This window comes from Pinus tabuliformis, chromosome X (genome assembly GCF_031772625.1).
Source record: "Pinus tabuliformis cultivar Carrire ecotype Pingquan chromosome X, CPIR1, whole genome shotgun sequence".
NCBI classification, from domain to species: Eukaryota; Viridiplantae; Streptophyta; class Pinopsida; order Pinales; family Pinaceae; genus Pinus; species Pinus tabuliformis.
In genome coordinates, this window is record NC_142308.1 from 1,442,742,980 (window position 1) to 1,442,887,158 (window position 144,179).

The window sequence follows — 144,179 nt, forward strand, 5'->3', positions numbered from 1 at the left end:
TTAGACTCCAGCTTGTTGTTGACAATTTGCCAGGACAGATGGTATACCAGCGAACATCGTTGGAGTAGCAGCAAGAGGCTCTGCCGCTGCTGTGTCGAATGACACAGTCCTGGATGTCGACGGTTGTTCAGACATATTTAGTCTATCCAAAAGATTTCCTAGCAATTCTACAAGAACTTTGGGATGAAGGTAGACTAACTTAGAAGATCAACGCAGGAATAAAGGGTGATTGTTCCGTTTAAAATAAATTGTTAACGATGCTTTAGACACAACTTGCTTTTTCAGTTTTAAAGACTCGAGAAAAAGCTAAAGATGACTCTAGTCTCCTTCAATATTTTAACGAGCCCGAAGTGACAAATTCTCGGATGGACTTTTTCTGTTATAGAGTCTGAAAAAGGCCAAAAGAAACTGCTCTGGAGATCTAGGCAGAGGGTGTGCCAAACTTTTCGCAAAACCACAGAATACTTTTTACGGTACGGGTGGTCGATCTTCATGAATGCTGTGTTCACTGCATTGCGATCAGTAGGGTGGCGGACACGGCTTCCTAAGGATAAAAGATATATGCCTATAGGGGTCTCCCAATATATACGCGACGGTACGTGGGAGCACAATCCGTATTAGCGCCACCGACTCTCAGGAGGAATCACCCACCTTCTTCGAGATCGACAGTCACTATGTTTAACGACGCCGGAACACGTCTCTAGCCTAGACCTCTATGTTGTGCGTTATGTTACAAAGCGTTGTTAGGTTCATTCAGTTTATTTTATGTTGATCTTTTTAAAGTTTGCCTTTCAAGGTTCACCACGAGATGTATGATACAAATTCCTAAATGCAGTCTAAGATGATAAGCAAGCTTTACAATCTTTCAACTTTGAAAATCCTAGCTACTAAGGGAAAAGAGAGTGACTATCTTTTCTCAAAGAGAAATCAGCACACTCTAATGCACTTTCCCTAAATCCAACATGCAAACTTATCAAATGCAAAATGCACAATGCAGGTGTTTGTTTTGACTTTCTTAGTATAAATGCCTACAAAGAAAGCTTTTTGCACAAATTTGAATTTGCTTTTACAATGATCAAAATAAACAAGTTCACTTTCTTCGAAATCAACAAGGGTAGAAGAGATTACAATCACTTTGCGATTTTCGAAATAAAGACTCGTTTTGATACTTTGAAAAGAACAAATTCAAACCAATAAGAAAAATTAAAACTATAATCAATCTGAACAAACAGCCAATGAGCTCTCTTCTAAGATCACTTTCAATCAGATCTGAATCAAAGGCTACAGAAAGACTACTTTACTCATGCAAAGGAAGACTGTAAATGACGCCACAAACACATAAAAACATTCACAATCTTTTTGTACAAAAATTGAGGCGGAATTCAGGCAAAGAAAAGGGTTATCAGACCAGCACCTATACTTGGTTAAAGGCTGCAAAAACAAAGATCAAAACAGGGCAAAAAAGGACAAAGAACCCCAGCTGCACAAGGCCACACTGGTTCAGCGCAGGTCCAACACTGTCAGTTTGACATTCAGCGCAGGTAGCCCCTTCGGGACCTGCGTTGAAATGTAGACTGCCTTCACAGTGCCTGCGATGAAGAGAGAAACTCTCGTTTCTCTTGGTTTCCGGGTCACAAAATGCTCAAAAATCAACTGTTTCAGGCAAAATCAGAAACACAAGCAAGGTACAAAAAGAGGGATGCTTTGATAGGGTACTAAAGACTATCACAAGGATCAATCAAATCGTTTGTGGATCTAGTTTAAATCATAGACAAGTCCAACATACTGGATTAAAGCAACAACTTTTACTTTGCATCGGGGAAAGATGCAGTTCAAGAGTTGTTGTCAAGTCTATGAAGTAAACAAATGACGGAAACACAAATGAAATGAATAAACAAGTTCTCTCCCCAGCGGAGTCGCCAATTTGTTGTGGGGAAAAATGCCTATTTAGGACGATCCTATCCACCTAAGGTGTGACAGCGCCTTAGCAACAAACGAATACAGCTATCATGATTTCTTCCTTTATGAAATATGAAAGAGAGGAGATCGGCAGACTTACCGTTATCTTCCGGTTGTCCCTCGAACTAGATCCTCTTCCCTTTGTGTGTCCACAGCTACTTGCCTCCTCGCTTGATCAAGAGAACAGCTACTTGAATCCCACGAGATCACAAGAGAACAGGTACCTGTGACAAGAGAACAACTACTTGCAACAAGAGAAGAACACAATACAAAGGCAAATATACATATTCATAAATGATTCAGGATTAGAAGTAAATCAAATATTCTAATGCAATTACACAAAATACACCAGCATATAGGAAAGAATCAAGATAGCTTTATTGAAAGTAACAGGGTTCAGGAAGAGATACAACCCATAGGGCTCCAACCCAGCATCTCCTTCCCAGCAGAATGGAATCCCTTCTTCAGCTCCTTTCAAAGCATAACACACCCAATATTTCTAGCCACAAACCAACAACAATTCTTTGCAAATACTAAATTCCAGCCTCTTTAGACCTCATGAGAGAGATCTATATATAGGAGTTTTGGAGAAAGGATGAGTCAGCTTGAAGCTGGTATGAAGCTGACTAGTGTCCTCTCCCACTTCAGTTCTTGAGTCCACTTGGAGGTTCTTGCTTCCACTTGGAGATTTGGAACCTCTTACTCATCACCAGTTGAATTCCCTGATCCAAGTGTCATTTTGGAAGCTTCCTGGGCATTAACACCTTGAGGAATGACTCTGCCACATGTCCAAACTCGCCCAGCGCAGGTAGCCTTCTTTGCAGTTGACATTCAACGCAGGTAGATAGTGGAGCAGTTGACATTCAGCGCAGATGCTCAGTGGAGCAGTTGACATGATCCAGAATTGCCTTGTTTTTGAGTGTTTTTCAGGTGGAGAACTTTTGTTAAGTGCTGTGGTTTGCTGGCCTTGTTCCTCTAGGGGTAGGAACAACATGTTTAGGGACTTTGGATCCCTTGATTATTGACATTTCATTCTCAGTGATGCAAGGCACAAAAATGTCTATAACATATCCCCACTTGGATGGGTGGATGAGTCAAATTTGGTATATCCACACTTGGTTGGGCGATGGATATATGTATGAGCCATTGGTGATAGGAAGGTCATTTGTGATGTATATATAGAGTCATGTTCTTCTTTTAGAACATTTTTTTGCAAACTTTTCTTATGCTCAGGGAGCTCAATTAGCGCACTTCAGCATATCAGAAAATTCAACATGCACTCAGGGGGAGCATGACCCTTTGCCCTTGATGTCAAAGGGGGAGAGTGACTTGGTGTGGTTGTTGCCATCAATTCCAAAGGGGGAGATTATTGGCATTATGATGTATGTGTTGTAGTTGATGGAAACCCACTTGTAGTAGAACAACTCACCTGTATATGGTAACTAGATGAATCTACAAAGGAAATTTTAGATGTGATAGAATGCATGATAGTAGTGTTTACAAATGTGATGAAATTCAGGGTAGCTTTAAGGAATCAGTTCAAAAGGCAACTCACTCAGATGAAAGATCATAGTATAGCAGGTAAACAACAAAGAATTACAGATCAGTCTTCACATAATGAAGAAAGAGAGGTATACGCAGGTTCACCATTGACCAAGCTACGTATACATCCAGGTTCACTGTATACAAGCTGCATATAGGTACACACGCACTTTCACAGAAGGAAAAGTGCATATACCTTGGTGTTCATGTGAAAGTACATGTGTCCAAGGTATCTGGTCTAGGGTATTGACCCTAGGTATTTGGTCCAAGGTATTGGTCCTAAGTGGTTTTGGTCCATGGTATTGAGAAAGGCCTAAAACTATAAATGGAGGAGAAGATCGTTAGGCCAAGGTGTGCAAGTATTTAATATCTGATGAAGTGTGAGATCTAGTATGTAGGTTATTGGGTTATGGTGCATTGTTGGATCTGAACCAAGGATGAACCTTAGCTGATGATGAGGGATCAGATCTAATGATGGATTGGGATCTTAAGGCGTAAAATGAACTATCATTAGGTGTTTTTGCTCATGTATATTCTATATTTGAATTCTGACACATATATTGTTCTGTAAATGATATGATCTGGGTATAACTAAAGTCCAGAATAGCTGCAGAATTATGAATTTATATTTGCAGATATATACGCTGGTTGGCTTTGAGGAAAGCGCGTATGCACCCAGGTTCGACACATGGAAGTAGCGTATACCTTATAAAATATGTTTTAGTTGCTTCTATTTGATATTATAGTGTTTTGGGTTCTGGCCTAGGTTCTGGTTACTATATTCTGGTGAGAGCATTCTAAATGATCAGATTGATGGGTTGTCAAAATGATTGATTGATTTGGTTATGGTTGGTTAAAAAGGAGATTGGTTGATGTAGATATATTTTATGATTGAATGATGTTGTTGATTGATCCAGTCTGAAAATTTATGAAATGTGGTCCCTGGAAGAAAAGAGAAGGTTGTAGCCTTTTGTAGGTCGGCACCTATGTACTAGTAAACATATCAGCTAGTACAAGAGCTAGGGGGTTGTAGCTCCCTTCCAGTAGAAGCTAGATAATGAGAGAAGGTTGTCGACTTTTGCAGGTGGAAGCCTGCGTACTGGTATAAGATTGCACCAATACAAAAATTGTAAACATAATTTTCTTATTATTAAAAGAAGACAGAGACTACAGTAGTAGGTTGTTTTCACCCACATTGGGTTTCCACCTTATATCTTGGTGTTCATGTGTGTTTCTTATGTGTGATGTTTTATTCTGATTTTACTGCACTGTCTAATGAATTCCTGATATACCGATTAAAATTCAATACCTGATAATTTGGGTAAATCAAAAGATCTATGCATATACGTTGTTGCATTAAGTATAGTTGCCTATACACGCTAGTTCACTGAGTTGAAGTAGTGTATACAAATCAGTTTTGAAAATTTAATTATTGATCTGATAATATTGATTCACCCCCCCTCAGTATTATTTCCAACATCCTCAACTTTCACAACCATCTTAGAAGCATATCCAATCAAATTTCTAACAGTTGGGTTGCTAGAGAAGAAATTTTTGCTCTTAATGATTTCAGGAACATGCAAAATATACTGCACCTCCTAATATTCAATTTCATCAATAAAACCATTATGTTTATCAAATAATTCTTTTGACTCAAAAATACTATCGGAATAAAAAAGATTACACAGTGCAAAAATACTTCCAAATTGACTCTATAAAAAATCATCATTAGAAAGATCATTATCCAACATTATCACACTCATTTCTCAACTTGAGACTTCACTTCACATGAAAACACTACTCAAACCCAAAATGAATACGCCTTTCAAAATATTGGCACTGTGCTACACATGCACTAGTCATAGGCCACAGCTCCACGCTCAGCTGATCAAATCCTGCAGTTAGCTCTCTAGATTGATCTCCACATGAAATGTGGCCACACAATTTTGTTACCAAGGCTCAAATTGTGCTTCTTTCACACACGCTCCAATAGCTAGATGGATACACCCTGCATGTTTATATGCATGTGCTACACACATCCCAAGCATTTAAAAAAATTAATCAATTGTTGGGCTCTCTGCATATGAATGCAGGGTCGAACTGCACTCCACACACCAATCTTCCATGTTGCCTCGACGTCAAGTTCTTACTAATGTTCATGGCCTCAGTCCTCTCTTCCAACACCTGTCAATTTCTCTCGAAAAAAAACAAACTCACAACAACTGGTCATTTTTTCTCAAGCCAGATCAAACTCACAACAACAAATACGCCACTTTAGAAAACTTTCATAGCAAGGATGCAAAAGGATCCTCTCATACAGCTTCGCATATGAAGCGTGGCTAGGTGTTTTAGCTTTCCTGGAACTCAGAGGCTTTAGCAACTCGGATTTTGTCAGATTTAGCAGCTCAAAGGAAAAATTTAAAGGTGTTTCAATGGAAGAAATGTCGGCTAAATATATGGACTTCTAATCATCCCACTCATCGTAGCTCCATGGTGTGCATTTTGTAAACATTTCCATAAACAATCATGACAACTAGATGAAATTACAGTAAACAATGTACTCCACATGCAACCCCAACAAAAACACCACAGTCGGCTCTCTCTTCACATCTGACTCTCGACAAAAATATGATTCCAAATATTCATATGCATAGACAACACCACAAACAATTGCACTCAGTAGAAGGCCTCACCACTGCCACTCACATCTTAGGCCTCCTCTGGACCAGGCCTCCAAGCTCTCACTATCAATACAACAACACACTCTCACTCTCAACATAAGAGATTAGCTGATCCACTCTCATTGCACCAATCTTCTACGATGTCACTACCTTGACCTCCTTTGTAGCAAGTCTTCAAAAGCACACAACGGCTACTCTGAGAGTCTTCAAATGAGATTTCTCAATTTATTTAGCCTCGAACATGCGCTTATAGAAACTTATGGAATTCGAAGCATGAAAAGCCTCCATAATCAAATGAGGTTTTAGGATAGAGAAATTCGATGGCTTGGACACAACACCATTTAGTAGATCACTTATGGACTCTGAAATGATACCAACATCCTCTAGATTTTTCACACACATGAGCTCAACAACATGCAACAACTTCAAAGGGAAGCACATGTTTCAAATAAATACTATGCAACAAACACCAACCATCACCAACCACTACCATGCTTGTCCATGTTGTGCTCCACCACATGTAACAGGTTCAACAGAGCCTCTACACAATGCTCTATGGCACACTCAACACAACTTTATGAGCATGTCACTCAACAGTCTCGATAAGTCACACAATGGCTCGTTTGGTGTAAGGCCCACGAGTTTCGGTTCATTCAGCAAAGGGCACACGATGGGCGAGTGGGTGACCAGCTGGGGCAACTAGTGAGTTGGGTGCACCCGCACAGTGCGACGAGTTGGGCTAAACGATGGAGGAAATGAGGGAAGGGTGCACGATGGGCAAGTGACGAGCTGGGAGGTAACCGATGAGTTGGGCTCACCCGCACGGTGTGACGAGTTGGATTGAACGATGGACGAAAGAAGCGAAGGGTGCATGATGGGCGCACGACAAGCTAGGAGGTAACCAGAAAGTTGAGGTGCGCCCGCATGGTGCGACGAGCTGACTAAACGGAGGAGATGAGCCAATGTTCGACACAAAGAATCATTACGAAAATGACTAAGTGTTGGGTGGTGGAAAGTTTATATGTGGGGGCTGTCTCGCACATGGGCACCCACACCATGGGCCGACACGACGAAGGGGCGAGTTGGACGAAACGGCGGGTCCGCTTGGTGAGTCGATGCCCCAACCGATGGGCCAACCACCATATAAGTAAAGCATTGGAATGGTGGAAAAAATCAACCAAGCAAACTTTCCAAGTGTTTATGCAAGCTAGGAGGACAAGCTACTTGGGAAGACTAAAATTGGGCGAAGTGTAGGTTGACTCTTGGGCCATAGCACAGAGCCACAGCAAACGCAAAAAAAGGAACTACAGGTTGTGTGAAGGCATTCGGGTGAGGGCATTCCAGGGCGTCAAGATGAATGACTGAACAAGTGAGGGGTTCTGAGGGCGTTTGTCTGAACGATTGAATAGGTGAGGTTGTTCGAAGGTGTTTATGTGAGAGCGTCTGTTTGAGCGACTGAATGGGCGAGGTCGTGTGAAGGCGTTTAGGAAAGGGCATGCGAGGGCGCCAATTTGAACGTTTGAATGAGCGAGGGTGTGTGAGGGTGTCTGCCCGAATGATTAAACAGGTGAGGGCGTGTGAGGGCGTCCACCCCAACGACTGAATGGGTGAGGTTTGTCTGAACGTATGAACGAGCGAGGGTGTGTGAGGGCATCCACCTGAACGGTTTAACGGGCGAGGGCGTCTGCCTGAACGACTGAATGTGTGAGGTTGGTTTGAGCGATGGAATGGGCGACGGCATGTGAGGGTGCCAACCTTAACGAGTGAATGGGAAAGGGTGTGCGAGGGCATCCGCTAAACGAGTTGAGGGCGTTTGACCGAATGAGCTGCAGGTGAACTGCGTGCTGAGCAATGCGACAGTGAATGAGTTGCGACAGATGGTAGAACCGGTGGGCACTTCAAACAGTGGTTCTGGTAGTCTGAACGGTGCAGGCTGGGTTACATGGTTGTGACAAAAATTTTACTAAGGAAACTTGGGGTTTCCTACAAAGACTGTAAAACTGTATATTTATGTAAAATTGTTATTATCATCGGGCGGACTCATATTTCAGGGAGTTGGCCTTCCCATTAAAATATCCATTGTGCATATGTGTAAATGGTAATAACGATGAAGATGAATAATTGAATGTTTCTGCTGTGTATGTGAATTTTGTACCTAGGAATGTTGAAAAATAAACTAAGTATAGAAAGTAGGCATAGTCCACACTTACAAGTATTGTTAAAAAGAAAGTTGGTGGTGGTGTCGCACCCCTAGGGTAGGGGCGTTGCAGGTGGTATTAGAGATCCATATTCTGTGGGCTTTGGTGATTCAAGTTTGCATATTGCAGTGTAATACTACGTGATAGGTTTAGCAGGGGTGAAGCTTCGTGCTTGGGCCAAGCTGAATGACAAGACATGGAAAGTTTGGAAGAATGTCAACATAGGCTCTTGCTAACCTTATATAGGTTGAAGTGGATGAAAGAAGAAAACCCATGGATTCGAGATGAACTTGAAGTCTTCGAAAGGAATGTTGAAGATGAACTTCTTCGACATGGTTGGACAATGGAGCAGGATGTAGCTACAGATTGCGATGATGAAGAAGAGGAAGTTGTGATGTTTGAGGATGTTGCAGATATGATAGCGATGGATGATGAACTTGAAATTGTTCAAGGTGGACCAGGATTGTGCAGTTTGCAGATATTAGTGGATGAGCATGCTCACATGGATGAGCCTCATGATGAAGTAAGTACTACTTATATTTGTGTTTCATTGGAGCTTTTGGTAGATGGGTCATATGCAGGGAAGGGAAAAATCAGTTTGCCAATGCGATGGAGAATCTTAGCATGGATGTCTACGATGAGACCTTGTATGGAGAGGCAAGGATCATTAACTGTTGTAGATCTTGTAAGGGGTTGTTTGTGACCTTATGGTAGAAGGTACAAATGCCAGTGACAAGGGAGGAATGTGATGATCATTACGGAGGAATGGGTGATTCTTTAGCCATATGGAGAAACTAGCTAAGTGCGTGGCATGACTCATGGACAGATTGGAGAAGGACACACACTTGAGTTTGATGATACTTGGGTGGACTTCTCATGGCCAATACCAAGAGGAAGTTCTGGTTGAACCTTTAGTGGTGGAACCATGGTGGAAGAGACTCATGTGATGATGATATGGTTTGGGTGACCAAATTCACTAGACCGGATTGCAGACTTGGATGAGGATGACCGATGTTGTGATTGGTCTACTTAGTTGGACAACATGGGCAACTTGAGTCATGGACATCGAGTTGGAGACATGGAGCATGCAGTCTTATGCAGGGACATTATGCAAGATCACTTGTATAGGTGTCATTCATGGGCATCGAATGAGGAGTGCCAAGGCAGGGATGTTATGCAAATGGATTTGTTGATGTGACATGGAGACTTTTCCTTATCAGTCGATAGAGATGTTGTGCACTCTTGTACAACAAGGCCATGGACTTGGTTGGATTTGTGAGAAGACTATGGAGCATTTCCACTACATGGAGATCTAAGACATTTTGTAGGGACCTTTGGACTGAGACATGTATGCTTGTTAGGATTTTGGTTGTAGATGACTCATGGAGCTCATGATGACATGAGGTTGTGACTTTTGAGGACTTCATATTATGGTGGACTTGGAGGATCTCAGGCATTGAGGAGCTAAGGTCAGGGACTTTGATGCAGTATGGTGTGCATATGAGAGAGTGACTTGATGTGGAGGATCGATATGAGACACTTTGAAGTGATGGAGTTGTAGCGATGATGATGCCTTGGTGGAAACACTTGGGCATGGTTTGAGCCGAGACTTAACCACTTTTGATACATTCGAGCTAATTGGCCTAAGACCATGGGCAGCACGGGGGTGATGAGATAGGTGTATACCTTTTTCCTTGGCAGACTTGAAGGATGGCACATTATAGATATGATGGCGAGTGCTTCATGGACCTAGATGTGGCACATTGAGATTTGCTTTGATGAGAGGATCTCTCCATTTTGAGGAGATGGATTTTACACATATGGATGATGATGTTGGGATAGATGCGGCTCATTTCATGCAGCACATCGACACCAAACATCCTAGACAACATGTTTCAGATGAGATGGGGACTACTTCTTGGACCTGGGCATCACTTATTTTGATAGAAATGGAAATGGATTCTTGATCAAGTTGGTGTTGTGGCAGGAGTCTGAAAAACGACTGATGATGGCATGAGGATGTGCATTCTCATGGTTTGAGCATGACAGTTGGATTAACTACCCAACTAGTTCATGTCATGGGGGAGGTCAGTGTACAGAGATGTGTTAGCATTGTGTTGGAGTATCATGGCAGCAGTTCACACAATGATGATACATGATGAGGTCGACACGATATGTTGTTGTGAGCATGTAGCTTGAGTTGGAGAGACTAGCCTTCCATGGTGGGGAAGCATGTGGGGATTGCGACGGATGTGGTTGATGATCATGGATTAAGAAGACTTTCCAATTTATGATGACATGAGAGTTTATGGTTTATGCGATGGTAGAGTAGAGGCAGGCAGCATGAGAATTTTGATGTTGGAGCTAGCAACACTTTGTGATGTCGTATGATGGTGTTATTAAGGACGATGACCATTTACAGTGGGGGAGAATGTAAGGCCCACGAGTTGTGGTTCGTTCGACAAATGCCACACGACGGGTGAGCGAGCGATGAGTTAGGGAAACCAGAGAGTTGGGGGCACCCGCAAGGTGCAATGAGTTGGATTGAACGATGGAGGAAACGAGTGAAGGGCGCACGATGGGCTAGTGACGAGCTGGGAGGTAACCGGTGAGTTGGGGTGCGCCCACACGGTGCAATGAGTTAACTGAATAGAGGAGACAAGCCAATGTCCGACACGAAGAGTCATCATGAAAATGACTAAGTGTTGGGAAGTGAAATGTTGATATGTGGGGGTCGTCCTGCACATGGGTGCCCACACCATGGGCCGACATGACAAAGGGGTGAGTTGGACAAAACGGTGGGTCGATTTGGTGAGTTAACACTCCAACCGATGGGCCAACTGCCATATAAGTAAAGCATTGGAATGGTGGAAAAAATCAACCAACCAAAGTTTCCAAGTGTTTATACAAGCTAGGAGGGTGAGCTACTTGGGAAGATTAAAATTGGGCAAAGTGCAGATAGACTCTTGGGCCGAAGCACGGAGCCACAACAAACGTAGAAATTGGAACCACAGGTTTTGCGAAGGCAATCGGGTGATGATGTACAAGGGCATTGGCCTGAACGACCAAACCGACGAGGGTGTCTGAGGGAATTTGTCTAAACGACTGAACGGGCAAGGTCGTTCAAAGGCATTTGGGCGACGGCATGAGAGGGTGTCCGCCTAAATGACTGAACAGGTGAGGTCGTTCGAATGGATTTGGGCAAGGGTGTGCGAGGCCGCCGATCTTAATGTCTGAACAAGCGAGGGCATGCGAGGGCATCCGCCCGAACGATTGAATGGGTGAGGGCGTGTGAGGGCATCCGCCTGAATGACTGAACGCGTGAGGTTGGTCTAAACATTTGAATGGGTGAAGGCATCCACCTGAACAACTAAATAGGTGAGGGGATGTGAGGGCGTCTGCCCAAATCACTGAACGGGGTTGGTTGGTTTGAATGACGGAACAGGCGAGGGCATGTGAGGGCGCCAACCTAAATGATTGAATGGGTGAGGGCATGCGAGGGCATTCGCCTGAATGAGTTGAGGGCATTCAGCTGAACAAGCCGCAGGTGAACGACGTGCTAAACAGTGCGACGGTGAATGAGTTGCGATGGAAAGTAGGACCACTAGGCACTGTGAACGGTGGTTTGGGTAGTCTGAATGGTGCAGGCTGGGTTTCACGGTTGTGATATAAATCATACCAAGGAAACTTGGGGTTTCCCGCAAAGATTGTAAAATTGTATATTTTATGTAAAATTGTTATTATCATCGGGCAGACTCATATTTCAGGGAGTTGCCCCTCCCATTAAAATATTCGTTGTGCATATGTGTAAATGGTAATAATGATGAAGATGAATAATTGAATGTTTTTGCTCTGTATGTGAATGTTATACTTAGAAAAGGTGAAAAATAAACGAAGTATAGAAAGTAGGTGTAGTCCACACTTACAAGTATTGTTAAAGATAAAGTGGGTGGTGGTGCTCCAACCCCCATTGTGCAGTTGGAAGAGTACCACCAGGGTAGGGGCGTGACATTTGGTGTGCCTCTTCCGCTGTCTACAGCACACCTCAACACTGAGATAGAAAACACAATATTTGTTCACCACAAAATGCAACACTTACCAAACTGTGACTTCAAACAACACTCCAACAAAGCTTACTTAACTATGGCCAAAGACAACTCTTTAGACCACACTGGCTTTCTTCGATCCCTAACTACTGTGGCTCTGATACCATGATAGAAAAATGAAACTCGTAAAGAGCTTATCATTGCATTTACAAACACGTAGATTTATGCATAGATTTAGTTGGAGTTTCTACAATGAAATCTTCTTATTGATATTTATTTTTCACCAACAGTCGTCGACTCTTGCTGACTGGATTTGAGGACTCGCTGACTCCCTGCCGACTATCGTCATGATACGATAAGGCGTGATTAATTTTCTAACAATGTAGGGAGATAGAAAATAAGAAAATGGGGAAAGACAGAAGGGGAAATAGTCTCAATGTTACAAAGAGAGAAAGGGTGTGGTGAGGAAGGAGGTATAGGGAGATAGAGAGGGAGCAAGAGAGATTGAGAGAGTGAAAGTGAGAGAGGGAGTGGCTGGTGTAAACCAAAAAGGGGGTAAGAGAGTGGGGACAAGTGGGACAAATGGAGAAACATAGATTGGGAAAGTGGAAGTGGGAGATGGAGGCATTAGTGGAAAGAGAAAATGGGGTGGAGAGTAGGTACACGCATGAGAGAGGGGAGGAAGATAAATATGCAAGGAGTGAGAAATAAAGAGAGGAAGTGAGAGAAGAAAACCATGAGAGAGAAGGGGGAAGATAAAGTAAAGGAGGAAGGGAGGTAGAAATAGATACAAAAAGGGGAGGAGAGAGGCAAGGAGAGAGAGATTGAGTTGAAATAGATGGAGAGATAGAGAGTTAGAGACACAATGAGTGATAGATAAAATGAAAATAAAGAGAGTGATGGGTAGAGAGTTCGAGAGTAGAAAAAGATAAATAGGAGAGTGAGAGAGAGAAGTAGAAGAGAGAGAGAGAGAGAAAGTGCAGAAGGTTGAGAGTGGGAGGGTAGTAAGGAGAGGGGTAGGGAGGAAGAGAAGTAGGGAATGAGAGAGGGTGAGAAACGATAGAGTTCAAGATAGAGGGGAGTGAAATATGGAGGGGTAGATAATGGGAGAGAGAGGGGGAGATGAGGGATGGACACAAATAGATACAATTAGAGAGGCGAGCGGTTGGCGGTAGATATAAGAAGAGAGAGAGGCAGAGGGAGGAGAAAGAGGAAGTGAGAAAGGGTCATATCATAGTGAGGAGAGGGGGACATTGAGGAAAGAATTAAGGGAGGGTAGGATATAGAAGGATAGAGAGGGAGGGAGAAAGAGAGAAACAGGGGAAATGATAAGAAGGAATATGGATATATAGGGTTAGTAAACAAGTAGGATAGAGGGATATATAGATGGAGACAATGATGGTGGTTGATAGAGAAGGGGATGTGAGACAATGAGCACCCTAATGGGAGACAAAGGTTGGAGAGAGACAAGTAGAGGGGGGTAAGAGAGAGTGGTCACGAGGGGGAGAGAGAGATGTCGGGTGGCAGGTTTGAGGAATGATTTTCCTCACAAAACCATGTTGCAAGAAATCAAACTCATACCAAGAGCTTAAAACGTTATAATCAAACTACATAATCATTAGAGTATTAAAAAGGAAGGTTTAACATTTGGATTTGTTTACATGCATCGCTGAAGCGAGAGAGGAGTATTAAGATAGTTGAGAATTTCCTCATGCTTCTTTAATCCTTGATCTATCCATACATGTGGTGTTGTCAATAATTTGTTGATGTTAGATGGTGAGATCCTCATTGAAGAGGAAGAGCACCCTAATCTTCTTATATTTGATGGTTTCTTTGAGATGTTTCCCCAAACCTTCTATCACATGGATGAAGAGGAAGAGGTTGACATGGTCACCCTAATATATTCCCCCGAAGGCAATGAAAGGAGTCATGGGGGATCAATCTTTATCCCAGTATGTTGGTAGTGATTATTCCCAATAGTTGGTTCTCACTCTCGCCCTATATAATTAAAATTAACTTGATAGAAAATTAAATATCACAGAAACGAACTCACCTATGCAATATGACTTTTTTAGTTCTTTTTAACAATTTTTAATTTAACTTTAAATGTTTGCAAATATATTTCAGTTGGAACTTTATAATAATTATCTTATTCATACAAACTAAATGTCTAATAAACATGTATAAGCATCAATACATAGTAAACCTAAAAACACTTACCTTAAAATACATCTCAAGTTACTAAAATTAAAAAATACCATATATTTTTAAATATCAACATTATTATTTATAAGAAAATCAATAACTTAATTAAACAAATATACATTTAAAAAACTAAAATAAATAAAACAATATAATAAATCAACATAAATAATAAAATATTATATATTAAACAGATATACATCTTAAAAATATAAAATAAAATGTCCAGATATGATATTTTTAATTAATTTGAAAATGAAAAAAATTCACAACTACCTTTATCATAACTGTTATTAAAACTATCTCAGGAATCTTTCAAAACTCTACCATAATTAGAAAAGCTAAAAGCTTTACTGCAAATTTTATCTATTAAAGCAAATTTCGAAGCGCCTTTGCATACTAAGTAGAAATTGAATTATTTCCTAACGACTTATTGTCTTTCATTTTGCCTTAAGTCTTAGCTCTAGTGGTCACAATTTTATTAGGAATTTTTTTTTTCATGAATCTGGTGTTTGTTCTTTTTCCAAATTTTTTTATCTTAGAATAATTTTTTAAATAATAAAAATAGATTTAGTATTATCAAAATCTGGTGCTACATCTAAAAATTTGAAATTTGACAATTGTAATCTAAATTTCTCAAAACTGAATAATCATCCGGCAATTTTTTAGAATACTCTTCAGTTTAATGTTGAATTTACTTTATTCCTCTTCGAATTTTGGTTTAATGTGGATGCTTTTTCGTATACCATCCTTTGTAGTGTTGTCTGCTGTACTTTTAAATTTTAATTCGTGTCCACGATTCCAAGAAGCCGGTAATGGGTGAATACGATGGGTGGGTTATGACGATACGGTTGAGGAAAATCAGGCAATCGTGATCCAAGCGCAGTAGCCATGCTCGCGCCAGGTTTAAGGTTCCCGAACACGGATTCGGCCCAAGCGCTGCATCCAACAGATTAGAATACACAGTTTTCAGAAACAAATGAGATATTCCCGGGGCTTGAGCCTCCAATAAAATTAAAGATTGAAATTTTTGTATCTACCTTTAAATATTTTATTTAAAATCAATTATCGTAAAATGCATCTGTGCGTAAAGGAAAGTCTTTCTGCAATCTCGGTTGAAGTCTCTAAACCGAATGAGATATCGCGGGGCTTGAACCTCCCATATGTTCGAAATATATTATCTAAAATATAAAAATAAATATGAAATTGAAAGTGATATTTGCATAGGCAGGCCACTAAGTATCGCCGTAGTTCAAAATATTATAATTCTTTTTAGGAAAACAATAGAAAGTTTTGTCAGATTTTTGAGAAAATTTCGTATATATTTTTAGAAAATTTAATTATAATTATAAGTTTGAAGATTTTGAGGGATCCATTTACACCATCAAAAATTTTATTAAACAAAGTCGGGATTATATTTTTTTATATTTTTTCAAAACATCTATTAACAACATCATAAATATTATATTATTTTTTTAGTAAAACTCCATTAAAACAAGTCTATTTTCATATTTATCAGTAAAATTTATAAACCAATACGCTAACGTTTCTCTACATCAATTAATTTTTTTATAATTTTGCATATGTACATTTTAATGAGCTGAAAAAATTTAAGGAAACCCCATCTAATTATTACAAAGAGAGCTTTTAACATTTAACAATACAACTTCCACGCAATTCTTTTTTAAGGAAAATAATTTATAAACTAATCTTTCTACACAATATAAAGACCCATTGAAGCTTTTTATTACCTTCCAAAGTAAGTGAACATAAAAATGCGTAAGTTATCTATCATAGACTTTGCACATGTGGCATCACTTGGCTTGGGTAAATCCTTCCAAACCTGAAGTCCTAGAAAGATGAGTGGAATTTCATATTTATTTTGCTGGTTGATTGAAAATTTAATGATCATCAATTGGTTTTCATGTCTATTGTTTTATGTTTTATTTGGATTTCTAAATTTTATGATGGTTATTTGGTTTTTATGTCTTTGGATTTCTAATTTTTATTTTTTCTAATAATATTATATACCATTTTTTTTACACCAATAAATATAAATTTCAAAATAATTATTTAAAAAAAAACATAATGGTTCATTGGTCCAACTCTATAACCAAAAAAAATTATAAAATGTATACCCACAGTATCGAACGAAAAAAGGCCACTATTTCAATATCTCAATATTGCTTATTGTATATATAAAAATCTTATTCAAATCATACACCAAAAATCTCGATGGACCAATCTTATTCAAATCAATAGACCAAGAATATTGATGGACCAAAAAATAATGTTGAAAAATAAATATTACAACTAAATAAATTATAAAAAATAAATCACTTATTAAAATTTGCACTACACCACTCACTAAGATTTATGATTCATTATATTATAAACCACTCATTAAAATACATACCGCTAATTAAATTGTATGATTCATATATACACCGCTATCTAAAATATATACCTCTAATTTAGGATTCATTAGATTTTAAACCACTCATTAAAATGTATAAGAGATGAATGAGATATTTTAACATCAAATTTAAGGCTTTTAATTTATTTTTTTACCGTCGCGTTCTAAGTATCAAAATTTTCCGTCACAAATACGTTTAAAAGTGAGAAAAAAAACGACATAATCAGTAAGTTCACGCATCACTGAAACATAAACTTTTCTGCATTGACTACCATCTCATTCGACAAATGATGGAGATCTAAAATCTTCCTCAGTTTTATTGCACCCTAGATTTCTCATCTTTGATAAATTAAATTCTATTTAATTGATTTAGCCAGTACATGTGTTCTCAAATAAATTTCTATAAATTTTATTTAACTGATTTAGCCATTTGTTTCGTTCTCAAATAAAATGGGATTTGCGGACGATTAATTTCTTAATATAATTTGAACTTAGAGTGTAACCGTTAATAGTCACCATTTGAATTGGAACGCTTAAAAACCGTTAGGGATGATGAACGTGTAGATCTTAGGGTGTCCATCCAACGGTTCATAGAATTTGATTGTTGCCCCGATTTAAACTCTTTCTCATTAAACGCTTCCTGCGCAGAATTCTCTGCTTTTTGGACTCTGTGCTGCGTGGATTATGAAGCGCTCCTTTTATTTTGTTTGGTTAGATGTTCTTCTAAATTTGGCGCTGTATTATTCTGTAGTTCGTGTTATTTTCTGTTTTTGTTGTTATTGTTCTGTTACTCTGTAACAGAAATAGAGAGATAACTTTAGGCAGGAAAGTGTTCGATACAAAGGGTTTGAATCGCTGAATCCTAGGTATAATCTCTACCCTTTGTGGCCCTTTGTGGCATTGATGAGGGTAACCTTTAGCTGAGACAAATATGACGGAGGTTTAGACGTAGATTTCTAATATTGAGCCCAGAGGTTTTTTTTTTACATTAATGAATGTTATAGATAAGTATGTTAGTGTTCAATTTAGAGTTAACATGTGTCTCTCTTAAAATAAAAATAATATACTTTATAAATAAAAAGTTAACGTTAGTAGTAATAAATATCAAAAAAATGAATTATCCATGTTGAATTAGTGGTCCATATCAATTAATTTCTTGTTTCTTGTAAAGTAATTATAAGGAAAACAAATATTAACAAGTTATTTAAATATATTATTTGAACATCTATTTTAACCAACTTATGTGAATATCATTTTCAACTTCATAAAAATGTTAGAAAAAAATATTTTAATGTTGTATATAATAAAATATGCCATATAAATTATGAATAAATATTTTTATATGAATTAATACTTAAAAATATATATCTTTCAATAAAACAAATTTAAACAATTAAAAATTATATTTTATTTTTATTCACTTTAAAATAGCTGAAGAAATTTGAACTCTGTAGACTCATATTAAATCCCTACTTCAAATAACCTTAACTTTATACTAGTGTAGTATGTAGTATTCTGATCATGTAGTATGTAGTATTCTGATCATATTATCAGAAATATATTTCCTTCTCATGAATAGTTATGATTCTTAAATTTTTAATTTTGATATATAATTTGTACCAATTTTCACAGAAAAAGAAATGTGCAGCAGTTTACAGTGGAAGAAGGCGTTGATAGGACGGATATATTAATGAAAGCGTGTGACACTGAAATTCCTAGATGATATTTCCTTCATCTTTTTTCCTCTCCATCTTGTTTGTAATTACGGCAAAGACATAGATAGTACGTGAACACTTCTCTACCGTTCCTTTCGATATTACTAAAAAACAACGAAATCAGTTTACAGTGACTCTACTGCAGAGACTCAAAAAAATAACAGACCAAAAGAAAATCGTTTATATTTTCCCGCCTATAGATTAGTTTCTCAGCGGTTGAGAAAGAAAATGAATCCCTTCGTTTACATTTATTGGTCCAAAGGTTTAATTTCTATAGTATCCAGAAAGAAAGAAACTGATTGAATCCGTTTATGTTCCATATGATTCAAATAATCTCAATTTTCCAGGCCTCAGGTTTAGTTCCTCTGGTTTTGTTACGAGAGAAAGAGAAAATGTAACGATTTGTATTACATATTCATTGAACAATTTTTTTAGTGTTAGAATTTTCGTTCTTAACACATTTTATTTCTGTATAAATACAACCAAGGTCCTTCCCATTTTTCTTTCTCTTAATCGTAAGCTCTGTCTTATCGCCTCGGCTTTGATATATAATTTAAGTCAAGTCATGGGTACTGCAGTAATCTAATCATATTTTGTTAGAATTCTCGTTGACATTTGTGCAGTAATCTAATCATATTTTGTTAGAATTCTTGTTGACATTTGTGCTTGTACTGTTGGTTGATTAAAAAAAATGGTTGTATTTTATTTTAGTTTTGAACTTGTAATCTCTGAAAAATAAACCTATGTTTTTAATCTTAAATTATATTTCATAAATAATAAACATAACTTATAAAATTTATGATCAGTAATAAAATGAAAAAAAACAAAAATACTATTATTAAACATGATAAAGAGAAATTACTTTTGATGCAGTAACTAAATTTAATATTAATTTATAATTTTTTCTACCTGTAAAAAATTATTCTAATTCAATTGTCAATTTAGCATTGAGATAGTAATCATTAATTATTATCCAAAGAACGTCACGTCACTTAATCTAAATTGTTTTCTTATATATAAACAAACTCTTAACTATAAAACAACTTTAAGATATACTCGCGCCAAAATATTAATAATACGTCTATATTATGTAAAATAAAACTCATAATAGTAAAACCTATTATATATAGATATATGCGTTTCCACGCTGAACACCATCGCATTGCCTAAACCATAGAGATCTTAAATATTTCATATTTTATTGAGCCTGGGTTTAGTGTCTTCATAATTTTATTTAATGTTAGATTTAACAATGCACAGCAGAAATTAAATTAAACAAAATATACATAGCACTTTAAAAAACACAAAATCATAACACACTGATTTAACGTGATTCACCCAACCAATCTCGGCTACGTTCGGCAATCTTTTTATTCAAAAGAGCTTACAACAAATCTAATTCTTCACACATACTCTCAACGCTCCCTATTTTCTCTACTTTCTCTACACAAACTTACAATCCTCGGGATTACATTTCTATATAGCTTGAGCATAAAATTGAACCATAAATTCCCTCACAACAAATATAGGATGCATTAACTCCTCCTCAAAAAGCACTGGAGCTAATATAGCAACTAATCCTATTGTTGTCACATACATGAGATTTTTCCCAAATTTAATAAAACAGAAATTCTCAACAATCTCCACCAATATAACAACTAATCCTATTGTTGTCACATACATGAGATTTTTCCCAAATTTAATAAAATAGAAAATCTCAACAATCTCCACCTTGACAAGAATTAGCCTGATAACCTGTTCATTTATTATTTTTATCTTTTCTGCAAGCCAAGAGAAACCAGACACCAACGTAGCTTCTCTAACAAAACTGGTTTCATGAACATGTCTGCACAGTTTTCCTTCGTATGCACCTTTTCAAGAGAAACACCCCTTTCAGTGATAACCTGTCTTACAAAATGGTACTTGATAGGTATATGCTTTGATTTACTATGATAGGCTGGATTCTTAGCCAAATGAATTCCACTTTGACTATCACAAAATAGCTTGATGTTGTCCTGTAACCTACCAAACTCACCAATCAAACCTTTCAACCAAAACGCTTCTTTACAAGCATGCGAAGCAGCTATGTATTCTGCTTCAGTAGTGGATAAAGCAATAATATTCTATAGCTTTGACATCCAGCTAATAGCTCCACCTGCAAGAGTAAAGACATATCCTGAAGTTGACCTTCTCTTATCCAAATCACCTGCAAAATCAGAATCAACATTTCCGTAAACAAATTCACTACTTCTGTTATAAGTGATACAATAATCACTTGTGCCTCTCAAATACTGAAGCACCCATTTCACTGTTGACCAGTGTTCTTTTCTTGAATTTTCCATATCTCTGCTGACAACCCCAACCGCATGTGAAATATCTGGTCGAGTACAAACCATCACATACATTAAACAACCTACTACATTAGCATATGGAATTCGAAACATATATTCCTTTTCTTCATTTGTACTAGTACATAAACTTGAAGAAATCTTAAAATGGGAAGCTAAATGGACTGAAACAGGCTTCACATTGTTCATACCAAACCTCAAGAGTATTTTCTCAATATACTTATGTTGTGATAGCCACAGCTTACTATTGCTCCTGTCTCTGAAAATCTCCATGCCCAAAATTTGTCTTGCTGCTCCTATATCTTTCATATCAAATGTCCTAGCCATCAGAGCCTTTAACCTGTTGATCTCTATTATGCTTTTGCTTGCTAAAAGAATATCGTCAACATACAACACTAAGATAATGAACATTCCATTACTTAATTTCTTAAAGTAAACACAATGATCATATTCACTTCTTATATAATTTTGACTCAACATGAAAGAATCAAATTTCTTGTACCATTGTCGAGGACTGCTTCAGACCATACAATGTTTTCTTGAGCCTACAGACAAATTTCTTGTTGCGATTTTGAACAAATCCTTCCGGTTGTTCCATGTAAATTTCCTCATCTAAATCTCCATGTAAAAAAGCAGTTTTAACATCTAGTTGTTGTAATTCTAAATCAAGTAAGGCAACTAATTCTAATACAATTCGAATTGAAACAATTTTTACAACTGATGAAAATATCTCATGAAAATCAATGCTTGCTTTTTGAGAAAAACCTTTCGCGACAAGCCTTGCTTTGTACCTGTCCTTTGAACCATCAACACCTCTTTTCAATTTGTACACCCATTTACATCTCACAGTTTTTCTGTCTTTAGGAAGTTCTACCAGATCCCATGTGTCATTCTTGTCTAATGCCATCATCTCATCCTTCATAGCTTCTTTCCCCTTTTCACTTTTAGAACCTTCTACAGCTTCCTGATAGCACAAAGGTTCATCATCATTAGCGGTTAAAGCAATTGAAGTAACATAATCATCATACCTTCTAAGAGGACGTTTAATTCTCGTGGACCTCCTTAAAGATGTTTCTGGTACTTCCACAATTGGCCGATTATTGTCTGTAGGAACTTCCTGATGATGAGTATCTGAATCATGTTCATGATTTACATCTGAAACTTGTTCATGACCTGCATCTGAAACTTGTTCATGACTTACATCTGAACCATGTTCATCTTGATCATCATCAATATTTGGACTGGTTTCAAATTGAATTGTTGAAGTTTAGATACATTATCCTGTTTCACTTTATCATCTACATCTGAACTTTCAAGTGAGGATTCATTAAATTTAACATCTTTGTTAATGATGATCTTGTGAGTAGTAGGATCCCACAATCTATATCTCTTATTCCAATCACCATATCCAACAAAGATATATCGTTTTGATTTAGGATCTAATTTAGAACGCTGATGTTTTGGAACTAGAGCATATGCATCACAACCAAAAACTTTCAGTTTTGAATAATCACAAGGATGACCTTTCCATACCTCTTGAGGAATTTTGCATCCTATTGCAATTGATGGTGATCGATTTATCAAATAGCAAGCTGTAGCAACCGCTTCTGTCCACAATTCCTTCTGCAAATTGGCGTCACTCAGCATACTTCTTGCTCTCTCTAACAGAGTCCTATTCATGTGTTCAACAACTCCATTTTGCCGTGGAGTATACACAGTGGTTTTATGTCTTTCGATCCTAGCTTCCTTGCAATAATTATCAAATTCCTTTGAAGTAAACTCACCACTATTGTCAGTTCTTAAACATTTAATAGTTCTTCCAGTGATGTTTTCAACTAATACTCTAAACTGTTTGAAAATCGTAAACACATCAGACTTCTTCTTTAACATGTAGACCCACACTTTCCTAGAGAAATCATCAATAAAAGATACAAAATATGATGAGCCTCCGTATGAGGTTGTAGGAGATGGACCCCAAACATCAGAATGGATATAATCAAGGATTCCCTTACTAGTATGTTTTCCAGTTTGAAACTTCTGCTTGCTTTGTTTCCCAAACAAAGAATGTTTACAGAAATCTAACTTAATAGACTTTAGACTAGGAAATAACTTTCGATCAGATAAAATCTCTAATCCTCTTTCACTCATATGGCCCAACCTTTGATGCCATAAACGAATAGAATTACTGTCATTTTCAAACACTACAGAAACATAATCTGACTCTGTTCTTCCTTCTAACTGAAAAAGATTTCCAACCTTCTTTGCTTTCATTACTAGTAAAATTCCTCTATAAATTTTCATTACTCCACCTTGAATAAAGGTTTTATATCCATTTGTGTCCAGTACTCCTGATGAAATGAAATTTTTCCTGGGTTCAGGTACATGTCTTACGTCAGTTAAAATTTTATTTGTCCCATCAAACATTTTGAGCTGAACAGTTCCAATTCCCACAATGTTGCATGCGACATCATTTCCCATGTAAACTACTCTATCATTGATTGGTTTATAAGTTTTTAACCATTCCCTATGAATACACATGTGATTTGATGCACCAGAATCTAACAACCAATCTTGATCATGACTAGACAAATCAACTGATAACATTTCATCACTCATACCTGTCTTGGATGCCGAACCTGTATTGTCGTGTTTGCTTCTTGCTTCGCTATTAAAGAGTCTTCTTTGGATGCTTGCTGTCTCTTCCAACAGTCCTTCTTCAAATGTCCCGATTTGCCACAAAACCAGCACTTTATCTTACTCTTCTTCCCTTTCGATTTTGAACGCAAGTCGATGTGCTTACTGGAGCGTCTTTTTCTAGAACGACCTCTATCCATCATTGCTTCTGATGTAGAGGTTTCTAAATTTGACCTCTTCCTTGTCTCTTCGGCCAACAAAGCTCCAACAACATCATCAAATTCAAAGGTTTGTGATATACTTAGACTTATAGAAGTAACAAAATGATCCCATGACTCGGGCAACGAGCACAATAAAGTTATAGCTTTATCTTCTGATTCAAATTTTACTTCTATACTTTCTAATTGCACCATGAGAATATTAAAGACATTCAAATGATCAGTAATAGATGTACCTTCCTTCATGCGTAGACTGTACAATTGTCACTTCATAAGAATCCTATTGGTCAAGGATTTTGTCATGTACAGCTTCTCAAGCTTTGTCCACAAAGCAGCAGCAGTTTTCTCTGACATGATGTTAAAAAAAACATCATCTGCCAAACATAGTCGAATACCGCTCAGAGCTCTTCCATCCAATTCATTCCATTCATCATCTATCATGGGGTGAGGCTGTTTGGATCTTCCCAATAGCGCCTTCGCCACGCCTTGTTAAACAAGCAGATCATGCATCTTCACTTTCCAGATTTCGAGGTTATTTTTGCTATTGAACTTCTCAATCTCAAAATGAGCACTTTGAGTTTTTACCATGTTGTATCAAACAAAATCTCTAATTCCAAATTAAAAAATGCCTCTGTCGTACCGTGTAATCACAATTTGAAAAAAAGGGAAAAACAAAAAATTGCAGGTTTACCAGAGGGAAAAACTGCCTGGCGCTACTTGACAGCGAAAATCCCGCGCCTAAAACACAATTCACTGCCTGGCGCTCCTTTGATAGCAGATGCTCCACGCTAGAACAAAATCCGTGTAAGTGACGAAAAATTGGCACGCTTAATCCCGTCGATTCCGTGCCAATCGGGATATTGGAGCTCTGGCGCGAGTATTAGACTCGGATCTGCGTCAATTGGCGCCTCTGTTCCAAAATCAACCGCGCCAATCCGTTCATTGTCAGAAATTGCCGCGACTGTCTCTGCCGAAACCGTGCCAATCGCCGGAACTCCACCTTCAGCAGCTCTGTCACACGCACTAGGTCCACAACCACAGTCCTGTAGGTTATGGGCCCTCCACGCTTTCATTGCGTCGCTCTGATATCACTGGTTAGACTTAACAATGCGCAGCGGAAATTAAATTAAACAAAACATACACAGCACATTAAAAAACGCAAAACCATAACACACTGATTTAATGTAGTTCACTCAATCAATCTGAGCTACGTCCACCAGAACAGAGGCATCGGCAATCTTATTATTTAAAAGAGCTTATAACAAATCTAATTCTTCACACATACTCTTAGCTCTCCCTATTTTCTCTACTTTTTCAACACACACTTACAATCCTCTACGGGATTACATTTCTATATAGCTGGAGCATAAAACTGAACCATAAATTTCCTCACAACAAATATAGGATGCATTAACTCCTCCTAAAAAAACACTGGAGCTAATATAACAACTAATCATATTTTTGTTACATACATGAGATTTTTCCCAAATTAAATAAAACAAAAAATCTCAACAATTTAATTGATTTATCCAATATGATAACATAAATAAATATTAAATCGGATTTTCATAATGATTAAGTCATTGAGATATTTAACTTAGCACTGTAACCGTTTATACGCTGCATTTGAATTGGAAAGCTTCTTGACCGTTGACAATGATGAGCGATTTGATCCGAGGTTAAAAGAATGTAATCGTTGCGACAACACAATATAACATCGCTCTCATTAAACTCTTCATGCCCCGAATTATCTGCTCTTTGAACTTTGTTGGATTCCGGAACGCTCCTCTTTGCTGGTTTTGTTTGCTTGGTTGTTCCACTACTTTTCTTAGAATTTGAATTTGGTGCTATATCATTGTGTAGTCTGTGTTATGGTTTATCTTTTCGTTATTGTTCTCTTACAAACCACAAACAGAGAGATAATTATATGCCGGAAATCCTTTGATGCAAAGGCATGGAGCGTTATATATTTGATCCAAAGGCATAGAGCGGTATATATTCGAGGAAATGTGCTGCAGTTTGCAGTGCAAGAACAAGCTTAGATGGATGATAGATTAAGGGAGGCATGTGGCATTGAAATACCTAAATGGTCTTCCCTTCTGCGTTCATTTTCCTCTCCATATCGATTGTAAAAATACCACAGACATGGATATTTATTCAGGTACTATGTGACTGTACAGTTAGTAGAATCCGTTTATGTTTTCCTTGTGTTATAGTGACTCTTTCAGATAAAGAAAGAAAACCAAATACAAAGAAATTAGTTTATATTTTCCTGCCCATAGATTAGAAGGAAAGTAAATATAATCGTTTATACTTATTGGCCTAAGATATAGTTTTATGGTTCTGAAAAAGAAATAAAGTAATTGTATCTATCTACATTAGTTATTAAAGACCAGGAAAAATGAGTATTACCTATTTATTGACCACTTAACTATTTTCTTATAATTATTCTTATAATTTTTCTTCTTACACATTCCATTTCTCTGTAACATTTGATATATATTTTGAATCAGATCATAAGTATGACCACTTAACTATTTTCTTATAATTATTCTTATAATTTTTCTTCTTACACATTCCATTTCTCTGTAACATTTGATATATATTTTGAATCAGAGCGCAAGTAATATAGTAATTTAATCTAGAATTAATGGAGAAATATAAATTAATCTAGAGTGTATTATTATTAAATATTTGTTGAGATAACCAAGTGGTGAGATTTATTTAAAATTCAGATCTTATTTCTTAAAAAGTTGTTCAAACTCCTCGACAAAATTATATCCTTAATATAAGCACTTTCTTGTTTCTTGTTGTTGAAAAAAATAGCCTCTGAGTAGGCACTCTCATGGTGTGTCAATCTCACGCGAAAGTTGTCCATTTCTCGCATAATTTTTCTATCCTTAATTTTCAATTGGTATAAGAGCTCTTAGGGCCGTAGCCCTTGGCCCGGATCTTATGGCCCGTATATGTATAAGTTTCGAAGAGTATTCCCGCAGTGTGCGTTTTATTTGTTTTTGTTATCCATAAAATAAATAAACTTGTGGTGTGGACGAATGGAGCTGCTAATGCTCTTGAAGAGAGCCATATTGGCTATAGTTGCTACGTTGTATGGTGAAGTTATCTGAAATGGATTGTCTCTACTGAAAGGGATTGTGTCTACTGTGTTTTTTAATAGTTGCTGGAAGAAGACACAAACACACCCGTCTATCTAGAGGATTCTGCGCGCAAAGGGATTCGGGGTTAATGCAACAATGAAATTAGGTTAATGTGGCAACAATTTACTAAACAAGCTATAGCTGAAGATAATGATAAAGAACAACAATCTACTGATGTATATATTGAAGAATATGTAATTATTGAAGAAAAATTTTGGCCTCAAGGACTTGATGATCACTATAGATAATGAGAAGAAAACCACAACCCAATTACATTATGCAGTTGAAGAAATTAAGAATCGTCACTATTGAGCATAGAGGCTCATTCTACAACCAAGTATGAGGGGATGTGTAAGTTTTTCTTCCAATCCCCCATTAAAATAAAAATAAAAAATAAAAGTTATGTTCTAAATAGAAAAATAATGTCGGCTATAATAAAAAAATAAATAAAGCTAAAAAAAAATGTATGTGTAAGATGTTTAAATCTTATAATTTTCAAAACTATTTTAACAAGACATTTTAGGTTAAAAAGTTTATTTCGTCTTATATATACTCTATTTAGCATTCAAAAAAAATTTAAACAATGAAAAATCACACATTGTATTTAGCACTCTGAAGAAGTTTTCACTTGAAGAAATTTGATCCCTCTCACCTCATGTTAATTCCATACTTAAAATGGATCTATGCTGGTTTAATAGCAAGAAAGGTAAATATGAATTTGTAAAGTCTGGCTGAGAGTAAGACCAGTGGGTGTTATGATCTATTTCTCCATTAAAGGGGCAACTTGAAATTAATGGAGAAATATAGATTATTCTAGACTGTATTATATTAGATATTTGTTGAGATTGTGATGTAGCAGTCAAGTTGTCGAATTTATTTGAGATTAAAATAATATTTTTCAAGAAATTGTTCAAACTCCTCAACAAACTTGTAACCTTATATATGTATGAATTTTCTTAATGGTGAACATAACTGTGAACCAGCACTCTCATGTTGAGACAACCTCACCTTAGAACTGTCCATTTCTATCCTAATTTGTCTATCCTTAATGTTAAATATATAATCTTTGCGGCTTAACATTTTGGCTTTACTCCTCTGTGTATAGTTTGTTGATTAATAGAAAGGAGTTGTCTTTACTGCGATTTTTTGGAGATTCCGGTGACAGAATCCGGAGGAAAAATTGAGGTTAAATTTTGATTTGTATTATTTAAAATGGTTTTTTAACTGCATAGTTGGATTGAGCATCCTGAAAAACCCTTGGGACACTTTGATTGTGCAGAAATTAGCTATCAAACTTCCGATTTCAATAAATTGCTGCGAAAAACCCACCGAAAAAGCTTCCAAAAAGTCTCTTTAAAGACCACTCCTAATAGAAATATGTTGTTGATGTTGAAGTCATCAAAGTCATCCAATAATAATGTAATAAATAAGTGAATAAAAATAAAATATAGGATACTATTAAATAGATGAGCAAAGAAGCGGTGGTATAATCAGTGAATTCAAACCCATTGTTCTGAATCTTTATATGTTCCAATCACCCAACATTATAGTAGGCTAAGGTTAATTATGCGTTATCCTATTTTCTATTAATGTATAGGCCTTTTAGAGCGGGTGGTGTGGTTTCCAATATAATTATCTCCAAAAGACCGTATAAGCTTCTCACAGAGGGAGTTTGGCATAGAAACCAAGGGCATATGTAAACAAATTATATCATTATGATTGGATGTTTACAAATATTAGGCACAAAAGTCCTATAAATGCCGAAGCCATCATTGATTTGCATGTATTTCTTTAATATTTCACCACGTTTTATGCTTCGCATCGGAGTGGGATGACGAGAAAATGATTCCTTAGCATGTTCGACTCTGGGAAGGGCTAACGAGCCTGCTATCGGGCATTAAATGTCTGCTTAGCTGCAAGCTCGATAACCATATAACTTTCAGTGGGGACAGAGTGTTCGGAAAGCACGTCGCACATTTGTTTTATATGGTTATCGAGCTTGCAGCTGAGCGAGCATTTAATGGTCGATAGCAGGCTCGTTAGCCCTTTCCATTCGACTCTAGATAGTACAAAAAAAACCATGACACTTATCGTCTTTATCTGATTCATCGTCTCAATTTGAGCGTCCAAGTTTTCAAATATTTTTAACGCCTTTTTTTAGATTTTAGATAAATATTTTATTAATTATTTTTATTTTTATTTTTCTTATTTGGTTTAGAGGGTTGTATTTAATAAAATTAATAATTTATATTTATATTTTAATTTTAATGTTTTATTCTAGTTTTAAATTTATAATGACTTAAATTAACCTAATATATTCAATTAAATTAATTATATTTTAATATAATTCTAAAAAATAAAGAAACTTTCTCTTCACAGTTGACTTTATTTTAAATTTAATGAAAAAAATGAAACATAAACACAAACTGATAGAGACTTGGTTGAAGAGTTGGGAAAGAGAGATGTGGTTGCACTAGATTAGAGAGAGGGTCACAAAGAGATTGAATGAGAGAGAAGAGGGAGTCATGTTGAGAGTTCAAACAAAGAAAGATGGGTAGAGGGTGAGGGGCTTGTCAGCATAAAGAGAGAAATTAAGAGTGCGAAGAGGGAATTGGGGTCGAGAGATGGTAGAGAGAGGGAGAGAGAAAAGGGGTATAGAAGGAACGAAGTGTAGAAGGACAAAGATCATGAGAGAATGGGAGGGAGGGGGAGAGTGAGAAGTAAAGAGTTATATATAGGGATAATGTTCGAGAGATGGGAGTTGGAGTTTTAGGGTTGCTAGTGTGTGTGTGAGAAAGACAGAGAGAGGGGCTGCAAGAGAGAGAAATGGAGGGAGTGAGAGTGTTTGCGGAAAAAACTTCCCTAAGGTAAGGGTTGACAACCTCAAAAGATCGAAGGTAGACTATAAACAAGAAGTATACATTCAAGCAAGAAAACTATTAAAAATACTAAAGTTGGGTTTGTGAAAAGTACTCGTAGGTCCTAAGTTTGATGTCGATTGCATAGGGTCCAAACGCCCTGCTTCTTCTAAAGTGACTAGACCTGCAACATAATTCAGAAAACCATATACATAGTAAGTTTTTCAAAGAGCGTGCATAATAAAGATTTTAGATATCATCAACATATAAGTCATGATATATTAGACGTGAATTACAAAAAACACGAGATCACAATATTTCGAGAAGAAGACAAAACTTCTTTATTGATATCAACAAATAGTAGTGGAAGAATACAACCTGATCCGATCGTGACACCAATGAAGCTTTCCTTCAGATGACTCCAGCCCAAGCCTCAAAGATCACGTTTCAAGATGTGCAGAAGGATGTCATATAATGGAAGATGAACACCTCTGCAAGAAAACAAGGGTTTCCTTTCACTGGGAGTGCAGGAGGAAAAGGGAAAATCAGACTTTATCTTGGGACAAAGGGACTATAATGTCAATATCCTATCTCCTCCTATATTTTAGGCCTTCCCATGAGGTGTATAAATATTGTTTGACAGTTGGCATTGTGTGCATGGCCAATGGCCTAGAGAAGGCATCTGCAAGTGTGTTGGCATTAGTGTCAACAGTCATGCTGTGGAGATGTGTTGCGTAGTTGGCAGGCCTAATAGTTGGCAGGAGTGTTGACATTGATGTCCACTAGACAGACTTGGATTCTTGTTGCAGCAGATGATGAGTAATGGCTCAGGAAGAATATCATGGTAGCTGTAGGCTTATATAGGGAATCATCACAGTAGAAGTCTTATTGGAAAATCCATAAAATGATTATTACAGTGATGGCCTGGGACAGAATTCCATGGGAGCTGCAGGCCTCATGCTAATGAGACATTGTGGATGTGATTCCTAGTTGTCTGGAGAGTTAATGAGTAGAATATTGGAAGTGAGGTTGGAGCCATATTTTGAGATATTAGGTGGACTCAATGGCTAATCGAACCCCCTCCATTGGAAAGTGATATAAAAGAGCTTTCTAGTGATATATGGAAGTCCCGAAATGGACTTTTGGGTGAAACGTTATGGCTTGCTGAAGTTTAGGGTGTTAAAGCCTTAAGCAGGGAAGAATCACCCATATTGCAAGTCCTGCAAATAGGAGGTGCAACGAGATCATAGATCGGAGGCCAAGTCATCCTGACAATCGGTGATCAGAGGATCTTAAGGAGCAATGCACAACATTGGGAATCGCTGATTAGAAACTAGCAATCTCGCATATCCGAAGTCCTGATAATATCGGTGATTTCATATTAGAGGATCTGCAAGCATTGCATATCGAAAATCCCGCAAATTGGAGATCTCGATGAATTACAATCATCAATCCTTAGTGGCTGGAATTGGTGTAACAAACTGAAAAATGTCAAGATTGTGCCTTCAACGTTAAAGCGTTGGGGAGAGACTAATGAAAATTAACAAAGGAATTCATCGCAGACAAAGGTTGGAGAGACAGTTTCTCTCTCCTCTAAGAGGACACGTGGAGGTGTCTGGTTGGCTTCGATAATGACAGAAGGAGGCAGCGGAGGAGTTCCGATGAGGACAAGTGGCAGGATCTAGTTGGCTCTAATAAGGGCATATGACAACGTCTGGTAAGATTTGATAAGGACACATGGTACTTAATGATGGGCTCAAATGAGGACACATGCCAGATTCTGGTTGGCTCCAATAAGGACAGAAGGTAGCATGGGAGGTGCTCTGATGAGGAGACGTGGCAGGATTTGATTGGTTCCGATAAGGGACTTGTGGCCGCTTACGTCAAAATGACATGATGGTACAAAGGGACACATAGAAAGTCGTTTTAGTGTTTTTGGATGGCCTAATGGGCCATATATTAGTGACATGTGTCTCTGGTGAGAAGATTCAACGTGGCAGGTGATGACATCACATCAGTGATCGATGATTAGAAGTTTGCAATGGTTGGCTCATGTGACATAATGAAATTTCATCAGGATGTGAGATGCAAGATAACAAGCGCTCACAAAGTATTAAGGGACCAAGATCTAGGGCTGAATAGAGGGACTATCGACAATCAGTGATGAGAGATTTGTGGTTGTTGGCACACTGGTCAGAAAATGGAAAAATTCAATAAGGGGGCTCCGATATGAGGCTAGCACATGGTTTAGGAGAAACTTAGAAAACCAAGGGCACAGTGTATAACAAAGTGAGTCTAGCCCCCGACGAGAGTCTAAAAGCTTAAGCACCTTCAGGCTAAGTGACTGGTCACGACCTTCGGTCCGATGGTGATAGATGCATGGTAAGAGGAGCTAGGAAATCAGAGATTGACGATCAATAGTCTGTGGTTGTTGACATATGGGAAACAGATGAAAATCAATGATAAGGGGGCTTTGATATGGTTGGTGCTTGGTCATAGCACCGGGTCCTATGGTTGAGATAGATGAGGGTGCTAATCGAAAGGGGCCTGAATATCTAATATAGAAAATTGACAATGTGTAACATTGCACCACTGTAATGTTAACATGAGAACATCTCATACAATAGTATAGAGGAGCCTTGAAGGCGTATGGGACGGCAACTGAATGATCGTAGAGGAGTTGGTATCAGGAATGCATGGCGACTATCAAAGGTTGCCTGGTCAAGGACAAGGACCATGATCTTAATGAAAAGAGTGTTGGGTCTACCATGAGACAAGACATGTTATTCCTATGCTCTGATGCATGTTTCAGTGCGTTAAGAAGATAGATGGATTATTAGTAAAACATGAGAAAAGGAAACAGGGAAAATGGTCCATAGAAAGGCCATGCTTGAGTACAATGAAGCCATGTTGAAGTGTTCTCAATCTCTTTGAGCTTTGAATAGGTATGCAGAGTCTTAGTGATGGGAGAGTTGTAGACAGAGAGGACTGTGCCTAGCTTGAGTAAGCAGGTGGTATGAGAATTAATTCTCGGTATCTAGAAAACATTCAAGATGGTGAGAGGCCCATTCTCAAGTGAATGTAGTGGTAAAGACCAAGCTTGATGAAAATAGCAGAATGAAAGGCCATGTCGAGGTACAATGCACAGTTTTGACACATGACATAGTGGCAACATCGATTGGGGAGACAATAGAAGAACAAAACCCAGGAGCTTGATTGAGCATGTTAGGAAAACCAATATTCTTGCCATATATCCAGGAGGAAATAGCACTAATTAAGTGCACTACTATGAAAGGCTAAGTGAGAGATAGTTTTGTTTGTAAAGGCCAAAAGTGCCTAAGCAAAAAAGAATAGACCCAGATAGTAGCACTTTGTGTGTTAGGTTGAAGGTACATGTGTGCTCTATGTGTAATGGTTGATAGTTGCTTATGCTATGTGCATTATTCCAAGAGTTACTAGTGAGCAATGAGACAAGGTTGAAGTGCCTGCACTCTATGTTAAAGGTGGAAGTTTCTTGAGTTGTGTGTATAAGGCTATGAGTGTGCCTTAGAGAGTAGTCTCTGTGTTGTGGAAAGTAGTGAGGTTGAGAGTAGAGTGATTGTTGTTGTGAGAAGAAAGTAGAGAGTTGTGTCTGTGTTGTAAGAAGAAAGGCCGAGAGAAGACTCTGTTCTCTGGAGAGCAGAGAGGTTGAGAGTTGAGTGACTTCCAATGAGGAGCAGAGATCATAGAGTTGTGTGGAAAGTGGCTAGTGACTCATAGAGAGCATATCAGTGTGTTGCTAAAGAGTGTTCCAGAGAACTACAAAGTGTAGAAAAGTGAGAAGAAATCAAAGTTTTTATTAGGCAAAGTGGCTACCAAACTATAGAGAACATCTATTTCTTATTTAAATGTGGGTTGGTGCCTATGAACAAGAATTTGGTGCTTCCATCTCTAGTGGAGCTTGGGAAGGCTTGGGGGTTGGTGCCTCTTGCAAGTTGGTGCTTGCATAAATCCAAGGAGTTGTAAGTTGGTGCTTGTAAAAAATCCATGAGGTCGGTGCCTCATATGGTGCTTCTGGTAAGCTGGACATGTGTCTACAAATAGAGGGAGTCAGTGCTTCCATATAGTTGGTGATTCCTATGAGTGGATGCTCTTAATTTATATCAATAACAACAACAAGCTTTTTGGTTTTTTCCCAAAAGGGTTTCCATGTGAAAAACCTTGTGTCTGTGTGTATGATGCTTATGGTTTATTTTCTTGTGTGTTGAGTTTATGTTTCTTCCATAATATATATTGTTGTTGGTTATATGGTTGGACACCAAGTTTAAATAAGAAAGTAAGCTAGCATAAAGAAATAAAAAATAGCCTTAATACTGATTCACCCCCCCCAGCCTCTCAGTATTATCCTTGTTTTTGAACAATTGGTATCAGAGCCAAGTTCCTTCAGGACTAACTTAACAGCTAGAAGGTAGATTAAAGGGAGACAATATCTAATGGATTTTGGCTAGTAGCAGAAGAAGTTCCATTCTTAGATAGATCATGCCATGAGCTTTGGTATGAAACCTCGAAGGTTAGAATGGAAGCCTACTTGATGTATGTATATGATGACATATGGATCTTCGTATTGAATGGAGAAAAGAGAAAGGAGGATGAAGAACCCTAGAAGATTATTATGAAGGGGCTATCTAAGTCAGATGTTGATAAAGTGAGTCATTGTGAGTTAGCAAAGGAAGTGTTGAATAGAATGCAATGTTTGTATGGTGGAGATAGCCATGTGGCTCAAGAAAAGGCCGAGGACCCCTACTGCTCTAGAAATGAACTATGAAAGGGTGAAGTTGCTGCTCATCACACTTCTGTTGATGCGGTAGATGTCTCAGAAGAGAGACCATGCTACTTGGAAGCTAGCATCTTTTGTGGTGAAGAAAAGGATCCAGATGAAGGGATCATTTCTGAAAATAGGTCAATATTGGCTCTAAAAGAGATCAAGTACCTATCATAGTAAATTCTAAAGCAAGGGGATAAACTAAAACTATATGAGCTTGAGAGTGAGAAGTTGAGAAAGACATTAATTGATCTAAATGCTCAACAAGAAGAGGCTAGTAGGCTGACTGGGACATTAACCAATCAGCTGAGTGTAAAGGAAGCTTGTTGTGAGACACTACAAACTGAGGCAGTTTCATTGAGACATCACTTAGAAAAGTCCAAAATAGAGTTGTCTCAATGGCAGAAGCTTGAGGGTTCCAACAACTGGAAGAGAAAGGTTGTTGGATAGTAGCAATGAGAACATAAGAAAAGGTAGTAGTAGAAGGCTAAGAAGCATAAGTATGTAGTACAACAGAAGCCCAAGTAGCAGCAACAACAACAAGAGAAGAGAAAGCAACAATAACAACAAGTGTAGGAGAAGAGGGCAAGGAAACTGCAAGGAAGAGTGCATGATAACAATTACTGCTATCGTAAAAAGCACAAGAAGAGCAAGCAGAGGACCACTACTTCTCAGAAGTAGAGCCTTTGAAGAAAAGGTAACCTTTGTCATCAAAATCCTTTTCATGGTTTTTTTCTTGGAAAAATTTTGGAAATAAAGGAATACACTGTAGATGGCATGAAAGGAAACAAAATGTATTGGGTAGAAAATACCCAAGGATGCACAGAATGGCTGCAAGAAGGCATGTTGACCTAGAGAGGAGTTTTGATGAAAGCGATGTAAAAAAGGGTAACTCCTCCGCCCCTATCTTAAGCCAAATTAGATGTTATGATTGTGGCAATCTTGGGCACAAGAGAGCTTACTGAAAAAATGAGAAGAGACAGAATGCTTCTCATCATATGCATGTGAATGCAACAACCTGAAATTTGAAGACAAGGAGAAAGAATAGAGTAGAAACATACTCATATGTCTTCAATGCTCTGTGTCAATAGAGAAAGGTGCATATAGGAGAAAGAAGTCAAAACAGTGATACTCCTACCCTTGTAGCAAACCCTTCTGAAAGGAAGAGAGGCTCCAAGTGGATTTGGGTGAAGGAAGAGCAGTTGAATGAAAAATTTCCCCTACTCATGTGTAGCCGAGAGAAGACCCAAACAGGGGAAAAGAAGAAGCAATATGGGAATGCTTTTGTCAAGTCTCAACCTTTAAAGGTCTAGAGAAATAAAGGGGATGATCTTCTCAAGGTGAGTAGATCCTCTATTTCTCTTCAATAAAGGAAGATAAGGGCCTCAAGGGAATCCGAGTAAGTTAGATGTAGGACGCCAAGGAGATGAACATAATGGTGCATGTGATGGATGAAGGTGAAGTGTAGCTAGCATGAGGAGTACACAACAATATCTATTTTCGTGGGAAAAAGATGTGATGTAGTGGTAGTGCCGAAGGACAGGAAGCTCACATTCATGTTAGGTCGACTGGATCAGTCCCCACACAAAGGCCAGGAAACATTGTAGGAGATCACGGAGCATTGGCTCAGGGGGAGCTGCTTTGATAAACAGTATCAGGAAAAAAATAAGTAGCCTCAGAAAGGACTTTTGATGAGCAAAGGAAAGGCATGCATCTTTGATGAAACACTCTTATTTCATTTAATTTGTAAGTTGATAATGTATAGCAGTCTTGTGTTCATAAAACACAATTCATATATGCTTTTTCGTGTCCCTTAACCCTCAATTGGTATAGCTATGTCAAATGCTTATGATGGGTTGATGTTGAGAAACCGTGTGTGCAAATGGACACTTCTTCTTAAGAAAAGAAATAGAAGAATTTTCCTAATACATTTTTCCATTTGTATCATTTATTTCGGGGAAATTGGTATGAGTTGTAAATCAATCCATTTTATATGAAAATGATCTCATGGGGAGAAGACGAGATGCTCAAAAAATGAGAGTATTCTCAAAAGCAGAAGCAACAATGGAGAAGGATGAGCCAAAATGCATCATTATAACTTGGTATTTGCAGTAGTAGCAATACCATGCACAGTTTAATGGGTACTAATCTTTTTGATATGAAATATGCATTGGTGGACAATGTGCTTAGCCAACAACCATAAGGAGTCCAAAAATTGAAGGAAAAATCAAAGGCAGTATATGTTGAGGGGGAGCATATCACATTTGACTAGTTTATGGAGAAGCAGTAGTGAGTAGTCTTGGTAGAAAGGTCTATGAGGTAGAATACACACCTCAATTGCTAGAATTTGGTCCTCACTGTCGGTGATTGCATGGGGAGAGTAAGGTAGCTTGTAGCCCCTTGCCATTGATGTCAAAGGGGGATAAAAGTTCTGGAGTAGTTGTAATGGCCTGTGTAGAAGAAATCAGTCCATTGGTGTCTCATGCAATGAGATGTGTGGAAGCAGCTCAAGGTTTGGCCATCACTTTCATAGAAGGATAGTCTGTTGACATCAATGCCAAAGGGGGAGATTGTTGGACAATTGGCATTGTGTGCATGGCCAGTGGCCTAGAGAAGGAATTTGCAAGTGTTTTAGCATTGATGTCAATAGACAGGTTGTGGATATGTTTTGTGCAGTTGGCTAGCCTAACAGTTGGGAGGAGTGTTGGCATTGATGCCAACCAGACAAGATTGGATGATTGTTGGAGCAGATGCTGGTAATAATGGCTCAAGAAGAATCTCATGGTAGTTGCAGGTTTTGTGTCAAGAATCGTCATAGTAGTAGGCTTATTGGAAAAGACATAAAATGACGATTACATTTATGGCCCAGGATGGAAGACCATCAGAGTTTCAAGCCTCATCATAAGGACACATTGTAGATGTGATTCCTAGTTGTCTGGAGAGTTCAAGAGCAGAAGATTGGCAATGAGGTTGGAGAAATATTTTGAGGTATTAGATGGGCTCAATGGCTAATTGGACCCCTTCCATTGGAAAGTGATCTGGAAGAGCTTTCCAATGATATGAAAAAGTCAGTGAATACACTTATGGGTCAAACATTATTACCTGCTGAGGTTCAGGATGTTAAAGCCTTAAGAAGGGAAGAATCCTGCATATCGCAAGTCCCACAAATCGAAAGGGCAATGAGATCAAAGATCAGATATCAGAGGCCAATTGATCCTATAAATTGGCAATCTAAGGATCCTAAGGGCCAGTGCACAACATTGTGAATCATCGATTAGTGATTAGCAATCCCGCATATTGCAAGTCCCAACGATATTGATGATTGCATTCTAGAGGATATGCAAGCATTGCATATCAGCGATCCTGCATATTAGAGGTCTCGAATAATCACAATCGACAATCATTGGTGGTTGGTATCAATGCAACAAATAGAAAAATTTTGGGACTGTGCCTTCAATGTTAAAGCGTCACGGAGAGACTAATGCAAATTAATAAAGGAATTCATCACAAAACAAAGGTTGGCGACACAGTTTCTCTCTCCTCAAGGAGGACATGTCGAGGTGTTTTTTTTTCTCCGATAAGGAAAGAAGGAAACATTAGAGGGGCTATGATGAGGAAAAGCGACAGGATCTGGTTGGCTCTGATAAGGGCAGATGGCAACATTTCGTAAGCCCTAATGAGGAAACATGGCAGCTAGTGATGGGCTCTGATGAGGACACATGGCAAAGTCTGTTTGGCTTCAATATGGGTAGAAAGAAACATTGGAGGAGATATGATGAGGACACATGGTAGGATTTGATTGGTTTTGATAAAGGACACATGACTGCTTACGTTGGCATGATGCCACGGTATAGAGGGACATGTGGAAATTTGTTTTAGTGTTTATCAATGGCCTAATGGGCCATATCTGAGTGACATGTGTCACTGGTCATAAGATTCCATGTAGCAAGTCATGATGTCACATCAATGATCAATGATCAAAGGTTTGCATTGGTTGGTTCATATGTCACAATGAAATTTTGCGGGGATGCGGGATGCGAGATAACATGTGGTTGCGAAGTATTAAGGGACCAAGGGCTAGGGCTGAACAAAGGGGACTATCAGTAATTGGAAATCAAAGGTTTGTGGCTATTGGCACACTAGTCATAGAATGGGAAACGTTGATAAGGGGGCTCCAATATGAGGCTAGTGCATGGTCTAGGAGAAACTCGAAAATCCAAGGGTGAAGTGCATAACAAAGAGAGTGTAGCACCTGCTGGGAGTCTAAAATCTTAAAAACCTTAAGGCCAAGTAACTAGTCATGACCTTCAATCTGATTGTGAGAAATGCATGGTAAGAGCCTAAGTGAAAGGAGCTAGGAAATAAGATATCAATGATTTGCGGTCTGTGGTTGTTGACATATGGGAAAGAGATGAATATCACCGATAAGGGGGCTCTGACATGGTTGGCGCTTGGTCATAAAACTCGGTCCTATAGCTGAGATACATCAGGGTGTTAATTGTAAGTTTCTTGAATATCGAAGATTGAAAATCAGTAATGTGTAACATTGCACCACTATAATGTTGTGATAAAAATCTATGATACATTAGTATAGAGGACCATTGAAGGTGTATGGTTTAGCAACTGTAGGTTTGAGCAAGCTTGCAGGAGTTGGTCTCAGGAATGTATGGAGACTATCATAGATTACCTGGTCAAGAGCAAGGACCATGATCTTAATGAAAAGAGTGTTGGGTCTACCATGAGACAAGACACACTATTCCTATGCTTTGATGCATGTCTCAGTGAGTTAAGAAGATATATGGATGATTAGAAAACCCCAAGAAAAGGCAATAGGGACAATGGTCCATAGACAGGTCATGCCTTAGTAAAGTGAAGTTATTCTGAAGTGTTTTCAAGCTCTATGAGCTTTGACTAGGTATGGAGTGTCTCAGTGATGGGAGAGCTGCTTAGAGAGAGGATTGTGCCTAGCTTGAGTAAGCAGGTGGACTGAGAATTAAATCTCATTATGGATAAAATAGTTAGGATAGTTAGAGGCCCATTCTCAAGTGAATGTTGTGGTAGAGATGAAGTTTGATGTAGACAGCAGAATGCAGGGCCATGCTGTGGTACAACACACAATGTTGACATAGGACAGAGTGGAAGTATGGATCGAGAACACAATAGAGGAACAAAATCGAGGAGCTTGATTGAGCATGTAGGAGGGAAACAATATTGTTGCCATAGAGCCAAGAGGAAAGATCTCTGAGTAAGTGCACTATTGTGAAAGACTAAGTGAGAGATAGTTATGTTTGTAAACGATGAAAGTGCCTAAGAAAACAATAAGAGACCCCGAGAGAAGCACTTTGTGTGTTAGGCCGAAGGTGCCTATATGCTCTATGTGTAAAGGCTGATAGTTGCCTGTGATGTGTGTGTTAGGCCGAGAGTTTCATGTGAGCATTGATACAATGTTGAAGTGCCTACACTCTGTGTTAAAGGTGAAAGTTTCCTAAGTTGTGTTTATAAAGTTGTGAGTGTTCCTTCGAGATCCAAATGTGTGTTCTCGAAATCAGTGAGGCTGAGAGTAGCATCACTGATGTTATGAGCATAAAGTAGAGAGATGCATTTGTGTTGTAAGAAGCAAGGATGAGAGAAGACTCTTTGTTGTGGAGAGAACAGAGGTTGAGAGTTGAGTGACTGCTAATTAAGAACATAAATTAGAGGTCTGCATGGACAGTGGATAATGACTGATAGAGAGAATATCAGAGGGTTGTTGAAGAGTGTTGTAGAGAGATGCAAAGTGCAACAAAGTGGGCATAAATAAAATTCGTTATCAAGAAGAGTCATTGCCAAACTACAGAGAACATCTAGTTCTTATTTGAATGTGAGTTGGTGCCTAGAGACAAGAACTTGGTGCTTCCATCTCTAGTGGAGCTTGGGAAGGCTTCGAGGTCGGTGCTTCATGCAACTTGGTGCTTGCATAAATCCAAGGAGCTGCAAGTTGGTTCTTGAAAACAATCCATGAGGTCGGTGCCTCATATGGTTCTTCCGATAAGCTAGACAAGTGTCCACAAAGAGAGAGAGTTGGTGCTTCCTTCTAGTTGGTGCTCAGAAAAGTAGATAGATGTAATAGAGTGGGTGATCTTAATTTACATCAATAACAACTAGCTTTGTGAATTTTTCCCGACAGGGTTTCCACGTGAAAAACCTTGTGTTTATGTGTATGATGCTTATGGTTTGTTTTCTTGTGTGTTCAGTTTATGTTGATGCCATATTAGATATTGTTTTTGGTTATATGGTTGGATTCTAAGTTTAAATAAAAATAGTAAACTGGCATAAACAAGTAAAAATTAGCCTTAATAATAATTCAGCCCCCCTCTCAGTATTATCATTGTTTCCTAACAAATACAACCAGACATCAGTTGATTCAGTTAGGCCAGGACCTCCTGTAGGTGAGCTTTCAATGAAACCCGTAAACCCCGCCCAAGAAATACAAAATATTTTTATTTTTTCATATTTTAAATTCTGTACAAGGTTCTTATATTATGGTACCCGCGTGTTGACATTCTTTTGTAAGGGCAGAGTCGCGTATGGAATTTTCTTTTTCTTTTTAATAACTAATCAAGTCTGAATGGGAAAGTGTTTCCCAAGGCCATATAAGAGCATCATAACTACAAGAGTATTGAATGATGCTATAACATATGTCCCCTAATATATGAGGTCACAAGGGGTACATGATGGTTGAAATGTATTAAGTAAAAAGAGAGATCATTCAAGAACTTGAGAGGAGATCACCAGATTCTAGCCCGCTGAATACCTTTAGAAGAAATCAGAAAGAAGACTCATGTTTGAGGTAGGCATACCCATGCTTATAAATAGTAAAGCATGTTTGTTGATCAAGCACAAAGCAGATCCATCATGTATACATAAGTTTACAAAGAAGACTGGAGAATACATAGTGGATCGCTCGATCATAGCCGCATAGGAACATAGCGGAACTATGTCTCAATATCACATATAGAAGAAAAATTCATCAATGAAGCTCAAATAATTTATGATCATTGATGTTGCATAACTGGTCCTCATAATACTACCATGTCATATAGGTGGAATAGTGGTACTGTATAAAACTTGGGTGTCAACATATAGAATGATGCGGAGATGAATTGCAATATATATGAGTGGCCAGTAGTACTGGAAGAAAACTGAAGGAACTCACAAGTGAACCAAGATGCTAACACAACCCAAGGTCTTTGTCAACCGCATACGGTACATTTCTACAATATGGGAATAAATGAGTTGAATTCGACCATATGATAAATCATTTGATTATCCTTCATTGATGTATACCGTTAGAAAACACGAGACAACTCATCGATATTGATGATGACTGTCAAGGTACCCAGCACAATCTAACAAGTGCGAATAAATGTGTTTAAGTCGAACACTTGAGAGAATCTATCAATTAGGAGACATTGATGTATTCTCATTGTTGATAAAGAACGCGTCTCCCATTGATGACTGCAAAACCTAAGGTACTGAAAAGGATTCTAGATCTTATTCCTAGATGAATGAGTTGGAGTCAATGGGAAAATATTTTCTAGAAGGAAGGCATTAAGGCATCTCGCATCAACCAATGCAAGTTGAACCGGCAAGCGAATAATTTGGAAGAACTCAGATGAAAAGAGATGAAGTAACCATTTCAAAGTACATTTCCGACATACACAAGATGTGACTAGTGCATGGCATAACCCTCTGAACCAAAAAATAATTAAATATGACCCAGAGGCGACGAATCCACCAATAGGGTCAAATGGAAACCAAGGTACTATAGAATCCCAATGTGTGATAATATAAGCTGGCATTGAACACAAGGGAAACCACTGAATCAAAGGCCCATGATAACAATCAATGTTAAGCACAAGGTAACCTATAAATGATGTAAATAGGGCTAGAGTGTAGCTGTAGGCCTACTCTTAGAGAAATTTGTCAGATTTGATAAGATTAGACATGCCAACAAGAAGTCAATGGAGACCTTCGTAACTGGCATGAGCAAAGGAAAAAATACATTATGTGATATTGAAGATAACTTGACAGAATGGATATGGCCAATTGAAAATGAGTCAAGAGGCATTTCATAATGGCCGACACAAGTTGACTTCCTTTAAATAAAAGCATGACTCATATATGACTATATTGCAACATAAAATAACTTTGTATAAGTTTGCAATGCAGGAGGCATTATCAAACTCTCCATATGAATGGAAGAGATAAGCAACTAGAGGAGTACTAATTGAAGAACAATGTTATGGCTCTCCTAAAGTTGAACTAAGTCTTATCCCAATGAAGGAAAGACTTATTTTGAGTGCTTTTTTCAAGGGAGACATAACTGAATCTTGTTGCCATCAAATATAGAAGTAAATGTCGTGTTCCCACTGTTTTTGGAATATGTAATTTTTTTTTTCTTTTTCATATATAAATATTGAAAAATAATAAAATAATGCCTATACTACAATGGAAATAATGAGTGTCTAAAAACAGATGCTCTAGTTCTTGGGACTGGAACATTCCTATGGTTAATGCAAGGTGGCAAAAATGGTCGTCAACACTCAAAGGAATGTTCTTTCCATGGATAAAATGTGTCAAGTCGCAAAGGCAAATGAATGCATGGTTTGAACTTGCAAGAAGGTCATGGTAAAAAATGGATTATAAACGAGTCCAAATGAAGCTATTTTATGGCCAAAAGGGTACAAGTAGTCAATATGTAATCCAGTAATACAACTTAACACATGGGAGCCTCTAGGGTATAAATCCAAATCATAGCGAAGAAGAAGAGAAATGAGGATTCAATGCGAAGTCATGGAGGGACTAAAGAGGACTCCTGAGCCTAAGAATGAAATTTCAGCATGGGTTTCAAGTGACAACAGGGTACTATCTAGGGCGCCCATGATAATGTAGGCCCTACCACACAAGTTATGACACTTCAAAGCAATGAGAAGGTTTCTTGTCACATCTTGGTGGAGTCAATCCTAGGGTAAAAACAGAAAAGGAAACCGATAAATTGACAATGCAAGTGGGAAACCTTACCTATATGCTAGTTTCAAGAACCAATACCCGTTAGAGCAGATCAACCATAAAAAATCCCAAAGGAAGTCTTCAAAGTTTTTTAGACATAAATAGGAACACTAGACAAGACGTTAATACATCTCATATATAAACTTCAGATAAAATATTGTGTTATAGAATACAAAACTTGAAAATACGTACCTTATACATAAAATATCGTACAGGGAACCATGCAGCCTTGTGGCTTATGCATAATAGTTCATTAGGACAAGTCCCTTATGGGACTGAGGCCAAGGACTCCTTTCGTAGTTGAAACTCATGGCTTCAAAAGATTATTTCTGCACAAGAATGTCAACTTCCAAAAAGTCATGACACTTATAAGGATAAAAAGAGGGAATTATAGGGGTACCATGGCCCCATAGGGGAAATCACTTGATCAAACTTCGAGACCAAGTCCTGAGAAGGAAAATAATAGTTCAAAGGATCCTTCTTAGAAGCAATTGAGCATTGATAATATAATTCCACATAGGTCACTTGTGGCAGGGTAGAGTCTACCTGAACACATGGAACATACCAAGGGGTACTATGAAGTAAATTCAAATTAGCAGTGTGATTATTAGATGCAAATTGATTAACAGTGACAATACTTCCATTCTGAGGAAAACACATCACTCAAAAGAGTGAAGAAACCACAACATTAATAGCATAGACATAATCACGCCCAAGTATCATATTAAAGTCTAAAGCATGATCAACCACCACCATATCGATTAAGATAGTCTTCCCACCTAAAGTAAATGGCAATTGAAGAAGAACACCCATAGATTCACCAGGTCTTCTATCATAGGCTAACAATTGACTATTAGTTGCCAACAACTTTGGTGAACCCAAATATTTCCAGGTGGAGGAGGATATAATACTTGCAGAGGATCCTTCATCCACCATAAATCGATAGAAAATTGTGGAATTAACCATAACCCTTATTTGGAAAGGTGGAGTAGAAGGAAGATGAGGCTCGAAGAGACTGACATTCCACTTATATCAGAAGAATCTACACTAGAAACCAGTAATACGCTGTTGTTAGGCACTTTACCCCCAAAAGAGGAGTGGAATCGACCAATTATTGGACTAGATTGACCATTTCATGAACCAATGGTTGATTAGACTGTTGAGAAAGCATAACATATTCAAGAGTAGAAGAACCTTCAAACTCAGACCATAACCTTTGTACCACTGAAATGCCAAGGCATAAATAAGTAATGTTGTCTCCCTTACCTATCTTACAAGGAAAATTAAGTTTAAATCTTCTACGCCTAGGTTTCTAATCAACATACATTCCCCCAACATGACTAGTAGTGGTTGGTGAGGAGTCTCCAATATGACTTGCAGAGGTTAGTGATTCTTTCCCGAGAGAGATAGGACTTGTGCCCCTAGTCCTACACACAGAAGCAGGTGAGTCAAAAACAATATGAATCACAAAGGTAAGTGACCAATTGCTAGTATGACTTTTAGTGACTAAACTTATGCCCCCAACATGACTTGCAGTGGCTGAAGGCTCATCTCTGACATGACTTACAGAATTTTGGTGATGATTCATGGAGAGAACTATTCATCTCATTTTTCTTCCTCTTTCTCTTATTTTTAGGTTTTTTATTAAAATATGGAGGAGAAAGTGGAAGCCTAGATTTCTCTTGTGAAGAATATGAGAAATTAACACCTATTTGATTCCCTTGAAATAAAGCATTCGTCTGAGAAGCTTCAAGAACATTTTGAATATTTGGAGTCGACCATAGCCAAACTGGTAATCCAACATTCAATCCAGGAATATTCAAAATGGCCATTAGGGGGGTACCAACATTTCAAAGGAAAGGAAAAGCATAACGATCCCCTTTCGGAGGGGTCCCTTGGTTGGAGTCCATAGGAATACTGTTCGTACCAAACTTATATGTATATCCTTCCCTTGCATGATTGTTCAAATGAATTTTCAAGGAAGAGAGATGCACAATAAAACATTTTCACTTAAGGAGGGAAATCCACAATTTCAAGAGAAAGATCAAAATCCTTTCAAGACAAGTGGAGTGGTTGGTCAGTCACTTAGAATCAAAGGTCCAAAGTGACAAGAAAAATCACCTAAAGCCAACTAACTACAAAGAGCAAATAACACTCCATTATAAATTCCCTAAAGATACAACAAAAAAAGCAGCTTCTAGTTATTTCCAATTTGAGTGATTAGGACTGAACACCAAAATACAATAAAGTGTAAGGGATCTACCGAAGGTTATTTGATATGATAAGGGCCCAAGCCTATCAACGAAGGTATCATAAACAATTATGCTGACCTCCCGAAAATAGCCTTTTCCAGTGCAAGTACCCGAGCTTCACAAGGGAACGCTCCATAAGTACTATGAAAGTGATGCAACGTTTGTCTCAGGTACCATAAGCATTCCTCCTCGTAGTCACCTGTGTGGTCCCTAGGATATGAAAATAAGGTCAATAATTTGTAATCATAAGTTGTGTGGAAGAGTCGTGGGCTGCGATTAAACAATTAGGAGAGGGGATATGTCTATTTCCTCGTCTTCACTTGTCCTCGTGCTTAACTCATGTGTTAGAATATCTTTCCCAGAAAACTTAACAAGATTGGATTTGTACTCTTTAATAAAATTCTATGTTTCAGTTTAGACTGGCCTTGGAGAGTTTACTCTCCACACACCTATTCCAAGTTCCTAAATGTCCAAGACTAATTGATGTATCTATGGAAAAAAGTAAAATCTAGTTCATTTTATATTAGGAACTTAATTTTAATTGGTTGTTATTTAAGACAGGGAAACAGAAGTGCAGTTGATGATGTTTTGACTCGAAAGAAATAAATAGAAAACCTAGATAGATGAAAATGAAACTCTTTTTCTTCAATGAAAAGTGATTTCTACAAAGATTCTATGAGGAACTTAATAAAGTAAAAAACATTTTTAGCTTTATTTTGCATTTACATATTCAACATATCTCTAAAGACAGTAAAATGCCTAAAATGAAAACTACCTCAATGCATACTAAAATGAATAAATGAAAAATTTTATGGAATCTCTAAACAAACAAAAGTGTTCCTTCAAAGACCAAAAGCCAAAATTTCACAAACAAGGAGAAACAAATATACAAGAAAAAATCTTTGAGACGAAGCAAATATTTGTATACTTGTTGATAAGCCAAAAAAACAAACCAAAGAAAACAAAGGCAAAAACAAATGTTTTTCACTTTTTTTTTAAGGGCTTTGAATAAAAGTTTCAGGAAGGCAAAATCAATCAATTACTTCAAGATAAAAATCAAGTGAAAAGACACCAAAGTTCACCAGCCATAAATGATCAACAAAATGATAATACCAAAGTGACTAAGGCGTCAAAAACACTTGAAAAAATTTATCTGAAAGATACATAAAATATTCAGGAAAAAAAAGATTTCATAGGACCAAAATCTTTCACTAAACCAAATTTTCAAAGACCTTTCTCAAACAAGAAAGAAAAAACAAAAAGAGGGAACTTCAAGAATTCGAATGAAGCACTGAAAAGATTGGATCATAGTGCAAGTTGTAAAACAACTCTTTGTTCCAAATGCATAGAGCAGTCAGAAACTTTACCAAAAGGTATAAAATCCAAACTCAAGAATACAAAACTTCAAGAAAATCGCAAACCCTAGGTTGACACAATATTTTTGTAACAAAGACAAAGAAACCAACACTAGCAAGAAACAGGATCATTGTAGACTGCAAATGACTCCAAAAGCATAGGAAGGCCAAGCTAATCCCAAAACTGAAGGTAAAAATTTGAAACATTTAAACTTTCCTAAATATACGCGATTGTGTATAACCAAAGTGCATGTGCACTCAACTATGTTTAAAGAAACATTCGTGCATGTGCACTCAACTATGTTTAAAGAAACATGCATGTATGTGGGTTTCCTTGGAAGAAACCTATTACATATGCTATTGTACACAAAGCAAAGCATGTATATGCAAAAAAATACGGAAAAATAAAAAGTACAGGTCTGATCCAAAAGATCAAACTGATTTCCCAGACTGCAAATGAATCAATATAACTAGAAAAATCATGAAACAAGATAGAGAAGTCCAGATCAAGGACAAAAAGCTCTTCTAGGAAATACGAGATGATATTCCCCAGTGGAGTTGCCTGTTCTGTTTGTGCGAAAAATTCCCTAAGGTAACGGTTGACAACCTCAACAGATCAAAGGTAGACTATCAACAAGTAGCATAAATTCAATCAATAAAACTATGAAAACTACTAAAGTTGGGTTTGTGAAAAGTACCCGGAGGTCCTACGATTGATGTCGATCTCGTAGGGTCCAAACCCTCTACTTCTTCCAAAGTAGCCAGACGTGAAACACAATTCAGAGAAGCATATACATAGAAAGTAGTTCAAAGAGAATGCATAATAAAGATGTTCAATCATTAATCATCAACATATAAATCATTATATATTAGATATGAATTATAAAAACATGATATCACAACATTTCGAGAATGAGAGAGAGCTTCTTTATTAATATAAGCAAATACTAGTGGAAGAATACAACTTGATTCGACCACGAAACCAACAAAATATTCTGCTAGATCTGTCCAACCCAAACCTCAAAGATCACATCTCAACATGTGCAAAAGGATGTCATATAATGGAATATGAACATCTCTGCAAGGGAACAAGGGTTTCCTATGACTGGGAGTGCAGGAGGCACAAGGAAAATCAAACTTGATATGGGGACAAAGGGACTATAATGTCAACATCCTATCTCCTTGTATATTTTTGGGCTTCCCATGAGATATATAAATACCACCAAAAATCAGTTGATTCAATTAGGCCACGGGCTCTTGTAGGTGGGATTTCAATGAAACCCATATACCCCCGCCTGAGAAATCAGAAATATTTTTACTTTTTCATATTTTAAATTATGTACATGTGTTATGTATTACGGTACCTGCATGTGTACACGCTTCTGTAAGGGCATAGTCGTGTATGAATTTTTTTTTTTTTTAATAAGTGATCAAGTTTTAATGGGAAAGGCCTGACCAAGGCCATATAAAAGCATCATAACTACAACAATGTTGAATGATGTTATAAAAAATGGAGTGAGAGGCAAAGAGGAACAATGAGAAGAATCTAGAGATAGGGTAATAGACAGAGGGAGAATGGTAGAGGGAGAGAGAGAGAGAGAGAGAGACATGGTGGGAGAGTGAAGCGTAGGTAGAGAGGGGGAGGGAGAAGGAGATAGAGGGATAGTTGAGAGAGATAGAGAGGAAAGGAGATATTAATAAAGCAAGGGAGGGGATAATGTAGAGAGAGAGAGAGAGAAATGGTAGGATATGTAGAAAAAAGAAGGGTGGGTCAAAGGAGAGTGGAAAGAGGGGAGAGAGGGAAGTAGGGAGAGGAGGAGAGGCATAGAAAAGGGAGTAGGGAGTGAGGTAGTGGGGGAGAGAGGGTAGTAGTGAGATGGGAAGAGAGGGTAGAGATGAGAGAGAGGGGAGTGGAGGTAGAAATAAGGTAAATTGGTTAAGATGGTGGAGACAGAGAGAGAGGAAGGGAGGTATATATAAAGATAGAGAGGGAGAGATAAAGAGAGTAATGTATAGAAGAGTTTGGAAAGAGAGAACACAATTGATGGAGAAGTATAGAGGGAGTGATGTGGGGTGGGTGGGAGAGAGGGAGAGGGTTTTTCAGCTGGATGAAGAAATAGGATGTCAATGTTAAATAAAAAGAGTGGGAGTCTGGGGGAAGAGAATAGGATTTATAATCACAGTTCCAGAGAGAGAGAGGTTGGGGATAGAGATAGGAAGACATAGTGATGTCAGTGGAAAGGGGGTTATAGAAGAAGGGAGGATAGAGGGTAAGATGAAGAGTTTGAGGGAAGAGAGAGTGTTTGAGAGACAATGGAAGGTGGTGGGAGATATTGTGAAATAAAGAGACACAAGGGGGAGAATTAGATGGAGGGAGAGTGGGTTGTGAGAGAGTGGAAAAATTGGGAGTGAGGCAGAAAATGTTATGGAGGAAAAGGAAATATTGATGGGAGAGATAGTGAGCGAGGGATATAAAGAGGTATATATGATTATGTGGTGAGAGAATGAGGAGTGATTAAATGGAGGGGTATATACAAAGAGAGAGAGAGAGATTAAGAGAACAAGAGAGATAATAAGAAAGAGTGAGGGATGGTGATGTATAGAGAGAGAGATAGGGGAAGATTGTAGGGTGTGTGTTTGTGAGTTATAGAGGGGTGGCAAAAATAGTTCGTTGAGGGATAGAGAGGGATGTAGGGAATGGTGGGAGAGAGATGGCCTGAGAGAGTGTGAGAGAGAGGGTGGAAGAGATAGCAAAATAGTGAGAGGGGGAGAAAATGAGAAAGTGAAGTGAGATAATGTGAAGAGAGTCAAAGAGGATAGAGGTGTATGTGTGTGTGTTTTTTACAGAGAGATTGGGGCTAAAGAGAGACTAATGGAGAGAGAGAGGGAATGGGGTGAAGGGAAAGTGTTATGAGATGGAAAGGGAGATGGATATAGAGAGATGAACATAGATTAAGGTTTAGAGAAAGTGAGATTAAGAGAGTGTGTGAATAAATACGTAGGGTTAGGATAAAGTGGGGACAAGAATTGAGAGGGAAAGAGGGGTGAAGAGGATGAGGTATTGGGGAAGAAGATAAATAGTCATGGGTAGAGTGGGGGAGAGGGAAAGCAAGGGAAGTTTCAAGAAAAAATGGAATTAGAGATAAAGAGAGAGGTGTAGAGTGAGGGTGAAAGAGAGTAAGAGAGTGAAAATATGGGGATGAGGAATAGATAATATCATATTTAGAGAGCAAGTAAAGAGAGAGCTGGAGAGTTTGAGGTATGGAGATAGGCACAAAGAGAGAGGGGGAAAGGATGGGTATAGGGTGATAGGGAGAGGAAGATAGATGATGAGAGTGTTATAGGGGGTGGAAGAAAGAGGGATATAGAGTGTTTGAGTGAGAGTAGGAGTGAGAGTGCGAGAGAGTGGTGTCAAAGAGGGATATAATGGTATATATGGAAGGAGTAGTAGAGGCAAAGTGGGGCAGAGGGAGAGGGATGAAAAGTACTAGGAAGGAAGGTGAGAGAGAGGAAGAGAGGAGGGAGAGAGAGAGAAAAAAAAAAGTGAGAGAGAGAGAGATAGAGAGAGAGTGGAACAGAGAGATGAAAATATGGGGGAGAGAATGTTAAAAGGGATGGCGTGTGGGTGAGCAAGAAAAAAACTATGAATAGTAGGGAGAGAAGGAGGGAGATATGAAGGGAAAAACTAAGTGAGTGAGACTAAAATAAGAGTAGTTGGAAGAGAGGCAAGGGTAGAGACAAAGGAGATGAAGATAGATAGGGAAGGAGGGAGTGGAAAAGAAAGGGATGGATTGAGGAATGTAGGGATAGAAGGGGAATGAGATAGAGATAGGAAAGGAGGGAGAGATGAGAGGAAAATATGGGGTAGGGGAGAGGGGGAGAGAGGGATAGTGTGTAGAGGTGGAAGATAAAATTGAAAGATATTTTACAATTCAAGTGTGCTGGTGAGTAATAGAGCATGCAAGAGGTAGATATGGAGAGAGAGTAAATTGAGTAAGGACTAGGGATATGAGGGGAGAGAAGTGTCATAATATTAAAAAAATATAAAGTGCAATAGGATGAAGGGGTGAGAGCATGGTGTTGAAGAATCTAGGGAAATTCTATGTGGTGTGATTCTTCTTTGGCTTCATAGCAATTTGTAAAGCACTTTTACAATTATCTTAGCTTGATCTTCTTCTTATTATTAGTGTGCTTGTTTCATGAAACTGCTACCAAAAACATAAAGACAAGAAAACAAATGTTAGCTCTCTGCTAGGGCCAAAACCTCTCTCTCTTATAGAGGAAAACTCTTTGGTATGTTTCTCTTATTGAAGTTTCTTCTTGAGCACTACCAAACCCTAGACACTTGACTAGGATGTCCTCCAAACACAAGTCAAGTCGTTCCTCTTTTCTGCACTTCATTCCTAGCACATAGACTTCCTCCTTCCAACACTTTTCTCCCCAGCACTTCATCTTCCTTCTTTGTTTCTTGTGTAGAGATAAAACTTCCTTGAGTGGGCCTTATAGATGATATGTTCCTCTTCTATCATTTTCTTAAGTAGACTTCTTCCTTTGTTGACCAAACAAGATCCTTCTTGAGATATGGGTGTTTTATTATACTGCTGTTATGTTGCCCTAGTTTTTCCATGTGTGGAGGGTAGGGTCCTGTTTTCACCCCAAGAAACTCTCCTAGGTTGTATCTCAGAGATGCTTGGGAACATTACAAACTCAACAAAAATGTTGGAAATAGGTGGATGAATGGAAGGAATGATGGATATTGAAGCCAGATAACCACTTCTACTATGCTTAACCCCAGACATGGGTGAACACCCCCAGACTACAAGGCTTTAGACCACCAATTACTCACAGTTTAAGGAATAGGTGAAGATGGAGAATAATGACCACACCAGCAGATGCACAGGACCCTGTGATGGCCAGCTGCAACCAGTTAAAAGGTCTTTAAATCTATTTCCTAATGCATAAACAGGATGACAGCTCTCTGGCACTAAGATAAGAGAAACTTGCATACACATTTAATGACACAAACTAGATTCTAACACAGAGGTGGGATGATAGCCCCTCTAATGCTAAACATCAAGAGCACATGAAAAATGCATAACAAGCACAACATGGAACAAAGAAGAAGTGGAAAGTGAGCAATTAACAACAAAAGAAGCTTGTATTAGTTGAAAATCAAGACCAGATGTTGTAGGTATCACAGTAGTTACAGTCTCCAGAATTTGAACCTTACATCAACACAACAACCAATCCTCATTACATCTATGTTATGAGTATATATAGAGGTTGATTACAAAAATACTCTGCTATTCTATGCGTGGAGGGGTCATAATGGACGACCAACCACATTAACTACCTAAAATGGGCCACTGCTACGATCCACTACTTCAATGAATGAATTTGATATTCTCTGGTACTCTGTTGTCCTTCTTGAGCAGGTTGAGTGTGATATGGAACATGCTCCATAACTGATAAATGCTTTAACTACTCGAGGCTATCTTGTTTCCTTCGCGGCCATTATTCTTGGTTAATTGCAGTTGTTGTAGAATAATTGCACAGGGTACTAGTAGACAGCCGCCATTGTCCTTCGAAAGCACAGCTTAGTCAAAGGTGGCGAAGACTTCATGGTGGGTGTACGAGTGGGCGGAGGATGAACATGTACCATTGCATCGCAGTGATCGATGGTGGGGATCAGCTTTCGGAAGATATCGGGAGATATGAGAGCAGGAATATCGTGGGCCATTGGATCTCGAGCGAGGAGATCCAACGGTCATCGGGCGACGAAGCTACGTGAGGGTTAGCGAGCGAGGGGAGGTGGTTTCTATGGCGAGCGATTTTCCCCACACCGCTTATGGGAGGGAATCGGTAAATGTACACGGCCGCACGATCCAATATAACAGTGATGCATGGAGGATGGGACCGGCGGGAAACCGCTTTCCCTGCTGGTTAAAGCATGGGAAACTTGCGCGTTCAGGAGGTGTGGACGCCATCGGATCACGCGGCGGACAGTTGGACGACTGAGAAAACAAGCAAAGTTTAACGCGCGAGGGAAAAAGGTTTTGGTGGCGGGGACCATTGGATCAGGATGATCAATGATGGAGGAGAGATCGCACATCGCGTTAGTGAAAGACAGGGGGCGTAGCGTTATAGCACTTTATTGCAAAGGCACGTGGCTATGTGGGTCGCGGTTATATTGTAGGGTCTTATGAATTTAACTTTGCACCCAGGGACTTGAGGGAAAATGAGTTTGTATAAGGTTTTGGAGGAAAAACAATGCTATGGAGGGCTAAGAGAGTATTATGAAGTTGAAGGAGAAGAAGGTAAATGACTGCTACGAGCTCCCTTTCTGCATAAACACATGGCCAAGCTGATATTTGGTCCTCCAAACACTGAAGTTTGTAGCAGAGCTAATAGGTCATTTCACCTTCGCTAGAGAGAGAGACTTCTTCGTTTGACTTGGGAGGCCTTGTAGGCCTAATATTTAGCCCCAACACCAATGAATATTGCACATAAATGCTACTGTTGTTATATCCACAATATGTTCTCCTTCTCTTTGCACGTGTGACTATTTCTAGCCCTAGAAACAATCTTCTACGCTTTGGTCTTCTTCCTCTTTTATTTGCTTGTCTTGGAGACCCTTAGACTTTCCTTTTCCCTTCGCTTTCGTGACTTCCACCTTCACTCATTTAAGAGCTTGTGTTGAATGATTTATGAGGGAGTGGACAACCTCTATATAGAGAGGATTTTCCCTCCTTTAGGTCGATATTAGGCCAACATTCTGTCTTCAAGCTGACTTGACCATATCTTTAGTATTTTCTTTGTTTTTCTTTATTTGGATGGTGTTGCTGCATGGAGAGGACTTGGACTTTGCTTGGAGGTATTCCTTTGACCTTTATACTATTCTATACATAGTGTAACATGCCCTCAAAGGGTCTTACATAAATACATTGACTCTTTGACTTCCTAGAAGCACTTAAACATGTGCTTCAACTAATTCAATGAGCAAGAAACTCATTTACAAAGATCATAAAAATAAATTTTCTTTTCTTAGGTAAATACAAAAGTCGAGCTTATATTTATGAAGACTGAACCTATTTACACTTCCTTCAACACTTCATCTTAACTAGGTAGGTATTCATACAACATTAAAAGGTGTTTGGCTATGTTTCACTCTTGAATAATTCACATAAGAGAAACCATATTTTCAATCCATTTGTTATAGCATCATAGTAACCAACATTGTTTTCATAGCAAGGCCTTGACTGACAACTCTATCTCTCAATAGATCATAGAACAATGTTGGCGATACCAATGAATTATAGACACCTTATTAATTGTCTCTCAAGGTACATACCCACCCAGTTGTTCACTGAGTATGACCTTCTACGACTTTTCTTGTCTTGGGTTCTCAACCCTCAAATAATATCAGTCCTATTGCATTCTCCTATCTTGGATTCCCTACACATCCTCATAGAGTATCAGATGCTACATGATTACCAAATCCTTTGGTTATTTCTTCATTAAGTGATTACAAGAATGTTGTATCTATGTTGTGTCTACATTTCCATTCATGGCCTTCATCTAGACTTATGGTTGTTATTCCCGGTCTAGTGCATGACCCATGAAATGGAAAAGCATATTTATCACTCCTTTGTAATCAGGGGTGATCCAAAGCTCCCTCTTGATCAGGGACTTGTCAAAGCTCCCTCTTAACTAGGGACTCTTTCATTCATCAGAAAATTCTCCTTCGTGGGTTCATCAGCTACTTGATCTCTTTCCTTTCTTTGATGTCATGAAGTCTTTGTTTGAACTTATTCTAGGTAGGGCACCATCCATCGATCACTTTCCTTCCTGGTATGTCATGTCATTACTTCCTTCATGGAAAGTGTCTTTCTAGCCATACATCAGGTTTTCTTGTCATCTGGATACTCCTTTGTTATTTTTCTATGGTTCAGAATACTCTTATCATGGGTGCTTCATTGTACTTGCTTGTTTACATGCTTCAACGAAGTATCCCATCATGACTTCATCCTGATATAGCTTCAACACTTCTTTTTCTTTTGCTGGATGGCTTCTTCATCACAACATATTCATAGAGTACAATTAGTTACTTACATCTTTCATATCTCCAAGGCCTTTATAGATGTCAAGGGTCCTTCTTGCCTTTGTCAAAGTTGTCCTACCTTCTTTTGGGAGATATCTTCAAAGTATCTTATCAGATAGTGATTCTTGGTGATCATGGTTTTCTTCACATGCTTGATCACTTTATTCTCTCTAGATAAATTGGTCAACCACCTTATGGTTCTTGAGAGCACTTCTTCATTTCTTGCTTCCTGGACAAGTCAATATTTCTTCTAACTTCTTAGTCAGCAATATTATAATCCTTATATGAGCATATCCTTTTGTTGACCTTTATTGCATTGCATTACATGCCTTCGAGCATGTCGTTGGTGAAATAGATTAGTTCATACTTGATTATGTTATAGAACTATTCCCATGACTCAATAATATACAAATGATAACATGACTAAACATTGATGCATACATACCTCATCTTGATTCTCCTTTTATCAACGTAGATTCATTTTTTTGGCCTTGGTGTGGCATTTCTTGCTTCATCTTATCTTTCATTCATATCATCCTTTTCTTGAATCCCATGAATGGTTCATGGGATTCCCAATGAGACATATGTTTTTCGTTCATGAACTTTCTTTTGAAGATTACATCATAGGATTTTAAAGACCCTTTCCTTGCAAATTTTTCTTTTCTTTTGATGATGGAGGTATTCTAAGATTCTTAATCATGATCAATCTTCTTTTTATCAGGGATGGCATTCTATACTAGTATGTTCCTTCTGCATAAATATATTGAGCTATATCTACCATGCTCATGTATTCTAAAAGATATATCTAACCATGCATTTTGTTCTCATTATAAATGCTACTTCTTCATGAGTATCTAGAACTCTATGTGCTTCATGCTTCTAGATTCTAGAACATGTTTCTCGCCATGCAATTTTGCTTTATTCCTACATGCTCCTATCCTACTCAAAACCTTGAAAGAAGACTTGAAGTAAAGAGTTCTACTTAGTCATAGTAGAGATCCAAAGGGTCTTCCTTGTTTTTCTTCTTTTCTTATTCTTTCACATCTTGAGTCATGTGATATTATTCCCTCTTTCTTTTTTTGTTGTTTTCCTTCTTAAATTTAGGAAGATTCCTTTTCTAGTGTCCATATTCTTGACATCCATAGCATTGGATTTTGGACATGTCTTTGTTGTTTGTTCTTTGTGGACAAAATTTGCCAAATTTACCCTTTCTGTTGGCCATGGTAGCAAATGCTTGCTCCTTTTATCCCACAAATTTCTTTGGTTTAAGTCTGGTTTCCTTTGTCTTGCATAGAGAGCACATTTCACTAAGTGTGGTTGCTTCCTTCTTGGCATATATGCTTGATGTGAAGTTTCCCCAATCCTTAAGTAGAGCATTGAGTACTACAGTTATCATTTCCCTATCAGACATGACCTCCCCAAGCTCTTGAAGTTGATCCCTCATCTCAGAGATCTTCATGAAGTAGGGAGCTATTCCTTCCTTTGATATCTTCATTTTGTACAATTCATTTCTTAGCAATATCACTTCTCCGGTTGTGGATACTGAGAATATCTATGCTAGCTTATCATAAATTTCATTTGATGTTTCAAATTTGGAGACATAAGGAATGAGAGAGTCCTTGATAGATTCTATTAGAATCCTTTGATCTCTTGTATCATCCTTATTGTACTTGGATAAGGCTCTAGTTTGTTCCTTAGCAGGGATAGTGATATTCCCTTTGACATGTTCTAGGAGTTCATTCTCTTTGAGAAGTAAATCATTCCTCTTCTTCCATGCAAGAAAGTTATTGGTAACTACCAATTTGTTGCTTCCTTGCAAAAAGACATTGATGTTTATTGAGAAGGGGAAATATACTTGATACATTTTGAGATGTAATGGATTTGATTCCTCCTTGAAGACTTGATGGCTTGCCTTCCTAGGATCTTGATTTTCTTCAAGTTTCCTTCTCCAAGTGGAATTAGTTGATGAAGATATTTTCTAGGTAACTTGTACATGATGTAGGTTACTTTTTTATCTACTCCTCTTTGTTGGTGCCTTTTTGTAAGGCATTTCCTCTTTCTATGTAGTCTTCCTTGATGAATGATAGATGGTAGGCTTTCCTTTCTTTGAGTAGATTTGGCTTGATTCTTCAACCCTGTAGATGCCTTTCCTTGATGAGTGTTCTTGAGTTTCCCTTTCCTTGATGTGTCACATTTCCTCTAATACCATGTTCAAGAATCTAGGGAAATTATATGTAGTGTGATTCTTCTTTGGCTTGATAAAAATTTGTGAAGCACGTTTACAATTATCTTATCTTCATCTTCTTCATATTATTAGTGTGTATGTTTCATCAAACTACTACCAAAAACATAAGGACAAGAACACAGATGTTGGCTCCCTACCAGGGCCAAAACCTCTCTCTCCTAGAGAGGAAAAACCTTTGGCAAGTTTCTATTATTGAAACTTATTATTGATCACTGCAAAAACATAAACCCTTGAATAGGATTTCCTCCAAGCACAGGTCAAGTCCTTCCTCTTTTTCGCATTTGGTTCTCTGACACATAGACTTCATACTTTCGACACTTTTCTCCCTAGCACTTCATCTTCCTTCCTTTTTTCTTGTCTAGAGATAGACCTCCCTTGAGTGGACCTTCTAGATGAGATGTTCCTCTTCTATCCTTTGCTCAAGTAGACTTCTTCTTTTGTTGACCAAACAAGATCCTTCTTGAGATATGGGTGTATGACTGTACTTTTGTTCTGCTGCCCTAGTTTTCTGACATGTGGAGGCTACCCTTAGTGAATTATGGTCCTTTCACCTTCACTAGAGAGAGAGACTTCTTCACTTTACTTGGGAGGCCTTGTAGGTCTAATATTTAGCCCAAACACCAACAAATATTGCACTAAAATTCTGCTACTATTGTGTACACAATTTATCCTCCTTCTCTTTGCATGTGTGACTGTTTCTAGCCCTAGAAACAGTCCCCTACACTTCAGTCTTCTTCCTCCTTTCTTCTCTTGTCTTGGAGACCCTTAGAATTTCCTTTTCCCTCCACTTTCTCAACTTCCACCTTCGCTAATTTCAAAGCTTGTGTTGTATGATTTATGAGGGAGTGGACAACCTCTATATATAGAGGACTATCCCTCCTCTAGGCTAACATTAGGTCGACATTCTATCTTCAATTCGACTTGACCATATCTTCACTATTTTCTTTTGTTTGCTTCATTTTGATAAAGTTTCTACATGTATAGGACTTGGACTTTTCTTGGAGGTATTCCTTTTGATCTTTATACTATTTTGTACATAGTAACATGCCCTCAAAGGGTCTTACATAAATACATTGAATCTTTGACTACCAAGAATCACTTAAACATGTGCTTGACCTAATTCAATGAGAAAGAAACTCATTGAAAAATACCATAAAAATAATTTTCTTTTCTTGAATAAATACAAAATTCAAGCTTATATTTATGAAGACCGAACCTAGTTACACTTCCTTCAACACATGGGATATAGAGGAATGTAAATAAGGGGATCAAGATAGAGATGGTAAAATAAGGACTACAAGGGAGAGAGATTGAGAGAAATTCAGAGAGTAAGGGCAGAGGGAGTGGTAAAGGGAAGGGAAAGAGAGAGAGATAAGGAGAAATTAATGGAATAGTTATGAGTAAAGTGTGATAGGAAAAAAGTGAGACAATGGGAGAGTGATAGAGATGTCAAGAGAGGATTGGAGGGGAGATGGCTAGATATTGGAGAGAAGAAAAATGAAATGGGAGAGTAGGTTGGAGTGGGTTAGATAGGGTATATGCATAGAGGGGATTAGTTAGAGAGAGAGAGAGAGAGAGAGAGAGAGAGAGAGAGAGAAAGTATTATTAAAAGAGGGAGGGAGCGGTGGAGGGAGGGAAAACAGAGAAAGAGAGAGAGGTGTGGATGTAGAGAGAGAGAGTGGGAGGTAGGGGGGACAAAGAGAAGTTGCAAACAGTGTGAGAGATATTGGGAGAGACATGGAGAATAATTGTAGAGGTATATTGAAAGACAAGTGGGGAGTAAAAGGAGAGTGAGTGAGAGAGACAAGGGGTATAGTAAGTGGTAAAAGGAGTGGGGCAAAACGTTTAACGGGATGGGGCCAAAGAGAAAAATGAGAGATAGGGAAATTATTACATAGATGATGAGAGAGGATGAAATGAGGTATGGGGATAAATCAAGAAATAGAGAGAGCGACCATGTGACAAAGAGAGAGAGAGAGATAGCGTGAGGAGAAGGAAGAAGTGATAGAGTGTTAATTTTAGAGAAATGGAGAGACGGAAAGTGAAAAATATGTAGAGAGGAAGAGGGTGAGAAAGAGAGAGATAGTGAAGCAAGAGCGATATGGAGAGAGAGTGGCTGGAGAGAAAGGGAGTCAAATAGAAAGGATAGAGAGAGAGAGATATAATTGTAGAGGAGTGAGAGGAAATTAGGGGGAGGGAGAAGAAGAAACGGGGAAAGAGTTGGGGGAAAATAGTGCCAAAGTTACAAAGAGGGAAAGAGTGTGATGAGGATGGAGGTAGAAGGAGACAAAGAGAGGGAGAAAGAGTGATTGACAGAGTGGAATTGATAGAGTAGGGGTTGGTGGAAAAAAAAAGGGGCGGTAGAGATGATAGAGGAAGAAACATAGATTGAAATAGTGGAAGTGGGAGAGGCAGGCATTGGTGGAAAGAGAAAAGGGGATGGAGAGTAGGTACAAGCATGAGAGAGGGGAGGAAGTTAAATATGCAAGGAGTGGGGGATAAAGAGAGGAAGTGGAGAAAGAAAAGAATGATAAAGAAGGCAGAGGATAGATTAAGGGAGGGAGGGAGGTAGAAAGAGATAGACATAGGGAGGAGAGGGATGGGGAGGGGGAGATTAGGTTGAAATAGATGGAGAGAAAAAAAGTGTGAAATACAATGGGTGATAAATAAAGTGAAAAAATAGATAGTGATGGGTAGAGAGTGGGAGTGTACAAAAGATAAATAGGAGAGCGAGAGAGAGAATTAGAAGAGAGGGAGAAAGAGGAAGTGAAGAAGGTTGAGAAATGGAGGGAAGTAAGGAGAGGGTTAGAGAGGAAAGGAAGTAGTGAAGGAGAGAGGGTGAGTGAGGGTAGAGTTTGAAATAAAGGGGAGTGAAATATGGAGGGGTGGACAGTGGGGGAGAGAGAGGAGGGAGGGAGACAAAGAGAGAAAGGAGGGGGGATAGATAGAACAAGAGAGGGATGCAGAGGGAGGGAGAAGGAGGGAGTGAGAAAGATTCATATGACAGTGAGGAGAGGGGGGCATTGAGGAAGGAATTGTGGGAGGGTAGGACATATAAAGATAGAGAGGGAGGGGGAGAGAGAGAAATAGAGGAAGGGATAGGAAGGAATATGGATATATAGGGTTAGTAAACAAGTAGGGTAGAGTTATATATAGATGGAGAAAGCAATGGTGGAGGATAGAGAAGGGGATAAGCACCCTAATGGTAGAAAGAGGTTGGAGAAAGACTGGTAGAGGGGGGGGGTAAGAGAGAATGGTGAGGAGGGGGGGAGATAGATGTAGTGTGCCAGGATTGAGGAGTGATTTTGCTCCCAAAACCATGTCCCAAGAAATCAAACTTGTACCAAGAGATTAAAACCTTATAATCAGATTGCATAATCATTAGAGTATTAAAATGGAAGATTTAAGATTTGGATTTGTTTACATGCATAGATGAAGTGAGAGAGAAGTATTAATACACTCAAGAATTTCCTCATGCTTCTTTAATTGTTGGTGTATACATACATGTGGTGTCGTCAATAAATTGTTGATGCAAGATGACGAGATCCTCACAGAAGGGGAAGAGGCGCCTAATCATTTTATCTTCGATGGGTTCTTTGAGATTTTTTCCCAATCCTTCTGTCACATGGATGAAGAGGAAGAGGAAAACTCGTTCACCTTGGTATATTACCCAGAAGGCGGTTAAAGGAGCCATGGGGATCAATTCAATTTCACACTTTTTAATATTTACCCCATTATGTTGATAGTGATTATTTCTTGTAGTTAGTTCTCATTCTCAACCTCTCTAATTTTAATTAACATAATTGGAACTGAACATCAAACAAATTAACTAACCTATACAATATGGTTTTTTCTTTTTAATTTAATTTTAATTGTTTGCAAAGATATTTCTATTTATTCACACAAATTAAATATTGATAAACATCGATAGATAGTGAACACAAAAACTCTTACCTTATAATACATCTCAAATTATTAAAATTTAAAAATACCATAAGATTTAACTTAATTATAATATATTTTTTAAATATTATTATTATTATTGATAAAAGAATTAATAACCTAGCTAAAAAATATACATTTTAAAAAATAAATAAAAAAATAAAAAAATAATATAATAAACAAACATTAATAATAAGATTTTATATTAGAGAAAGAATTTCGGTGAAAATCACATGGAATCTCATTTGTCGACGCGTTTCGAACCAACCAGTGTGGTTCATCGTCATGAGCCACACTGGTTGGTTCGAAACGCCTCGACAAATGAGATTCCATGTGATTTTCGCCGAAATTCTTTCTCTAACTTGATATGGATCACAGAAGCCTAAACTCGAAGATTTTATATATTAAACAAATATACAAAATAAAATAATTAAAAAATAATAATAATAAAAAAATTATATATAATTTATATATCATATTTTTAATTAATTTGAAAAGCCAAAAAAAGCGCAACTACCTTTATCATAACAATTATTAAAGCCATTTGAGGAATCTTTCAAAACTCTACTGTAATTACAAAAGCTTCAGTGCAAAAGGCACCTCACTATCGACTCTTACCGTATTTTATCAATTAAAGTAAATTTTGAAGTGCCTTTGCATCTTAAGTTAAGTTGAAATTTAAATTTGACTTTCCTAATGTGTTTCCGTCCTTCATTTTGCCTTAAGCCTTAGTTCTACAGAGGCCACAATTTATTTAGGAAAATCATTTTTTTGCTAAATTTTGTTTTTGTTTTTTTTATTTATAAATTTTATTATAAAAGTGTTTGTTTTTTAATTGTGGAAATAGATTTAACCGTCATTAAAATTTTTTGGAGCATTTAAATTTGACTTTCTTAATGTGTTTCCATCGTTCATTTTGCCTTAAGCTTTAATTCTACAGAGGCCACAATTTATTTAGGAAAATCATTTTTTAGTTAAATTTTGTGTTTTTTTTTTATTTATAAACTTTATTATGAGAGAGTTTGCTTTTTCTAATTGTGGAAATCGTCATTAAATTTTTTTAGAGCATCCAAAATCCTGAAACTGTAACCCAAAATTTATGTTATGTTAGGGTTTGACTAAAATCATTCCAGAATCTTCACTATTTTTCAAACAGAATTTTATGTTATGTTAGGGTTTGACTAAAATCATTCCAGAATCTTCACTATTTTTCAAACAGAATTATGCCCTCATTAGACTACTCCTTGCTTAAATGTTGACTTTTTCTTTACTCCTCTTCAAATTTTAATCAGCTGGATGTTTTTTTATATACCATCCTTTGTTAAAGGTAGTTTTGTCTATCGTACTTTTATTTTTTAATGCGTGTCCATGATTCGAAGAATCATCGAAGCCGATAATGGGTTAATACGATTGGGTGTGGGGCTAGGGTTGAGGAAAATCACACAAAACGCGGAAGCCATTCTCGCACCAGGTTAAGCTCCCTATGAATGGATTCGATCCACGCGCTGCATCCAGTGAATTAGAATACACTGTTTTCGGAAACAAATGAAATATCCCTGGGGCTTGAGCCTCCTATAATTTTGGATGGATTGAAATTTTTATATATATCTTTAAATATTTTATTTAAAATGAATTTTATAAGATTTTAAAAAAAAATCTCCACAATCTCGGATGAAATATCTGAAACTAAATGAGATATCCCGGGGCTTGAACCTCCCCTGTATTCGAAAGGTTGGAAATTTATATATATATATATATATATATATATATATAATTTTTTATTTAAAAATCAATTATGTAAATTTAAAAAGAAATATTGAATTAAAAGTGATATCTGTATATAGACAAATAATTAAGTATTGTGGTAGTCTAATTAGACCACAAGTTTTCTGGAAAAACAACAAAAATTTTGACAGATTTTGAGAAAATATGGAAAAAGTTTATAGAAAGCAAGTTATAATTGTCAAGCTTAAGGATTTAGGATGCCCTAATGATCCCTAATGGTGATCTATTTCCACCGTCAAAAAAACCATTCAAACACTCTCAAGATTATATTTCTGGAAATATTTTAACATTGAGGCAAAGTTATGATCGTGATAAACAACATCATATGTATTCATGTTTTTTTCACGAAGCTCCATTAAAATAAGTCTATTTTCATATTTATCTGTAAAATTTACAAACTAATACACTAACATTTCTCTACATCATTTTTTTCTGTAACTTTTAAGATGTATATTTTTGAGATGCAAATTGAGTGTAGGAAAATTTTTGGAGGGTGTTTGTTGCAGCGACAACACTTGTCAACATACCCACAGGGCTTTGGATTGACAGTGAATGTGTGCACTGTTAAGTCATTCCTTGTGATAGGTCATTGCTTCAAATCCCCCATGGGTGCTTACCTACCAAAAAAACAAAAGACAACACTTGGAAACACAATGGTAGAAATTGATCTTCTCTGCCTTGGTCAGTTATTTCATACAAGGTGTAATTCTTCAAGAAGTATTGATTCATTGTTCATATTACCATGACTTGCCCACTCACCCTATGCATAAACATAGTCCCCTTCATTCCTCTACTTGGTTAAACACAAACATAAGATCATCGATCACAAGCCTGGACAGTACCCCTGTAGAGTTGCTTGCTTCACCTCCCTGTGCAGGAATCCTTCCTCTTCTTTTTCCTTTATTCATATATTTACATACTATTGTGCAACGACACTTGTTTAATTCATGGGCAGAAGACGGATCCCGACTTATTGAGAATAGAAGAGGTTTTCCCTTCATAGAATCATATATAAGACCTCTGATATTGGTTTGCTCATTTACATTTTCCCCTCATCCTTCTTTATTTGGTTAGATCAACTTGAAATCACTGAAACTACCCCAAGTGCAGCTGTTAGTGACAATCGTTCAAATCTGGTAATAATTTCTTCAAGTTCAGATGGAATTTCTTCTTGGATTTCCTACGGAGTATCAATCATCTACCTCCAAAGTTGTCTATTCTCCTAAACTAGCAAAACTGCTTAATTTAGTTCTAATGATAAGCACTTTACAAGTCCTTAAAACATCACAAATCGCAATCGCAAGTTCATCAGGGCAAGGTTCATTTACTCAAGAATGATGCGATGCGACATTACCAGCACTCCTCATATTGCACATCATACTTTGCAATTCCTCCAGGCCAGGTTCCCTTCACTTATGACCGATGCGATGTGAGATTGATCTAATGGTCAACAATCTTTAGTGATCCAACGGTCACTGTGATATCGCACGAGAATCTGCGCGATGATTATCCACCCTCACAGAGCTGATGAGGTTTATAAGTCCTCAATTTAAAAATTTTTAGGTCTGGTACTTAGATTAACATCCACTCATTTTTAAGCCCGGTATCCATCGGATAACAGTGGCCATTAGATCCTACGACTCGCGGGACTTCTATTAACACATGACTTAAAACCAGGGCCAACCCCCGTTATTGACTCTTATGCAAGGCATTGAAAATGAAATCAACGGTTAGGAATGATTGTGGCACCTCAACCCGATCAAGGAATCTGTACACTTTCAAACCCCGCAGTTTCTAATACACAGTGAAAAGAGATTAGATGCGATTACACATAAATCTAAATTCTCAGGCCAAACTGGAAGTTCAATAGCACACAGAGATACTATGGAGGGATGCAAAACCTTCGGGATTGACCAATTATACACAAAATACACAGAGATATAATTTCTACAACTAAATCTTATATGGCCAAAACAAGCCGAATCAGTCAAAATCCCCTTACAATGATTCAGAACTTAAATAAGTACTGGTTCATTTAACAATCAAATCCTAAACCAAAGGATCAGACTAACTAATCCTATCTAATCCCCATGATATTCTCCTCGAGAATCTCCACTACATCTAACTACTTGAATTTATTACATGATAATCCAAATGTTTGATTCTAGCTCAAATCCTAACTAGAAAGCTTTGTAAATTAACAACTAAAGGACCCCAATCCTTTTCTTGTAACGATTTTTTGTATTTTTTTTTTTGGATTAATATGAAGTCTTTTGTCTTTAAGCCTCATGCTCTTGCATCAAACTCCTGAGGACAAAATTATTCATGGGCTCCTGTCCATGAGCTCTTCTATAGAATTGCTCAATTTCTGTAGCATGGCACCTGTCGCCCAAGTATTATCAGCGATTGGTTGATCTTTCCACTTGACCAAATACTAAAAATACTCCTGTCTCCTTGTCTTCTTTAACAATTTCTTGTCCAGAATCCTCTCTTGTTGCAATTCCTTTGTTGTAGGTAATTCTTTTACCCAATCAATTTCTTGTTTCTCTTGGTCTTTTGTTGTGTCAACTGTATTTTCACCTTCATACATGTACAAATCAGCAACATTAAAAATTGGAGATATTCCGATATCAGGGGGTAATTCAATTTTATATGAATTTACAGAAAATGTCATCAATACTTTGCATGGTCCAATTTTCTTGAACTTTAACTTGTTATACTCTCCTTTTGGAAATATCTCCTTCCTCAGGTGTTCTAAAACCAAATCTCCAACTTCAAAGTTAACTTCTCTGCTTCTCAAGTCTTCTCTGCTCTTGTACTTTATATTATTGTCTTGTAATTGTTGTTCTACCTGTTCATATATTGCTTGCATCTCTGAAGCAAAATATTCCCTTTCAGCACTTTTCATCTTATCTTTTCCTAGATTTCTTAATTCAGACACTCCTCTTGGGTGCGTTCCATAAACAATATGGAATGGACTCTGCCTTGTACTCCTGTTAGGAGAGTCATTATATGCATATTCAGCTTGTGCCAATACATGATCCACATCTGGGTGTGATGAGGGACCCTTAGAAGACCTTTTACTTTCGTGATGTGTTAAATTTCATTTTTAAAAGAACATAAATGAATACATGTGCATGTTGTAAAGAAGAGGAACATGTCAATCATCAACCCATCAAAACATAAGTCATTGATAAGGGAGTTAGTCTAGGAGGGACTACGTCTTCGGGCCCCGGGGTCAAGATGGTGTAGGCCGCTGCACTAAGTGTTGTCAATAGTAATGATGTACATAAGAGGTGTTGTTGTTATCATACTAGGAAAAGGCCGTCACCCAGGAGTGGCACCAAACAATGTTCCACTACAGGAACTTTCAATCAAAAGGCTCCTATCAGTATGACTCAAAACTCATGCACGATGAGCATCTTGCCAACATGGCATAAAAGGGATCTCAAAGAAAACATGCATGGTAACACATGAGTATCCCATGAACATCCAACAAAGGGATCTAAAAACATGACAAATCATGTGAACAATAAGTACATCACACAGATGATTCCGCATCACATAAAGCAGGGGTCATGAAAATGAGTAAGAAATAGGATCCCTCATCAAACATCAAGTAAGGACCTGTGTAGCACAATGCATAGCAAAAGAAGTACATGAACACTGCATATACCTCATAACCAAGGGCCATCTGAAGAAGCGGATGTCAAACTGCTGAAACTACTCAGACCATCAATCTCACAACATCAATCGCATGGGAATGGTTACTCGGACATGAATGCTGACATGTATGCATTCCACTTAGAAAATTGGTTGAAGAATAGAACGAGAGAATGATAAATCTTAATGTGCCATCAGATTTGTGATGTCGAATAGTGCAGAATTGACTGCCTAATTTTTGAATTCTGAGAAGTTGAGAATCTGGGGCTCAAAGAATCTTTTACATTCCCCCTAGATTCCTCAAAGATTATGCTCCATGGGTGCACTGGAAATATGCAACTCCAAAGGCAAATCTGACTTCGCCATTGCGATCCCTGTGGAAAACCATGAAAAACGACTGTAAACTTGACTATATTCCGACATGGAGAAAAATTACCTCAGGAAAATTGCAAGGATCATGGTTCCACTCCTTGTTTTTGCAGTAATCATGGTTCCATCCTCATACTGAAAATGGCCGAAAAATATAGAACTCTGATGGAGACACGAACAATGCCATTGCGTTCATAGCGTCAAGAAGTGCTGAAACCATATAAAATTTGTCAAAATCTGACAAAGTGAATTTTCACTCCCTTGCAAAATGTTGCCTCGAAGTTCGTGCTAAGATTTTGCCTCCTCTGTCTCGAAATTCATGCTCACTCCTGGTTTCTCCATCTCCCTGTGCACTGAAAAATCTTGGTTCTTTTAAAAGTTCTTGGGCGGATTACCCAAGAAATTCATTTGGTGCAGTGGTAATGTTGGCATATTAGTTGAGGAGGGGTCGGGTGGTCAAACCCTGCCCCTCCTATTTTTTGCATGAAATATATTTTTTTTAAACAAAATTTATTTTAAAAAATACAGGGCGTGCCAGGTCCGCATTGGACAGCTCGCCCCCTAAGTCCCGCACTGCCGCATTAAGTTTGAACCGAAGGTTGGTACGATGGTACCATTTTGTGGTTACATATTATATGGGGACCAATGGTTATGGTTTTTGGGGTCGCTCGCTTGGGAGGTGGCCACGTGGGCCGGGCAGGTTTGACCCCCACCAATCTTGTATTACATGTGATATGGCACGTTGTATGGGATTTCGGGGTGCCATAATACATTTGGTTAACATATATGTGGGGTGCGGTTGGAGGGTCCGGCAGGGTCATGGCCATCAGCCCATATTTAAATATTGATTTGGTTTTATGGTTTGGGTTAAATAAAATTTTTGTTCTGTAATTTTTTTTGCAGTGGCGGGGGTGGTGGCCCGCCGCCTCATTTATAAATTTCTTTTTTGGATTTTTAAAGAGCAGGTAATTTTCAAAGTTTAAGAAAATAAGGGATATTGGGCAAATTAACGAGACCGCAATTTCGACTGATTTCAGGAGCTACGTTTCATGCCTCGAGGTTGGTCAAATTGTATGACACTTAAACCTGACCAACAACCCAACTTTGACTAAAACTTTGACTAGCTCGTTCTCCCCCATACGAGCTCAGATTGACGAATAGTTCACACCTCCACGATCACGATGACAAGATCTACGCTCTGATCTTGGGTCAACATCATTCTAAAAACTTTGATTTTCGAGCGTTTATAAACCCTCTTTGTGTTGTGCGTCTCTGGAGCCACCTGGATCAATACTTGATCCCATTGTTTTGGATGTTCACCTATAAGACTTCTCAGAAGATTACCCAAGCTTCTATTTATGACTTCAGTATGTCCATCTATCTGAGGATGATAAGTAGAACTGAAACTCAGTTTAGTTCCAAGCTTATTCCACAATGTCCTCCAAAAATGTCCAACAAATTTGGAGTCTCTTTCTGAAACATTACACTTAGGTAGCAATGTGAGTAACATCACTGGTTTTATAACATGGAATAAAATGTGCCATTTTTGAAAATCTGTCAACCACAACATAAATTGAATCATTTCCTATTTGAGTCTTTAGTAAGCAAAGTCCATGCTTACCATATCCCAAGGTCTATCTAGGATAAGTAATGGAACATACAACCCTGTGTTTTGGATTATTCCTCTTGCATACTAACAGACTTTAGAATTTTTCACATACTTCTCCACTTCAGTCCTCATCGTTGGCTAGAAATAAAACTTGTTCAACTTCTCAAAAGTCTTGTCTGCACCAAAATATCCTGCAAGTCCACCGCTATGTTTCTTCTTGATTAAATTTTCCCTCATAGAACAATTTAGTATGCACAACTGATTTCTTTTAAAAAACAACCCATCTTGCAAGAAATAATCAAGCCACTTACTTTTGTCTAACAAAACAAGATTTTTACAAGCCTCAAATGACTCTTTAAAATCTAAGTCTTTTTCATACAATTCCTTAAGAAAATAAAAACCCAACACTTGAATTTGACTTTCTTGAAGAAGTATGTTTCCACTACTTAAGGCATCTGCTACTTTATTTGATTGTCCATTTATATGCTTCAAGAAAAAATTAAAACCTTGAAGATACTCTAACCATTTGGCATGTTTCTGATTAAGCTTTGGTTGTTGCATAATGTACTGCAATGCATGGTTGTCTAAATAAAGTATAAACTCTTTAGACATCAGGTAATGTCTCCACTTCTTCAATGACTGCACAACTACATAAAATTCCTTATCATAAGAAGAATATTTCTTCTTTGATTCATTCAGTTTCTCACTAAAATAAGCTACAGGTCTGTCCTCCTGACTTAAAACACCTCTAATGGCTTCACCACTAGAATCACATTTCACTTGGAAAGTTTTATTAAAATCAGGGAAAATCAAAATAGGTTTTTCAGTGATCTTCCTTTTCAACAGCTGAAAGTTCCTTTTTGCTTCAGCAGTCCATTTAAATGGTTGTCTATCTTTCTTTATAGTGTTGATAATAGAAGCATTGATCTTACTAAAGTTCCTTATGAATTTTCTATAAAAACTAGCAAGACCATGAAAACTTCTTACCTCAAAAACACTTTTTAGTGAAGGACACTCTATGATTGCCCTGATGTTCTCTGGATCCATCTTTAATCCATCAGCAAAAAAAAAAAACCCAAATACACCAATTCTTCCTTCATGAATCAACACGTCTTTAAATTTAGCAATAACTTCTCTTGTTGCAACCTTTGTAGGACATAATTCAGATGTCTCATGTCTTCCTCCTTAGAGCTGCTGTAAACTAATATATCGTCCAGATGTACTATTGCAAATTTACCAATAAATTCCTTCAAACATTCATTCATAAGCTTGATGAATGTACTTGGTGCATTTGACAACCCAAAAGGCATTACCATCCATTCATACAATCGTTCATTTGTTTTAAAAGCAGTTTTCCATTCATCCTCTTCTCTAATCCTTATTTGATGATACCCACTCTTTAAATCTAGCTTTGTAAAATACCTTGCTCCACCCAAACAATCCATCAAATCTTCAATTCTAGATAAAGGAAATCTATACCTGATGGTTATTTTATTGATTGCTCTTGAATCAATGCACATTCTCCAGCCTCCATCTTTCTTTGGGCTCAACACTGTTGGCACTACACAAGGACTCAAACTCTCTCTAATCAGTCCTTTATCTAACAGTTCCTGAACCTGTTTTCTAATTTCTTCATTCTCTGTGGAAGTCATCCTATAAGTTTCTTTATTTGGTAGATTTTCTCCTGGAATCAAATCTGTATGATGACTGATTTTTCTAATGGGTGGTAACTCATTAGGCAAGTCATCTACAATGATATCACAATAACTATCCAACATCTCTTGTATTTCAATTGGTAAATCATAAACTTTAGTGGAAGTAATTATTACCTTGGACTTGCAAATCAATGAAAAATTCACCTCATTCTCTTCAATCTGCTGCAAGTATTCTTTTCTGCTTAGCAATACAGTATTCAAATCAGACTTTCTTAATGCATCCTCTTCTTCCATAAGCAGTGATGTATGATTGACACCATCTTTACCAAATTTACATGTGTTTATTTTTCCATCATGCATAGCTCCTCTATCATATTGCCAAGGTCTTCCAAGCAATATGTGACATACATCCATAGGCATCACATCACACAAAATTTCATCTTTATACTTGCCCAACTGCAAATACACTTCACATTGTTCATTTACTAACAACTGATGTCCCTTTTGTAGCCATGACACCTTGTAAGGTGTTGGATGTTTCTTTGTCTTCAATTTCAGCTTCTCCACCACTTATATAGAGACAAAATTATCAGTGCTGCCACTATCAATTATCATCTCACAACATTTTCCTTGAACCTTACACACAGTCCTAAACAAAGTCTTCCTTTCTGTTGGTTCAACAACTTCCTTTGCTAGCTTTAGGAATACTTTGTTAACTACCAATGATTCTCCTCTCTCTGGTACATTTTCTTCTTCTATCATCATTGCTACTTCCTCTTCAGTGTGAGCAAAAATTGCATTTCTCTAAGGTGTTCCTGCATTTTCTGGGCACTCATAGGCTTTGTGTCCCAGTTTGTTACATCTGTAACATCTAAATTTTCTTCCTCTTCCTCTTGAAAAACTCCCTCTGCCACTTGCATCACCTCCTATGGGTGTATGTTGACTTGAGCTGTTGCTAGCTCTATCTCTAGGTGATGTAGACCTTCCTCTATCGCCCTGACTTCCACTTCCTCGAAAAGTACCTCTATTTCTGGCAAATTGCTTCCTCATGAGTTTTTCTTCAGCCTTCAATACCATATGATAAGCTTCTTCTACTGTTTTAGGAGACAATATACTTATTGCATCTTGAATGTCCATTCTAAGACCATTCACATATCTTGCCACCTTCTCATCTGTATCTTGAATTTGTCCAGCTCTTATGCTCACCTTGTAGAACTCCTCTATGTATTCTTTCACTATCAAAGACCTCTGTATAAGATTTTGCATCTGTCTAAATAATGTCTATTGATAATTACTTGGCAAACACTTACTCCTAAACTTTGCCACCATTCTGTTCCAATTTTTAATTGGCTACTTACTAATTCTCTTTCTTTTTGCCTACACTCCATCCCACCAAAGTGCTGCATGTCCTTTCAACTTTGTGACATCAAACTTCACCTTCTTTTCATCCTCTGTCTCTTCATAATCAAATAATTTCTCCATGTCATTAATCCAGTCTATCAGCTCCTCAGGATTTAATCCTCTTGCATAAATTGAAACCTCAATTTTGGGTTTAGATGTGGATCTCAACACTGACTTAAAGAATCGCATCTCAGGAGTAACTTCTACAGGTTCCTCCTCTTTTGCAGCTTCAGCTTTAGGCTCACTGACATCTCTAGCATATGCATCTCTCCATGTTTCAATTGCTTCTAATCTAGCTTTCATCTATTGCATAGCTTCCATCACTTTAGCATTTGCAATAGGTCTTCCTCTTCTACCACATCCTCTTCCAACTCTGAAAGCCATGGTGGATTTCTTTCTCTGATACTTGAGATCCTGTTTAGTGTCTTTATGTTAGAAAATTATATATTACGGAGCAATGGAACACATAAATATTGCAGAAATGTAAACACAGAAAATGCACAAAACAAGAGAGACACAGATATACGTGGTTCACCCAGTTTGGGCTACGTCCACCACGAACAGCCAGTCCTTCCTTTCTATTATCCAGCAAAATGAAGAGACACAACCTACAACAAATCTGCTATAATATCCTCTGTTTTCTCTCACAGTCTCACCTCTCTGTTTCTCGCTCACAGAATACACGTCTATATCTCAGCCTCAAATACAATGCCCTCATACAAAGAGAGGGGTTGCCTTCTAGGGCAAAAAAAAAACCCTAAACTGAACATAAGTTCTACCGTGAGATCATCAGCCTAATGAACGTCCCAGATTGACTAGAAATTACTATACTTTTACAAGGCAATTTTACATTTGTTTTTAGCTTCGCATGCGCTGCCCCTGAGCCCTCGCCAGGGGACCGCTAGCCCCCGGACCCCCGCGGGGTGGACAAGTCCCCCCCACACCCCCCTGCGTGGAGGGGTGTACAAACTTCCTGAGGTATACATCCGGCTGGAACAAAGACCTCTGAACAATCATGCTCCACACACAACACTTTAAGCTACTCTAATATCACAAATGGTGGCCTAGGTGCAGGTGTTAGTGAAAATCGTTCAAATCCGATAACAATTTCTTCAAGTTCAGGAGGAATTTCTTCTTGGATTTCTTGCGGAGTCTCAGTCATCTACCTCCAATGTTATCTATTCTGTTAAACTAGCAGAAGTGCTTAATTTAGCTGCAATGACAAGTGCTTTACAAGTCCTAAAAACATCACAAATCACAATCGCAAGTTCATCAGGGCAAGGTTCATTTCCTCAAGAATGATGTGATGCGATATCACTGATACTCCTTGTATCTCACATCACATTTCACAATTCCTCCAGGCGAGGATCCCTTCACTTATGATCGATGTGATGTGAGATTGATCTAACAGTCAACAATATTCAGTGATCCAATGGTCACTATGATATTGCACGGGAATTTGTGCGATGATTATCCACCCTCACGGAGCCAATGGGGTTTATAAGTCCTCAGTTTATAAAAGTTTGGGTCCGGTACTTAGATTAACGTCTGCTCATTTTTAAGCCCAATATCCATCAGATAACAGTAGCCATTAGATCCTATGGCTCGAGGGACTTCTATTAACACACGAGTTAAAACTAGGGCCAACCCCCGCTATTCATTGTGACACAAGGCATTGAAAATGAAACCAATGGTTAGGAATGATTGCAGTGCTTCAACTCGATCAAGGAATCTGTACACTTTCAAACCCCACGGTTTCTAATAAACAACGAAAAGAGATTAGATGTGATTACACAGAACTCTAAATTCTCAGGCCAAACTGGAAGTTCAATAGCACAAAGAGATACTACAGAGGGATGCAACACCTCCGGGATTGACCAATTATACAGAAAAATACACAGAGATATAATTTATGCAACTAAATCTTATATGGCAAAAACAAGCCGAATCAGTCAAAATCCCCTTACAGTTATTCAGAGCTTACATAAGTATTGGTTCATTTAACAACCAAATCCTAAATCAAAGGATCAAACTAACTAATCCTATCTAATCTGCATGATACTCTCCTTGAGAATCTCCATTACATCTAACTACTTGAGTTTATTACATGATAATCCAAATCCTAGATTCTAGTTCAAATCCTAACTAGAAATCTTTGTAAATTGACAGCTAAAGGACCCCACTCCTTTGCTTGTAAACTTTTTTTGTATTTTTTTTTTGGAATAATGCGAAGCCTTTTTTCATTAAGCCTCATGCTCCTACATCAGAACACAAACATTTATCCACTGTCAATCAACCTAGACAGTACCCCTGTAGAGTTGCTTGCTTCACCTCCCTAAGCAGGAATCCTTCCTCTTCTTTCACCTTTATTCATATATTTACATAGTACTGTGCATCGACACTTATTTAATTCATGGGCAGAAGACGAATCCCAACTTATTGAGAGCAGAAGAGGATGTCCCTTCATAGAATCATATATAAGACTTCTGATATTGGCTTGTTCATTTACACTTTCCCCTCATCCTTCTTTATTTGGTTAGATCAACTTGAAATTAATGAAACATAAAACCTAGGTGTAGTAATGAGGTTTCTAGAATTGACATGGAGATAATGGTTCGACACAAGGATTTCTTAAAGAAAGGAACACATTTTCCATCGAAACATCATCGACCAAAAGGTGTAACGAGGATAAGGAAGAAGGATGGAGATTTAGCCAAATTTTGTAGTGTCACAAAGTCCTTTTCTATTTTTCCACATTTTATTTCGAGCCAACAAGAACATCGTTCATGAAAAGTATTATTAAACAAAAATAAAGAAAAGACAATCCACAACAATGGAACAAAACCAAAGAAAAAATAGAATACGAGACAAAAGTTAGAAAAGAAGGGAAGACTACAAAAATCAAGTGCAGAATGAATGCAATAAAGGGGAAACTAGAATGTAGCTAAGCCTATTCCTAACTTAAATAACTAGAAGGCCAGGGTCATATATAATGAAATTTCCAATGTAGCCACCATAGTTGTTCCTGACCTACATCCAAAAAGATACAAACAATTAAAATAGATATAAAGTAATGTGAAACAGAAAAGATAAGAACTTGAATAACTAGCACAAAAATTTGAAGGTCTTGTCTTCTAGCAGAAAGATAGGCCATAGCCGCTACTTCTAACGAGTTTAAATTCTCACCTTTTCGATGAGAACCATCATTGAATAAACCTCTAAATCTTCTTGTGAATTTTTCTCCATCTACACCGAAATCCTTAACAAGCGAGAGGAAAGATTGAAACTTGTTGTCTATGACGAATATTTCCAAGTAATATTGCTCCAACCATTCAACAATTGGATCATAAAATTTATGAAAATCCTCTTAAAAACCCCAAAATATTTTAAAATATGAATTTTTAATTAGAAGCATGGGATTACGATGAGAATATTGTGAGTAGAAATAGATCTGATCATATTCAACAGTTGTGTCAAGATAGTGACGACTTGACATAACCATCAATGTGTGGAATTTCCTCAACTACTTGACAAGTACCCAAATAGTGCAATGATAAACCATAAAGATTCAAGGGTGTAAGACAATCGTCAACAGATGTGATGATGGGAAAATGATAAGTTAAATGATAGTCATTAGAGACAAAATAATGATCATATGGGATGATTAAAGCATCAGATTCCCAGCTTGTAATTAATAAATATAAATCAATTTGAGCATCTCTATGAATGCCTTGAACAATAGAACCAGCATCCTCACATGCCGAATGTGACACACCATTTTCCTATAACTAGAGAAAAAATGTAAAAGCATCATAATCATCGAAATAATTTTAAAGGAATGCCAACACCACAAACAAATGAGACCATCTAGGCATAATGAATGGAGAAGAATTTGATTTTCACGATAACTCGTGCATTCATTATCACTTAAGATGATTTTAGGTGTGATGAATGGAAATGTTTGCAATACAACATTCATAAGAAAATCCAGGAGCTAATTATTAGGAAATGAATCCGACAGGCATGATCCCTTCGACCAAATATAATATTTGAAATGATCAACTTTGCAATTCCATGAGTCTATCAGAGATACACATTCCAAACCCAAGTTTGATCCGGTATATTTGCATGAAGATGGATCAACTGAAGAAGATTCTTGAACCTAATCAGAAACCAAATCTCGAGATACCAAACATACTTCAAAAAGAGATTTACAATGAATGTGACCATGCAAAGAGAAGGATTGTGTGAGATAAACCATGTCTGACTTAGTTCAGGGTATTTACCAGAGTTGCGAGAGCTTGACATAATGATCAACAAAATATGAAGTGTCTCAAATTCCCAACAAGTCTCAAAACTTTTAAGGAATGTAAAATTGCATTTCTAAAAACAAACCACGACTCACCGGATGACAACCACCTCTGTCATTGATTTGACCAAATTTTTCAACCTCAATAACTAGATTACTCAAGTTGAAAGATTCTTTTAATCACAAATCTGAAGATGTATGCATTAGAGAAATTTCATGAGCAATTTGACTTGAAGAGTTGTCTTCATGAAAAACAAGATATGATGATGGATCAAAAGAGTACTAAATAATTTGATTATTTTCATTTTCATCACCATTAATATCACTACCTTGTATCAATTGAGAATTTAACTCATCGGATGAAGAAATTGAATAGCACGGAGTATCTTCGTCGCAAGTAGATGCATTGAAAACGATAGATCACAAGGGATAGTGATATGAAGAGGAAGTTTCTATAAGAAAATCTTCTTTGACCGAATCAGATTCTATATCTAAATTAAAATATTCATGAGAAACAAAAATATTAGTTGGTGCACTTGGGAATTCGTCATCGCATACATAAACAGAAACGTCATCATCTGAAACATTTTTTCCAAAGATTTTGGATCTAAACAAATTGATTTCATTAGATTTACTATCAAGATTAACATATTTGATATCAAACAAAAAATGAGGAAACAACATCTTCACATGGAGGATTTTGAAAAAGAAAAGAAAGATTGAAAAAATCCTCACCTGCTTTCTCCTCTACCTATGTAATTTCACTACCTTGAATGGGATGGCAATTTGGACCAACAACTTGAAAATCAAGAAAGTGTGAAAAAGTAGCTAGTGGAGAAAATTAATCAAGTGGATCAGAGTACAAAGAGTCATGGCATGTAGATGATAGAGGATAATAGAAATCCATATCATATTCGAGATTAGAGTTATGAATAGTGGCATCATCCTATGGAATGGAGGATTTAGTCTTCACCATAGGCTTCATGAGCCATTCTGGGATTTCCTTCATTGAATCTGAATAACGAAAAGCGAAAGGAGGATGAGAAGATGGATTAGGAATTTGATGTGCAGATTTCCCAACTTTATTATCATTGCGAGGAGGCATCCTTGTTGTAACTGAGAAAGGAGGAGGACAAGTAACACAAGAAGTAGTAGGTTCCTCCTCTAAAATTTGACGTATCTCATGATTTACAAGAGTTGGGGAAGTAGAAACATCAGCAGGTTCAGCTTCACCATGCAAATAGATGTGAACCAAATGCTCAAAATTTTTCTTAAATAAATCCCAATTTGTGTCTTATTTAGGACATTCATAACAAAGGTGAAGGAATCGATCAAAGAAATCCTCAACTAATTCATTAGGCTTCATTCTTATCTAATTAATGCTTTTAAGACCATCTTGGTAATCATCCCTATCGAAGGCATGATAAAGTACCTTGAGAAAATGATGAAAAGAATGGATGGAAGTAGATGGTAAAGTATGAAACCATTGATTAACATGACCTTCAAGGGTGAGGAATAAATCCACAGAAGAAAAATCATCATCATTGATTTTGTAACATTCACAAAATTTAAGAAAATTAGAAATGTGCTTAGTTATGGATGTTCCATCCTCACCATTAAACTTCAATTGAGATAAGTGATAAAGAAGATCATTGGGGATTATCAGTTTACTAGGGGATAGGTTGGAAAAACGCCCCGGGAGTATTATTTGAGGATGATCCATTTATGATAAGAGATTCAAAATAGACTCAACATGCACAACTTTTCATCTGACCCTCCTTCTAGCACCATTTTGTTAATGGTGTTGGAAATACGTCAACCAAGCGGGTATCCATGATGTGAAGTCCCAATTAGATATCACACTATTTCGAATAGGAGCCCCAGCTGAGATATTGGCCCAACTTCCATATATTCTTAATGGTTTGCCTTGGCTACAAATTTAAGCACAAGAGAGTTATGCACAGGTAATCTTGGATTAACAAGTGAGTCTGCCCGATGTGTGTTCAGTTGTATGTGTGTCAAGATTCTTCTACTATAGAGGGAAAGGAAAGAGAGCTTCTAGGATAGAGGTAATATTACCACCCTAGTAGAGACACGCACACATAAAATATTCGTCTAACAAAGATGCGACGGTCATTGCAACCATTATAAATAAGAAATATTTGTCTAACATCCAACAAAATAGTCCACATGGATGTGACAATTATAGAAACCATTAAAACAAATTCTCAATTATATAAGCATTAAAATAACTGAAATACTTCAACTACTCTAGTATAGATGAAAGAAAAAATGAATCATAGATATTCACAAAATAGTCTTACAACTATTCACAATCGATGCGTGAAAATGTGTCACCCATCAGGATTCAAGTAGTAAGTAAAATCCACAAGATACATGTATACGTTGAACACCACTAGCCCTAATAGTGGAGCGTTGGATCTAATAATTTCTCCCCAATAGAACTAACTTGTCTCTCTAATGAATTTCCATAGGAGCCAAGGTGAAAATGTCCTTTGCATGAGCAATGAGGGTGTATATATAGGAAATGGGGTGATCCTTCACCTGCCTTATGACTCTTGGACTACCCTCATGACAGTTTGAATTTTTATGACTTTTCGAATTCCTATATGACTCTTCACATTACATATATGACTCTTGGACCTCCACTTCACATTACATTTTCCAATATAGAATTACATAATCAAAAATTTATGTGGCACATGATAATCAACGACATGACATGACATGACACTGATGACATGGGTTGCATGATGATATGGCAGTGGCAAAATGTAATTTTTTCTTATTTCGTTATGTCTTCAATAAGACATATATCCAATGCTTCTTCTTCATGAGAGATATGCTTTGTTCTTCATATCTACTCTCCAAAGGTTTGTGAATTAGATGGAGTCTTCATACAGTCTTGATCTTTGGTCTTCCGTTGTAATCTAGTGTTCCTTCATCTTCTTATTTGATGAACATCTTATCTCCTAATCTCCTCAGGTGTCTTATAACATATCCACCTTATCCATCTCCTTCTTCATCATATTTCCATAGAATGATAGAGTTCCTGCATCTAAAATCCACTCACGAAAATATGACATCATTTTGATAAACCCCTAGTCTAAGATGTTGATGGTGATCCACTAACTGAGCCGGAACTAAGTGGTAGGCTGAGGTTGAGGCTCAAGGATTGTGAAGTTTCACATCTTAGGAAATCAAGAGTAGGGATTAAGCCTTAAGACTGTGCAATGTGTCATTTAGGCTTGGACTGAGGAAAAGGATTGTGCAGTTGGGGAGCTCAAGGAGCAAGTGTGAGGGATTGAACATTGATTTTTCCCATTGCACAGTTTTGGAAGATAGAGGATCCCAGGTGATTGCAAAATTGTGAAATTCAACAGATTAGGGCTAAGGCTTTATCCTTGAGATTGCACAATACATAGTTTAGGCTAGAATCTGTAGGAATATTGTGAAGTTTTGAGGCCAAGTGAGTCAGACTATAGGGATTTTCATTGTTTCTATCAACTGCCTAGTTCTGGGAGGCATATAAGACCTAGTGATTGTGTAGTTGTGCAGTTCAAGAGTGCATGGTTTAGGCGTGAGCTCAGGTACTACATTGTGCATAGTTGGGGCCAAGATGGAGGGTTGAATTGCATAATTTTGAAGGCCAAGGCTTGGGCTTAGGAACTGAAACTGTGCAGTGCGTAGTCATGGAAGGAAGGAATTATGCATTGTAGAATGTGAAGAGGTAGGGTTGCAACTTGAAGGTTTGGATTGCACAATTCACAGTTCAGGAAGGTCGAATGAGACGAAATTGCAAGAGTTTTCTGAATTTTGGCTAACTGTGGGATTAGTGAAATTGACGACTTGAATCTGATCACACACTTAGAGTCCTTTACAACACAACATAGTTCATTTAGAATGCATTAACAACATATTTCCCTCAGTGTGACAAACTTTATGACAACTTACGACAAGTGCAAAACTAAAGATACACTTTGCGACGATCATGATGACACTTGTGTGACAATGCATAAAACTTTGGAAATGATTGTGATGGAGGTTTTCATGGTAAGATCGACTCATTTACACAAGAAGAACCTCCTGAAACCACCAAAACAAGCTTATGTACATTGTGCGACACTTAACATGCTAGAAGACGACAAGTTCTGAAGTGCGAATGGCACTTACAATATGCGAACAACAGTGAAAGAAACACATGATAGAGTGAAGATAACATGAAAATGACACTAATTAGAGTGAAATCAAGAAAAACTGACAATTGAGAATAAGAAAATGGCACTCGAGAAAAAAATGCGTTTGAAAGCGACAATTTGCAAAACTGACCGAAATAGAGGTACCAATGCATCTACAAGTAAGAAATTTTCGATGTCACTGTGCACCAACTGTCAACATGGGTTGGACATTACACATTTATATTATTGAAGGAATGTTCTATGCTTTTTAAATCTTGCGTAAAATATTTCTCTCATGAACTTGTTGTGAATTGAGCATGTTTGAGAAAGTACCAATCCAAGAAGGGAGCCCAAAAGAATAAACTAACCAGGAAGTGACTATGGAATGATCGATCACACAATCCATAGTAGGCTCCAAATATCAAGTGTAAGAGAAATTTTGGAGGGTTTTTGTCGCAGCAAAAACAACGATAAAATAACAATTTTGTCTAAACTTGCCCATTCTATCTCAACTTTCCCTTCTTATAAATGATGGAGTGTTTTAAGACAATAGTTTGAGACATTTTGTCTAACCTGGAATGAGCGGGATAGTAAAACAATGAGTGGGATGATTGAAGGCCATAGACAATGTTCTCCCCGGAAAATTCAATATGCAGGAGGGACTCATATTAATTTGATGTTCCTACTGGATACTACTTCAAAGAGGTTAAATTTCAACCCCAATAGGAAAAATAAAATCTTCTCAAGGCGTTGAAACCTCATCCCCAACCTAACAAAAGATATTCTTCTCGAGGTTCCAAAGACCCAGGTCTTATGAAGTCTCTATAAAACCCATGAAGGGCTCAACTCTGATCCAGAAGTCCATAGGAAGCCAAAGGTGAACTACAGGTTTATAGTTCACAAGTTCCAGCTATGCCAATCTCATCACTAATCCATGTAGTCTTGATTTTGGTTTTGTTTGAGGGTTGCCCATAATTTGTAATGTAGCTATGGTACCATTTCCTCAGTCTCCCATCAAGAAAATTAGTTAATACACTTTATGGGTTATGTAAATAAATCATGAGTGTCATAATCACCCAGAGTCATTTTCTATCGGTAGGTATATGTAGGACCTTAGGCTGTAGAATTTAAGGGCATCACTCATACAAAGAAAGCACTAGTCAGAGAAGGAAATCCACAACAGAGGCAAGGAGGCATGTAGGGAAAAACCCATCCTATCCTCCAAGCTATCCAAGCCCCATGCTATCAAAGGGAGCTGACTTACTCATGATTCATCATCAATTTACAGTGGATCCAAGGTTCATATGGTTATAGGGTATTTTTGGTCAATTTTTGACAGTGGTACCACTGCGTCACATTAGTAGTTGGGAACCACATTTCTTTCTATCTTCTTGATTACATGTAACACACGACCACAAAATACCACAACACACCAAACTAGAGGCCCAGTTCAATGTCCATCATTGTTCATGTTTTTTGCATCTAGAGAACACCCACAATCTTAGATGCAATGCCACGATTTTAGAGACACGAATATTGATCTCCCATTTTTCAAGATGCTACGTTCTAGGGTTACAACTACAATCTTACGAATTTGTTGTAGCGACTACAACCACTCTCCAATTTTTTTCACATGCTTCGTTTTTATATCCTTCCTTTTAAACCACAACAACTCATCTCACACTAATCTAGGTACTTAGACATCGATTGATATTTATTCCTTTCATCGTGGCTTTTGTTTTATCACTTGGTTCATTGTCTAACCCGCAAGCCAATCTCTTGATTTGGTCTTTCGATAGTTCAGGGTTTGCCTTAGAGAACTATGCAATTCCTGAGGGCAACTAGCCTTGCTCTTGGGAATTACATAGTCATGACTTCCTGTGAGACTTGAGCTCAGGAAATGCATAGAAGTAGATGGCAACCAACCCTCAGCTAGGAAATTTCAAAGACATGAGAGGCAATGGAGAGCCACTCAACCCAGAAATTGCACGGAACCCACTGTGCTCAGAAATTGCATAATGCATGAGCTAGAGTGTTTCCCGGCTCTTCCCCTGAACTATGAAATATTTCTGGGCCATGCATGGTATTTTTCCCCAAAAAATCAAAAAATAAAAAAGAATCCCTACAAAATAGGGATCTATTTTTAGCAACCCAAAGGAGGCACTTCAGTTATTTTGGAAACTATCGCCAAGTGTCACTTTTTCCTCAAATTTTGGCATGTGTGTCATAAACCCTAACTTGACCTAATCTATTTAATTGAAATTTTTAGAGCTCATTTTCACATTCAATCTTCGAGCTATGGCATTCTTGAGGAGGTCAAGGAACCTTCGATGAAATTGTCGTCACTTTTCTAGGTGACTTGCTTTTCTAGTCATTTACCCCTTTTTCTATCACTTTTTGGTGTTTACCTTGTGAAAGTGTTGTTTCAATTGTTTATTTGAACAAATTCTAGTGTTTTAATTTGTTTTAGCTTGTATAAGTGTTGATTCAAGTTTTATACTGTCGTTCTCAAGTATCATATGTGTTTTCCCATTTTTTCACCAACAGTCATCGTTGCGTTGACTCTCTTCACACGCTACATTTTCTTTTATTTCAATTTATTCCTTAACTTGTTTCACTTGCATTTATCAACACTTAGTCATATTTCCGCTCAGCACCACATAATCCTTCAGGTCTTCCTGATTTCAAACGCCCCTTGGGAAAATTTGGGCCCCCCTTGCCCGGATCTCACATCACACTACATCCACTATACAATTTTGGAGCTCTAGGCCTCTTCCTTGTATTCTAGAATTGTGTAGATATTTTCCTAGCCTGGCTCCAACTGTGCATGATGCAATAACAAGAGGCATACTCACAGCTTGGCCACTGAGAATGCGCAATGTGCAGTATCTCCTGACCTTGGCCGAAGAATAAATTGTTTATTATTCAGTTCCAATCATCAACCTCCCCGACTAATTGTTGGGACTAGATGATGCATAGTTCACATAGTCATTAGTGACCGCTGTAAACCAGAATTGTGCAATCCCTCCCATCATGATCCCAGTTTGCTACTTGATGTTGTCTAGAAGTTTCTTTGGTTTTTAAGGTGACATTTTCTTGCCATGAGTGTCCTCCCTGTCCCATAGGCACAACAATTATTGAGCATCTCTCTGGAAATTATAGTTAACATGGCTTCCAAGAGAGTTGCATCAAAGGAAACCACCAAGAGAAGTATTGGGGAAGTAGTTGATCAGATCAGATGACCTACCAGTTTATGCAGATAATTAGTTATTCATTGAGAAGGGTACAACATTGAGATGGCAGCAAATCAAAGATATTTTTGTAGAGGACTTCAAGGAATAATTAGAGGACCAACAGGTTTATCTTAGAATCTGGCGGTCAGGCATATAGAAGGTTGCATGTAGGTACCCTGCCTTCCCATCTGGGGACATTATCAGTTGGATTGTCTCACACATAGATGAATATACGATGACATTGAGCAATTCCAACAGGATAGATATTTCCAAATGTATCACTTACCCCATCTGGTGAAGCCCATGGACTCATTTTCGTATGCCTCCCATAGCTTTGTGAACACTAGACATATTTTTAAGTGATAGGTGAAAGAGTTGTCAAAGTTTAGACAGACACCCAATCATGTTTACAGGACAAATTCCCTCATGAAGTCTTATCAATTCTTGGTCTTCTTTTCCTATAGAATATATGGTCAAGAGAACAAAGAAACCTTTCTTGAAGGTTGGGTAGTTGTACTGGACTAGTTGGTGAGTGATGGGAAGTCATTCAACTAGTCAGATTTTTTGGCTCATCGTTTGAAGATCCATGTGAATAATGCTTAGAATCCACCTAAGAATGGGCAAGAAATATTTTACATGTCAGAATACTTACTTGATGCAATATGTGCCCAGCAACAATTCCCTAGCATGAGCTAGACGTAGACACCAAAAGCGATTGTCGTCAATGTTTATTGCAAGTTGATTTATGACTGTAAGTATCGAGGAGTGGTGGAAAATCTAATTAACCATTTTATCATCCCCTTGTACAAGGTTATCTTTGAGCAGGATCCACCTTGCATGTCTCGAGAAGTAATGGAGGCAATCGTGAACATTGCAGATTCGTATGCCTCACTAGGAGGCACCTTCATCAGAGTGTTTGGTGGAGAGAAGCCTCTGCATGTTCTACCAAGGTATGCCACTGACAAGTTGATCATGCAAGATTTCTCATAACACCTCCCTATAGGGATGTCAGTAGGACTCCATAGGAAAATGAAAGCACCATGGCTCACTCTTCCTTTGCAAATTCAATTATACTATATTAGGAGCTTGAAGAATTTATATGTCTAGGCTAAAGAGATAGTGAGATTCAAGTTCGTCACCAAAGAATTTAATCCATATGATCCCCATGGTATTTGAAAGGAACATTGTGCGAGAGTGTACTTTCCATGCATCCATGAGACATTTCATTGGTTAGAGGAGGACACTCAGAGGTACTATTATAATGCCTCCATACTTAATGAACTAGTCAGTATAGAAACAGCTTGGAAAGTTTCTCTGTAGACAGTAGCAGCGAATGCAGCAACAACAGCAGCAGCAATAGGAGGAAATCCAGTTCAGGAAAATGGAAAGAGGAGGGTTGTTTAGAACCTAGAGGCAAAGAAAAGTTTCAAGATGAGGGTAGATCTTATCACGAAGAAAGAAGCTTTGGCAGCGAAAGCTAAGAGTGAGTAGTGGATAAAGAGAGAAGAGTGAAGGAAGAGAGAAAGACAAATTCTGCAGGATGCAAAACTGAAGCTGTAGGAGACAGAGAAGAAGTTGAAGGAATAATAGGAGCTAAGGAGGAGAGAAAAAAAGGATAAGAAGAAGTAGGAAGAAGAACAAAGGCAAGGCACAGTGACAGAGAAAATAATGCGCATACAGGTTGATGAGTCAGAACAACTAGCAACTTAACAATAGGGTGAACAGTTGTAGGGTCGAGAGGTTTCTCAGTAGATTGAGAAACTTATCAAAGTGACATACATGGAGTTGGAGCAGGAGCCACATAATGAAGATACTCGTATGATTTTGAGAGGACTAGAGGTCATCTCTCAGTCTCTGCCGCCTCCAGTATCCAAACCATCACCAAGCGAGCAAGGAGAAGTTGTTGTCCTTGATGATGATCTCGTCATGGATGTGTATAATTTTTCATTTTATGAGTTGCAGAATAATATTGTACAAGAACAGAGGAAGCACTTTCCAGATGATCATGCATCACCTGTAGTCATCAAGGAAAGGGTGATAGTGCTAGACACTAGGAAAATCCAACTGTCCTTGCAAAAGCTAGGATGGCCTATCTAGGAGAAACAAGATCAAATGTTAAGTACTTGACGACTGGGAATGAAAAACTAACAAAGAACTTGCAGGATTCTAGGAAATATGTAGAAAAACTTTTAGCATCAACACATAATGAATTTTTCGTAATGGGAGAGATGAGGAAAATGATACTCGTTGAATTATCAACACTTGAGAGTACCATGTGGGAGCTCTATGAAATATTTTTCACCGTCTATAAAAAAGTTGTCTGTGTTCATGGCCTACAATAGAAAAATAAAGCGTATGTTCAATCTCTCAAGAACATACATGTTTCCATTTCCCATGTGCAAGAGTGGAAAATGCAGTACAAAGGGGCCTCACTTGACTTAGAAAAGAAGATTAAGTGATAGGTAGAGCTGGAGAAAGCTAAGGTCCAAATGTTGATCCAGAACTACGAGTAGCTCACCCCATTAATTAGTAGCATATCGGCCTCATATGAATGGTTGCACAATAGTTTGGATGTAATGGCGAGAATGCATAGGATCCAATCAATCCATTTCCTCACTAATTCTAAATCTAATAACAATGTACGGCTAGATATCAATGAGTACATGGAGCAGCTAAGGTGAGAGGCCACTAAGGAAGACTTCAAGCTTAGCAGACATAAGATGCAAAACTATATTGGTGGTCTTGACATGGTCAACATGATGTTGCACATGTTTTAGAACAAGTTGGATATAGGTTCCAAGACAATATACCAGGATTCCATGGAGGCAAGAGTTCACTATCAGAAAGGCGCCACCACACAATACCAAGCTCGGCATCAATATGTGACTGACAAGCACCAAGTGGAGGTTTTCGAGTTGGTCTTTCCCCAAAATTTGGAAGCATAATATTTTGTCTTGTTTGGATGTCCCTAGGCTATTTTGTCTTACATGGGTACATGTGGAAAATGTAATATTATTGTAAATATGTTGTAAGTGAAATTCCAAGTGTCATTGGTGGAATCTGAAAGGTCATCATGGTATGTAATGAGTTACTTGTAAGTAATTTGGAGAGTCATGAGGGTATTCAAAGAGTCACAAAGGGGAATTTCAAGGGTCACCCCACCCTTTGTTATAAATAGAACCTCATAACGTATAGAATAGGCTTTTGGGAGCCAAGATTTTGGCTAGGATTAGGATTAGAAAAGGCTTGGAGGTATTGTGAAGAACCTTGGATTCGCCATAGCATAGAGTGAGTATATTTCTTTGGAGGAGTAGGTGTTCTTGACTGTAATGTTTCACTATTGGGGCTAGTGGTTGTCAATGGTGTATGTATGGCTGGAAATTTCACTTATAATAATAATATCAGAGCTAACACGTTTTCATGCATATGTTGTTATTGTAGTTGGACTATTATGGTTTCTTTAGCAAAGTATGTCGTTTAGCTTACACATTTTCTTATGAACTATTTTTTATGCAATTGTATGAATCTTGTTGAATGCATGTTGTTGAATTAACTCATCACTTTAATTTGTGGACTATTCTGCCTTTTATCTTGTGATGTCATCCTGTTTGTCTGTTCCTTTAAGGTTGCATACAATTATAGGATTCTAAGCGGTGCACTTCCTTTTTCCCTTAGTGTGTTAGAACCTTCATGCATTACACTTGACTCTTTGTAGGGTCACACACTTGCTCTCACCCAAATTTATCATACATACCGCTGTGTGCTACCGTGGTCAAGGCATTACACTACCACCCACTGCTAGGAATCCTGCTGTAAATAGTTTGAGGTCTATTTGGGACTTCATATCAGGGAGATTGCCTAAATGTTGGTGGGTCCAACAACATCAACATGATTCATGAGGACAGGTCGTGCATACCTACTATAATGTTTAATTGGGAAGCAAAAATGTGGTTAATCAGAATGACCCTAGATTTCTTTCCCTGGATTGCCTATCATTGAAGGTTCTTTGTGTATGTATAATATCAGTCTATTGTTTTTACTCGACCACTTCCAAGTGAAAAATTCCATCAACCAGATGCAATAATTTAGAGTAAATATCTCATCTTCTCTAGTAGAAATATCACTTCTCTATTTTTGAAAATCAGTGTCTTCCCTCTTGAGTCTATGTATAAAGCTATTAGTATATGATCAAATTAGCACTTAGAGGTATTCAAACCCTCAAGATACACACTTCCCAGTAAGGAATCGATATGGGATTATGTAACCTCAAGGGTTTTAGTACCTCTTAGCTCTAAACTAGTCAGAGTTTGCTAGCGGTATGGTTCTATCATTGTGATTGGCTACTTCTCAATCTTAGCATGTCATTTAAAATTTCTCTTGATAAAGCCAGGTGAGTGGAAAAAATGGTTTTTGATGATAGCTCATAATTATGTATTATACACCATAGCAAATCCAAATTTTTGAAACTCCTCATTTATGAGAGAACAAGGATAAACAAAGTACCTTGTGATAGAATCTAATATAACAGTAAACAATGCATTTTCGGCCTTTCAAGCTTATTGGAATAAGTGCCTTAACATGCCATATGATTTGTTGGCGCCCCTTCTACCTCTCAAAAGGATTGTTTACAAGTTCACGTTCTGGTTTAAACTCTTTTTTAATGGGAACTATCATTATTCTTTTCCATCCAATTATTTTCCATGCTAATATCTGTTAGAAAATTATATATTACACCATAATGGAACACATAAAATATATTGCAGAAATATAAACACATAAAACACATAAAACAAGAGAGACACATATATACATGGTTCACCCAATTTGGGCTACGTCCATATAGAAACATCCATTCCTTCCTCTTATATTATCTAGCAAAATGAAGAGATACAACCTACAACAGATACGTTGTAATTCCCTCTTCGCTCTCACACAATCTCCTCTCTCTTTCTCACTTAGAATACAGATCTACATAGACGTGATACAATTCCCTCATATATAGCGAGGGGTTGCCTTCTAGGGAAAAAAAACCCTAAATTAAACATAAGTTCTATGATCAGATGCCTACCTAATGAACAACCGAGATTCACTACCAAATTACAACATTTTAGAAGGCAATTTTACATCTAGTTTTAGCTTCTGGGGTGCTGCCTCCGATCCCCTGCCAAGGGGGGGCTCCCAAAGATCGCAACCACCCCCCTGGACCCCTCTTGCAGCACAAATATTACGGGCGGCGTTGCTGCCACATTATGAACTGGGGTCCAATGCGGTGATACCTCTAAATAAATAAGATAATTAGGCTCCACACCCAACAATCTCTCACTTGGAGACTGATTAAAGGAACTCCACTACTCCTTCATCTGCTGGAAAATGACTCCACTTTGGACCTGGTTTTTTCTCATATTATTCATCATACTTGATTACCAATTGAAACAGAGCATAATCTCAGTTTCTCCCTGGTTATAACTTTCATTAACATATCTGTAGGATTCTGGCTAGTGTGCATGTCTTCAAGCTTCAACTGTCCATCTTCCAACACTGACCGTATGAAATGGTACTTGAGTTGTATATGTTTAGTCTTGGAATGAAATGAAGAGTTCTTAGCAAGATGTACGGCATTATAGCTATCACTCTATAACTTGCCCAACTCCTGCTTCTTACCCAATTCATCCAGAAACCTTTGTAACCAAATCATTTCTTTACTAGCCTCCATAGCAGCAACATGCTCTGCTTTTTTTGTTGAGAGTGCAACAACACTTTGCACTTTTGAAACCCAACTGGCAGTTGTTCCACCTATAGTAAACACATACCCTGTGGTGCTCCTCCTGTTATCTCTATCACCCGCCAGATCTGCATCAACATATCCCTATAGAGCAATGTTTGAACCAACAAAGCATAATTCTTGATTTGTGGTACCTCTCAAATACCTGAGAATCCACTTCACCACCATCTAATGTTCTTTTCTTAGATTGTTCATGTACCTACTTACAACTCCCACTACATGTGCAATATTAGGCCTTGTGCAGACCATTCCATACATTAAGCTTCCAACTGTTGATGCATATGGAAATTTAGACATATAAGTCATTTATTCCCGAGTCTTGGGACACACGTCCTTACCTTGTTTGAAATCGCTAGCCAAAGATATACTAACTGGTTTTGTATTTTCCATATTAAATATTTTCAACACCTTTTCTATGTACTCACTCTGAGACAATGGTAATTTTTTATTCTTCCTGTCTCTAGTTATTCTCATACCAAGGATTTGTTTTGTAGCACCCAAATCCTTCATTGCTTGCCAATTTTATTTTGAGCACATTTATTTCCTGCATGTTAGAATCTGCAACAAGCATGTCATCTACATATAATAAAAATATAATATAGCTGCCATTATTTTGCCTTTTGAGATAAGCATAATGATCAAAGTGGCATCTAGTATAACCTTGTCCATACATAAAGCTATCAAATTTTAGATACCACTACCTTGGAGCCTATTTTAAGCCATACAAGCTCTTCTTCAACCTGCACACTAGTTTCTCTTTCCCTTTTACCTCACATGCTTGTGGTTGTTGCATATATATATATATATATATATATATATATATATCTCTTCCTCCAAATCCCCATGGGGAAAGGATGTCTTTACATCTATCTGCTCAAGATGAAAATCCTCAGCTTCTACTAGGCTTAACATAGTTTTGATTGAAGTCATTTTAGAAATAAGAGAAAATATCACATCGAAGCCTATACCCTTTTTCCATGCAAACCCCTTCACCACAAGTCTACATTTATACCTTCTTCTACCTCCATCGTCTTCCTTCAACCTGTAAACCCATTTATTCTACAATGTTGTTTTACTTGGAGGCAAGCTAATGAAGTCCCAGGTCTGCTTATGTGCTAAGGAGTTCATCTCTTCCTTCATGACTTGCCCCCACTTCTTCCTGTTTTCTACCTGCACTGCTTCTTCATAACATTCTGGTTCACTAGAATTAGTCAACAATACATAATATAATAAAGGAGAGTATAATTTATGGGGTCTACTTATCCTGGTAGATCTTCTAACACCACTTTTAGGTCATTGAGGTGCCCGCTGTTGTTGTTGTTCTAGTTGTTGATCATTATGATTTTCAGGCACCATCACTTTTTCTGTGATCTCATCAAGCACTGTGTATTCTCTGTTTTCTTTTTCTTGTTTCTTTTCCTACAATTGATTCTTATAAAAAAAAAAATCATTGAATATGACATCTCTACTTCTAATGATTTTGTGTTTTTCATAATCATAATAGTGATAACCAAAATCATTAACACCATATCCAACAAAGGTACATTTCTTTGATTTTGCCTCAAGATTTGTTCTATTTTATTTATTAATGTGGACAAAGGCTTCACAACCAAAAGTATTTAAAAATAAGTAGTTTTCTCTTATACTTGTCCATTCCTCCTCTGGAATACCACCATCCAAGGAACTTGAAGGCCCTCTGTTTATTAGATAAACAAAAATATCTATCGCATCTGCCCAAAATTCTAGTGGCAATCCTGCATGCAATCTCATGTACCTTGGATGCTCGAAGATTGTCCTGTTCATGCTTTTTGACACAACATTTTCTTGTGGTGTTCCTGGAACTGTCTTCTCTCTGTGAATTCCATTCTCTGAACAATACCTATCAAACTCTTTGCTTCAATATTCACCTCCATTTTCTGATCTGAGACACTTCAACCTGTTTCCTGTCTCATTTTCAACCAAAACTTTCCATTTCTTGAAAGCATCAAATACATCAAGTTTATTTCAAATACAATAAATCCAATTTTTTTTGGTTGCATCATCAATAAAAGTAATATAATAACAAGAGCCACTGAGAGATGATACCTGGGCAGGTCCCAATACATCTGTATGCACAAGCTGTAATTTTTCGCTCTTCTTTTCTCTCCCAACCTTGGGGAATATGACTCTCTTCTATTTTCCATAAACACAATTCTCACATAATTTTAAATCAACATCCTTCAAACCTGGCAACAAATTTTTTTGAGTGAAGAATCTACATCCCCTTCTCACTCATGTGCCCAAGCCTATGATGCCACAATGCCGTATCTGCTCCTGTAGAGGTCAAAGCATTAACAAAATTAGAAATATCATTGCATAAATACAATGTACCAACATTTTATCCTTTTTCTATTACCAGGGATCCTTTAGTGACCTTCCAGGTTTTATCTGTAAAAGTAGTTACACTGCCTTCACCTCTCAACTACACTATTGAAATTAGATTTTTCTTCAGATCTGGAACATGACTTACCTCCTTCAATAGCCATTGATTTCCATTCCGTTGTTCTATGAAAATTGTACCCATTCCAATGATTTTATAGGGTTTATGATCACCCAATCGAATCTGTTCAATATCTCCTTGAAAATAATCATGAAAATCAGTTGTGGAATGGAATGAGGCCCCTGAATCTACCACCTAGGCATCAATAATATTTTCTAATGAAAGAATCAAAGCATCTTGGAACACATCACTTGTCACATTCGCTTCATGATTTTTTCCTTGTTGCACGTCTCCTTCTTTTCCCTTCCGAGACTTGTAGTCTTTCTTCATCTGCCCTTTCTTCCGACATTTCCAGCACAGTATCCCCGATATGGACTTGGATCTGTCTTTCCTTGACTTACTGCGATATCTTGGGCTCTTTCCTCTCTCCATTTTTCTTCCCCTAGTTTTTGTAATCAAAGCATTACTTGATGTCTCACTAGAGCTTTTCCATTGCATTTCCTCCCGAAGGATTGCACTGATAACATCATCAAACTTTAAAGTACAAGATCGAGAGATAGAGTTACTAATGGCCATAACTAAACCATTCCAACTTTCGTTTAAGGAGCATAGAAATAACAGAGCCCAAACTTCATCATCATAAGTTACCCCTACAGAACCTAACAGACTGGTAACTGTATTAAATTCATCTAAATGATCAGCAACATATCCACCTTCTAACATCTTCATATTAAATAAATGCTTCATAATAAATACCTTATTTGTGGTTGAGGGTTTGTCATATAGTTTGGCCAATGCCGACATTAAACCCTCTGTTGTCATTTACTTTGAAATATTAAAGGCTACCGACGCCACTAGGCATAGCCGTATTGTTCCCAGTGCCTTTCTGTTGAGAATATCCCATTATGTGTCTATCATAGTCGTCAACTTCTTTGTCTTTCTGCTCAATGGTTAGTGCAGATATTTCTGGTACAAATAATCTTCTATCTGCATCTTCCATAGCTGGTAGTTTTGGTCATTAAAATTTTCAACCCTAAACCTACCATCCTTTGCCATTGCTCCCACTCGAACTACGAACCCGTCTCTCCTATGAGTTTATCAGCCAAATAGACGTTTGGCTTCGATACCTGTTGTTAGAAAATTATATATTACTGAGAAATGGAACACATAAAATATATTGCATAAATATAAACATAGAAAACAAATAAAACAAGAGAGACACAGATATACGTGGTTCACCCAATTTGGGCTATGTCCATGGAGAAACAGCTATTCCTGCCTTTTATATTATCCAACAAAATGAAGAGATACAACCTACAATAGATCCATTGTAATTCCCTCTTCGCTCTCACACAATCTCCTCTCTCTTTCTCACTCAGAATACAAATATACATAAACTCAATATAGTTCCCTCATATATAGTGAGGGGTTGTCGTCTAGGGCAAAAAACCTTAAATTGAATATAACTTCTACTGTTAGATCTCCACCTAATGAATGACCTAGATTGACTATGAAATTACAACATTTTACAAGGAAATTTTGCATCTATTTTTAGCTTCGGGGGCGTTGCCCTCGATACCCTGCCAGGGGGGCTCCCAAAGATCGCAACGGCCCCCCCTAGATCACCCTTGCAGTGCAAATATTACAAGTGGCGTTGCCGCCACATTACGAAGTAGGGTCCAATGCGGTGATACCTATGAATAAAGAAGATAATCAGGCTCCACACCCAACAATGTCGACTATCATAGAGTGTTAAGAAGGCAAAAACTTTAATTAACTTATATTATTTTGGACATATTAGATTTTCACTCTTTCTGAAATTTCTAGTGCATCATTGAACCTTAAGGAATCACATAATTTGGAAAGTTAATATACATCGATTGCCACTCATTGAGTACCCACAATATGGATCTAGGACTTCAATTTCTTTCCTAAGTTATTTTTAGTGTGGTTCCTAAACATACTATTGGATATTCCATAATATATCGTCAACACTTTTTAATTATTGACCTACCTGTAATGTCAAGGATGTACCTTGGATGGAAAGCATAATGCATGGTCATTCTTTTTTTTTTCAATGAGGAATCCAAATTGTATAGATAAGAAAATATAGATAATGAAAATAATTTTAATCCTTTAAAAAAATTGTGGTCATGTTTATTTGATTGTATTCCCAATTCCTATTACCTTAGATAGTTCGTAACTTGTTTTTCCCTTTTTTCTCATCAGTTAGTATTCCTTCTCTTGTTATAAATGTACTTTGATTACACCTTCTTTTTTTACAGTTGTTTTCACTTTATTTGTTGAAATGATTCCCTCCCATTTGTCTTTTATGATGTTGCTTTAAAGTTCGAGGACTATAGTGCATAGAATGGACTTGCCTCGCTTCGATGTTAGGTCCAAGGGTTGATGATTTTGCCAAAATTACCTCGGACACGCCCTGAGAGTCATCCTTTTCTGAAGCTTTCCATTTGGATTGGGGACACCACAGTGATAATGGAACCCTTTTGGACAATTTCATACTCCATTGACATCACCAAAAAACCAATGTACCTACTAGCACTCCATAAATATCCCTAGGCTGAGGAGATAACTTCCAAAGTTAACCACAAACCACTTAGAAGTTAGAATATAGCCCTTCCAACTTCAGAGAGGGCTCTCTCTTTCTACTCAATCACTAAATATTGGTTTTAATGAAGAACATTGGTTAGATCTTTGGCAAATAGCAGAGTTTATAGGTGTGGTGGCAAGCTAGAGATCGTGCATGGAGTTAGTAAAAATTGAGATCAAGGACATGTTGGATGCTTAGTGAATTGGAAAAAAGTATTCCGAGGCAAGATAAAAACACTTCCTTATGCCAATTAATAGTTGCAGATGTGAGAAGAATGAAGAAATTAGATAATCATATGAAGGCATCAAATAGTGGATGAATCTTACAATGATTATCGTAGAAAAGACATATGGAATGTCTAAATGGATGAAATAGAGCACCATTAACTAGATGAATTCTGAAACAAGCTTTTCATTTAAACATCATTTGAAGAAATATCACACAAACAAAATACAAAACACTCACATAAGAGAGTCAAATCACATGAATCTCTAAAGAGATTTAACCAAGTACTTTTGATCCACCAATTTCATTAAAGCTCAGAAAATAATTAAAATAGCCATAGTGTTCTTTCCTCTCGAATATGACCAGCCAACCCTTTCTTATTACAAAATATATATTTTTATAATAAAAATAATCTTAAACTACTTCCTCATTTATCTGAAAAATAAAATCAAATATAATCATAAAAGATGAATTAAAATAGACAAGTTGCAAAGTGTATCGAGCTATAGGTGTTGCTGGAGTTGTTGGAATCACTCTTGGTTGCCAAGTATCCTATAAATATGGAGATTAATCCCTTAACTTCCATTTGTTTACGAGTTCCCTTTTGAATTCCACTTATGGTTGATTTTGAGCGTTGAGAACAGAGATACTCTGCCACCTTGGCATATGTTGTCCTCAATCTTTGAATTGTTTATTTTTTGCATAAAAAGACTAATAATATTACTAGAAAAAATGGGCTACTTGTCCTCTCGTTAACACGAAATGTATTTCCATATTTCTCTTGAGAAAAATACTCAGCTTGATCCTCTTGGTTGATGACTTGATGCAGGGTGTGTCTCTTTCTTATGGATTTATTGACCAAATGGAATATAATCCTCCACAAAGATGAGCCTCGAGCCCCAAAATTATTTGATTCCACTTGGCATAACTGAAGTATTTATCAGGAAAATTTAATTGAAATTTGATTTTACTTTTTGATTGTACAACGATTCTGTATGGAAGCATAGTGTCAGCGCTATGCAAACTCCAACTTCCTGAGAAATGTAGAATTGCAACACAAAAAAAATCAGTGCCATCCTCTTCTTATGGTTTAAGTGGTCAAATATGATTGTAGACAAACTACACACACCGATGGGGATGCTGACGATGAAATGATGATATCGCATACCCACCCCACAAGCATCTTTATAACAAAAATGCAATAGAGAAGGAAGGTGACCGATATCTTTTTAATATCTCCTAAATGGTAATGTAGATTGAGTTGATTTTTTTACAACAAGTTAACATCATCATAATCCTTCTCCACAAACAACTTGAGCCAAATCTGACTCATGAATTTTGAGAAAATATGAAAATGGATGTAGATGAAATTAGACCATTTCTTGAAAACTGTGAAGTGGTTTGACCTGAAATTAATTGGTTTATTCATCTTACTTCCGTACATTTCTTGTAAACATTTCATCGAAAATGGGTATATGGTTTAAGAGATATGGTGAAAATAAAGTCATTTTATGAAAGTGCAACGCTCCATGGTTGAGATACTTCCAGTGAATCTTTGGGTTTTGTGATGACTTTAGTGTGTTTTAATAAGCCTAGACATGAAAAAATTACTCCTTATAATATTTATTCCAATGTACAAAGTCTCCAAATTTGACAAATTCTTCTGTAGCAAAAACCGTAGTGCTAGTGAAAAAGTGCAACGACACCTGTTCTTAATATGTTTTGATAAAAAATTATGTATTTGAACAAGATGCACATTATTTTCATGATGTTGACATAATATAACCATGCTGGAGACCCCTTTCAAACCTCTCTTCACCAAAAATTAAAAAACTTCCACATTTACACCAAAATTGCTAACCCTAATGGCTTGGCTAGGATACAAAATTGTTGTGTAACATGATTCTTTTTGAATACCTATTAGGAAAGCAAGAAATGGGTAAGAGGTTTTAATTCACTTTAATGGAAGGAAAAATTTCAATATCACCATGGCAGAAAATAGTTTGGATGTTTGATGAAGCTAAAAATATAAAAGCAAAGTGCAAAGGCAAAATGGACGAAATCGCAGAAAACAAAATGAGCAAGAAATTTAGAGATTTTCAAGGTTTATATGAATTTCTTGAGAACATAGAAGAAATTTAAATGTTATGAAAAACTAAGGCTTCAACCAAAACAGTAAGTTTTATCTCGATAAACAATTTTACCACTAGTTTCACACAAATGGAACCTATGTGAGGGTGTAGCGCCGCTAATTTTCATACATGAAATGTTCTTGATCAACTTCCAAAATGCTCCAGATCCAAAATATGTTTTGAATTAGGGGAATGAAGAGCGAACAATATATTTTAAACTCTTCATGCCTCTAGTGCCTTCTTTGGAATCATGATAACCAACTTGGTGATGTGAAGAAATGAATATGGGTGTTTTTGCAATGATGACCATGACATGACACAACTGACCTTAACTAACCTTCAAAATTGATTCTCATAAATGAAATAACATCAACATAGCTAATTCATAATGACCATATATTCCATGACATTACCCTTAAAACTCTTCCATGATGGCATTACACTTTGGAGTTTAGCAACACACCCTTTTGATTTAGCACTTATGAAACCAAGACTGTTATTTACAAATTGACTTCAAATGAATAGTAAGACAGAAATGACTATGATCCCTATAATATAGGACCTGAAAAGTACCGTTCGGGATGGCTCCTTTGTTTAATTCTATACAAGTTAAAAGTGTGCATATACAATAGTAAGGTTAGTTGACTAGATTACTTCTTGGATAAAATCAATTAACTGTATAGGAAGGTGTTAGAAAATAATCTACCAATAGTTCACCAAACAATCTTATGCCTTTATTCATCATTGGATTGTGGTGTTTTTGTGCCATACCATACATTTGAGTACAGTATGTTTCTTCAATGTTTAGGCATTTGGAATCAATATGAATCCAAAAAATTGAGAACAATCTATATGAATTCACTTTTCTCCAAGAACATAGATTATGGATGTATGAAAAGTTGAAAACCATACAAGTTCCATGGCATAGTGTGGAAAAACTAGTATGAATTGAAATGTTATCAACGGGTGTTGATAGATAACAACAGTCTACAAAGTAACATTTCAACTTTCCTACAATGTCTCTAAATAATAGGACCTTTTATATCTTAGTGATTATAGACTTATTGGTATAATGAAGTTTGTTACCGTAAGTTTAGTGTTTTGAAATTTCATTCAATAAGTCATATGTCCGTTGAATTCAAATGTGTCAATTTTTCTTGTAAACCATTTCTCTCATAGAGATGTTTTTCTCTAAAATATATCTATAATTTTGTTAAAGCTTAATATAGGGAAGCATTACTTTGCATTTTTCAGATGATCAAACTACTTAAGGTTCCTTTCATAAATGCTAATCAGCTGCTAGTTAGGTTCCATTATAACTGGTGTAGTGATCTATATCAAAAGGTGTGTCAATATTTTCCCATATCCATCAAATTATACAATTAGTAGCCTGCAATATGTAAATTCTAATAAAATTGTTCACGAACAACTAGTTTCATGATTAGACTAGACTCTTACCTTTGAGCCTCAAGATAAGCTTGGGCCCACCATTATGGTCATCTAGTTCCACTCTATGACCATTTTTTTGCACTTAAATTCAAGTTAAACATAATGAAAAGATAGTGATGCATAACATAACAATAAACAGTGATGGTTGATTACTAACATATCATATATTACAAATACTAAGGGCTTGAAACACTAAAGATTGTGCTGCATAGTTACCTATTTTTTTACATTTCTAGCTATACCTGTGTTAGTTTCTTATTGATATGCTTATTAAATGCATGGTTGTGTATATTCAGGTGAAGTATATAACTACCCATTAGATGATCTAAACCTAGAGGATAAATCCAAGAAGGCCAACAATGAACTTTTGGCAAGGGAAAGGCTAGTTGGTTAGAGCAGTGTTGACAAGGCTCTAACTAGATATATCAATGGATCTTTTCTTGACCATGAAATAAACTATCAGAAAGAAGACACAACAAAAAATTATTTGTTTTTAACTCATTTGAATTTTGGGGAGTTAAGTGTTAGAAATGTATTCCACCTTGTTCACCTTAGACAAGTTTTATGGGATAATGAGGGAAATACTCGAGGATAACAGGGTGTGAATATGTTTCCGAAGTCAAATGGTCTTTGGGAATATTCAAGATATTTGAGTTTTGATTTTCCTTGCATCCATGAGAGGCCAATTCTTTTACATCTTAATTATTTCCCATAGAGGGTTTATAAGGATTACTTTAAAACTTGGGGGCAGGGTAGGACTAGCTATCCACTAGTTGATTTTTGGATGTGGGAACTTTGGGCAACAAGATGATTGCATGATTGAATCTAGGTGGTGATCCCTAGTTTCTTTGTTAAGGTTATCTAGGTTCCCTAGAGATGGGGTATGAAGTATTTATTGAACACGCTCCTAGATGTTGATCTGGAGTGTGATGCTTGATGAGTCCCATCAATGAGTACATTTTGAAGATTAATATTCCATCCTCCAGCCTTAGAAATACCATTCTCTTGCATTAATTCACATTTTTCATTATATTATGCTTAGTAAGAGGAGTAAATTTTTTTGTCATAGTGTGTGGCCTAATGTGGTTTAATTGCAGGAAAATGAGGCATTGTTTATGCTATTATTATGCAGGGGCTCAACACAGAAAACTAGGAGAGAATTGAGGGGGTTTGTCCACCTACTTAAATCCCTAAAATAGGTTTGGGATCATCATATCCTCTCTCACTAGTTCGATTTCATTGGTAGCCGAGTGACCCCTAGACCCAGTGAAGATCAGGGAGGAAAAGATCCACCATTTTCGATATGGAGGGAACCATTCCTATTTTCAAGGGAGATGTTTTAGCTACCCTTTTCGTATAAATAAACTAGAGGAACATCTCATTAGGATTTGAAGTTTTTGTTCAACTACGTGTAGCTATTGAGCTCCAAGAATTGACATTATTATTTTCAACTTTTAGGTGATGTATTAGACTTACATTTTTTGATAATGAGAAGTTGGATTTTAAGTTGCATCTGAGTTAGTTTTAGAGGGCTTAGAACCTTGGGTTTGGTCCCAACCTAGAGGATTTGGTACCTCTTCTTGTACTTATGTTTCTTCTTGATTCCAAGTATTTCATAGTTCCTTGCGTTAGAAAATGTAACTATGTTCAGTATTCATTAATGTACTTGTCAAAAGAATAAAGAAAGGAATTTTTATTATCATAACAATGACTTACTAAAGCATGGGTCTCATGCTTGGGTCATCATTATATTAGTCAATGTCCCCATTGTGGACTCCTAGGATTAATATTGAGTTTACAAAGTCATTGTACATTCAAAGAGACCCTTCATGGGCTTTTGAGTCATGTAAAAAGGTTTTGTATTGTATCAAATATGAATTATGTACCCTCCACAACAAGTTAGCCTAACAGAGATCAAGTTGGCTTAAGGACTGTTATTCGACCTACAAGAAGCATTTATATAAAAGGAGGTTGAAGTCATCTGTAGCATCAACTCTCAAGAAAGTTCATATCTCAAGAAGAGTTGGAGAAGTGCGGAGTCTGTTGCTGGGAGGTTGAAATAAGTGTGAGTTTGGGGAAGTCTATAGTGAGGAAGAAAAATCAGATTTTTGGTGCCTCTCTCTCTTTGTTCCACGGTTTGGATTGGGAGATCGAAGTCTCCTAAGATTTCATTGTTTCCAAAAGCTGCCTGTTGCCAGAAGCTGTTGCATAGTCAAAGTTGTTGGAAGGGGTTGAAGACCTGGGAGGCTGACTTGGTGTGGAGGGAAAGTCTAGTCTTGGTATAGGGTGAAAAGTCTCAAAGAATACAATTGAAAGTAATAATTATCTTGACGGGGTTTTCCCCTCGAGGAGCAGTTTTTCCCTGGCATGTTCCTATATCTTGTGTCTCTTATTTTGTGATATTCATACACACATAACATGGTAATTCCTTGATGAAGGATAAGATAATAAATAAGTAAAAGAATCCAACACACTCACAAGTAATTATTGAGAAAGGAGAATCAAACCCTAATACAATTACTTTGATTTTCCAACATGGTATCATAGCTAAGGTCAAGAAGAGTCAAAGATCACTTTGTTGGCATCGATTCTCTCTCTATGGTGAACTACATAATAATGGGCTGAAACACTGCTGGAAGATGGATCAAGAAGGTCATCTACTACTTTTTCAACAAGGTCAAGAGTCAAGGATTCTTTGCTTCCCTTACATGTTCTCTCACTGATGACAATGCATGGATTATTGATAGTGGAGCATCGAGACACGTGACAGGTGAAAGTAAGCAACTTCGTACACTATCAAAGGAGCCATCCTCCCATGCAGTGGAATTATGTGACAACAAAATCTATGTTGTTAGAGGCCTAGGATCAAAATCGTTGAAGCTGGATAATGGATCAAAGATGCATCTCAATAACATTCTCTATGTTATAGGTTTGAAAAAGAATTTACTTTCTATTTCTTGTTTAGAAGATAAAGGGGAAAGCGTTTCTTTTCTTGATGGAAAACGATTGGGTTGGGGAAAATAATCTAGCATTGATAAATCTAGGGTTATTGGAGTTCATTAAGGAAGCCTTTATTGGGTCATTACACCACCTCCTCGGGCCTTGGTTCATATGGAAATAAGTCTAATGAGCTATGGAATAGGAGGTATGGTCATCTCCATTAAAAGGTCATCCCTATTTTTAGTTAACTAGTTCATGGTATTTCTAATATGAAGTTAGATCATGAAGGATTGTGCAGGGGATTCTCTTTGGGGAAACATACTAGAAAGCCATTTCATAATAGTGAAACTATCTCTAAAGAGATACTAGACCTCATACATTTCGATGTGTGTGGGCCCATGTTTGACAAATCACTTGGAGTTCATATTTACTATGTGAAATTAATTAATGGCCATTCTAGGAAGACATGGCTCTACCTACTCAAAACTAAAGATGAAGTATTTCACAAGTTCAAGGAGTTCAGGACTGAAGTGGAAACCCTAATCGAAAAGAAGATAAAAGCTTTGAGGTTTGACAATGGTGGGGAATACACTTATAAAGAGTTGATTGCCTATTCTAAGGAAGAAGTTATTAATAGGGAGCTCATTATTCCATACTATCCCTAAAAAAATGGATTAGTTGAAAGGAAGAATAGGTCAATTGAAGAAGGCATTCGAACTATGCTCCTTAATCAAGATCTACCAAAGTTCTTATGGAGAGAAGCAACGATGACTATCGTATATATTCAAAATAGAAGTCCTCATAAGAGTCTTGACACTACTACATTTGAATAAGTACTCACAGGGAAGAAGTTGAGTGTGGGTCACCTTCAAATATTTGGAAGTCTAGCGTATATCCATGTTCCAAAAGGCAAGTGAAAGAATTTGGACTCGACATGTATCAAGGGAATATTCGTTGGTTATAGTCTTTCCTCAAAAGAATATAGAATCTACATAAAGGAAGGAAGACATATTGAAGTAATATGGGATGTCATATTCAATGAAAATCAAGAATACATGATATGAGAAGATATTCCTATTGATTTTGATGATGAATAAGTTCCCATATTTGAAGAAGAAGAAGTTAATCATTAAAAATCTACTACAAATATCGAATAAGAAGGACCAAGTGAGCTCATTCAATCATTTGTTTTCCCAACAACAAGGAAGAGGCCAAATTGGTTGAACCTACATTATAATATGTTGAACGACATGACGTTGCGAAAGGTTCCTTAGGGAAAGTAAGAAATCAAATAGTCATTCTAGCTATGTTACATATATGAAAAAGTTAATTGAAGGTGAACCATCTACATTCAAGGAACCTAAGCATGAAGAAGTTTGGAAGAAATCTATGTAGGAAGAATATCAATCCATCATGAAGAATGGGGTTTGGGAGATAATTCCTAGACCTTATGACAAATCGATTTTCACATCAAAGTGGATCTATAAGATCAAACATGTTGTTGATGGAAGTATAGACAAGTAAAAAGAAAGATTCATTGTAAGGGGTTTCTATCAACATGAAGACATTGACTATGAATAAACCTTTTCACCTATATCCAGGTACACTACCATTAGATCATTAGTTTCATTGGCTGGTACAATGGGGTGGAATATCCATCAAATTGATGTTAAAACTACATTTCTGAATGGGACCATTGATGATGAAGTGTACGTTGAACAACCAGAGGGGTTTGAAGACAATTGCATGGACTCTCATCTTTGCAGAGTTAAGAAGGCCCTATATGGTTTGAATTAAGAACTTAGGGTATGGTATACAAGGATGGATGCATATCTAGTTAGAATTAGGTTTGGGAAGATTTTTACTAATCTAAATACAAGGTCATGAATAATGAGCCTTTCATTATTCTACTATATGTGGATGATCTATTCGTCATAGGGGTAGAGCGAAGAATTGAAGAATGAAAGAATGCAAGAATGCAAGAATGCAAAAAGATGTTGGCAATTGAATTTGAAATGAAGGATCTAGGATTGATGCACTATTACCTAGGTCTAGAAGTATGGCAGAGACCTAGGGAAATATACTTAGGGCAAGGAAAGTACATCATCCAGTTATTGTAGAAATTTTGGATGATGGATTCCAGGTCAATGACTACTCCTATGATCACCAACCTCAAGAAGTTGAGGGGATCTAACTCTAGTCTCCTTGATCCTACCTCATATCGATAGTTGGTGGGTTCCCTGATGTATTTGGTAAATACTAGGCTAGATATATGTTTAGCAGTGAAAATTCATAGTCAGTTTTAGTTGGAGCCTCATCATGATCATTGGATAGATGCCAAACATATATTGAGATATCTTCGTGGCACTATACATCACTATCTAAAGAATTATAGTAAGGAAGTAAAGCTAATTGGCTTCACATGCTCTGATTGGGGTGGTAGTGAGAGCGATGGAAGGAGAACTATTGGAGGACCCCTTAGTATGGGAGCTACTATGATCTCATGGATGAGTAGGAAGAAAGGTCCCATTGCATGCAGTAGTGTTGAGGTAGAATATGTGGCTTCATGTGAAGTAGGAAAAGGGGTTCTTTGGTTAAGGAATTTTCTGACAGATTTTTTTGAGAAGTGTCTAGGTCCTACTGTGATTAATTGTGAAAATGAAAGTTGTATCAAGATGTTTGGAGATCCTGCATTTCATTCAACAATGAAACATATGAATAATATGTTACGCTTTATTAGAACCCTGGTGCAGGAAGGGATCGTGAAGTTGGAGTATGTGTCAATAGTTGAACAGTTAGCAAAAATACCCACAAAGGCTCTTCCTAATAATAAGTTTGAATATCTAATGAACCTGCTTGGTTTGGTAGATATTTTTGATTGTATTGATGATAATAAAGTCGAAGAAATTTTTTTAGGCTTTGTGAGTGACGCATTTCCCAGGGAGACATCCGGGTGGAACTTTATTTTGATGTCTGAATCCCGAAGTTGAAAAGATGGTTTCATTTATTGAGCTCTGTATTGGATACACACCTGTATGTTTAGGTTGGTGGTTATCAAGTAAGCCTGATGGCACCTAGATGGGATGAAAGCTTGAGTCCACCTTAGTCCAACCTGGATAGATTTCCCTAGTGAGGAATCTAGTCCATGGAATTGTGGTGCCTAAATTATAAAGTGATTGGTTGGATAGATTTCCCTGGTTAGGAATCTATTCCATGGCATTGTGGTGCTGAAAAGTTCTTCATGGTGCATATATTTTGAGATCTTCCATTTTATTTGTACATTATAAAAACCTCCCTAGTTAATATGGAGTGTTAGGAAATGTAAATATGTTCTATATTAACTAATGTACTTAAGTCATTATGTAATGTACTTCTCAAAAGAATAAACAAAAGAAATTTTCTTATTGTAACAATGAATTATTAAAGAATGGGTTTTATGCTTGGGTCATCATTATGTTTGTCAAATTCCCCATTTTGAACTCCTAGGATTAATATTGAGTTTATAGAGTCATTGTACATTCAAGGAGACCCTTCTTGGGCTTTCGAATTATGAAAAAAGGTTTTCTATTTAATCAAATATGAATTATCTATCCTCCACATCAACCTGGCCTAAGGACCCTTATTTGACCCACTGGAAGCCTATATATACAAGGAAATTGAAGTCATTTGTAGCATAAACTCTTAAGCAAGTTCGATATCTCAAGAAGAGTTGGAGAAGTGTGAATTCTGCTGCTAGGAGTTCGAAAGAATTGCGAGTTTTGGGAATTCTATAGAGAGGAATAAAATTGAGATTTTGGTGCCTCTCTCTCTCTCTGTTTCATGGTCTGGATTGGGAGATCGAAGTCTCCTAAGATTTCGTTGTTTTTGGAAGCTACTTGTTGCCAGAAGTTGCTGCCCAGTCGAAGTTGCTAGAAGGATTTGGAGATCTAGGAGGTTAACTTGGTGTGGAGGGAAACTCTGTTCCTGGCCTAGGGTGAAGGGTCTCAAAGAATACTATTTAAAGGAAGAATTATATTGATTGTGTTTTCCCCTCGAGGGGGTGTTTTTCCCTGGCATGTGCATATCTCGTGGCTCTTGTTTTGTGATGTTAATACACACATAATATGGTAATTTCTTGATGAAAGGTAAGATAATAAAGAAGTAAAAGAAGAAAACAAACTCACAAGTAATTATGAAGAAAGGAGAATCAAACCCTAATACAATTACTTTGATTTTCCAAGATCTTGTATTTTAGTAGAAGTCAACCTATAAAATCTTGTGTTTGTAGCCTCTACATCACCTCTCTTGTGGGCGAACGAGTGGAAGGATTCACAACCACCGCCCATTTTTTTTTTTTTTATGCTTTCTTGGAAGCAGATTAATGTTAGTTGTTGTATTTTATATTTTATTTATGTAGATTAGAGGTTAGCTCAGTGATTATATCAGTGGTTTGCATGAATTAGATGTCATTTAAAATCAACTCATATTTTTCATCATAAGGTATTTCATTTTGTAAATGATAAATGGATGCATCCATGTGATTGATTGTAGGGTTGATTGATTTGCAGGAAGGGAACCTTCATCACTTCCATCCTGAGCCCTTTCACCTTCTCCTTCCACCTCCATCCCAAGAAAACCTTGTTTTATAACCTATTCTATCTAGGTCACCGAGAGAACTCATCCTAGTGCAAGATAGGCCCCCGAGAGGTCTTAAGCTTAGCTAGGGGCTCAAACCAACCTCCTTTCATTTATGTGAACTGCTATTCACCTCTCCATACCCTCAAGCCAACATTTTCACCTTAAAAAACCACTCATATTCCCTCTTGTAGCATTATAGGCATCTTATAGAAATCACCTATAGAAAACCTGTAAAAATTCTTTTCTTCATCGGTTTCGACCCACACTACAACTTTGACTTAACATAGATGCATAATGAGCTCTAGTTGTGATAATATGATTATGGAAAGCTATTAGTCCACTCCAAACCTTGCTTGTCCTCACTGCTAAAACATAGTAGAGCTAGTTTCTTTATCATGCAAGTAGGTTATTGATTTATGAGCAAGTATGAACTAGGTAGATGGTACTTGTGATTATAATTTGTAGTTTTATTAACTATGCAATATAGATTAGTTTCTTTTTTTTCAGGTAGATGAGGTAATTTGATGAATTCTGCAAGATAACACAACTTCATTTATGTAAGTAGGTTAGCCTTTATCTTTTCATGAATGATTAATTAGGGTTTTAGAGGTTGAGTCAATGGCATTTATATTTTCATACTTAGAAGCAATTTCCAATGTTCTTTTATCAAGATTTCATTCTAATTTAGTAGAAGGAAGGGTCTTTGTGCACTTTTTGATCTGATGTCATAACTAAGGGTGGCATGATTAGAATCATATATTCTATGCATATAGCATTTTCACCTCGAAGTTTGTATGAACCCCAAGTTAATAATTTGAGTTGAGGATTCCTTGGGAGTTGTAACATTCTTGGTGCAATACCAGGGGTCACCAATGTTCTTGTATGGTAGTACATTTATGGTTGCTTTCTATATGGGCATGATATGAGTCGAATATATAATCCTCAAATATGTTATAGTACAATATCAATTTGTGTACTAAACACATATACAATTCTTGCATTTAACTTATCCATGGATGAAAATATATTAGGATTTAATTTAAATATTTTGACTCTACATATTTTTGGTATTTGGGATTATGCATAATTTGAAACAAAATTTAATTTTTTGCAAATGTTTTACCAATGCTAGACATACACCTTCTCGAGGAACTGGTGATATCTCTTAAACCAATCCAATTTTTTGGAAAATCCCATACTAAAGTCAATTGGGGGTATTATACAAAAAAAAATGGATCGTGGATTTTTTAAAATTTTGCTCTGTTTTCTTGAAATGGAGCTTGAAATTCATTGTCTCAAGATGCCTGTGTTTTCTACATATGTGATTTCTACTCGTCAAATAGTTTTGAATGTCTATCACATAGATCTGATTTCCCTATATCAATAAGTCAAATAGTGCCCTTTGAGTTGCTATAAGCAAAGATATTGCAATGACTAGGATGGAATTTTACTGACATTATAACCTTTATAAGTTCCTACATGTTGGCAGGCTTAACACCAACAATATTGAAGCATTGATAACTTATTCCCAAGTTCCATAAATTTATTCTTAGATCGTTTGTTGATATGTAAGTTTCATCATCTCTATTGATTGAGAACGAGTGTATGTGATAATCATGTGTATGACTGTACACCCTATGACATTTTTCCATGGGTGTCATTTCACTAGTAGCTACCATGGGTAATCAGAGTGAAGGAATGCCATTAGAAGTGGGAATTTTCCTTGGAGTTTCTGTAGGAATATTTCTAACTAAAATTCCATTTTCCAAGCATGTTGAATGGCCTGCATTCATTTCACATACTCTTTTCATCTTATTGTCCTAAACATTTCATATTTATCATTTGTATAAAGGATAAATAGGGCACCATTTTTTGTTGCACACCACTTCATATTATTTATTTTCTTCTCTATCTCCAAGATCTTGAGATAATCAAACTCAGGCTCATGGCTTTGAAAGTCTATCTTATACCGATATTCAGGATGTTTAGGTCTTGGACCTTCTACTCTTTCGAGCTCTCTTTAAGAATGTGCATATTTTCCATGTATCCTTTCAAAAAGTACAACATGACTACCACGATATCCTATAGCCAAATCCTCATCAATCTTATCAAACTCAATTGCCGAAATGATATCAATGGCATGAATATACACCATCACTTCTCCAAGATATTAATATGTAATGTAACTTTCAACACACTTTGGTGGACTCCTTCTTGTTGTTCTGTAAATCTAATTGAAGGGCATATGCATGGCATGAACTAGGCCTTAAGCCTCCTTTTTATTTAATTAAAATAAAGAACCTCACCATATAGAAACTAAGAGTGGAAATTAGGGTTTATGAAAAACCCATTTTTGGCCAAAAATCGTTTTCATCAAAATAAAATTATAGAAACATGATGACAGTTCTTAAAGGGCTCCCATAAAAATATGTTTTCTAGAAAAATCCAGAATGTCTTCGCTTTGCAAAGTTGTCAACAAATATCGACAGTTGCCATCACACTTTGAAAATTTAATCTTGTGCTAAAATTTTCTTTTAAATATTTAACCTTTTAGATGGGCCATATTATGCTACAACATTTGGCTCCAATTCGGGTCAATGCTTTTCTTGCAAACACTGAGAACCATAGATCAATGGCCTTATTTGAGTATGGATTTTAAAATTTTGATAACCATGAAATCTGAAACCTCTCCAAAATTGTTTCCAACTAGGACTGCCACCCTTATTCATCAACTAAAATTGAACTAAATAAATGCAATCTGAAAATAAATTGCTCAACTCCAAAGCTTATTTATATACAGGTCCTACTACATACATGGTTGGGTTTCTTCAGGTAGAACTTACCATCCAATGGTACCAGGTCAGCATTTGGGTGCTGAACCTAATGCTTCCATGCTACTGAAAACTAAAAATAAAAGCCAACACGCGCCACATAAAATCTTCAGACATAAATTTTGATACATACCCCAGAAAAGACATTTGTTTATAATCAACAAAGCCTTCCATATTATTAACTACTGGATCATAGAACCAATGAGAAAAAACTTTCAGCTGCCTCCTTTTCTTGAAAAGCTTGTAGACATGTATATTATTGAACAGGGCAGCCAGCTTCATTATTTGACTCCTCAATTTGGGGTTGTATAAAAAGCAGTTTCTTCACACATTTAAATAAAAAGTCTTTTGCTTCATAAATATGTTTGCACAATTCTTTGTTTATTTTTTCACACTTCCATGGAAACACAATTAATTTCGAAATAAAAGTTTGAAGAAGATGAGATGTGTTCTTGTTCAACAAATTTCCGATGTGACAATTTTTTTCCAGGAAATATGAAATTTTCACTACTCCCAACAAAGTGTTTTTTATAATGTGTGTATAAGCCACCAATTTCAGAAATATCATCCCGAAGAAACACCATGTCAAAACCATCCATTATCTCATGAAAGAGAAAATCACCTACTACAAATGTAAAATTATTTTGCTGAAGAGAATTGTTTAACTCAGAAAAATTTGACTCGCAACTTGTAAAATTTGAAGAAGAATTTATATCGAAATCTAACGATCGATGTTTAAATTCCTTGTCTTACTCAGTTTTTTCTGGATCAAGATGAAAATATTGACCTAGAAGCTTCCAAGAGGTTATCCTCAATTTCTTGGACATCAATAAGCATTTTCTCTATGGTTTTGGATCCCTCTCTAAGATAAAATGCTACATGATGATGAATAGCTGCTAAATAGTATACCATAGGAATAACTTGAGGAGGGCGAATTTGTAGGGGCATGTTGAAGTAAAACTTATGGATCTTCCTATTAAATTTGACGACTGATTCTTCACTCTCCCCTACATAGTGTAAAATTATAAAAATATATTTCTCATGAGATTTATGTTCACCCCATTACCTTAGGAAGATATCTTGAAAGCCTTGCCATGAATTGATTGAATTGGCATCTAATTGTTGGAACCATTCTCGAGATTTTCACTTTAATGAATGAAAAAAACAACCTCAAAGCCAAATCTTCATAAATAATTTGAAATTTGTCCAAAAAGTACTCAAATTCTAAGACATATTATTCAGTTGTATCGTCATCATTCTTTCCACATTAATTTGTCAAAAATTTGAATATTTTCAAAGGATATTGATGAAGAATTGTGGGCAACTTCAGGGGTTTAAAGGTTTCCCTGGTTTTGAGCTGAAAGGAAGAGGGTTTATTGTGAGGAAAATTGGTGGCTTCCAAAGATGATGAATCAACTTCTTTATATTTAGATTGTGGGTGATTGCCTTCAAGGATTATAATGCAACAATCATTTCTTGTGTTGAACTCAAGGGATAAAGATCTCCCAAGATCAATGATACAGGAAGAAGGGAGGTCTTATTTTTTCAACAAAGAAAGTGCTTGATGAGCCATATAAGCTTTTCTGAATAAAAGGCAAGAAATAGAGATTCCTTGAAGAACAATAATGTTTGATACCTACTTTTTCTTTGTTGCTTCCTCATTTTATTTCCACAAGATTCCCTCTCCAGTGAATTATTTCACCAGTGAAGTCACCAGGTGAACAATAAACAACCAATATTGATATCTAAATATTTTTCACCATCAAGAAATAGAATCTTAATACCCAAGGAAAAGTAACTTCATTCTCTGTTCCCTAGCAATGATGCCAAAAAATATTGTCACTCTCATGAGATAGTTCCTAGCTGTGGGGAACCCATTCCCAAGACATGTTGAGATTGATTAAAAAATAGTTAAAATCAACGGAAGGAAGGATAGACCATGAGGGGTTGCAAGAAAAGCTTCTATTTCTAGAAACCTAGCCTTCTAAAGCAGAATGGCCAGAGAGGCTATGCAAATTGTAGGGTAAAGGTGTATAGAAGAAAATAGAAGAGATAAAGCTTTGGGATGGAAAATTAAGAATTTGGGCTTCAACTCAGTAGAAAGAACGATAGATGAAGAAGAAAAATATGAATGATATTCTTGGATGTGGAGGGCCTCATTAAGGGCTTCAAGATTAATTTTAATGAGTAAAATTAAGTAAATTCATTAAAAGCAAAACAAAAGCACCAACTGCATCTTACACTGTCCAAGAGATGAAAATACACAAATTTGAAGGCTGAAACACAACAGAAAGACAATCACTGCAACTTTCCAATGTTGGAATGAAACTGCAATATCATATTTAGACTTTAGAGAGAATTTTGTCTACATTCCTAGTCATGGGTGATTCTGCCCTTTCGAACCATTTCCATGTCTCATTTCTACTTTTTTATTCTCTCCCCTAGTCAAACTATCCTAGAATTGGTTATAAAACTATTTTTGAAACAATTATACAACTGTTCAAAATAATTTTACAAAAAAATGATATAATAAGTCTCATAATATTTAAATCCAAAATAAATCAAAAGGGCTAGCTCTTTTAATGTGTATATCTTGTATAATCAGTGAGCCTCTTTTTAACTCTATGAATTCAATAACATGAACATGTAATTGAATTTACCAGAGAGGAAGTTTAAGTGCAGGGAAAATTTTAAGAACCCCCCCTAAATTTATAAATATAATAAATGGGTTAATCTCCATGGTATATAGGAAAAATGTAAGGCGATTTTATCAATAATATAATATGTATATATAATTTTTTGGCGAATCTCTCACCAGGCATGGCGAATATTTTACTCAATTATAAAATCTTGTAAGATCTTGGTGAGTCTTTCACTAAATAATAGAACTTTGTAAAGTCCTAGTGAATCTTAGCATAGGCTACATGCTGGTTTAATTCCCCCATTTAAATAGGCTAAATAGGGTCAATACCATGTGCCATTTTGTTGAATACCATGGCTCAATACCATGTGCCATTTTTATTTTTATTAATTCTAATATTAGGGTTAATAATGGTTTTTTGCATGGTATAAATAACAATCTAGTCCATGGTATTTGTCCCATAGTATTTTGGCCATAGGTTTCACCTAAATATAACCCATTTTTTGAGTGTTCGTAAATATAAGGTGACTTATGGAGTAAATATAAAAAAATGTTTCATTTGTTTACCATACCTCTCGTTTATTTATATTTTTATTAATTTACCATACCTCTTTTACAAATATGGTATTTAAGGTGACTTATGGAGTAAATATAAAAAAATGTTTTATTTGTTTACCATACCTCTCGTTTATTTATATTTTTATTAATTTACCATACCTCTTTTACAAATATGGTATTTGGCCCATACGATTCACTTAAATAAAACCTCTTTCTTGAACCTTCATAAATAGAACGAGGGTTATGGACTAAATATAAAAAGAGGTTTTATTTATTTACGATACGTCTAGTTTATTTATATTTTTATTTATTTACCATACCTTTTGAGTAAGTATAAAAAGACGTTTTATTTATTTACCATACCTCCACTTTACCTATATTTTTATTTGTTTACACCCTTACATGTATATAAGGTGACTTATGGAGTAAATATAAAAAATGTCTTATTTATTTACCATACCTCTCATTTATTTATATTTTTATTAATTTACCATACCTCTTTTATAAATATGGTATTTGGCCCATAGGATTCACTTAAATAAAACCTATTGTTGAAAATGGGCGAATGGATTCACTTAAATAAAACCTATTCTTGAAAATGGGCGAATGGAAGGTTGTAAGTCCTAATTTCAAGGGCTAAATTTACCTTTTTTACCCTCTCCCTTAAAATAAGGTGGGCTATTTGAGGTAATTTGTAAAAATGTACTATGATACAAAATATTCGCCCACTAAAAATTTAAAACCCCTTAATTTCGCCAAAGGGCGAACATTCGCCCCTAAAATTATCCTTGTTTAAGTGGGACCAAAGCCTTGTCCTCTAAACACATCGCTAAGGAAAATCGTAAACAACTTACGGGGGAACTTGGGTAGTTTCTAGAAAGCGATAGCAGTGTTGTCGTAACAAATGATGGCCATAGATCCTTGGAACAATGGTTCTGGAAAAATGCTTTACATGATCACTCCATTTTTATACTTCGTGCCTTTTGTGCCAGCGGGATTCTTTTAACTTGGACAAGGAATAATGTGAGTTGTTGATTTCCTTGAGCAGTTAAGTTTTCTTCAAGATCTGTGCAATTCGAATATCATCTTCATCGTTAAGTATTCTAATGGAGAATCTTCTCTTAGAGCACTGATTTGTTGCATAAACATGAAACATGTGCCATGCGTTATTGAGAGGTTGACATTCACATGGCGATTTTTTTAATTTCCCACTGAATTCAATTTACCTTCTCAAGCATGGAAGGCAACTCATTACATACATACATACATACATACATACATACATACATACATACATACATATATATATATATATATATATATATATATATATACAAATGATGAGTGAGTGTAGCCACTGGAATATTGGGATATACAAACTTATACTACAGTGTCATCCAAATTTCTTTAATTTTAAGTTAAAAATTTTGGCCTTTCATCTAGTTTTTATAAAAAAAAAGTTAATTTGTTGCAAATGTTTTACCAGTGATGGGCATATATCTTCCTAAGGAACTGGCCACATCTCTTAAACTGGTCTAAATTTTTGGAAAACTACCATGTTGAAGTCAATTGGGGCTATTATACAAAAAACCCAGATTGCGTATTTTAAAAATTTTGCTCCTTTTTCCCAAAATTGAGCCCGAAATTAATGGTCTAGAGATGCTTGCATTTTCTGCATATGTGATTTATGCTCCTAAAATAATTTTGAATGTCTATCACATAGAGCTAATTGTCACATATCAATAAGTCAAATAGTGGCCTTTGAGATGATATAATCAAAGATGTTGGATGACTAGGATGGAATTCTACTAACGTTATCACCTTTGTAAGTTCCTCCATGTTGGCGGGCTTAACATCAACAATATTGAACCACTGATCATTTATTCTCAAGTTCCATAAATTTATTCTCAGATCATCTATTGATATGTAAGTTTCATCATCACTGTGATTGAAAACGAGTTTATGTGATAATCATGAGTATGAATATACACCCTATGACAGTTGACCACTCATGTCATTTCACTTGTAGCTACCATGGGAAATCAGAGTGAAGGAATTCCATTAGAAGCAAGAATTTTCCTTAGAGCTTCCCTAGGAATGTTTCTGAATAAACATCCATTTTCCAAATGTGTTGAATGGTTTGCATTCATTTCACATACTCTTATGATCTTCTTGTTCTGAACCTTCCATATTTTTATGGTTTTATCATTTGTAGAAAGGATAAATAGGGCGCCATTTTCTGTTGCACACCACCTGATCTTATTTATTTTATCCACTATCTCCAATCTCTTCATATAATCAAACTTAGGCTCATGGCTTTGTAATTTTGTCTTATACAGATATTCAGGATGTTTAGGTACTGGATCTTCTCCCCTTTCGATCATTCTTCGAGAATGTGTTTCTTTTCCATATATCCTTTAAAAATGTACAACATGGCCACTGTGATATCCTATAGCCAAATTTGCATCACTCTTATCAAACTCAATTCCCGAAATGATATCAATGGCATGAATATACACCATCACTTCTCCAAGATATTAATGTGTAATGTAACTTTCAACCCACTTTGGTAGACTCCTTCTTGGTGGTCTGTAATTTTAAATGATTGACATATGCATGGCATGAACTAGGTCTTAAGACTCCCTTTTATTTAATAAAATTAAGGCACCTCTCCATATAGAAACTATGAGTGGCAATTGGGGTTTATGAAAAACCCATTTTTGGGCAAAAATATTTTGATCGAAAGAAAATTATAGAAATATGATGATTGTTCTTAAATGGCTCCCATCAAAATATGTTTTCTAGAAAATCTAGAATGTCTTCCATTTTCATATTTGTCAACAGAAATCAACAATTTCCATCAGACTTTGCAAATTTAATCACGTGTTGAAATTTTCTTTTAAAATATTTAACCTTTTAGCTGGGTCATATTGTGCTACAACAACACCAATGTCTAAACATATAGATGTTGACAGGGAGCCAGTAAGAAACAAGAGATGTTTTGTAGCAAGGTCACAAGATGACCAATTGGTGTGAAGTATAAGAAATATGGTGCAAAGGGAAGATGTAAATTACACTTTGAGTGAGGATGTAACTTCTACTCGATCTAAACAAGTAGAAGTGCCTTCTAGTAAAGATTTAGGGGTAACTTCTGCAGCCTCATTTTGACGATTTTTAGGATGGTCCTGTCACACAGAATAAGTCGATCTTGCGGACAAGATAGACCTTCCTAGAATCTAAAGAAGACCTAATGACAAGCAAACCAACCAGACACTATCTTTCTCTAAATATGCTTTGATTAACAATGGCAAACAAGTGTTTTTAGGGCCTACCTTAGGTCCAAGGAAAGCTTGTGGATGCCCTCGCTCCTTCGATCCAAATGAGCTCCTTTGTCATGAATCTGCAAACACAAACAAGGCAAACAAATTAAATAGCACCTGAAAAGCCAATTGCATGAAACATATTTAACATCAAAGTCAAGGAGTCCATGAAACAAATAACATGAGATACTTGTTGAGAAAAATGAGTTTGATTGTATTAATTCAAAAGAAGAAGAACTTTATGCCTTGAAGCTGTACAAGCTCCTCCCAAGGTCTAGCAAGAAGTCTCCTCTACTTTGACAAGTTTCACTCACTCCCCAATGAAGCCAAAAAGGTATGTGATCTCTCCTCTTAAGCTCAACTAGGAAGTCTTGATTTCACCAGCATTTACCCTAAAAAATGTTCAGCTTCTAACCTCTCCAGCAACCAGCCCAATGCCTGTATTTATAGTGCAATGGAGGGAGGTTACTAGGTCTTCCTCCAAAGGGATAAAGCCCTCCTTCGAAGGGATAGCTCCTCTCATCAAGGGATTATCTCCTTCTCTTTTGGGATACATGAACCACCTCAGAGCGAACAATCCACGTCAAAATTCCTTCTAGAAACCTCTAGAATTAACCCAAAGTGAGTTTTTTAAGATAAAACTTGCACCTTTTGACTTTCACAGGGGTCCGCACCTACACCGTCAGGGACAGAGCGGGCAGGTCCGTAGTTTTTGTACATAGAAGGTGTGGGACCGCAGGTGACCGTGAGAGAAAGTGTGGAACCAGAGTTACATTGATTTTTAATGTCTTTCTCTCATTTTTAAAGCTTAACTTGAAGAGATGAGGTCTGAGACTTGCTTAGGGGGACAGTACAAGTGATGGTAGACCCATGCTGACTGCAAATAATCATGGTGACGATATTTTTGTGTAACAGATTGCCCCCTAAAGTGCGAAGCCTGTAGTAGATGAGGATTTCTTATCATTTAGGAAGAGTGAATTACTTTATCATTTCGAGGATAATCTTGTGGAGAGCCCGGTTGGAACCTGTAAAAACATTCAATGCAAGATATATATATGAGATCATATCATCGCTGAGGTAGGCATTCCCATACTCAGATCAAAACTGACTAGAAAAACTAACTACTGCTCTGATATAGGAATGATCTCGTAAAACATCGCAAGTAAAGACTCATGTGGACACAGTATGGACGCAACCATCTGTTTATGAATAGCGCATTATATAATGAATACAAAATTCCTCGCAGCCTGGATTGTGGAAACTAGATCCAGGGTCTTCATTTCTACTTCCCGAAACAGTACGATTCTATCCATGCGAATAAACGAGTTGATGTCGAACATGGTAGAAACCACTTGATTACCAATAAATGATGTAAACTGTTAACAAGTGTGAGAGAAACCACCAGTGATGTCAATGGCTCTCAAAGTACCCAGTACAATCCATGAGATGTGAATAAATGTGTTGATGTCGAACATGTCACGGAATCCTTTGATCGAAAGTCAATGATGTAAACTGTCGTCAAAGGCAAGAAACCTACCATTGACGCATGGGAATATCAGGGTACTAATGATTCCTAGATCATCTTTCTAGATAATGAGCTGATGTCGATAGAAAGCGATCCGTCGTAGGCAAGCCCACAACACGAAATCATAGATCAAGTTGAAGAAGTTTAGTTGCAAGGACTGACTCAGGGATGGTCAAGATGGATGACAGATATTTTGTAGATGAATGGCTTATTGGCAGTGACCTCTTGAACACATAACGACACGACAGATGGTTTGGTGGAAATTGACCCAAAGTTAATACCAAGAAATCGGTTGAAGACTTTTAATGTGGTTTGATCAACTGTTAGGCAAAGGATTTCCCAACCCAGGTGAATAAAAGTGTCATGTTCAAGAGTGGTTACAAAGTATGACAAACAGGCTCATTTTTCTCTCTTTTCCCCCACCATTTCTGGCAAGTACCTCTTTATTTTTGACAAGCTTGAGGAGGATAACATTTGCTTGATTATAAGCTCATCCTTCGGATGAGTCCAACTTAGTTTAAATTCGAACCCTAAGAAGGAGTGGTTCGTTCCTGTTTGTAATCAAAGAGGTCCTTTACTGTGAAATTTTAACGAGTCCAGTATAGGAGAAACTCGGCGTTTTTCAATTTTAGAGAGTCTGAAAAAACTTAAGAAGACTCCAGGGTTGACCTTTTTCATAAATTTGTGTATCCCAAGCCCGAAAAATTATAAAATAATACTTGAGAGAACCGCTTGATCTTTTACAACCAAGGAGTAATTTTCATCATTAGTGCCCTTGATCCGAAAAGGTAAAAAAGCGATCAACGACACATCGTTTTATAACCGATATCGAATTTGAAACGACAAAAATCTGGCAATCTTTTTATGTTTTTACGGTCGAAAAAGATCTGTAAGTGGACCGTCTTTTAATTCTGTTTTAACGAGTTTAAAAGAAACACTCGGCAACCTTTTCATGTTTCAGGAGTCAGAAAAGAGCTTAAAGATGACTCTAAATATTTTTTCGTCGAAAATGATAGATTTCGCCTGAATAATCCGTTATCCTGCACAAAAACACAAACATTACTCATACCTGTTTGAAATAGATAAAAATGTTGCAAAAATACCTTTTCAAAGTGAAACATAAACAAATTTGCAATTTATTTACTCAAAAAACTTATAAAAATTCATTTTACCGTTTGAGTTGGGTGAGAAAATAGTGCTTTCGCTCAAAAAACTTCCCGTGAAGATTGCGGAAAATCCAACCGTCGGAATCGAACGCCGTCTTCTCCAGGTAATCCACATCATTCCACTCTTTATTTTTAACCATTTCATTTTTGTTTTAGTCATTTATTTCATTTTTGGGAGGGTTTTTAGGCACAAAACCCATGCGCGGGGGCCCGCAGGTTTACCATTGCGGGCTCGCGGACCCCGACTTTTTCTCCATTGGGAAAAAGCTCGGGGTCCGCACCTCCCATGTAGACAAAGTGTGGTCCCACGCACTGTGTCTAACTCGGAGGGTGCTATCCCCGTCGCAAGGGTTTTTAACCCAAAAATTCTCAAAAATGGACCACACAAAATAATTTCTAGCAATTTAATTTGTCTTTATACTTGATGCAGAGAGTACATCATGCTAGATTGGTGCGAACGAGAGCATGAGGATGTGGATGTTGCCGCATGAAATCATCAGCCTTCACTTGATGCTTTGAGGGTGTGCAGCTTGTATAAATTCTGGGCCATTCCTGGCATGAGGGCTCAGGTGGATTTCTTATAGTGGATGGTTGACAGATGGAGCGTACAGGACCAGTGCTTCTTCATTGGTGGCCACCAGCTCGAAATCAAGCTAGCAGACATATATTTATTGACTGGTTTGCCTAAGAGAGGCAAAGACTTGACTCTATTTGGGGCTAGGGCAGTTGGCCAGTCTGTCGATAGCCTCAGACTAGAGTACTGCAACAGCCAGGCTAGAGACAAAGGGATAGACATAAAGACCATATCCCGTCCTGAGCTCATGGTGATTGCGTTCACTATCACTAGACTTTGTGGAGCTGCTGCATTACATATTGCCACCAGATCCCAGATGCGTATGGCAATTGATTGCTTTCGAGGCACCATCTTCCACTGGTGCGATGTTGTGTTGGCCAATGTGAAAGGCCAACTAACCAGGGCCAGGAACAGACGACTAAAGACCTTTGGTTATGGGGCTTTGGTCGTGAGTTTTTGCCTGGAGAGGGTTCCTATGCTGATCCCACAACACCTTACTATTGGAGCTGGGCTTCCTCGAGAGCCCAAGCTGATGTGATGGGTCGCAATTATGGCCCGTCAACCGAACGAGAGGACAGAGGTTACTCAATTCAAACCTGAGTATTTCCAATGGCTGGAAAACCAGATCTTTTCTATTCAGGACTTCCCTTACGCTAGGATAGATTTCTGTGGTGACCCAGACATGGTTCTTCCACCAGGAGAGCAATGGGATGAGTCAGGTAAAATCCTTTTCAACATTTTTCCTATTTTAATTTTTTTTGTTATTTTTCCATCGTCTCAAAACTAATAGTAAAATATTTCAAATGCAGATGTGGGTACACAGCGACTAGCCACTCTCCAGCCTTACGAGAGGAAGCAACCAGTTGCACCCGCGCCAGCCCCACAGGACGAATCAGCAGAGGTTTTGGCCGAGTTGGAGGGTCATCTCGAACGCTTGACAGGAGATATTCCTGAGGCCACTATAGATGACATTCCTCGTCATCTTCAACGCTATGTGATTGGGGTCTCGGGACCTTTTAGGAGGATCCTTTGCAAGGTGGCCCGTGAAGTGGTTTCTTATCGAGATCATCACCAGTGATAGGATGATCACCTTTTGTGGGCACATGTGACGTTTTTGTTTTCTGTACTTATCATTTTTGCCGATCATAAGGTATTTTTCAACCTATGATCGAGGACGATGTATTTTTTGACACACTCCTATATATATATCAGTATTACCGGCTTATCCTGTAAATCATGCTATCAAATGGTTTTAAATTTACATGTATGATTGTTGCAAATGTCTATTTAACATTCGAGAAGCAATTGCATCTGCTAATGTATTTAAAGATCTTGGAATATGTTGATATTCAATATAATCAAATTCACGTTCTAAGAGATGCGCTCTCAAAAATAATCTCAATCACACTGGATTTCTAATGGCGTATACTCTATTAAGCTGTAATACAATGAGTTCAGAATCTAACCTCACTATCAAACTCCGAATCCCAAATGAAATAGATTCAGATAATAACTCAATCACTGCACTATACTCGGCAATGTTGTTCGTTGTTTGACCGAGGCTTACCCCATGCATAGATACTAACTCGTCAGAGGGCGAATAGATAACCCAAGTTGCGGAAGAGATGTTCTGTGTATTACGACAAGCACCATCAGCGAAACCAATGTATGTTTGGAGAGGCATCGACATCTGCAATATCAAGAGTAACACCAAGATAAGCAGGAATAATGACAAAAAACACTCTCTAAGCTAAGCACATTGTTTAAACTAAAACACACCAGCTGGAAAGAAAAACTAATCTAACTAAAAATATCCATACCCATTCTTTTAAGCATAATACCTCTTCAAGTAAAGGCCATTTCTGGGTTTACCCAAAGAGTCTCCGTCAAAGTCTACCAATTCATAGGCCCCTTTGGCTAGCTTTCGCTTGACAACATAGGGACCATGCCACATAGGAACGAATTTTCCAACGCCTAATTTATCATTAGCTTGATCATAAACTAAGACTAGATCTCCTTTCGAAAAATTTCAAGGGGTCACATTTCGATCATATTGAGCTTTCATTCATTTTGCGTGAGTCTCGATCGCCAATGCAGCATCACGTCGATTCTCATCTAATTGAGCCAAGTATAACAAACGCTTTTCCTCTTCAGAAGTGGCTGGAAGTAACTCGATGGCCATTTGCAGTGACGGGATTTCGCATTCAATGGGTAACACAGCTTCCAAACCATAGACTAGTTGGAAAGGAGTGAACCCTGTTGATGTTTTTACTGAAGTTCGGTACGCCCAAAGCGCTGAAAATAGTATGTTGTGCCAATTCAACCGATGAATCCCAATGATTCTTCAGATCATGTTAACTAAAACTTTGTTGATGGATTCAACCAGACCATTCGCTTGTGGATAATAAGGGGTTGAACTATTGTGACGTAAAACAAGCTGGCCTGTAAGTTCGATCATTATAATGTTTCGAAAATGATGCCCATGATTAGTAATTATTGCTTGCGGAACACCAAACCTAGCAATTATATGATTGAAAACGAAAATTGCAGTTGTCTTTCCATCTGCCTCAAATGTAGGCATCGCCTCGGCCCACTTAGTAAAATAATCTACCGCAAGGATGATATACGCATGCCCCCCGGCCGAGTGAGGGTTACATGTAATAAAATCGATACCCCATTTGGCAAAAGGACCAACAACAATTATAGGGTGGAGAGGAGCAGGTGGAGCACGCATCTTACAATAAAAAATTTGGCAGTTGTGGCATTTTCAGACCACTGTAATACAATCTTTGAATAAAGACGACCAGAAATAGCCAACGGGCAATATCTTTTGGGTTGTGGCAAACCCAGACATATGACCGCCACACACTCCAGAGTGACAGTCATTTAGAACCCTTTCAGCTTCCTCGTGAGTTAAGCAACGTCAAAAAATGGAATCCACCCCACGGCGATAAAGAGTATCTCCAATAATCCTGAATTGTTGGGACTGGAATCGAATTTTTCGATGTTCTGACATTGAAATTTCTAGCCGAAAGGATTGGGTCTGGAGATAAACGATGATATCCCCATACCACGGATCTAAAGTGCTGATTAGAAACAAGGATTTGTCCGCAATGGGCTCCTCCGCCATAGTTTCCATGTCAGCACGCGGGAAGTCACACATTAACTCCGCAAAAACTAAAGATTTCTTAAACTTAGATTTCTCAAATTCCAAGTCGAACTTCTGCAGGATAACGATCCATTTAGAGTACTTGCCCCCTAGCAATTTCTTGGTCAAAATGTAGATCATAGGGTTGCAATCCAAAATTACCGTAGTTTTACGTAGTAGAATGTAGTGACGAAAACGTTGGACAGCTTGAACAGCTGCCAATGCCAATTTCTCCACATGTGAGTATTTTAGCTCAGTTGGATTTGAAGTTCGACTAAGGTAATATACCACATGTTCAGTTCCGAATTCATCTTCCTGAACTAAGACCATTCCAATGGTGGAAGGAGAGGCGGCGAGATACAAGAAGTAATCCTGGTTGTAGTTGGAAGGATGCAACAATGTTGCATGGGTCAACGCGTGTTTGAGTGCATCAAAAGATTTCTAAGCTATCTCATCCCAATAGAATGGAGTATTTTGCTTCAACAACCGGGTAAAACCCTTCACGACCTCGGCGTAGTTAGGAATGAATCGGCGTAAAAAATTTTCTTTCCCCTGCAAACTTTGGAGTTGGCGAAGACTCGAAGGAGGAGGCAATTTGATGATAGCTTCGACCTTCGAGGGATTGACGCAAATGCCGGCTTTCAAAACTACAAACCCTAGCAATCGACCTGTTTCTATACATAAGACACATTTGTGTGGGTTCAACCGAATACGATAATGCCGCTACCTCATAAAGATTGCTCGTAAATGGACGAGGTGATCAGCTTGATGTAATGAATGAGCAGGCAAATCATCGAGATAGGGTTGCACAATGTGCTTGATGTCATGAAACGCATAAGACATCGCCCTTTGAAAAGTTGCTCCGGCATTCTTGAGCTCAAAAGGTAACTTGCAATAAGCAAATGTCCCCCATGGACAAATGAAAGTTGTTTTTCGTTGATCGGCAAGTAGAATATTGATTTGATTATATCCGGAAAAACCGTCCATGAAGGAGAATATTTTGCTGCCGGCACAATCATCAATGATTTGATCGATATAGGGAGTTGGGTAATTGTCCTTTGGACAGGCTCGATTAATATCCCTATAGTCGATGCATATTCTTATTGTTCCTTGCTTTTTGTTAACCGGAACAATATTCGATACCCAATCCATTAACGGGATCAGATAAATGAAACCTGCTTTCAACAATTTTTCAAATTCTGCTTTAATTACAGCAGCTTTTCGTGGGTGAATCTGATGCAAATGTTGCCAGATGGGTTTAGCATCCGCGTAAGTCTTGATCTCATGAACAACAATCGTGGGATCAATTCCTTGCATTTCCTCATAGGACCAGGCAAACACGTCACGGAATTCTTGAAATAGGGCCTTATATAGCTGAATTTCGTCATCTGTAGACGAGGCACCTATATGAATGTTCTCAATAATTCCGGGCTTAACGGAAATGTCAATAGGAATAGTTCGAGAGATGTTTCCCAAATTTAACTCTGAATCGGGATGTTTCATTGGATTCTAAGGTTCCTTGACATATTCATTTGTAAAAATTGATGAGAAATCATTTTCGAAATGATCATCCTCAGGTAAAAACGAAGATCTGTGATGGAGATCTTCCCGTGGTAAATCATCTACACATAAGATTTCACGAATTTTCTCATCAGAGTGAACAAGTTCAGAAAACGTGGTTAAATCCGAGGTTGATGTGAAAAGTGATTCCTCACGGACCACATTCATTAAGTCATTTTCGGTTGAGCATGGGTTGGCAAACGACTGCACAACTTCATAGACAATTTCATATGGACTCAAAGGCATGGCATTACCAAATGAGTCTATCTCAGATTCAGAAGGGACAATCCAAGGATCATCGTAAATAATGGTGTCTGATGTAATCATATGAATGGTTGCAAATGAAGATGATGCGTTGATTGGAGGAAAAGGAAAAGTTCCCAGTAAACTGGCATCTTTAACTATTCCTACTCCAACATCCTTATATGGTATAGTTGTTTTACCAACATGCTGAATACTCTCCGAAGAGGCTGGGTCGGATGAAAAGTAAGCCAGCTGGTCTATTGTTACGATCTTTCCATTGTGTGGAAACTTTATTACTCGAAAGACCGATGAAACGACCGCTGCCATAGCGTAAGACCAACTTCGACCCAAAATAAGGTTGTAATCTAGAGGGGCATCAACCACCTCCACATCTAGACTAATGGTTTTTCCTTCAACCCCTATAGGCAAATCCTGTAGAATGCCAAAAGGATGAAACCCACGGCCATCAAAGGCCTTTAGAATCGTCGGGGATTGATTTAGCGAAGGAGAACCAAGCGATCTCCAACACTGTATCAACATAATACACATTGAGGCTCCCTCATCAATTACAGTCCGATGAATAGGCTTTTTTTTTACTATCACTTGTATCTGGAAAGCCATTTGATGAGGCAAACGCGGTGTACTATTTTCTAGATCGAAAATCATTAGGTTCGAGTCCTGAACATCAACAACTCCTATAGCCAACAAAAGTAATTTACATTGTGTTGGACATGATTGCAGCACTTCCAAAGCCGACATTGCTGAGGGTGAAACAACTAAATCCTCAACAATGTTATAATTCTGAGCCGCTCTCGCATGTTGATTGAAACCTGAGTTTCAAAGTATACCCTTGGCGGGCGGTTTGATTACCAAGTCTAGATTAGGTTTCTCGATCTGTAGTGGATCGGAACTGGGAGCTAAGGTTGATGGATTAGAATGAGAAGATTCTGCTTCTTTACCATCAACAAGACTTTTACTACCATAATCTTGTGATCGAGTCACAATCCTAACATGGGACATCATCAGTATGGGTTCTTCATTGGCATTCGAGGATGAACCTATCATCTTACTGTCTTGCCGGAAAAGGATCCTTCAAAATAGTAGGAGTTTGGGAACCCTTGAAAATCTTCACAACCTCTGCACGATGAGGGCAGTCTCTCGTAAAATGGTCATCGTCATAAATGAGACAAGCATAACGAGGTTTGTGCTTTTCATCATTGGATTCCACCTTTTCAGGTTTCTCCTTTGAACTTTTGTCCGTTTTATTCTTCTCCTTTCCTTTCTTCTTCCCACCGGATTTGATTTGGCTGTAGATGACTGTACAACGTGAATATCAGCGGAAATCTCTACAGAAGAGTCTCCTGTTGGGGAATCAGGAAAGGTTATGATAGGGGAAGAATTCTTGGAAGACTTCTTCTTACTTTTAGTGTTAACTGTGCCAATCATACCAAAGGCGGCATGAGATCCCGAAGGAGCTGCAGTGATTTGATTTTGCTTGGGAAGGTCGGGGATTTTTTCGTGTAACGTACCTGACTGAGTATAGACCAAGTCAAGGTACTGTGCTTGAGAAATCACTTGGTCCTCAGTAACAACTCCGACTTTAGCAACATCTTCAGTGATCTTTGGCAACAAAGATTTTACAAACCATTCAGCCAAGATCTGATCCGGAATAAATACCTTCACTAAACGCCGTCGACGTCTCCACTCATGAATATGATCTGAAATGTAAGTGGATGTTGATTGTTTTAGCGAAGTTAACAATTCCGTGCCATTGTCATATCGGATTGGCAACTGAAAATGAGTTAAAAACAAGGTATCTAACTGACTAAAATTATAAAAAATGCCTCGTGGTAACTCAATGTACCACTTGGCCGCGAGACCAATTAGAGTGCGCTGGAAAAGCCTAAGACAGATTGAATCATCTGTAATGGAGTTAGATGCACACCAGAGGTGGTAAGTCATCACATGGTTCAACAGGTCCTCTCCTGATTTACCTTCAAACTTGGGAATGTCACTGGGCAACTTATTTGGCATTGGCGGCCAAAACAGAAGATAATTAATGGGATTGTTCGTTAGGCACGACAACTCAGGTAAGTCCAAAGTTGCGATAAACGGTAACTGCTGATTAGGATCCCTAAAACTCTGGGTCATGAGACCAGCCCCAGGAGGAGGATATCCAGGATAACTAGGAATAGGAATCGCGTTCGGGATATTGTATCCTCCCAGAAAACCAGGATTAACTGGACTGTACTAGGGTTGTTGAGGTTGTTGATAAGTGTACCTAGGTTACGGTTGATACTGATAGACTGGCTACTGCACAACAGGACCGAATTGATACTGTCCCTCGTACGGTTGATAAGTAAATTGTGGTTGACTTGTGACAACCATACTTAAACCAGGTTATCCTACAGGCATCTGAACAGAATTTTGTATCATAGATCCAGACGGTGGTAAAGATGTTTGAGGAGTGGATACAGGAACAGTAGAAACCAGAGTTGTCGATACTCCAAAAGTAGGTGGGGTAGATTGAACAGATGTTGCGGCAGTTGTACCAGTCGTTTGAGGCGAAGTACGAGGTGTACTAGGCTTAGGGTGAGAAACTACCGAAGGTACAGAAGTTTGAATGTTAGACTAGACTGGTTGTTGGGGTGAACCAGAAACTAGGGGTTGTCCAGTTTGAGATGAAAACTATACACTTGGCTGCAATACCTGTTGAGCTTGCGATGGATCCCACACTATATTCATTTCGGGGTACTGACCCATAACTGGTTGAGAATACTGAGGACCATAACCAGGTTGAGGGTAGGATTGATAATTGAAAGGTACATTTCCCGTTTCTTAAACATACGTTTGACTGGAGGGTGGTTGGAAACGTTGGTTCGACTATTGACCTTGGGGTTGATACCTTTGAGGCACATACTGATACTGGGGTTGACCTTGAGGTATAAATTGATACTGGGTTTGACCTTGGGGTACATATTGAGTCTAGGGTTGACCTTGAGGAACGTACTATCCCATAGGTATGTACTGTCCTTAAGGTTGCCCCCCAGGCGTTAATTGAGGCTGCCCCCCGGGCGGTAAATGGCCACCTTGAGGTTGAGGATTGGGAATAGAACCTGACATCATGATAATGTCTTCTACGCTCAATGGCTTAGTACCATTGTTTCCAGTTAATATCCCTTGCTCAATGGGTTGAGGAGATGCTCCCGAAAAAGTACCAGAAAGTGACTGATATCCGGAGGGAACAAAAGGATCGTCGTACAAAAAAGATTCGGGCAATTGAGTGAACATGAATTACTGTCCTGACATATTTACGGGAGTATAAAAACCTCTAGGTGTTGGGTGATAAGGAGCATGAGGTCGTGAAAAACTTAACCCTGAGTTTTCTAAGAAATTAGTCAAAGAAAGATACCAAGAACTGCTCCTAGTTGGACTGTAAAAAATTGATTAACGCTCCCTTAGTTCAATAACAGGTTGATTTTCAGGGATAGGGATGCCTACTTCTTCTTCTGGAGCAAGTTCTTCAATAGCAATAAGTCCAAAAGGAAGATCTTGGGTGATTGCTCTTTCTACCCTAGGTGAACCAGGACCAGTAGAAGTTGGAGAAACAAACCCCGATGTCCCAGTAGCAGCAAATTCACTTTCAGGCTCAGATATTTCAGGTTCCTCACCTATATCACTAGTAGATGAAAAGCTACCAGCAATTTCGGAAACAGACACTGACTGTGGATTATAATCTGCTACTAACGGTTGAAAATCAGGATGTACTATCAAAGAAGATTTTCCTTCTTCAGGTGACCCAACTCTACTATCTCTAGGAATTACGAGGACTTTCAAGCCTTCAATATGGCTCAGTACTTCCTCAGGAGGTTGGCCCCGAAGTCTACGGGACTTCCTCAGTAAATCAGCCATGCTTACAAACTCAAGAGACTGGCCCCAAAGTCTACGGGGCTGCCTTAGTAATTCAGCCACAGTTGAAAACTTTTAACTACTTCACATGCAAACAAAGTAAAATCTCAATGAAAAGCACCTAAAGTCTCTAAAGAACCAAACAAATTTGATTCACACGCCTAAAGAATCTAGGAGATCAAACACACACAAACAGTAACTTTCCGTACTAAAAACACTAGTTGGTGATGAAATCCAACGTCGCAGAGTTCAATACAGAAATGGCGGTTGGAATAGTTACCCCGGAAACCTGCTTAATGAATAGACTGGCACAAGTTCCTCCACTTAACCGTCTCGAGTGAAGTGAACCCCCCAGAAAATCCAAGTGAGTCTAGCCGACGTCTGCTCCAGGTACAGTGGGATCTTCCCACCACTGTCACCTCAGGAAGAGTCCTAAAGAATATGGCTACTAAGGTTACCAACTGAGACAAATATACCTGGGGGAACAGTCTACGATCCGATACGCACGCAGGGGCAGAGTAGCAAGCTCAATCCCCTTGAAGGTTCCTTGACATAATCCAAGGTTTACCAACAAGTGACCCCAGGCTCCTTGACAATGGTTAATCCGAGGTTTACCGTTTTTAATACGTGAATATCTGGCGTCATTCCCAATGAGGAAGGATTGATTCCCACACTGGTTCGGACACGATCTCGTGCTTCTCCTTTAAGAGGAGCTTTCCTAGAGCATAAATGCAACAATTGGATTTCTTCCCTACCACAAGATATAGCTACTTGTTTGTTTTTACTGTCTTGGAGAGTTAATTACTCTCCTACTCCAAGACACTAGCCTAAGCTAAGTTGGTGTATCAGAGCCCTAGAAATAAAAATGTTACTAGGTGAATTTTACTTTAAGCGTTAATTTTAGTGGTTTTTGTTTAAGTCAAAAGGTGCGGAGATGAAACTCGTGGTATGAAGACTCGACTCAAAATCACTAAAAATGCACCTAAGATGATTTAAACAATCTTTTTCTCTTCGATGAACTTCTAAAATAAAAAAGAGTTTGAGAATGGAAATACTTTGTAAACACAAATCTTTCTCAATTCAACAAATTAAAAGAAGAGTTTTTGTCCTTTTCCAATGCACTCAAAACAAGACAACTAGCTATTTCACAAAAATTTCCCTTTTCGTTTCAAAGCACTCAATCACTACAAAACAAACTTTTTCCAAAAGATATTTTTAGATTTTTTAATAAAACACTCAAAACTATGAAAATGACTAACTTTGAGATCTACAAATTATAAAAACCTATTTGAAGTCAAAGCCTACTAAAAGTCTTTTTTAAGGATGTTTTACTTAGCTAGATGTAAGCTAAGGACCAATTTATGCAGAATCACAAATAAGTCAATAACAACCAATTTTGTTTTCTTTTTCAAAATGAAAATCCAAACTCTCAAACACAAGCTTTTCGAAGTTTTGTAAAGAGAAAACTCAAAGTGGATTCCTCAACAAGGGGAGATTTCATAAATGGTCAGACTCATAAGAAGGTTGGTAGACACTAAGGTGATCTGAAGTCCCTACAGCTTCTAAGCTCAGAGCCACTACACAATCAAAATGAAAAACAAACCCAACAAGCAAAACTCCTAGGAATTTCACTTAAAACCCTAACACTAACGAAATCTATCTAAGGAAAGCTTCTGACAAGTTATATGCACGTCTGGGTAGTGGATAACAATTTCTAAACAAACACTAAGCTGACTAACAGATCAAATATTAGGGCTTTTCAAAATTTTGACAGGGTCTACAGGCCCACAGTTGACACAGGTGTGGGCCCGCTCTGTGCTAAAAGCCAAGCTGCGGGTAGGTACACACTGTGTCAAACGGCTAGGGTGCAGTCCCCTCCCAAAGCTATGAAAAACAAACAATAACCCTGGATCTACAAACTCTACCCAATTTTACACACAACAAGCCAAAAACAGAAACCAAAACACAGTTTCTCAGGTCAAAGTAAAAACAAGGAAAACAATCAAGTCCCCAGTGGAGTCGCCATTTTGTCACACGGAATAAGTCGATCTTGTGGACAAGATAGACCTTCCTAGAATCTAAAGAAGACCTAATGACAAGCAAACCAACCAGACACTATCTTTCTCTAAATATGCTTTGATTAATAATGGAAAACAAGTGTTTTTAGGGCCTACCTTAGGTCCAACGCAATCTTGTGGATGCCCTCGCTCCTTCGATCCAAATGAGCTCCTTTGTCACGAATCTGCAAACAAAAACAAGGCAAACAAATTAAATAGCACCTGAAAATCCAATTGCATGAAACATATTTAACATGAAAGTGAAGGAGTCCATGAAACAAATAACATGAGATACTTGTTGAGATAAATGAGTTTGATTGTATTAATTCAAAAGAAGAATAACTTTACAACCTTTGCCTTGACGCTGTACAAGCTCCTCCCAAGGTCCAGCAAGAAGTCTCCTATACTTTGACAAGTTTCACTCACTCCCCAATGAAGCCAAAAATGTATGTGATCTCTCCTCTTAAGCTCAACTAGGAAGTCTTCATTTCACCAGCATGTACCCTCAAAAATGTTCAGCTTCTAACCTCTCCAGCAACCAGCCCAATGCCTGTATTTATAGTGCAATGGAGGGAGGTTACTAGGTCCTCCTTCAAAGGGATAAAGCCCTCCTTCAAAGGGATAGCTCCTCTCATCAAGGGATTAGCTCCTTCTCTTTTGGGATGCATGAACCACCTCAGAGCGAACAATCCACGTCAAAATTCCTTCTAGAAACCTCTAGAATTAACCCAAAGTGAGTTTTTTAAGATAAAACTTGCGCCTTTTGACTTTCACAGGGGTCCGTACCTACACCGTTAGGGACAAAGCGGGCAGGTCCGCAGTTTTTGTACACATAAGGTGCTGAACCGCAGGTGACCGTGAGAGAAAGTGCGGAACCAAAGTTACATTGATTTTTAATGTCTTTCTCTCATTTTCAAAGCTTAACTTGAAGGGCTGAGGTCTGAGACTTGCTTAGGAGGACAGTACAAGTGATGATAGACCCATACTGACTGCAAATAATCATGGTGACGATATTTTTGTGTAACAGTCCAGTTGGTCCACGACAAGGGGTTTAACAATATATATACCATATGTGATTAGTCATTATCATTGAATGCAATCACTAGATGAGCATAATGAATATCATTCAACCACAAATTATTCTAGTATATTGAGAGAGAAACATGATAAAAGTAGTGGAGGAATTATACCCTATTGGTTATAGCCTTTATCAGGACATGCACAATAGTTCCCAGAGGAAGGAAATGTTCCTGGAATAACTAAATCTAGTCTTTAGCAACAATTACACTATCATTCAATTGGAATCTGGAGTCATCATCGTAATCAAGGTGTGGTTCAAATTTCCAAGAATATGTCCACAATTTATATTTAAGAATGTTGTATTGTGCATATTGGCCATATTTTTGTTCTTTTCCAAAAATACTTATGTAGGGAGCTTCACATCTAACCATGAATTGACATCTATTACTCTAGTGTATTGTTCAACCTTCTAATCTTGCCAACATGAAAAATATGTTATGGGACAAGACTCAACTGCCATTTGGAAATGGTGGGAAGCAGAGAATAATTGTGTGCATAGATAATATGACCAACTAGCTTCAAAATTTGAGATAACATGGCTTGAGTAGCCATGGATATCGTCACATAGAAAATTGATTTGGCTCACTCTTTTTCTTACTCCAGCATTGATGCATAAAATGTTTGTTCTAGTACTTGTGGTGCTTTAAACCACTGCCACTCGCGCACTTGATACAAAGTCTATTGGTGCCAATAATTCCATGGGTTTCTTTGTCAATAAACATGGGGGAATCACTCTCGCTAACTGCTATGTTTCTAATCCTGGTAAGATTTTAATGATTCATCCATAAAATTTCATGTTTCCTAAAATTTGTATTCTTAATTTAAAATGAAATTCCATTCAAAGCCTGCAAAACATTCAAACTCTCAATTGTCCTACTAAAGTTTGTATAAGGCTACTATAAAGAAATTACATATAAATCCTGGGAAGGTTCCTACTTATCCTACGGAACTTTGTGTCTTTTAGAGAGAAGTTTCATTTAAAGGTTGCCAATATTTTGATTATTTCTATTTTTAATTTGATGATTTCTGAACCTTGCATATCTATTAAAATCCTGGAGAACTTCTAACTATTTCTTCATTTAATTTTGATGATTGCTAAAGTTGTACTCCTTTAAAACATACAGATAAAGCATGGTATGCTTCAAATAATTCCTACATTCAGTTTTGTTGAAATTTATATTCATTTTTAAAAGTAATTTATATTTAATGTTTGTTAAGTTTCTAGATATTCTTCCCGTAACTGTCACTATTTCTCAAGCTTGTAGAGATATTGGTAACTAAAGAGTGCCTGAAAGATACCCTTCCAGAAATGTGGTAATGTGAAACAACTACTAGAACTTCTCAAGAAAATGGTGTGGAAGAAAGTTTGGGAGAATCATTTGAAAATTCCAATGCATGAATGTCCGAACGTATCATCTTTCCCTCTCAATATAATAGAAGAATCCACAGTTGAATGAGATTCATTATGTTCATTAAGGGCTTGTTCAACACATTCGATAAAATGTTCCACATTCTTTTCTTGTCTTTAGACCCACATAATATATATCTTCCATGGTGTTCGAAAATAGATTGGCAAGAAATATTAAACATGTCTCCTAGATATTTTTTTTATCATGCTTGCAATGCTTTTGGTAAGCAATTTCGATCCATATCCATCTTGGGAATGTTCAACCTCTTGCTTTACAGGGTACTTATGGTATGTAGATTTATAACAGTTGTGAGGGTACTTGGTATCTTGACCTACTTTTTCCCATACAAAATCCAATTATAGCAATCATTTTAAAGAATCTCTAGAACGGGATGAATAGGATGCAAAGGTTTCTATTTGGGTTAAGTTTCTCATGAAACTAGTTGAGGGAAAAAAATTGTTTTATTAGTTTATGATTGTGTTGGAATATTCTATTGACATGAAACTCCACTAGTATTTACTTCAAAGCCAATGGAGTATATGAAGAGTGTAAACACAGTAAATAGAAACCACAAAAGTTTATGTTTAAAAAATTTGTTATGAAAGATAATACACAAGATTTTTTTATTTTTTTTGGGTTTAATAATCAAAGTAGAAGATATGAGTTGAAAACCTTAGTTTAAATATATGATTGGTGTAGAATAATGGCTTGAACACAAAGCTCAAGGGTTTTCATAGATTAGTAGGGTAAAGTGGGGAGTGCTATCTTTCAAATATTCCATTCCGTCGACTATCTCTTTAAGGTACACACCCCTTTAACTTTTTCTTTTCTTTGGGGTGTCTCTCTTCAGTTGGATCTGGTGTATATTTGAGGGTTTTGGACATAACAATATTGGATGTCTTTAAAGGAGCTAAAATGAAGGTAGTGATAGTTGAGGATGAATGACTCGCAGCTCGAGTGGGAAACAAAGTGTGGTATATCTGTGTATTTTTTGGTTTTGTGAGCTTTTGGTCGAAACAATGAAGTTTAGTGTTTGGGAAGCATGGAGTACAAGAAATATGAATCTTGTAGGGAAAAAGAGATTACAAAGAAGAAATTTATGGCGGAGGACTTGAGTGAGGCTAAGAAATTCATTGTGAAGTCCCAACAACTCTATTATACATTGGATGGGCTTCCCAAGATGGTGGTCATTCTCAATGTCCATAGGGAAGTCGAGAAGAAAAAAACAGGCGTACAAATTGTTATGGGATTTTGCAAGTTGATTGGGTTGATGATGAGGCACTTATGAGGAAGAAGTACAAGAATTTTTCCCTTATGCTCCATCTAGATAAGAATAAGTGTGGAGGTGCAGAGGGTTCTTTCAATCTTATAGGTGAAGCATGGGGCCTTCTCTCTGACAAGGATAAGATATATGCTTATGATAAGAAGAGAAACACACCATCCTTTCAACTACATCAGTAGATTTAGAAACCCCCAAGGGTAGAATCGAATGCTAACAATGGTCATTACAGACATCCTCCTCCCACTCATCCCAACACAGGCAGTAGTAGTTCCTTTCCTCTCATGACCTTCTGAACATCGTGTCCATTTTATAAAATGCAGTATGAGTATCCAATATTTTACGTTGATCATCACCTTCTATGCCCAACTTTTCAAAAACCCTTCATGGCCTTTAAAATCAAACCATTTTTTAGGACTAGAGTGAATTTTTCCGTACAAAATCCTATAGGAGTAGCAGTTGCATTTTCCCATATGTTGTCTTGAGGATATTTTCCAGGTATGCCTAAAGGTGTTCCCTATCCCAATGTCAATTATTTTCCTCAGAATTCCTTTTCCAGCAGTTCCAACTTGGCTTCCAATGCTACAAGCAATATTAAGGGTAAAATTGAGCCTGTTAAGAAAAAATAAGTTTCTCCCAAGGAAAATAAAAATCAACCCAAAGACTAAAGAAGCTCATAATGCCGATGCTCATGGAAATGGTAGAAATCCATGACCAAGAAGAAGAGGTGAATGAAATCGAAGAAACTTGATTCTGATGATGAAAATGAAGTAGACTACAATGAAGATGGTTTTGAAGTTGTAAAAGTCATGGGTAAGGGTGCATCATACAACAAAGGGCTGGATCTTGAGGCATAAAATAAGAGGTTGTTGGGATGGGGTCCCCTAGGGTCAATTTTGGGGTTGTTTTGTTGTATGAAATGTAAAGTCTACACAAGTTATTGTCATGGAGCGCGTAGATAGTTAAAGTGTCATAAAGGGTTTTACCCTTCTTTTATGTAAGTTAGGTCAGCTTTTGAAGATCTACCCATGGTCCGTGGACCATGGGATTGTATAAGTAGGTGTGTCTTAGGGAGTCTAAGGCATAGTAATGAATATGAAGAAGAATGTAAGGGGTCAATAGAGGGAAGAGAAAAGAAGTCTTAGAGTAGAAGGAAGGCTCTGCAAGTTTGTGCGTAGAGGCCTAGAGTAAAGAACGTAGCTGAGTGCGGGGACCCCTGCAACTGAGTGCACAAGGAAGTCTTGAGTCTATAAGATTGAATCTATTATCAATGAAGAAGATTGTGTAGAAATACTTGTGTTATCTCTTTACCTCTATTTATAAGAATGCACCTTATGTTATAATGGTTTTATCAAATAATGATGTATTGATGCATGAATTTATACGACTTATACTATTGTATGAACACAATTATTGTTAACTCTTTACCTAAATATTATCTTGTTGTATGTTGAAGTTATCAAACACTTAAGCTAATCTGAATAGTTAGTGGGTTATATGTAATCTTTGATGTGCGTAAGTAGTAGATTCACCTATTCAGGGTCCACGAGAGACAGCCGTAAGTGTTCGTGGAGGTATAGAAGCTGTTTAAGGGGATTTATATTGATAATCCCTAAAGACTTATATCGATAAGCACTAAAGCCTTATCGATCTGAACAAAGGAATATTTAGGGCATAATGTGAAATCATGCTCATCTGTGGGTGCAGAAACTTTGTTCTAGCATCCCCCCATCTTGCTTTGGGTGAGACTTCAATCCGCGCTCCCTAGGTTGATGCTGAAAGGGTCAGTAGTGTAGGGATTTGTTTAGAAAAACTACCTCTAAACCTGGGTCAGGACCCACTAAGCCAACAAATGGTTCTGTTGTCAGGACTGGGATCTGCATAAAGAGATGTCTGATGTCACATCACTAGAATCCAACAATGAAAGAAATTGAGGAGTGGTTGGATAGAAAGATCCACGAATTTGCGGTGCAAGAGAACAGGAATCCGTGCTTGATGAAGGAACAATGGTTGGACAGATACCTATACATAGAAATACATGAGATCTTCTTCAACACCTTCCTGATCAAACTATATGAATGGATCACTAAATTCACAGATGACCAAGGAAGGTGGAGGCTTTACGGTTTAATAGTATGGACCCCGGAGCTAGTACAGAGATTGGAAGCTTCTGAAAATAAGCTTATGTGTGCTATCGATCATTGGATTGATCAACTCATAGGATGGTTTTTGACAAAGTTTGTGGTCGACACCTTAGTCAGCTACAGCGGAGCAGAGAAACACTTTTTCAAGGGACCGCGAGGCCAGTATTTGAGATCTTTGAATACTTGGATTAAGATGCTCTTGTGTGAAAAGTGGGTTATGCCATTACCTTGATGTTTCAAGGTACGCGAAGTGGAAAACTATAGCCCCTGACTATAGCCCATTGATTGACCCTCCTTTAAGTGACAATGCGGGAGTAGCACAAACTTCATCGCAGAGTGTTGTCCAGTTCATAAGGCAAGGGTTTCTATGAACACCTCACTCATCCACACCACCTTCACCTTCACCTCCACAGCATACACCTTCGACCACACCACCACCACCTCTGCCACCATTCAATATGTCGAACACGATGAAATTGCCCATTTTCAAAGGCTTGGGAAATGAGGACCCAAACCAGTTTTGGTTCATTGCGAAGGTTGTGTGGACAACACAAAATATTATAGATGATAATATGAAGAAAGAACAGTTGGTTACTACTCTAAAAGATCATGTGTTGATGTGGTACATTAAGTACTGCACTGATAAGCCATTGGTGTCATTAGTGAGCACTTAGACTGCTTTGAGCAAGGAATTCAGTTGGCCTAAGTCTGAAACACAGTCAGTAGTGGGGTTGAAGGAAATCACAATGAGGATCGATGAAACAACCTGGGAGCTGCATTAGAGACTGTAGTGCAAAATCCATGAAGACAATATGAATCTCACCGATAGTTAGCACCATGACTGGTTTATAGCCACGCTCCTGCCTCACTTAAGGATTTCCTTGTCACAGTAAAAGATAGGAATGCAGGTAGAAGCGCTGGAGATCGCAATGAGATTACATGATATGCCTATCTAGGATGCAATTTTGAGAGTTCAACAAATTCATGTGGAGTTGCAGAACCTTTGCTTGGAGTTTCAGAGCTTGAAAAAACGAGGGGCATGATAAGGATCATTGCCCTATTTTCATAAACTATATGGCAAGAGGAGGGCCCATGCCTTTGAGGAAGGAAGCCCTAGTAGGACCATGTACAGGGCCCACATTGTTGTGCAATATCTGTCAAGTAGTAGGAAACAATGTAACAAACAATTGCCACATAGTGCAAGAATTTGTACAGATGCCGCAATAGTTATTCTGCAACTTCTGTAAATCAGTAGGCCATGATGAGCATAGCTATCCTAGCTATGAATGAATGATGGAAAGAATGCTTGTGTATTGGATGCAAACAAAAACTTGGCCTCTACGTCAAGGCGTCGAGGGAGCATTCGAAGGATATCAGGGACATGGACGAGGCCGAGGAGGAGGAGCACTTGAGGTTGAGGGCAAGTTATCTGCTATAATTTTGGAGTGTCAGGACACTACGCACATGAGTGTACGAGCTAGACACGCCCTCCATGTCGGTATATTGTACCCAATTTGACCACGAGATAGAAGAATTGCCTATATTGATAACTAAAATGCAGGATAATAAGGCATCGCCTCAGCTGTGTACCCAAAACTTCTAGATGATGAGGGAAGATCCTCGCGAAGAGGATTCCAATGTCAATATCGTCGTATGAAGTGGTGCGATGACTGGTGACAATAAGGTAAAACAACCTGAAGAAGGTGGATGGGTCCCCAAGGCTCGAGAAAAAGAAGTTGGGTTTGATCTATAGAACGCAAAGCAATTGTTTCTGGAAGCAAGAAAATCTTCGTTGAAGCCTCTACCTCGGGAAGTTAGGATAGGCTATTTGAAGAATTGGACCCATTCGTGCTTACTACTTTCTTGGAGACTTGCATGAAGCTCCTACGTGATAGCAGGGCTATGAAAGGATTACAGGAGTTGATAAACCAATGTGCGGGAAGGGATAATGCTTCTGATGGGCACCGCAAGGTCAAGAAGATTAGCAAACATAAGACAAGAATAAGACATGAGATGAGGCTCACTGCGCAAATAGGAGAATATGAGATGGATCAAGTTATTTTGGATCTAGGGTCGGATGTGAATGTTTTGCCTGGACAGACTTGGTAAAAGATGGGGAGGCCTGCACTGTAGTTGTCTCCGATTCAATTAAGAATGGAAAATCAACAGAAATTTATCCCTATGGGGAGATTGCATGGAGTAACTGTAGATATAGAAGGTGCAAGTGCATTGGCTGACTTTGAAGTGATAGAGATTGTTGATGATATCAATCCATATCCCATGCTCCTTAGAATTGATTGGGCTATCGACATGAACTGGGTCATCAATTTGAAGAAGCAAACAATATCGTTTGAAAGGAAAATTCTCCGCATGGTAGTGCCATTGGACCCTACAGAAGGACTACGCTATACTGAACTGGTCCACAACTATGAGGAAAGTGACAGTGATTTGGACTAGATCTACAAGATAACAATGTGAGAACAAGATTGGGTTAATCCAACCACCGATCGAAAAATTGCATGGGACCACAAAATCTCCTGTATATTAGATTCAGACAAAGAATTGGAGCACTGGAAGAATAGGTGACATAAAGTATCTACGTTGCATTGTAATATGATGACTAAATCATTGTGCTGTGTATCGTCTGAGGTAAGAAGTTTTCCTTATTATGATGGTCTAACTAACGTAGATAAATTTTTGGATGCATTTGAAAGGGAAGTGCCTGAGAAGCATCGATTCCAAGTGTTGGATTTGGCACTGCGTGGTATGCTCGCATGGTGGTGGGGTATGCATAAACACAGTTTTGAAGAATGGCGCCACTATAGGTAGATGATGAGGATGCAATTTGGCCGCCCCAAGGTATTGTTGACTGAGAATTATGATGGGAGAAATGATAAGCATGATCATTTGGCAAAGTGGAATAAGGGTTATGGAATAGAGCCCCAACTAGAGGGACACACAAGTCAATATAGGAAAGAACTGGTAGTGTGCACAATAGAATTTTCATTTATTACAAGGCAGTTGATGGGATTGGACGAAATACTACGACATTATGTGCCTGATTTTGAATGAAATAGTATCCTCATTGAAGCTCATGGAGGAGCTGTGAGAGGAAATTATGCAGGAAAAGCAACAAAACATAAGATTTTACGCACTGGGTTGTGGTGGCTGACACTGCATAAGGATTCCAAATCATATTGTAGGGCATGCGATGCATGTCAGAGGATGGGAAGGTCATCGCTAAGGGATGAGATGCCTTTGAATCCACAGGTGTCCTTACATCCATTTGGGAAGTGGGCCATTGATTTTATAGGACTGATTCAGCCTCTAGGAAAGAAGACAATCTTACGATATATCATCACCACTTACTCGTCAGACACCTTTTAGGTTGCTCTATGGTGTAGAAGCTGTAATTCATATGTAATACATTGTGCCTAGTTTATGTATAGTGGCTTTCACAAGAATGGTAGACCGAGGAGCCTTAGAAGAAAGGCTCGCGTAGTTAACAGAGCTTGAGAAGATAGGTTTTTGGCTGGATTCCATCAGCAGGTTCAAAAGGGATGTGAAAAAGCTTGGCACGATCAGCACATCAAACTACGCACCTTCAAGGTGAATGATTTAGTTTTATTATATGATGGTAAGTTTGATAAGTTTCTAGGAAAATTTCAGATGCACTCGTTGGGGCCATATGTTATCAAAGATATTACATATGGTGGAGCAGTTAAGCTTGCAAAGTTGAATGGAGATCCATTTCCGGGAAGGGTAAATGGAAGTCGATTGAAGCCATACCCTAGGGATCCAGCCCAATGACTACATGAAGGTAGCATAGTATTAGTGCTCCAGGCATTTGCAAGGAGGCATGGGACTATAAACTACATTGCCCGGTTTTTGGTGCTACACGACAGAGGGTCTGTGCGAAACAGGATGGTGTCACAGTACCAGATGCAGCACGAAGGGAATTGCGCTATAGGAGGAGAGACCGCATGCTATAGCTAGAAAGTAACTGTTACAATCATTGTTCATGATTTGACTACCACGAGATGGTTAAGAGGAGTAGGGGTGAACATTTAAGGCATTTAAGGCTGAATTTAAGAGTGAAATATTGGAAAATCTATTGCCAATTTAGCATTTATGGACGAATTTTGGGGGGAGCAGTCTGATTTGAATTCGAATTCGCTTATAAATTACACGTTGCCATGCAGCGGAAAACACTTTGCACTCTTAGAATTTCTGTGTTGAGCTGTCGATTGTATATGAATCCTTAGGTTTACATTGATTTGGTCACTAGCTCTATATTTGAGAAGTTACCTGAGGATACCCAGCACTTCATTCTTAGCACGATGTCTGGACCAGGAGACATCACTAGCACTGGAGGTACTATCGCCTTTAAGGGAGCTGATCTAGAGGTGATGAGCATGGAGGTTCCAACTGTAGCACCAATGGCGCCAAGGTCGCCTAGGCCGAAGCCTATACCAGTGAGGGAGGTCACCAAACCAGAGAAAGATAAGGAAAAAAAGTCAGTGCTGGTGCATGAGTCACCGAGGAATCATGTCGCTACATAGGCCTAGAGGAAAGAAAAGCCGAGCATGAAAAAGAAGGGGAATGTGGCTAATCTGGATGATGAGGAGGGCGTGAAAGATATAGACACCAAGGCGATATATCCTATATCTAAGTTGTCAGAGTATATCCCTCTGCGTAAGGGGAAAGTGAAGGTCCCTATGGACCTAGATGCAGGAAAATTCCTCATCAACACACCCTTGTTACCGAAGAACCTAAACTTTGAAGGTATGCGCTTGGTGCAGATCCTGCATTTGAAGCTAGAAGATTTGGATTTGACGGACCATGAGTGGTTCCCCCACCTTATTACAGACACCTACATGAAGAGGGTCTTCTACAAAGAGTCTGGTGTCATCGCACTATAGCCTGTGGAGTGGATTTGTGAAGTGAACCAGTCGAGGTCGTTGAACTTGTTGTGGGTGCCCCACTACGACCACTATAATATAAACTTGATCATCATTAAGCAGTTGTTGTGCCTAGTGCATGATGAGTTCTTGTGGCTAAGCATGCTGATCCCAATCATCAATATGTTGATCCATCAGATCATGCTATTGCCACACTCAGGGTTAAATCCCTCCAAGGATTTTGGCGGAAAGACGAGTGAGCATGACCTCGCTGAGAAGATGAAGGACAGGTTCAAACTAGCGAATAAGTCCTGCGAGTATTCTACTAACTCGATCACTGACCCCATGGTAAAGGTTGACACACAGATTTTTGCTGGCAAGGTTATGAGAAAATGTCACATGGATGAGGTTCCAGCGCCAGTGGTTTCTTTGGCTGTGTAGTCCGTGGAGGGCATGCAGTTTAATTGGGCACGCTACCTGTGTAGTGAGTTTCTCACAAACTGTAAGAAGGCACATAACAAGAGTAAAACATTCCAATATTCATGGTCCTTTCTCTCAATCATGCTGGTTGCCTGGGATTTGTCGAAGGACAACCAATTTTCTCTTGTAGAGAATGATTTTCTGGAGGCTGAAAAATTTGTGTCTTTATGGGCCACAAAAGATTTTGCGTGGGTCATAGGAACCAAAGTCTTTTGGGTGTTGATCGAGGTGAGCATTCGCATGGCCATCTACCAGAAGCTACGGTTGTCATCAACCGTGTTTGAACCACTTTCAGGATACGCATAGTTCAAAGCTGACTTCCACCACTTATACATCCGCGCACAAAAGGATCTAGAGCAAAAATGGTTTGACCTACCCTACCTCACTACAGATGATCCTATCGAGGTGGTCATCAAGCGATGTCCAAAAAATTGGCATTCTCCTTCTGATCTGGCCATAGGCACCAACAATTCCACGAAGAAGAAAAAGAAGGACGCAGCCAAATAGAAGGTTCAACAATTGGCTGAGAAATGAAGGAAAGAGGTCGAGGAGAAGGCCCGGGTGGAAGCTGAACGCACTGCAAAGAAGCAGGTAGAATAGTAAGAGTGTGGCTTTGAGTGGAGTGATAAGTCTCCTTTGCCCCAAATGGAGGAAGAATAGTCAGAGCAGGGTGGTGATCGTCAGGAAATGTAGAGCACTCCCTTTCGAGTGAAGCGGTATAGGGAGCATGAAAAGGAAGGGCCACAGAATAAAACAAAAACCACCAAGCCATCGTTGGACTCGATTACTTTAACTGACAATGACGTAGATGAAATAGGTGATAAGGTATGGGATACCACCGTAGAACTGCTGCAGTAGTTTGAGCAACAGATAAAGTAGGCACTGAACACCATTTAGAAGGATCTGTGTGAACTGTAGATTTAGATTACTAGGATCCAGGTGAACATAGGGCAGAGCAGCATTGCATCAACAAGTTTGGAACCAGGAACCACTCAAGCAGCCGAGATGGTCTGGTCACTGGATCTCCAGACATTTGTGTTGTCAGATGGAGCTTTGAGTGTGGATACGACTACTAACAAGGCTATTGTCAGCTCTCTAAAGAACATTAGCCTCAACTTGGTCATGCTCCCCAATGAGTTTCTTCACACGCTCCGAGAAGGTGTGATAGTAGAGGTTAAAGCACGAGAGTAGCGTGCACTGAGCCTTATAAGTGATTATAGAGTAAAAAATGAACATATGTTCATTGAGAAATTAATAGTGCTGAAGGCACAAAAGAAATTCGAAGCACATAACAACTAGTTTGCAGCCGTGCTAGAAGAAGCCTATAGAACAGTGCCCAAACTACATATACTAGAGGAAGCATTGTTGGAGGAGAAGATTAGAAATATAGCTACAGGCGTGCGTGATGCCAAGACAAATTTGGATCGATTTCAATTTGAGATAAACTTGAAGATCAGAGAATTAGATTTGAAGTCACAGCCTTCGACTCCACTAGAGGTCAAAGAACAGCATGAATCCGCTATGAAAGATGAAGTTACAATAGTGGATGCCGTGGTGGTAGACTGCACCATGCTTTTTTAGCAAGCAATGGAGGTAGTCATGAATTTGTAGGAAGATCCCACCCTACAAGCCTCGAATATAGAAGCATGCGAACTCTAGAAACATGATGACGAAGTCAGAGCAATGGCGCGCACTGTTGTTGGCGCACAATGCTTTGTTAAGTTGCAAGAGGCGAGGTAGCTTCATTTGAAAGAGGAAGGAGCACAGAAGAAAGAGGTGGTCCTCAAGGCCAGATTGGGACCTTAGCTAGATGAGGCCTACATTATCTCCACCAACAATCAGGAGAAGTTGGCAAGCTTACAGAGAAAGCAACAGAAAATCAAGGAGGACAGTGTTGGACTGGCAACAAAGCAGATGGTGGAGCAAATCAAATAGGCAGCTACACAGAGTGTGGATGAAGTGGCAGTGGCACACGTAGAGTTGGGAGGTCTTTGCAGTAAGATCTCTGTAACAGCCAAGTGACTTCAGGGCAAGTCACGATCTTTATGTTGGTGGCATGTTGGGATGAGGTCCCCTAGAGTTAATTTTGGGGCAAAAGCCAAATTTTTGGGGAAAATGCCCAAGTTTTGTTGTATAAAATGTAAAGTCTCTACAAGTTGTGGTCGTTAACCGCACAGATAGTTAAAGTGTCATAAAGGGTTTTACCCTTCTTTTATGTAAGTTGAGTCAGCTTTTGAAGATCTACCCATGGTCTGCAGACCATGGGATTGTATAAGTAGGTGTGTCATAGACAGTCTAAGGCATAGTACTGAAGAGGAAGAAGAATATAAGGGGTCAATAGAGGGAAGAAGGAAGAGGTATTAGAGTAGAAGGAAGGCTCTGTAACTATGTGCACAAAGGCCTAGCAGTTGAGTGGACGGACCCTTGCAGCTGAGTGCGTAGGAAAGTCTTGAGTTTGTAAGATTGAACTGATTATCAATAAAGAAGATTGTGCAGAAATACTTGTGTTATCTCTTTACTTATGTTTATATGAATGTGCCTTATGTTATAATGGGTTTATGAAATAATGATGTATTGATGCATGACTTTACACGACTTATACTATTATATGAATGCAATTACTGTTAACTCTTTATGCGAAGATTATCTTGTTGTATGTTGAAGTTCTCAAACACTTAAGCTAATCTAAATAGTTACTAGGTTATGCATATTCTTTGATGCGTGTAAGTAGTGGATTCACCTATTCAGGGTTCGAAAAAGACAATTGTAAGCATTCGTGGAGGTATAGAAGCAGATTAAGGGGAGTTATATCGATAAGCCCTAAAGGCTAATCGATCTGCACGAAGGCATATTTAGGGCATAAAGCGACATCACACTCATCTATGGGTGCAGATAATTGCTTCTAGCATACCCCCATACTGCTTTGGGTGAGACTTCAGTCTGCTTTCTACGGGTTGATGCCAAAAGGGCCAGTAGTGTAAGGATTTGTTTGGCAAAATTAACTTTGAACCTAGGTCAGGACTCACTAAGCCAACAGAGGTAGAGGAAGAAGAGGCTGAAGATTGAAAAAATGATGCCATAGAAAGTTGCACAAGTAAGAAATCACATAAATCTGATATGGTAAATACCGAGGATGAAGAATTAGCTCAGGATAGTAATATACCTGATGTTGATTTG

General features: G+C 37.8%; 3 pseudogenes; 1 reads left to right on the top strand and 2 right to left on the bottom strand.

Moving 5' to 3' along the window:
* The first annotated feature begins 53,251 nt into the window (after nucleotides 1-53,251).
* LOC149145452 (cryptochrome-1-like) lies at nucleotides 53,252-99,557 on the top strand (annotated as a pseudogene).
* A 7,948-nt stretch (nucleotides 99,558-107,505) lies between these two features.
* Nucleotides 107,506-108,332, bottom strand: LOC149145453 (serine/threonine protein phosphatase 2A 55 kDa regulatory subunit B alpha isoform pseudogene; annotated as a pseudogene).
* Nucleotides 108,333-113,900: 5,568 nt separating this feature from the next.
* On the bottom strand, nucleotides 113,901-114,729 carry LOC149145454 (serine/threonine protein phosphatase 2A 55 kDa regulatory subunit B alpha isoform pseudogene; annotated as a pseudogene).
* Between the last annotated feature and the right edge of the window lie 29,450 nt (nucleotides 114,730-144,179).